A 144179-nucleotide genomic window follows, 5' to 3' on the forward strand; every position below is an offset into this window, starting at 1 on the left:
TAACAACATGATATCTAAGACAGGATTACCGTACCACTCAGGAGTAGTACATATCCTTGTCGACCTACGAGGTTTGGTAGTGACTTGATCCGAAGTTTCATGATCACTATCATAAGCTTCCACTTCAATTGGTGTAGGTGCCACAGGAACAACTTCCTGTGCCCTGCTACACACTAGTTGAAGTTATGGTTCAATAACCTCATCAAGTCTCCAACATCCTCCCACTCAATTCTTTCGAGAGAAACTTTTTCTCGAGAAAGGACCTGTTACTTCCAGATCTGAAATAGGAGGTATACCCAACTGTTTTGGGTATTCTATGAAGATGCATTTATCCGCTTTGGGTTCGAGCTTATCAGCCTGAAACTTTTTCACATAAGCATCGCAGCCCCAAACTTTTAAGAAACGACAACTTAGGTTTCTCTAAACGGTGTCGTCTCAACGGAATTGCGTGGTGCCCTATTTAAAGTGAATGCGGTTGTCTCTAATGCCTAACCCATAAACGATAGTGGTAAAGAGACATCATGGCATGCACCATATCCAATAGGGTGCAGTTATGATGTTTGGACACACCATCACGTTGTGGTGTTCCAGGCGGTATTAATTGTGAAACACTTTCCACAATGTCTTAATTGTGTGCCAAACTCGTAACTCAGATATGTCTATGATCATATCATAGACATTTTATCCTCTTGTCACGACGATCTTCAACTTCACTCTGAAATTACTTGAACCTTTCAATAATTCAGACTTGTGTTTCATCAAGTAAATATTCTCAGCATCTACTCAAATCATCTGTGAAGTAAGAACATATCGATATCCACTGCGTGCCTCAGCACTCACTGGACTGCACACATCAAATGTATTACTTCCAACAAGTTGCTCTCTTGTTCCATCTTACTAAAAACGAGGCCTTTCGGTCATCTTGCCCATGTGGTATGATTTGCATGTCTCAAGTGATTCAAAATCAAGTGAGTCCAAACGATCCATCTGCATGGAGTTTCTTCATGCATATATACCAATAGACATGGTTCGCATGTCTCAATCTTTTCAAAAAACGAGTGAGTCCAAAGATCCATCTACATGGAGCTTCTTCATGCGTTCTATACCAATATGACTGAAATGGTAGTGCCACAAGTATGTGGTACTATCATTACTATTTTATATCTTTTGGCACGAACATGGTATCACTGCGATCAAGATTCATTTTAGGTGCAAGACCATTGAAGGTATTATTCAAATAAACAGAGTAACCATTATTCTCCTTAAATGAATAACCGTATTGCGATAAACATAATCCAATCATGTTTATGCTCAACGCAAACACCAAATAACAATTATTTAGGTTTAACACCAATCTCGATGGTAGAGGGAGCATGCGATGCTTGATCACATCAACCTTGGAAACACTTCCAACACATATCGTCATCTCATCTTTAGCTAGTCTCTGTTTATTCTGCAGCTTTTATTTCGAGTTACTAACACTTAGCAACCGAACCGGTATCTAATACCCTGGTGCTGCTAGGAGTACTAGTAAAGTACACATTCATATAATGTATATCCAATATACTTCTGTCGACCTTGCCTGCCTTCTCATCTACCAAGTATCTAGGGTAGTTCTGCTTCAGTGACCGTTCCCCTCATTATAGAAGCACTTAGTCTCTGGTTTGGGTTCAACCTTGGGATTCTTTATTAGAGCAGCAAATGATTTGTTGTTTCATGAAGTATCCCTTTTTCCCTTGCCCTTCTAGAAACTAGTGGTTTTACTAACCATCGACAATTGATGCTCCTATTTGATTTCTACTTTCGCGGTGTCAAACATCGCCGAACAGCTCAAGGATCATCATATCTATCCCTGATATTTTATAGTTCATCACGAAGCTCTAATAGCTTGGTGGCAGTGACTATGGAGAACCATCACTATCTCATCTGGAAGATTAACTCCCACTCGATTCAAGTGATTGTAGTACTCAGACAATCTGAGCACATGCTCAACGATTGAGATTTTCTCCCTTAGTTTGCAGGCTTAAGAAACTTGTCAGAGGTCTCATACCTCTTGACGTGGGCATTAGTCTGAAATCCCAATTTCAGTCTTCGGAACATCTCACATGTTCTGCGACGTTTCAAAAACGTCTTTGGTGCCACAATTCTAAACCGTTAGCATTACGCACTGAACTATCACGTAGTCATCAAAACGTGTATGTCAGATGTTTCACAACATCTACAGACGATGCTGAGGTTCAGCACACCGAGCGGTGCATTAAGGACATAAGCCTTCTGTGCAGCAATGAGGACAATCCTCAGTTTACGGACCCAGTCCGCATAATTGCTACTACCAACTTTCAACTAAATTTTCTCTAGGAACATATCTTAAACAGTAGAACTAAAGCGTAAGCTATGACATAATTTGCAAAGACCTTTTGACTATGTTCATGATAATTAAGTTCATCTGATTATTTAATGAACTCCCACTCAGATAGACATCCCTCTAGTCATCTAAGTGATACATGATCCGAGTCAAACTAGGCCGTGTCCGATCATCACGTGAGACGGACTAGTCATCATCGGTGAACATCTCCATGTTGATCGTATCTACTATACGACTCATGTTCGACCTTTCGGTCTCTTGTGTTCCGAGGCCATGTCTGTACATGCTAGGCTCGTCAAGTCAACCTAAGTGTTTCGCATGTGTTCCGAGGCCATGTCTGTACATGCTAGGCTCGTCAACACCCGTTGTATTCGAACGTTAGAATCTATCACACCCGATCATCACGTGGTGCTTCAAAACAACGAACCTTCGCAACGGTGCACAGTTAGGGGGAACACGTCTCTTGAAATTTTAGTGAGGGGTCATCTTATTTATGCTACCATCGTTCTAAGCAAATAAGATGTAAACATGACAAACATCACATGCAAATCATAAAGTGACGTGATATGGCCAATATCATCCTGCGCCTTTGATCTCCATCTTCGAGGCGCGGCATGATCACCTTCGTCACCGGCATGACACCATGATCTCCATCATCATGATCTCCATCATCGTGTCTTCATGAAGTTGTCTCGCCAACTATTACTTCTACTACCATGGCTAACGGTTAGCAATAAAGTAAAGCAATTACATGGCGGTTTCATTGACACGCAGGTCATACAATAAATTAAGACAACTCCTATGGCTCCTGCCGGTTGTCATACTCATAGACATGCAAGTCGTGATTCCTATTACAAGAACATGATCAATCTCATACATCACATATATCATTCATCACATCCTTTTGGCCATATCACATCACATAGCATACCCTGCAAAAACAAGTTAGACGTCCTCTAATTGTTGTTGCATGTTTTACGTGGCTGCTATGGGTTTCTAGCAAGAACGTTTCTTACCTACGCAAAAGCCACAACGTGATATGCCAATTTCTATTTACCCTTCATAAGGACCCTTTTCATCGAATCTGATCCGACTAAAGTGGGAGAGACAGACACCCGCTAGCCACCTTATGCAACTAGTGCATGTCAGTCGGTGGAACCTGTCTCACGTAAGTGTACGTGTAAGGTCGGTCCGGGCCGCTTCATCCCACGATGCCGCCGAATCAAGATAAGACTAGTAACGGCAAGTAAATTGACAAAATCGACGCCCACAACTACTTTGTGTTCTACTCGTGCATAGAAACTACGCATAGACCTAGCTCATGATGCCACTGTTGGGGAACGTAGTAGAAATTCAAAATTTTCTACGCATCACCAAGATCAATCTATGGAGTAATCTAGCAATGAGGGGAAGGGGAGTGCATCTACATACCCTTGTAGATTGTGATGCGGAAGCGTTGCAAGAACGCGGATGAAGGAGTCGTACTCGTAGCGATTCAGATCGCGGTTGATTCCGATCTAAGCGCTGAACCACGACGCCTCCGCGTTCAACACACGTGCATCCCGGTGACGTCTCCCACGCCTTGATACAGCAAGGAGAGAGGGAGAGGTTGGGGAAGACTCCATCCAGCAGCAGCACGACGGCGTGGTGGTGATGGAGGAGCGTGGCAATCCTGCAGGGCTTCGCCAAGCACCGCGGGAGAGGAGGAGGACATGGAAGAGGGGGGAGGGCTGCGCCAGAACTTGGTTGCTGCTGCCCTCCCACCCCCCACATATATATAGGGGCAAGAGAGAGGGGGTCGGCCCCCTCAGATCCAATCTGAGGAGGGGGCGGCGGCCAGGGGGGTTGCCTTGCCCCCAAAGGCAAGGGGGGCGCCTCCCCTCAGGGTTCCCCAAACCCCCAGGCGCATGGGCCCTGGGAGGGAAGGCGCCCAGCCCACTAAGGGGCTGGTACCTCTCCACATACAGCCCATAGGGCCCTTCGGGGCTGGTGGCCCCTCCCGGTGGACCCCCGGAACCCTCCGGTGGTCCCGGTACATTACCGGTGACGCCCGAAACTCTTCCGGTGGCCAAAATGGGACTTCCCATATATAAATCCTTACCTCCGGACCATTCCGGAACTCCTCGTGACGTCCGGGATCTCATCCGGGACTCCGAACAACATTCGGTAACCACGTATATCTATTCCCTATAACCCTAGCGTCATCGAACCTTAAGTGTGTAGACCCTACGGGTTCGGGAACCATGCAGACATGACCGAGACGTTCTCCGGTCAATAACCAACAGCGGGATCTGGATACCCATGTTGTCTCCCACATGTTCCACGATGATCTCATCGGATGAACCACGATGTCGGGGATTCAATCAATCCCGTATACAATTCCCTTTGTCAATCGGTATAGTACTTGCCCGAGATTCGATCGTCGGTATCCCGATACCTTGTTCAATCTCGTTACCGGCAAGTCTCTTTACTCGTTCCGTAACACATCATCCAGTGATCAACTCCTTGGTCACATTGTGCACATTATGACGATGTCCTACCGAGTGGGCCCAGAGATACCTCTCCGTTTACACGGAGTGACAAATCCCAGTCTCGATTCGTGCCAAACCAACAGACACTTTCGGAGATACCTGTAGTGCACCTTTATAGCCACCCAGTTACGTTGTGACGTTTGGTGCACCCAAAGCATTCCTACGGTATCCGGGAGTTGCACAATCTCATGGTCTAAGGAAATGATACTTGACATTAGAAAAGCTCTTAGCAAATGAACTACACGATCTTGTGCTAGGCTTAGAATTGGGTCTTGTCCATCACATCATTCTCCTAATGATGTGATCCCGTTATCAACGATATCCAATGTCCATGGTCAGGAAACCGTAACCATCTATTGATCAACGAGCTAGTCAACTAGAGGCTTACTAGGGACATGGTGTTGTCTATGTATCCACACATGTATCTGAGTTTCCTATCAATACAATTCTAGCAGGGATAATAAACGATTATCATGAACAAGGAAATATAATAATAACCAATTTATTATTGCCTCTAGGGCATATTTCCAACACCGCACGCTTAAAGTTCGATGACGGTTATATTATAAGTTTATGTGTTTTGATGTACCGAAGGTAGTTTGGAGTCCCGGATGAGATCGGGGACATGACGAGGAGTCTCGAAATGGTCGAGACATAAAGATCGATATATTGAACGACTATATTCGGACATCGGAAAGGTTCCGAGTGATTCGGGTATTTTTTGGAGTACCAGGGAGTTACGGGAATACGGGAAAGAAGTATTGGGCCTTAATGGGCCTTAGTGGGAAGGAGAGGCAGCAGCTAGGAGGTGGCGCGCGCCCCTCCCAAGCCCAGTCCGAATTGGACAAGGGGTTTGGGGCGCGGCCCCCCTCTCCCTTCCTTCTCCTCTTCCCCCCTTTCCCCCCTTCTCCTAGTTGGACTAGGAAAGGAGGAAACCTACTCCAACTAGGAGTAGGAATCCTACTCCCTTGGCGCGCCCCTCCTAGGGCCGTCCTCCTCCTCCCTTGCTCCTTTATATACGGGGGCAGGGGGCACCCCATAGACAGAACAATTGATCGTTTGATCTTTTAGTCGTGTGCGGTGCCCCCCTCCACCATGGTCCACCTCGATAATACTATAGCGATGCTTAGGCGAAGCCCTGCGTCGGTAGAACATCATCATCGTCACCACGCCGTCGTGCTGACGAAACTCTCCCTCAACACTCGGCTGGATCGGAGTTCGAGGGACGTCATCGGGCTGAACGTGTGCTGAACTCGGAGGTGCCGTGCGTTCGGTACTTGATCGGTCAGATCGTGAAGACGTACAACTACATCAACCGCGTTGTGCTAACGCTTCCGCTTTCGGTCTACGAGGGTACGTGGACAACACTCTCCCCTCTCGTTGCTATGCATCACCATGATCTTGCGTGTGCGTAGGAATTTTTTTTAAATTACTACGTTTCCCAACAATTGTCATATTGCTTTGCATGATCATGTAGTTGACATTGTATTTATGGCAAAGCCACCGTTCATAATTTTTCATACATGTCAATCTTGATTCATTGTTATCCCGGTATACCGCCGGAGGCATTCATATAGAGTCATACTTTGTTCTAGTATCGAGTTGTAATCATTGAGTTGTAAATAAATAGAAGTGTGATGATCATCATTCATAGAGCATTGTCCCAAAAAAGGGCCAAATAAAAAAGGGAAGGCCCAAAAAATAAAAATAAAAAGGGACAATGCTACTATCCTTTTTTTCCACACTTGTGCTTCAAAGTAGCACCATGATCTTAATGATAGAAAGTCTCTTGTTTTGTCACTTTCATATACTAGTGGGAATTTTTCATTATAGAACTTGGCTTGTATATTCCAACAATGGGCTTCCTCAAATTCCCTAGGTCTTCGTGAGCAAGCAAGTTGGATGCACACCCACTTAGTTTCTTTTGTTGAGCTTTCATGCATTTATAGCTCTAGTGCATCCGTTGCATGGCAATCCCTACTCCTTGCATTAACATCAATCGATGGGCATCTCCATAGCTCATTGATTAGCCTCATTGATGTGAGACTTTCTCCTTTTTTGTCTTCTCCACATAACCCCCATCATTATATTCTATTCCACCCATAGTGCTATATCCATGGCTCACGCTCATGTATTGCGTGAAGGTTGAAAAAAGTTTGAGATTACTAAAGTATGAAACAATTGCTTGGCTTGTCATCGGGGCTGTGCATGATGAGAGCATTCTTGTGTGACGAAAATGGAGCATGACTAAACTATATGATTTTGTAGGGATGAACTTTCTTTGTCCATGTTATTTTGAGAGGACATAATTGCTTAGTTAGTATGCTTGAAGTATTATTACTTTTATATCAATATTAAACCTTTATCTTGAATCTTTCGGATCTGAATATTCATACCACAATTAGGAGAATTACATTGAAATTATGCCAAGTAGCATTCCACATCAAAAATTCTGTTTTTATCATTTACCTACTCGAGGACGATCAGGAATTAAGCTTGGGGATGCCTGATACGTCTCCAACGTATCTATAATTTTTTATTGTTCCATGCTATATTATATTTTGTTTTGGACATTATTGGGCTTTATTATACACTTTTATATTATTTTGGGGACTAACCTATTAACCGGAGGCCCAGCCCAGAATTGCTGTTTTTTGCCCAGAGTTCCGCAGAAAAAGAATATTAAACGGAGTCCAAACGGAATGAAACCTTCGGGAACGTGATTTTCGGAACGAACGTGATCCAGAGGACTTGGACCCTACGTCAAGACATCAACCAGGAGGGCACGAAGTAGGGGGGCGCGCCTACCCCCTAGGCGCGCCCTCCACCCTCGTGGGCCCCACGTTGCTCCACTGACGTACTTCTTCCTCCTATATATACCTACGTACCCCCAAACTACCAGATACGGAGCCAAAAACCTAATTCCACCGCTGCAACCTTCTATACCCGTGAGATCCCATCTTGGGGCCTTTTCCGGAGCTCCGCCGGAGGGGGCATCGATCACGGAGGGCTTCTACATCAACACCATAGCCTCTCCGATGATGTGTGAGTAGTTTACCTCAGACCTTCGGGTCCATAGTTATTAGCTAGATGGCTTCTTCTCTCTTTTTGGATCTCAATACAATGTTCTCCCCCTCTCTTGTGGAGATCTATTCGATGTAATCTTCTTTTGCGGTGTGTTTGTTGAGACCGATGAATTGTGGGTTTATGATCAAGTTTATCTATGAACAATATTTGAATCTTCTATGAATTATTTTATGTATGATTGGTTATCTTTGCAAGTCTCTTCGAATTATCAGTTTGGTTTGGCCTACTATATTGATCTTTCTTGCAATGGGAGGAGTTCTTAGCTTTGGGTTCAATCTTGCGGTGTCCTTTCCTAGTGACAGTAGGGGCAGCAAGGCACGTATTGTATTGTTGCCATCGAGGATAACTAGATGGGGTTTATATCATATTGCATGAGTTTATCCCTCTACATCATGTCATCTTGCTTAAAGCATTACTCTATTCTTATGAACTTGATACTCTAGATGCATGTTGGATAGCGGTCGATGTGTGGAGTAATCGTAGTAGATGCAGGCAGGAGTCGGTCTACTTGTCTCGGACGTGATGCCTATATACATGATCATACCTAGATATTCTCATAACTATGCTCAATTCTGTCAATTGCTCAACAGTAATTTGTTCACCCACCGTAATACTTATGCTCTCAAGAGAAGCCTCTAGTGAAACCTATGGCCCCCGGGTCTATTTTCTATCATATTAATCTTCCAACACTTAGTTATTTTTATTGCCTTTTATTTTACTTTGCATCTTTATCATAAAATTACCAAAAATATTATCCTATCATATCTATCAGATCTCACTCTCGTAAGTGACCGTGAAGGGATTGACAACCCCTTTATTGCGTTGGTTGCGAGGATTTATTTGTTTGTGTAGGTGCGAGGGACTCGTGCGTGGCCTCCTACTGGATTGATACCTTGGTTCTCAAAAACTGAGGGAAATACTTATGCTACTTTACTGCATCACCCTTTCCTCTTCAAGGGAAAACCAACGCAGTGCTCAAGAGATAGCAGTGCCCTCTGCTCAAGTCGCCTCCACGGCCTTGAGCCGCCGCTTCTGCTGCGACCCGACGTCGCGCTGGCTTCGTCTTCGCGGGCTGGCTCGAAGCCACCTACTGCTGCCGGGTCAACATCCGCGCCGTGAGTCGCCCTCAGCGTCCTCGAGCCGCCTACTGCTGTCGGGTTAACATCCGCACCTTGAGTCGCCCTCAGCGTCCTCGAGCCACCCGACACCTCCATCGCCGCGTCAAATCACCTGTACCAGGCCTTCTGCAACTCTGCTTCCTCGGGCCGCCGAGCCTCCCCTCGCTGATGCTACTGCGCCACTGTTCTGTGACCCACCGCGCCCTGGTTCAGCCGCAGTTCCCTCAAAATGCTGCAGATCGCCTCCACAATTGCTGTTTGTGAGCCGCCAAGTGGATTCCTCTGCCAACTACGGACTCTGCGCCCGTCTGCGCAACCCGCCGCTGGCCAATTCACTGCAGCTGCCTCGCCGGGGGTTTTTGACAGCTGCAAAATGAGCTGCCCCGCAGCCTTTGCCTTCGCCGCTGCAAACCGCTCGTGAGCCGAGCCGGCCGTCGCGCGATCTCGCCTCGCCTCCATGAGCCGCCGACGTCCTCTGTCATCCCGCGCCGGGTCGCCGGGCTCTTGAAGTTGCCCCGGCCCTGCGTCACCTCCACTGTGGCTGGCTCGCGCCGCTTCCACGCCCATATGAGAGCAGTGTGACGAACTCATCGCCCAGCACCACACGGTTCTTGAGAGGTTGAAGACAAGCTGCTGCGGTTGAACAGCACTGACGTTGCTTCACGGGTGCTCAATGGCGCAGCTGCTAGCAGCTATTTTGGGAGGAGGTGGTGATTGAGCTACGCAAAGGATCGATCAAGAGCTAAGAGAACATAGCTGTCGGTACCCTCTTGATCGGCGCAATGCCAAACCCACTAGGGGGCTTCTTGATCGTATTCGAATCATAGCTTAACCCCTTTTGGGTCCGACTTTGATACTATTCGAATCAGAGTCGTTAAAAAACTCTCAAGGTCATTTGGGGGCTTCCTGTTCAAACATAGGTCATATTCGAACCAAAGAGAACATAGCTGTCGGTACCCTCTTGATCGGCGCAATGCCAAACCCACCAGGGGGCTTCTTGATCGTATTTGAATCATAGCTTAACCCCTTTTGGGTCCGACTTTGATCGTATTCGAATCAGAGTCGTTAAAAAACTCTCAAGGTCATTTGGGGGCTTCCTGTTCAAACATATGTCGTATTCGAACCAAAGAGAACATAGCTGTCGGTGCCCTCTTGATCGGCGCAATGCCAAACACACTAGGGGGCTTCTTGATCGTATTCGAATCATAGCTTAACCCCTTTTGGGTCCGACTTTGATCGTATTCGAATCAGAGTCGTTAAAAAACTCTCAAGGTCATTTGGGGGCTTCCTGTTCAAACATAGGCCGTATTCGAACCAAAGAGAACATAGCTGTCGGTACCCTCTTGATCGGCGCAACGCCAAAACCACTAGTGGGCTTCATGATCGTATTCGAATCCTAGCTTAACCCCTTTTGGTCCGGTTTACTAATCGTATTCGAATCAGAAGCCTCATTTTTTATCTTTTTGGCTTAAGTTTTTTGAAAACAATCTTTGGTTTTGTCTTGAGACCTTTTTGTTCATATCTGAAGCATATATGTGGTTTCAATTAACCCGGCTTGCCTTTGGATGATAAGTCGCCATATATGACAATCATAAACATTTGGAAGTTTTGACTTCTAAAGATTGGGTTATCACCCTTACTGCACAGGTATCCTAAACCGGCAGTACGATTCAATATCATAGGAACCGGTTTTCCAAACCGGATTATATTATTCAAATATTTAATAGCCAACATGGCTGGATTTTTATTATGGTTATCAATAGCCAATATTATGATGGAGGTCTTCAAAGTCGCTTCAGCGCAATGGTTATTATTTTATTAATGGACATGATTTATTTTTACAATGGAGGGAATAGTCCCGAGTCGCTGCAGGCTTACGACCCGGCACTTGGGGGCTACATTATTCAAATTGAGATTACATCAAATATGCAAGTCCCATGTCACTGCCAGCATGCACCATGGCACTTGGGGGCTAATGTAAAGTCATTTTTTGATCAACTTATTGAAGACCCGACTCATCCCATTGTAATGAGCCAGCCCTTGGGGGCTACCAATTGCTCCTGTCAAAAATTCAAGAAAGTCCCAGCTCATTATTATCTTACTGAGTCAGCCCTTGGGGACTACACGTTGCTGCTTAAGTCTACATGATCATATTTACAAAGTCCCTGCTCATTATTGCATAATGACCCGGCCCTTGGGGGCTACAAGTGATATGAATATAATGGAGATCTACATCTTCAAGCCGGCTGAAAATCAGATGAGTATTTCAAGGCCAATATTCTTCACAATATTTTTCTGTGAGAAACCAATGTCAGCAAATTGATTATGAAGCTGGTATATTGACCCGGACTTCCCACAAGAAGGAAATGACAAGGACTTAACCCGGAGCATAATCTGTCAAAATTGTTCTTGTGTTTGTTTTACAGGATCAGCTTAACATGGATGAATCCAAATTAAATTGGGGGCTAATGTCGGGGATATACCCCGCGGTGTGACCCGACCGGAGATATGACCCGGCTGGGACTTAATGTTTCATTGGTGACCCGGCAGACTATAAGCCGGCGGGAACAGTTAAGCAGGTTAAGCTGGCGGGAACAGATAAGCAAGTTAAGCCGGCAGACACAGTCATGTAAGCCGGACAGTTAAGCCAGACAGTTAAGCCAGATTGTAAGCGAGACTGTAAGCCGGATTGTAAACCGGCTTACGTTAAGAAGCCCAAGACGTTAAGAAGCCCATGGTAAGACGTCAAAATAGGTTATGTCCTAATCCGAGTTTGACTCTACATGTAACCCGCCCCTTCATCTTATATAAGGAGGGGCAGGGCACCCCAAGAGGGAGGAGACAGAAAATAATCGTTAAGGCTAGACAAAACAAAGGGGAGCCGGCCTCTGCGGCGTCTCCCTCATGAGCATAATGAGACCTAGCCACAAACAGGATGTAGGGCTTTTACCGATGATGTTTTCCGGGGCTCGAAGCTGTCTAAATCCTTGTCTTGTGTGTTGCGTCTCTCGGCCCGATCAACCCCTCTCAAGCTACCACATAGATGCGTTGGCCTCACGACTAAGTCCTCGCACTAGGACACCTGTCGTGACGTTTCCATGGCACCATCCGAGGACAAGCTCCTTTGTGAGTGTTGGAGGGACATTGGGCAAGACCCCAAGGTCGGCGCCGAACAAAAGGCATCAACCTTTTGGATTCGTGTTCATCGTGAGTTCCATGAACTCAAGAAGTTTGCGTCGTACCAAATGCATAGCAAGCATGGGTGGGTGTCCCTTTCGAAGCGATGGAGGGTGATACAACAAGAGTGCAACAAGTTTTGTGCCACCCTTGAGAGCATCAAGGCACGTCCTATGAGCGGCATCAGCGTGCAAGATATGGTATACATGCGCCCCTCTTCGTCTCCATTCCCGTTATGCTTGCATGTCCATTTACATATCCATTTGCCAATATGCTTGCATGCATGCTATTCATTTTTAGGCATTCCAGGCTTTGGAGGCATTCAAGGGCCAACATGACAGCAAGTCCTTCAACCTCTCCCATTGTTGGATGGTCATCAACGGGGAGGAGAAGTTCAAGGCGCAATATGCTGCCCTCATGGTGCGTGGGGGGAAGGCAGTCGTAGAGGAGGTTAGGGAGGGCGAAAAGCCACCACCGCGGGGGAAGACCAACTCCAAGAAGGAGGACAAGCGCGATGTGGTGTCGATCGCCTTGCTTGCAACCGTGGAGGGCATGATGAGCAAAAAGGACACAAGGGAGGAGAAGCGCCTGTAAGACAAGGAAGAGCAAATGAACACCTTCATGGAGATCTAAAGGAGGAGGTTTGAGATGGAGGCGCAGAAGCAATCCGGGATGCTTGAGATGGAGGCGGAGAAGCAAGCCAAGATGCTCGAGATCGAGGCCGCCAATGCCAAGACCAAGGTGAAAGAAGTGGCGCTCGCTAGTATGATGACGGGGGTGGAGATCATGAAGGTGGACCTGAACACCTTGTCGCCAAGGAAGAGGCCATGCTTCGAGAAGATGCACGCCGACATGCTCAAGTTTGACGATGAGTGATCTATGGCAGAGAACGCCATCCCTATTTTGTATCCCGACAAGTGTGCTGGCATGATCACGTCTGGCATGTGTATCGGCCACTGGTAAGTGCGCCAGTATGAACTGTGTGGTCGATTTTTTGAAGGCTGACATTGTATGCCGGCCGCTGGTATTGGTGCTGACATGAACTTTGGGCGACTACACGACCGCTAGCATGATCTATAGCGGGCCTTTTAAATTTGTGCGCGGACATGAAATGACGCATGCGTTGAACGCATGGCCGACCCAAAATATAAATAGGGCGGACGCCGAGCGGACGGCCAATTCAAGCAGAAGGAAAGTGGACAAAGCGTGTTTGGTCGTCGCGTTGGAGTTGTTGTATCACGAAGGTTGCACAGTGTCCGGTGTTTTTTAACTGCACGTCAAACGCGGATTGCTTACGCACGGGGTAAAAGGAAACTCTTTGGGACGGGTAGAATACTTGGTCTTTATTTCTACGCAAGAGAAAGTAGTAGTCTTTATTCAGGGAGCAGACTGATGCTCCCCGGAAAGCTGGTGAAGCACCGTGTCGCATCGCTGCTAGCTTAACGAACCAATAATACGGGGCAGTGATCGCAGCATGCAGCCGCAGGAAGCAGCAGACCCTCCTGACCTGATGGCTGATAGCCTGGGAGGCAGGCCTGCCAGGATTAGGAGGTGTCACATCAAGACGGGTCATGACTTTTCAGTTCTTTTTTCTTTTCTTTTCTTTTCTTTTCCTCCCCGGCCTCCCCTGCTGCCGCTCGCTTTGATCATGCCTCCTCGTCTTCTCTCCTCTTGCCTTTCTCTCGTGTGTCACCACAGCCAACCCAATGAGCACTCGCAACAGTAGATAGTAACTTTTCCGTTCTAGGCTTTGCGTTGTGGACTACTTCCTCATTCCGGGTTTATTAGAGCAACTCCAAAGGGCCGACCCATTTCATCCGCCTGCGTCTGTTTGGATCGGTGCGGATAAAAGTGGCGGCCCAACGCATCGACCCAAACTTAAATCACGTCCGCGTCGCGTCCGCGCCGACGCATTTGCGGCCCAAATTTGCGTCCCAAATGCGTCGGTGCGGGCGCCGAACGGACGCTTCGCGCGCCTTCTCACTGTCCGATGCGTCCCCACATGGCGGCCGTCCAACTACCCGCTACCCACGCGGTCAGCTTAATTTATGACCATGGGCCCATGCGTCAACGACAGCGCTCGTCCTTTTTAAGCCGACCGTGCGGCGGGACCGTCCTCATCCAAACTCGCAGTCCACATCTGCCAAGCTTTGCTCCCCCGTCGCCGGCAAACCCTAGCCACCACAACCACAGCGAGATGGGCATCTTCTCCGGCGCCAGCGGCAGCAAGGCCAAGGGCAAGGCCCCCGCCACCCCTTTCCCCTCAGAGTTCCTCCCGCCTCCGTCGGCGCCGGCGCCTCGCCGGCAGAGGCACGCGTGAACGTGCCAGTCCACCAGGCGGAGTGGCACTGGCAGCACCGCCAACCTCTGTCGTATCCCGACGTGACCCTGTCGCACGACTGGGATCTGGATTTAGATAGGATCCCAGTGCCGGCGGCGCCGCGGACGGCTCGGGCTCACGCGGAGGAGGTGCGGCGCCGGCGGGCGCTGCTGACGCCGGGAGCAGCGCCGCGAGGCCGCCTACGCATCCGACTCGCCCAACTGGGCGAGGTGGTTCGCCTTCGAGCACGAGGAGGCGAGGCGACAAGGCGTCCGCGAGGTCGACCGGAGCTCGCCGTCGTCGGCGCTCGTCGTCCGCGAGGAGGACCAGGAGGCGAGGCGACGGGGCGTCCGCGAGGTCGACCGGAGCTCGCCGCCGCCGGCGCTCGTCGTCCGCGAGGAGGACCAGGCGGCGGAGGAGGGCGGCCCTTGCGGCCGTCTACCGCGAGAGCGAGGAGGACGAGCGGCGCAGGGCGGAGGTGGCGGAGGCGGAAGAGGAGGCTCGGTACGAGGTGGCAATGGCGCAGGCACTTGCCCTCTCCGCGGCGGGCGACAGCGTGGTGCCGCCGGTGGCCCCGCCGTCCCCTATCAAGCCGGAGCCCGAGTGGGAGCCGTCCCCCATCGAGCGCTACTCCTGGACGGGAGTAGTGCGCGAGTGGGTACGCGCGCCGCCGGTCTGGATGGGAGCGACGCCGGCGCAGGAGGCGGCGTACCTCGAGCACTGGCGCACGATCCGGGTGGCCGAGGAGCGCCGCGACGGCGAGTACCTCGAGATGCTCGAGCGCGACCTCGAGGAGGAGCAGCGCGAGGCCGAGGAGGAGGCGCGCCAGGCCGCGGCTGCACAGGCGGCCGTACCCCCCCCTCCCCCCGCGCCGGCACTGCCTGCGCCGGCAGCCCGACATGACGACCCTCTGTAACACGGTGTTCGCCTGGGCCGGGCCGGCGCCGACGCTCATCGACCTCACGGACCCCGAGGACGACGACGATGCCTAGGGCAGCGTGCCGCCTCGTAGTTTAGGCTTTTTTTATATGCAAATGTGGACGCGTGGACTCTCACCGGCCTTCGTGGCCGGCTTTAATGTTTAATTAATGTTGTTTCTCTTTTTTAATATGCATGCGTTCATTATTTTCTAGCGCCATCAAAATGGGCCGCACGCGCCGACCAAACGCGGAAGCGGACATTCGTGTCCACCTGGCCGACCCAAACGGACAAAAACCGGACAAAATCGCCGTCCATTTGGGTCGGCCCGTTGGAGTTGCTCTTAGGCCACTCTTATTTTGGGCTAAAGTTTGACCTAAAAATTTTAACTAACAAAATGTAAGTTATATGTCATCAAAATTATGTTGTTGAAAAGCTCTTTTAAATACAAATACAATAGTATAACATTTTGTAACAGATACTTTATATTTTAGTAATCTATAGATGATCAAAGTCTAACCCTAGTAGTAGGATATAGTGGAACTGCAATCGATTTCTTGCCCAAGATTGTTTCAGGCAGCGAGAACATGTAGGGCAGACTCCCGAGTATACGTTAGTATACGAAATGAGCGTGGCGAGACGAAACAGCGAAAAGCCGAAAACGAATGAGCGCGCGCTTGTGCTTCCGAAGCGTAGGGGCTCATTTTACCTATTTTCAGCCGGATTTTTATTTTTTTTAGAAATGTTTTTTTCTCTATTCTTTTGGATTTAGGCCGGGTTTTACAGTTTTTGTTCGCTCTTTTGATTTTTGCTCAGATTGTCTCTTGTTTTTGTTCTGCTTCTCATTTTGAAAATATATATTATTTTTGTACACAGGGATTTTTCACAAAGATAAAGAATAAATATTTTCAAAATATACTATGAATATTTTTCAAATATGATTTTTTAAATGCACGACAATCATCTTTAAGACATGGTGAACATTTTCAAATAGACGGTGAACTATTTTAAAACGTACGTATTTTATAAATAAACCCGTTGTTTTTCAATTCTTAAATCTATTTTACTAAAAAAATGTATTTTAAATAAAATTTTAAAAAATACAAATAATTAAGATGTTAGACAACCCAGGTGACCGATATAGGAGAGGAGTGGGTGTCACCTTAAACTTCAAAAGGGGGGCTATGAGAATTCTTCCAAATAGCAAATTTGTCGTCGGCATACGCCCAACATGGACCAAGGCCCAGTAGAGGAAGTAGCAAGGCAGTTTTCCAGGGTATTTTTATTTTCCGTTGTAGCCTTCCTTTTTTATATTTTATTTTTTTGTTTTAAATTCTGATTTTTCAGTTCTTTATTTATTTATTTTTTGCTTCTTATTTTTCCTATTTTTGTTTTCCATATGCCTTTTTATTTTTGGTTTTCTTTATTCATTTATCTCTTATTTTTTTTCACATTACATGAATATTTTTACTATAAGTCATGAACACCTTTTATAGATGCAGAAACACTACATTTTTTATACATGAAAATTATCTTAAAATTAAAGAACTCTTATTAAATTTACGAATAGTTTCTAAAGAAAGGGAACATTTTTCACAAGTACTTGACCTTTTCTAAAATGCATGAACACTTTTAAATCACACAAATAAATTTGTAAAGGTTTGAACACTATCTAAATAATATGAAGATTTTTCAAATTACATGAACATATTTATAAAGGACATTAACACTTATTAAATTACACAACAATTTTTAAATTACATGACACCTTTTTGGAATTCATGATATTGAAAAAAGTATGCTTTTTTTAACATACATGCATACTTTTAGAAAGGTCATAATATGTTTTTAAATATGTGGATTCCACAGTTAACTAAACATTCATCCAAAAACAAAGTGAAATCAAAAGATTAACAGAAAAAAGGAAAGGCAAAAAAGGAACAAAGTGTGTGGCGAGCACTAGGTACAACTCTATTCACGAGGACAAATGGACCGGGCCAATTGTTCGGATAGTGGGTGATTCATTTTCTGCCTCCCATTCAAAATGATGGATAGCACCCAAGTGAATTTTGTAGACAGTTTACTAAATCCCCTTTGCGTATCTTGAAATATACCTAAAAGTAATAGGCATGTCATTGCATTCGAACAAAAGCTCATGAATTTCTACTCATAAAAAAACATTTTTTTTCTCATGAAGTTTGTAGTACTTGGTCATACTTTTGCATTGCACCCCTTGCCTTTTTAGTAAATGTTGAACATGATCCAGAAAGACATTTATGGGTGCAAAAGTTTTTACATGTTTCAATCTCTAAGAATTTTAAAAATGTTCATGTTAATGTTCATATTAATAAAAAAATAAAATCCAAAAATTACATTTCCTATTAATAATGTCCATGTGGTTCCAAATGTGTTCCTGTATAAGCTTAACCAAATGCAAAAGGTAGAATGTGGTGGACAATAAAATGATTATAAAAATAAATAAAAAGGGTTAATATAATATTAAAATAAAATCTAATGACCAAAACATAACATAAAACAAAAAAACAAAGTTAATGTGTTGACCCATGCGCACGTGAAGGGTATGTGGTGTTCGACCTACTAGAGTTGGTGGACATGCAAATGCCCGGAAGAGGTTCATGTAAGAGGGAAAATCTTATTTGATGCTCACTGTGTCGAATAGTCACCCTGTCGCATAGGGGTGTGCGACATGAGATAGCCCCCTCACTGATTTTTGCAACATGTTTTCGTTTCTTTTTCTCTTCGCCTTTCGGTTTTGTGTTAGTTTTCAAAAAATAGTTTATTAAAAAAATTCTATTTTGTCCATATTAACATTTTCAAAATACACTATGAAAGTTTGCTTAAAATACGATGGTTTTTTTCTTCTCCTATTACAAAACTATATTCCTTTGTGCATAGATGAACTTTTTTTAAACTATGCGATGAACTTGTTTTTAAATACATGATTTTTTTACTTTCTTATTTTTGTTTTCTTTTGACTTGCTTCTAGAAATAAATAATATTGCGTATACATGAACATCTTTTGAAGTACATGGTAAACATTTTAAATTTGTGATGAACACGTTTCTAAAACACGATAAATATTTTCAAAATACACGATGAAAGTATTTCATTTTTTATTTTCATAATTCATAGTTTTTGATATTGAAACTCATTATAAACAATATTTTTTGAACATTTTCGAAAGAACCTATTATTCTTACAATGTTTTTGGTAATTATCGTAAATAAAAGATGAAGTCATTAACGGAGGGTAGCCTATGCATTTCCTCTAACTTTTGACTCTCATGATATGCGGCAAATAGGAGAATGGCTATATCGTCCCACGTGGAATCCTATTTGTCTTCTGCTGCGACATAACGTGCTGGCCGGGCTGGCCGGGCTAGATTATACTCCCTCCGTTCCGAATTACTTGTCTTGGATTTGTCTAGATACGGATGTATCTAGACTCATTTTAGTGCTAGATACATCCGTATCTAGACAAATCCAAGACAAGTAATTCGGAACGGAGGGAGTACAACACATTCATTTTTTTTTACTAGCAAGCCTGAGGGCTTTTTATCCCTTATCAAAAGATCGTGGCATCGTTTATAAGCGACTTTTCCTCCCTATTTTTTTTTCATCAACGCTTTTCTTTTCTCTTCTATTTACGTCCAAAACCTATTATAAAGGAAAATAAATAATAATAAAATAGAAAAGAGAACTAACAAGAAACATAGAAAAATAGTAGAAATCCCCAAAAAAAACGTAAGTGGCGCTCACGTCTCCTGGCCCCGCGTTATATGCATTTTGATGCAAAAAAAACTGTATATCTAGCCTCCTATTTCGTGCAGGTTTTTTTTAGACAAACTCGCCAAGCTTTATTCAAATCATAACGTTTATAGGTATAAAGAGCAAGTCACCGAGTTGCCCAAACCAAACATGACGGCCAAAACCAAGTCATAATGTATGCTAAGCGAGATTGTGAGCATCGGTGTTCTAGCTCCTAAATTCATGGACTATGTTACAAGCAGTAAAACTAGTAGAGTCTTCTATTATCTCATGTAAATCGCTCGCTGCTTTACTGTATATCTCCCCTCCTTTTTCGTGCAGCTGGCACTCTCGCGCGCCCAAGCGGGTCGCGCACGAGCCACGCGAATTCGCTTGCCTACCCCCCCCCCCCCACTCGCTCCAGTTGCTCTGCCGCAAGCTTCTTTCGTTGGGCCGCTCGCTAATTTCTTTTGTCTTGTTTTTTTTGGCAGAAAGTTTCTTTTGTCTTTTGTGCTATTGGTCTGGAAGAAAAAACCAACTGTTTTAAAATGTTTTTGAAAAAAAATCTGAAATCAAAATAGGTTTGTAGATTTTGTAAAAAAGTTCACCCCTTTGATAAAAAGTAAGCAAATTTTGAAAAATATTGCGAATTTAAAAAGTTCATAAAAATGAAAGTTTGCCAAAAAGAAGTTTGCAACAATGAAGAAAACACATTATCTTTGAAGAAAAGTTCACAAACTTGAAAAAAGTCCATCTATTAGGAAACAAACTTCATCGATTCTTTGAAACCTTCCCATAAATGAAAAATATTCGTCAACTTTAAAACAAATTATTGATTTGCAAAAAGGTTCATAAATTGTGAAATAAAGTTCACAAATTTGAAATTTCGCATCAAATTTGAACAAGAATAATTGTTTTTTTAAGTTAACAAAAATTTAAATAAAGTACATCAATTTTGAAAACAAGTTCATCAATTTCAATAAAAGGTTCACGAATTCTAAAAAAATCATCAATTTTGGATAATTTTTGTACACTTTTGAAGTTCACCGTTTAAGAAAACAAAACTAGGAAAAGAAAAAGAAGAGACAAAGAAAACCAAACAGGAAACAGCTGCGTTCTTTCAGGTTTGCAGTTTAAGAAATAAAAAAAGCAACCTAGCACATCGGGTCTGGTGACACACTTGGTTAGTGCGTTCGGTACCTACCCGGGAGGTGTGCGATTCAAATCACGTCGCGCAAAAATGTACTGTAACGAGCGCTTAAAACGCCAAATAGGATCTGGGGTGCGCGTCGAGCCGCTCGCTATTGACCTATACATGGAATAGGCGCTCCGGTATACATCGCCCACCGCAAAAGCGCACGAAGCGCTCGCTTTTGTCCACCCAGGGTGGGTCCTCTAATCGCTAGTTTTTTCTTGGTGATCTGTATTAGCTGCAACCTTTCTTTTTTTGCGCATAAGCTGCAACCTTTCTATGCTTCGGTTTTTTTTTCTGTTTTCTCCATATATATATTTTGAAAATGTTCCAAAATATATATTAAAAAAATAGGTTTCTTGTGCACTAAAATAAAGCTCATTGCATGCTTTCAAATGTTTGTTGTCCGTTAAAGATGTGCATCCTGAATTTTTTAAAAATCATCATGTTCAAAATATACATTGCGTATTTCTAAAATGTTCACCGTGTATCCAAAAAGTGTTCTTTATATATTAAAAAAATGTTTTCCGCATACTAAAAAAGTTATCCATCGTGTACCTTAAAAATGGTTATCATGTTACTAAAAATATACATTATATATGTAAACAAATGATAATAGTGTATTTAAAACATCTTTCTTACACATCATATTATGCCATGATGTATTTACAAAATCTCCATCATGTATTTAAAAATGTATGGTATACGAGGTCTCCCACTCACGCATTACAGGGGAGATCTCTTATACCACGCGCCAAGCGCCAGTTATTCGTTACAGCGCACAGGGGCACGCAGGCATGGGCCGGCCATGAATCGCCAAGACTCGCACTTCTCATTCATTTGTTTGTTCATTCGCACAGCAGCACAGGGGCACAGCTCGCCTTTTTTTGGTCGTTCTATAGAAATCTATTGGCCAAGGGAGAAAAAATAGGAAAAAATTTTCTGGTATTTAGAATTGTGTGAAACAAAAAATGCTCGCGGGTGTGAAAAACCACACAAATAAGGGGAAAAAAGGTTTGCGAATTTAGAAAAAGTTCATGAATTAGAAAATTTTCATGAATTTCAAAAAAGTTCATCGATTTTGAAAAAGCCTTCATCAATTTTCAAAAAAGTTTAAAAAAATTGAAAAAAATTCATCAATTTTAAAAACCACTCACAATTTTTTTTTGAAAAAAGTTCATTGATTTTGGAAAAAAATACCAAAAAATGAACAAAGTTCATCAATTTTGGAAATATTTCAATGATTTTTGAAAAAAAAGTTCATCAATTTTAAAAAATATGCATCGAATTTAAAAAAAGTTCAGCAATTTTCGAAAAAAGTTCATCAATTTTTGAAAAGTATATCAATTTTGAAAAAAAATCAAAAATAAAAAAAAAGTTCAGCAATTTTGAGGAAGAAGTTCATCCTTTTCAAAAATATTCATCGCTTTGACCAAAAAGATCATTGAATTTGAAAAACAATTCGTGCAATTTGGAAAATAAAAATAAAAATAAAAATAAAAGGAAAGAAAAAAGAAATAGAAATAGAGAAAGAAAGAAAAGACAAACAAAAACCGGTCCAAAAAAAGAAAAACGAGAGTCATGTTTTTAGTGTTACAAGTTGACATAGAACAAAAGAAGAAAAACATGACCTAGCCACGAAAGATGATGTGTCCGTGGTGGTTACCATTGTGAAACATGAGGTCTAGATCAAATCTCACACACACACCCTTTTTGGAAGTTTGAAGAAACAAAAAAAATTGTAAATGGACGCACAGATGCGTGCGAGGAGGGAAAGTTTATATGGGCCGACGAGGACATCAATTTTTCTGAATGGGTGTTTATGTGAGAGTCTGGATTAATAGGAATCAATAAGTAATTCCTTATTTCCCGGGAGCCCGTCCAAAAGAAACCTCAAAGTTAAGCGTATTTGGCTTGGAGCGATTTGAGGATAGGTGACCGACTGAGAAGTTGATCTCGGGTGCGCACGAATGAGAATAAAGTGCGCACGAGAAACTAGTGTTGGTTTGTGGGGTTAGTGTGACGCCCGGGTAATTAAGCTACAGTAATTCCCTATTAATGATGACGCGTCACCGCGATTACTGTTGTTAAACTCACAATGATTCAATCCCATTCGAAATCAAAAGTCAAAAACAAGTCAAACGGTAAGGGTTTTCAAATATTAAAACTAAAATATTCGGGAGGTACCAAATAATGTATAGGTAATTATGGTGAAGAAACCATACTTTTATATAATGCTTTAATACTCCAACGTGATTTAAATGGTAACAAAAACAATTAAGTAAATGCCTCTTTTCAATTAATAAAACTGTAAACTAATTTATTTCGGGGAAAAACTTTTATGTCAGTGGATGGTCCTGAAACATTATTTTAGGAGTTGTTATCATATTTTACTAAACTAAAATTAAGGTGTATCTAAAATAAAACAGAAAATAAAAATAATAAAACAGTAAAGAAAAACAAATGAAAAACAAAGAAAGTAAAAGGAACCCCCTCCCTCGCTGGGCTTCGGCCCAGCAGGCCATCAGGCCGCCTGGCCGGCCCAACCGGCCACCCACTCCCTCCTACTACCCCCACCCGGGGTAAACCCTAGCCCACTACCCACTACCCCCGATTCCCCTCCCCACGCCTCTCACGCCTTTTCCGATCCCGATCTGGATCGAGGCCTACGACCCTGTCGCCGCTCGCTGTCTTCGTCGCCGCCCCGCCATCGCCGCTTCGGCGCTCGACGCCGCCCGTCGCCCTTCGCCCCTCTACTACCTCACCGGCGCCGTTTCCCTGCCGGATCGCTCCGTCGCCGGACTGCCTCCCCTGCGACGCACCGTCCCCGTCGTCCTCCCCGCGCTCCATTGCACCGAACCCTACGGCCCCTGTGAGCTTCCCCCTCCACTTCCCTTTTCACCTGCGTCGCCTTCGCCGGCCCCGCTTCGCCATGCCGCTGCTGCCCTCCACCGCTGGCCGCGACCCACGCCACCGCTCGCGCGCTCGCGCTGACCGCGTCCTTTTAGCCCCGCGCCACCAAGCCAGGCGCCGCTGCCCCTGTGCGTCGCTTGCCAGCCACCGCCGCCCCCACACGTGCTGACCGCCCCCGTCCTCTCCTCCTGCCGGCGCGCCTGGACCGGCGCCCCGACGCGCGCCTCCTGCTCTGCTGCTGCCGCAAACCCCACGCCCGCCGCGCCCGGTAGGCCGCTCCCACTCGCCGCTGCTCGCTACCGCGCCGCCCCTGGCTGCCTCCTTGTCGCCGGCGGCCGCACCACTGGCCGCGCCCGACGCCAGCGCCTGGGCTCGCCCCGGTGGGCGCTCGTGGCCGCGCCCGTGAGCCCGCACGCCCGTTAGGCCCCTATGGGCCTATGACAAACGGGCCCCAGCGCCCCAGAACGATTAAAAAAAAGAAAAAATAATATATAAATTAATTAATTAACTTAATTAATTATATTAAATTAACCTAATTAACTAGTGTTAATTAATTAAACAGTAATTAGATTAGTTAAACACTAATTAGATTAAACAGTCTATGGCAGCTGGGACCCACACGTCAGTTTCACCAGTCAACACCTCTGTTGACTGCTGACATCACTGTTCTGGATAATGTTGAATTAAAATAATTAAATAAATCCTAAAAATGATTTAAATCTTTTAAAATTAATATAAAATAAACCGTAGCTCAGATGAAAATACTTTCTACATGAAGGTTGCTCAGAACGATGAGACGAATCCGGATACGCAGCCCGTTCATCCGCCACACATCCCTAGCATAGCAAACATGCAACTTTCCCCCTCCGGTTCATCTGTCCGAAAACGCGAAACACCAGGGATACTTTCCTGGATGTTTCCCCCCTTCGTCGGTATCACCTCCTACCGCGTTAGGGCATACCTAGCACTACGTATTGCCTCGTTATGTTTTGTGATGCTTTGTTTGCTCCGTATTTACTGTTTCTTCCCCCCTCTTCTTCCCCGGTAGACCCCGAGACCGGCGCTGATGCCACCGAGTACGACTACGTCACCGACTACCCTTCTTCTTGTGCAACCGAGCTTCCAGGCAAGCCCCCCCTTGATCACCAGATATCGCCTATTCCTTCTCTCTACTGCTTGCATTAGAGTAGTGTAGCATGTTACTGCTTTCGGTTAATCCTATTCTGCTGCATAGCCTGTAATTGTTGCTACAGTTGTTACCCTTACCTGCTATCCTAATGCTTAGAATAGGATGCTAGTATTCCATCAGTGGCCCTACACTCTTGTCCGTCTGCCATGCTATACTACTGGGCCGTGATCACTTCGGGAGTTGATCACGGGCATATGCTATATACTTTATACTGTTACATTACTATGATACTATTCGGAGATGGGGGCTGAAGGGGCAGGTGGCTCCATCCCGGTAGAGGTGGGCCTGGGTTCCCGACGGCCCCCGACTGTTACTTTGTGGCGGAGCGACAGGGCAGGTTGAGACCACCTAGGAGAGAGGTGGGCCTGGCCCTGGTCGGCATTCGTGGATACTTAACACGCTTAACGAGATCTTGGTATTTGATCTGAGTCTGGCCACTGGCCTATACGCACTAACCAACTACGCGGGAACAGTTATGGGCACTCGACGTTGTGGTATCAGCCGAAGCCTTCGTGACGTCAGCGACTGAGCGGCGCGCGCCGGATTGGAACGTAAGCCTGCTCTTGTATTAAGAGGGCTAGTTCTGCTTTCGGCCCCCCTCGCAACGTGCAGGTGTGCAATGGGCGATGGGCCCAGACCCCTGCGCCATAGGATTTAGACCGGCGTGCTGACTCTCTGTTGTGCCTAGGTAGGGCTGCGACGTGTTGATCTTCCAAGGCGGGGCATGACCCAGGAAAGTGTGTCCGGCCAAATGGGATCGAGCGTGTTGGGTTATGTGGTGCACCCCTGCAGGGAAGTTTATCTATTCGAACAGCCGTGTCCCTCGGTAAAAGGACGACCCGGAGTTGTACCTTGACCTTATGACAACTAGAACCGGATACTTAATAAAACACACCCTTCCAAGTGCCAGATATAACCCGGTGATCGCTCTCTAACAGGGCGACGAGGAGGGGACCGCCGGGTAGGATTATGCTATGCGATGCTACTTGGTGAACTCACCATCTACTCTCTTCTACATGCTGCAAGATGGAGGTGGCCAGAAGCATAGTCTTCGACAGGACTAGCTATCCCCTTCTTATTCTGGCATTCTACAGTTCAGTCCACCGATATTGCCCCTTTACACAGATATCCATGCATATGTAGTGTAGATCCTTGCTTGCGAGTACTTTGGATGAGTACTCACGGTTGCTTTTCTCCCTCTTTTCCCCCTTTCCATTCTACCTGGTTGTCGCAACCAGATGCTGGAGCCCAGAAGCCAGACGCCACCGTCGACGACGACTCCTACTACACCAGAGGTGCCTACTACTACGTGCCGCCGACGACCAGGAGTAGTTTAGGAGGATCCCAGGCAGGAGGCCTGCGCCTCTTTCGATCTGTATCCCAGTTTGTGCTAGCCTTCTTAAGGCAAACTTGTTTAACTTATGTATGTACTCAGATATTGTTGCGTCCGCTGACTCGTCTATGATCGAGCACTTGTATTCGAGCCCTCGAGGCCCGTGGCTTGTATTATGATGCTTGTATGAGTTATTTTATTTTTAGAGTTGTGTTGTGATATCGTCCCGTGAGTCCCTGATCTTGATCGTACACATTTGCGTGTATGATTAGTGTACGATTGAATCGGGGGCGTCACAAGTTGGTGTCAGAGCCGACTGCCTGTAGGAATCCCCTTTCCAACTCCTTGGCCGAAGTCGAGTCTAGTCATTGAAAAACTTTTACTAACATGGTTGTGCGGCTTATGGGCCCACGTCGCCATTGGGTGGTATTAGGATCTTTTACTCCTCGTCTATACTCTGGGACTCTAATCTCTCTTCTATTCAGGTTAAATGAATTTTTCTAACTCGAACATTAGGATCTCGTGATCACTTCCACCCGGAGAGCCCCTTGTTACCGATGACCGCCTGCTGCACCAGAAGATTCCGAAGATACTCTACGATGTGCTCTCAAGTCTTTGTGCCATCGCATTTGCGATTTCCTTCCACCGTCAACCCCTATGAAAGCTACATACACTTGTCGTCCTTAACTTCATTTCCAATTGCTCTTGTTATTACAAGATACCCTGAAATACTTTGGATATTCCGAGAATCCTTTGTGTCTGTTGCCTTGCAGCTCTTTTTCCTCATGAATACATGTATGCATAATTGCTCACACTTACCGAGTATCCGCCCATCCCCAGGTTTTTATGTGTTTCACTAAGGTCTTCGAAATAATATTCGATCTTCCGAAAATCCTTAGCAGCTTATTGCTCTTGAAATTCTTGCTCGCTTGCATAAAGGTTAATCCCATAAGTATAGTAATCTTATTGGCAGCCTTTGTCACTATCATTTTGAGTCCATTGATTCAATATGTTGCGAATGCTCGCAATCCTCAATCAGATCCTAGAATTCATCCTTTCGGCTCAGACGTCATTTTAAACATGAGCTGAATCTCGACCAATAAAATTGTTGTCGATTTTACCCCTAAGCTTTCTCAACTTATCCATCCTTAATCAGAGCATTTGCTTCTGATCCTTTGATTTGGAAATCATAATTCCTTTACATGTGAGCTTTGAATTAGCCAGTTGCTTCTATAATCCAATGGCTTCGCATTGTTTCTTCCTCAGGTTGTGTGTCGATACTCACACCAGCTTCGCTATGGACCGTCAGATCCTTTGTTGAAGTATCATCCGACAGCGTCCTTCGTATACAAAAACCTCGAGAAGTTCTTCCCCTGTTATATAATGCCTTTGGCAATTAGTATCCTCTGCTTTGATAGCCATACTCTACTTTTGAGCTTGTACTATTTACTCCGAAGTTTGTGGTATCTGTTTCTAAGATGCCCCGATGGGTTGAACATATACCTTCCTTAATTTATGTGAACCCAAAAGTCTTCATGGGTCATAACCTTCTGGTATTCCGCCAGTTAAACTTTCAAACTCTAAACATTCTTAACTGGGAGCAGTAAATGAGAAGTTGTGTATTGAAGAAGTGGGAGTCGACCTTGAACCTTTGCGTTCATGCCCATGGACCCGATGTGGAACTTATCATGCAAGCTTCTTGTAATAATAATTATCCCCTCATTATAAAATCATCTTGTATTTGGTTTTGGTCCTTTGCATTTGTGGTTCTGACCATGATTGTTCTTCTTTGATCCCATTTCGCGGACAAGTTAAAGCACTTGTCTTCTACAAATCAATATGCTTGTCCAACCTCTATACCGAACTACCTCGAGTATTGCCCCCTACTATCTCGAGGATATCATGCTATTGTACTACGTCTTATGAATTTCTAATGAAGTAGTACCTTCCCTGTCATAGTGACTCCATGGGTTCTGGGTTGTCGTCAACCGAGAACATCCATAAGTGAATCAATTCCGCGCACCAATACGATAACTCTAAGTAATTTTCGTTGCTTATGAGTTTAATAATCCTTGAAGTCATTCCTAGCCTGATTGGCTAATATCATTATTGTGCTAAATTTTAAATTGTGCCACATGGTCCTTATTCCCAGAGCACAGCTTTCGACGATGAGCTAAGCTTACATCGATCTTCCTCGTCTTATCGTTCACTTCGAACAACGAGCTTGATTCCGAGTTGATGTCGTACCCATGGTTCCAAAAACCTTTTGCTTCATCATTCCTTTGACTTGATGTCGTCGTTGATTGATTACATCTTCATGAAATGTCTCGACAAATGTGTCATGATCATCATCAACATCCTGAGCTCTTCAAGGATATCGATCAAATTCATGTTGAGAAATACCATCCTTGCCCCTTGATGATTTGTGTTATCATCGACAACATCCTTGTCTTCCCTCAACACAAATGTGTTCATGTTTTGGGTTGAATCTTTAGTTCCTTGCTATCTAACATCTGTTCTTCTTTACCTTGGAGGATTACCATATTTTATGTCAAGAAGGTCGTGAGAATTTCTCCACTTCTTAAAAATTCTTGGTATAGTAATATTTCTCACAATCACCATTCTTTTTTGGTCCCCATGTTGATTATAACCGGAATACCATCAAGTGAACGATGCTGCTTGGATTCTGTACTCCTAGCAACCCTATTGCTTTGAAGTTAATGATCGATAGTTCATTCTTAGACTATCAGTTATTGGATCACCATTCTAACAATTGATCAGGCTAACTATGCCCCTATTTTGGGCGCACCTATCAACCAATGTTTAATCGATATGTTTTCCTCGAGCATACCTCATTATATCATTGATCCGACAAATGTTATCTCCTTGTCACATAATTGTGGAAATCCATCTTTTGGAAATCTCGGTGAATTGTCGCTGAGTTCATCAGCTACCTCCTCTTCCTCTCCTTGGTTTAATGGTGAACTCTTGTTTCGGAACTCGATTCCATAGTTCATTTCCCGAGAATCTTCGATGTCATCTCGTCAATTTGTGTCGCACCTTTTCTCCTCGGGCATCCTGAGTTTGAGGCATCCTGACACCAACCAGATCTGAATCTCGGTCAGATATGATGGTTGGAACATATTTCCAAGAGTTATAACATTGGTCTTTATGTGACCCGGTAAGGTGATGTCATGCCTAGCACACCTGGCCGGAGGCCCTATTGTTATAGATTCCTTTTCAGCAAGGTTATCCATTCTTCCATGAGGAAATTGTAAGACTTCTTCTATGAGTTTTCCTAATGGATCATTTGTGAATCCTAAGTCCGACCTTTGCTTGAAGACCATGTCAATGCTATCTCGAAGCATGTATGTGGTACTCCTATCATCAATAAGAACATTTGAAGCACAGCGCTAAATTTTCCTTATCAGTTATCCAAACACCATTGTATGGGTACATATCATGATTCTTCTTATCCTTTTACCTGAATGGTCATGCCTTTGGTCTCGTGTCATGGATATCATTCTCTACTTGTCCTTGGTAAGGATATACCCTTGAAATATGTGTTTAAACACATTTTCCTTCCCATTGTTCTGTTTAAACCTGATAATCACTTTTCCTTTCCATTGGTTTGTTTAAACCTTCTTGTGATCTATATAATATAAGCAGTAATATATCCCTGCTTATGTAAACACCTTGTTGTACCACTCTGTCAGAAAGACCCTGTTACTTTTGTTGATGACATTCCGGTAACTACCGATGGACAGAACTTTGCCTATTGGTCCGCCTCGTTTCAATGAGCAGGAGGATGGTTCTCTTCGTCCCTCGCCCTTGGTACCGACATTGTTGCCAGCATAATTGACAGGCTATCCTCTGACCTGCCTTACTATCATGACCGTGTAAGATGTCAATGTCCTTTCTATGTTTAACCCACTTGGTGGACCCATAACCCACAATTCCACAGGATCAAAACCTGGCTCTCGGTACAACCCTGTTTCTAATGGTTATTCCTCATGCCTGGCTTCGTATTTAATTCACGGGCCACCTTCCTAGTGCTCTATTCTGGTATCAGACGCAATACTTACTCTCGCTGCTCTGAACCCATTTCTCCCTCTGGTTCAGACTTGAGCAACTATCTATCCGCTTGGAACCTCTTATTGTACCTTCGTACCTTACTCTCGATGTATTTTATATGTTCAACTCGAGAGATACTCTTATGCTCATTCATGGGTTAACCCCAGATTGTTTCCCTCATAAGCATTTTGTCGTAGCCGAGCTGCCCCTTACCTATTCGTAAGTACGTTGGAGTTCCCGAAGAAAAGGACGACTTCACCATGATGACCTGAAGCAAAGAAATGAAGACGTCAATGTAATGGATCGACCTCTTCGAGGAGAGCAACCAAGGCCGAGAAGATCCGTTAAAATTTCGTAACTAGACCTTCCCCCCTTCTCTACCTCTTAAATCTCGGGACGAGATTTCTTGTAGTGGAGGAGAATTGTGACACCCGGGTAATTAAGCTACCGCAATTCCCTATTAATGATGACGCGTCACCGCGATTACTGTTGTTAAACTCACAATGATTCAATCCCGTTCGAAATCAAAAGTCAAAAACAAGTCAAACGGTAAGGGTTTTCAAATATTAAAACTAAAATGTTCGGGAGGTGCCAAATAATGCATAGGGAATTATGGTGAAGAAACCATACTTTTATATAATGCTTTAATACTCCAAAGTGATTTAAATGGTAACAAAAACAATTAAGTAAATGCCTCTTTTCAATTAATAAACTCTAAACTAATTTATTTCGGGGAAAAACTTTTATGTCAGTGGGTGGTCCTGAAACATTATTTTAGGAGTTGTTATCATATTTACTAAACCAAAATTAAGGTGTATCTAAAATAAAACGGAAAATAAAAATAATAAAACAGTAAAGATAAACAAATAAAAAACAAAGAAAGTAAAAGGAACCCCCTCCCTCGCTGGGCTTCGGCCCAGCAGGCCACCAGGCCGCCTGGCCGGCCCAACCGGCCACCCACTCCCTCCTACTAACCCCCCACCCAGGGCAAACCCTAGCCCACTACCCACTACCCCCGATTCCCCTCCCCATGCCCCTCTCGCATCTCCCGATCTGGATCGGGGCCTACGACCCCGTCGCCGCTCGCTGTCTCCGTCGCCGCCCCGCCATCGCCGCTTCGGCGCTCGACGCCGCCCGTCGCCCGTCACCCCTCTACTACCTCACCGGCGCCGCTTCCCTGCCGGATCGCCCCGTCGCCGGACTGCCTCCCCTATGACGCACCGTCCCCGTCGTCCTCCCCGCCTCGCAATGCCGCTGCTGCCCTCCACCGCCGGCCGCGTCCCACGCCACCGCTCGCGCGCTCGCGCTGACCGCGTCCTGCTAGCCCCACGCCACCAAGCCAGGCGCCGCCGCCCCTGTGCGTCGCTCGCCAGCCACCGCCGCCCCACACGCGCTGACCGGCCCCGTCCTCTCCTCCTGCCGCCGCGCCTGGACCGGCGCCCCGGCGCGCGCCTCCTGCTCTGCTGCTGCCGCAGTCTGCTGCCGCCGCAAACCCCACGCCCGCCGGCGCCCGGCAGGCCGCTCCCACTCATCGCTGCTCGCTACCGCGCCGCCCCTGGCTGCCTCCTTGTCGCCGGCGGCCGCGCCACTGGCCGCGCCCGAGGCCAGCGCCTGGGCTCGCCCCGATGGGCGCTCGTGGCCGCGCCCATGAGCCCGCATGCCCGTTAGGCCCCTATGGGCCTATGACAAACGGGCCCCAGCGCCCTAGAACGATTAAAAAAAGAAAAAAAAATATATAAATAATATATTAATTAATTAATTAACTTAATTAATTATATTAAATTAACCTAATTAACTAGTGTTAATTAATTAAAAAGTAATTAGATTAGTTAAACACTAATTAGATTAAACAGTCTATGACAGCTGGGACCCACACATCAGTTTGACCAGTCAACAGCTCTGTTGACTGCTGACATCATGCTGACGTCATGATGACGTTAACATACACTGTTCTGGATAATGTTGAATTAAAATAATTAAATAAATCCTAAAAATGATTTAAATCTTTTAAAATTAATATAAAATAAACCGTAGCTCAGATGAAAATACTTTCTACATGAAAGTTGCTCAGAACGACGAGACGAATCCGGATACGCAGCCCGTTCATCCGCCACACATCCCTAGCATAGCAAACACGCAACTTTCCCCGTCCAGTTCATCTGTCTGAAAACGCGAAACACCGGGGATACTTTCCCGGATGTTTCCCCCCTTCGTCGGTATCACCTCCTACCGCGTTAGGGCATACCAAGCACCGCGTATTGCCTCGTTATGTTTTGTGATGCTTTGTTTACTCCGTATTTACTGTTTATTCCCCCCTCTTCTTCCCCGGTAGACCCCGAGACCGGCGCTGATGCCACCGAGTACGACTACGTCACCGACGACCCTTCTTCTTGTGCAACAGAGCTTCCAGGCAAGCCCCCCTTGATCACCAGATATCGCCTATTCCTTCTCTCTACTGCTTGCATTAGAGTAGTGTAGCATGTTACTGCTTTCGGTTAATCCTATTCTGCTGCATAGCCTGTCATTGTTGCTACAGTTGTTACCCTTACCTGCTATCCTAATGCTTAGTATAGGATGCTAGTATTCCATCAGTGGGCCTACACTCTTCTCCGTCTGCCATGCTATACTACAGGGCCGTGATCACTTCGGGAGGTGATCACGGGCATATGCTATACACTTTATACTGTTACATTACTATGATACTGTTCGAAGATGGGGGCTGAAGGGGTAGGTGGCTCCATCCCGGTAGAGGTGGGCTTGGGTTCCCGACGGCCCCCGATTGTTACTTTGTGGCGGAGCGATAGGGCAGGTTGAGACCACCTAGGAGAGAGGTGGGCCTGGACCTGGTCGGCATTCGCGGATACTTAACACGCCTAATGAGATCTTGGTATTTGATCTGAGTCTGGCCACTGGCCTATACGCACTAACCAACTATGCTGGAACAGTTATGGGCACTCGACGTCGTGGTATCAGCCGAAGCCTTCGTGACGTCAGCGACTGAGCGGCGCGCGCCGGATTGGAACGTAAGCCTGCTCTTGTATTAAGGGGGCTAGTTCTGCTTTCGGCCGCCCTCGCAACGTGCAGGTGTGCAATGGGCGATGGGCCCAGACCCCTGCGCCATAGGATTTAGACCGGCGTGCTGACCTCTCTGTTGTGCCTAGGTAGGGCTGCGACGTGTTGATCTTCCGAGGCAGGGCATGACCCAGGAAAGTGTGTCCGGCCAAATGGGATCGAGCGTGTTGGGTTATGTGGTGCACCCCTGCAGGGAAGTTTATCTATTCGAATAGCCGTGTCCCTCGGTAAAAGGACGACCCGGAGTTGTACCTTGACCTTATGACAACTAGAACCGGATACTTAATAAAACACACCCTTCCAAGTGCCAGATATAACCCGGTGATCGCTCTCTAACAGGGCGACGAGGAGGGGACCGCCGGGTAGGATTATGCTATGCGATGCTACTTGGTGAACTTACCATCTACTCTCTTCTACATGCTGCAAGATGGAGGTGGCCAGAAGCGTAGTCTTCGAGAGGACTAGCTAACCCCCTCTTATTCTGGCATTCTGCAGTTCAGTCCACCGATATTGCCCCTTTACACAGATACCCATGCATATGTAGTGTAGATCCTTGCTTGCGAGTACTTTGGATGAGTACTCACGGTTGCTTTTCTCCCTCTTTTCCCCCTTTCCATTCTACCTGGTTGTCGCAACCTGATGCTGGAGCCCAGAAGCCAGACGCCATCGTCGACGACGACTCCTACTACACCAGAGGTGCCTACTACTACGTGCCGACGACGACCAGGAGTAGTTTAGGAGGATCCCAGGCAGGAGCCCTGCGCCTCTTTCGATCTGTATCCCAGTTTGTGCTAGCTTTCTTAAGGCAAACATGTTTAACTTATGTCTGTACTCAGATATTGTTGCTTCCGCTGACTCGTCTATGATTGAGTACTTGTATTCGAGCCCTCGAGGCCCCTGGCTTGTATTATGATGCTTGTATGACATATTTTATTTTTAGAGTTGTGTTGTGATATCTTCCCGTGAGTCTCTGATCTTGATCGTACACGTTTGCGTGTATGATTAGTGTACGATTGAATCGGGGGCGTCACAAGTTGGTGTCAGAGCCGACTGCCTGTAGGAATCCCCTTTCCAACTCCTTGGCCAAAGTCGAGTCTAGTCACTGAAAAACTTTTACTAACATGGCTGTGCGGCTTATGGGCCCATGTCACCATTGGGTGTATTAGGATCTTTTACTCCTCGTCTATACTCTGGGACTCTAATCTCTCTTCTATTCGGGTTAAATGAATTTTTCTAACTCGAACATTAGGATCTCGTGATCACTTCCACCCGGAGAGCCCCTTGTTACCGATGACCGCCTGCTGCACCAGAAGATTCCGAAGATACTCTACGATGTGCTCTCGAGTCTTTGTGCCATCGCATTTGCGATTTCCTTCCACCGTCAACCCCTACGAAAGCTACATACACTTGTCGTCCTTAACTTCATCTCCAATTGTTCTTGTTATTACAAGATACCCTGAAATACTTCGGATATTCCAAGAATCCTTTGTGTCTGTTGGCTTGCAGCTCTTTTTCCTCATGAATACATGTATGAATAATTGCTCACACTTACCGAGTATCCGCCCATCCCCAGTTGTTTATGTGTTTCACTAAGGTCTTCGAAATAATATTCGATCTTCCGAAAATCCTTAGCAGCTTATTGCTCTTGAAATTCTTGCTCGCTTGCGTAAAGGTTAATCCCATAAGTATAGTAATCTTATTGGCAGCCTTTGTCACTATCATTTTGAGTCCATTGATTCAATATGTTGCGAATGCTCGCAATCCTCAATCAGATCCTAGAATTCATCCTTTCGGCTCAGACGTCATTTTAAACATGAGCTGAATCTCGACCAATAAAATTGTTGTCGATTTTACCCCTAAGCTTTCTCAACTTATCCATCCTTAATCAGAGCATTTGCTTCTGATCCTTTGATTTGGAAATCATAATTCCTTTACATGTGAGCTTTGAATTAGCTAGTTGCTTCTATAATCCAATGGCTTCGCATTGTTTCTTCCTCAGGTTGTGTGTCGATACTCGCATCAGCTTCGCTATGGACCGACGACGACTCCTACTACACTAGAGGTGCCTACTACTACGTGCCGCCGACGACCAGGAGTAGTTTAGGAGGATCCCAGGCAGGAGGCCTGCGCCTCTTTCGATCTGTATCCCAGTTTGTGCTAGCCTTCTTAAGGCAAACTTGTTTAACTTATGTCTGTACTCAGATATTGTTGCTTCCGCTGACTCGTCTATGATCGAGCACTTGTATTCGAGCCCTCGAGGCCCCTGGCTTGTATTATGATGCTTGTATGGCTTATTTTATTTTTAGAGTTGTGTTGTGATATCTTCCTGTGAGTCCCTGATCTTGATCGTACACATTTGCGTGTATGATTAGTGTACGATTGAATCGGGGGCGTCACAGTTAGTCTAGATCCCGCCAGACATAATGGGCAGGACTGGGTGACTGTGGATGAGGCGTTACGAAATCACAAGTGATACGTTGAAAAATCTCTAGAAAAATGTCTAGCTCACCAGCTACCATATTGATCGGAACTAAAGCAAAATTTTCCAAAGCAGGTTAGAATCCATTTCCAGCTTAAGAGCGACCCTACCATCATTCCTTAAAGAAAAGTACCATCTGCATATTGCACACACATACCCCCCCCCCTCAGCACCACCACCACTAACTAGATTAGGACAAAGATCTCTAATCAATCCAACTTGAGACCCTTTGACTAACATCCTAGAAAACACATCAACAAGCAAGTTCAAAAGGAGGGTGGACAAGGGATCCCCCTATCTCAAGCCTTTTCCAGTAAGAAAAAGTCACTATCTTCACCATTCAACTTGACTCCCATAGATCCATTTTGGCTTACACTTCTAATCCAAACTAGCCACTTAGAAGCAAAACCCTGAGAGCCAACAATTCATACAAAAAGTCTAGATTAACTTTGTCATATGGGTTCTCATTACCAATATTAAAAACTAACCTCTATCTCCCAGTAGAATGCACAACATGTACAATTTCATGTGCAGTTACTACACTCTCGAGGATATACCTACCTCTAACAAATGTAGACTAAAAATCAGAAATGACTCTACCTGTGATAAGTGCTAATCTATTACTTAAAACCTTAGTAAAAAAATCTTAAAACAGCAATTAAGCAAACTAATTGGTCTAAACTTATTCATGGTCCTAGCCACATTCTACTTGGGTATCAAATTAATCATAGCAAAATTTAATCTAAATAAATCTAGGTCTTCATCGAACCAAAAATCAAACATCTTGATCAGATCTCCCTTAACTATATCCAAAAACTCTTGGAAAATATAAAAGGCAAACCATCAGGGTGAGGGGAGCCATCTGAATAAGAGCTAAATACAACATCCTTACTTTCTTCTTCAGAAAACCTAGCTTCTAGCTTGCATTTTCCTCAGCAGAGACCTTCTTAGTCTCACTATAGAAATCAACCCTAATATTAACGTCAGACCTAGGTTACCATTTAAACAACTCTCTATAATAATCTATAGCTATTTTCTTCATCCCTATATTATCAGTAACACGATCATCTGTCCCTTCTAAAACATGAATGAACTCTTTTCTCCTCCTCTAGTTAGCCACTGCTTGGAAGTAAGCAGCGTTCCTATCCCCCTCTAGGATATCTCTATCCCTGGATCTTTGTCTAGCATCAATCTCTTATATTTGCCACATCTCTTGTAGCTCTTTAAATATGCTAGCCATCCTATCCCTCTCTATATGAGACAAACTATAAATCTCTACTTTAATATCAAGAGCCTCCTACTCAGCCACAAGTTCTTTTTTACTCTTCCTAAGAAAAGCCTTAATATTCATACTCCACCCCTAGCTAGCTTCCTACACATGCTAACTTTATGTTCCCATACATCTGCGGGATTACTAGAAATATATTTACTAGCCCAAGCTTTAGTTACCAAATCTTTAAAGTCGGGCCTAGTTACCATCACTTTTCAAAGTTGAAGCTAGCTTTCCTAGGCATTTGATCAACACCAGAGTCCCAAACTACTGGAGTATGATCACTTCCTACTCTAGGAAGCACCCTAGAGCTAGCTAATGGAAACGCAACATCAAACCCAGTATTGCAAAAAAGCTCTCAGTTTTAGACATAACTCTATTCTCTTGATCATTACACGAAGTATAGTTTCTACTAGACATGTCAATCTCCAGCAGACACCACTTTTCCACCCACACATTAAACTTTTCTGCCCACCTAAAATCTACATTCCCATTACTCTTATCTTCCTGTGTCATAACTAAATTAAAATCCCCACCAATAATAGCAGGGCCAATCCAATTCGAAAACAACGAATGCAATTCGGAAATAAACTCATGTTTGCCTTCTTCATAAGCAGACCCATAAACAGTACAGATTCTAGACATCAACTCACTACTTTTATCGGTAAAAACTACACTAACGGAAGAAACAAATTTAATACCCAGCTCAAAATCTCAAATTCATCTGCATCTACCCCTACCAAAATGCCTCCAGCAAAATCTACATAAGGCAGATATTCCACTTAAAACTCCTATTACCCATTAAATTCTTAATAAAGTTTTTAGAAAGGCTAATCTATTTGGTTTCCTGAAACCCAACCAACATAGGTTTCAGAGGCCAGAGCAGGTCCTCGAATACACTTATTTCTTCCAGGGGCCAAAATTCCCCTAGCATTCGAGAAGATGCACTTCATTGTAACTAATTCCTGGGGTGCTTACCCCATCTACTCTTCTTGACATGGGTCCAATCCCCTATCAGCAGACTTTCACCCCAACTCTAGAATTAACTACAACATCACTACAACCTTTACATAAATTGCTACCACCATTGTACACACACTGTCTCCATTATCAATCAAAGTTTCCATAATCACCACAACAATAGTGTGTGTCATATCTACAATTTCTTCCATAGGGAGCACATTAAAAGGACTAGATGAAGCAATACCTTTCATGGTTTTTGGAATCTCCGAATTCTTCTTCATCTTCAGTAGTTTGGCCCTCTCCATCATAGGGTAGCTCCCTCCACCCTAGAACTCTTCCTGGAAGCTTGAACAAGGCCCCGTGACTTTTGCTTTTTCCCTTCGTCTCTGCTGTTCATAAGTGTTTTGACTAGTGTTCCCATCCTCAGCCACTTCCAAAACTCTGATGTCAGGCATGATGTCATCAGGAAACATCTCACACATTCCATCCCTCTCTAGAGATCTTTAATTAATATCCAAAGCATCATTACTTTCCGACACAAACTCTTCCATCTCGCCATCCACCTCACCCATCTGCTATAGTTCAATGAATATGGATGTAGTTGCCTCTTTTGCAATATCATCAGTTGGCATTACAGTGTTAACTTCTAGTCCAGAATCACAAGCAGCATGGTCATCTACTCATGACCTTGCTTCACATCTAGACCGGAAATGTCAGCAACAATGTCCTCAACTCTATCAACTACTTCTCTAGTATCATCCTGTGAGTACCAGAACCACTACCAGTTCTCTTCTCCTTCAGATTTTTTCCTTTCTTTGACCCCCCACTAGGTGTTGCTTGTAGAATTGTCATTCTCATTCCTTTTGTCAGTCTACATACTTTCTTCTACTTCCATCATCTTCTTTGCCAGCTCCAGTACTGGCATCTACCTCCCCATTGTTGTTTTTGTTAGTCAAAGTAACTTCCACAACTAGCTTAAGTTTAAAAGTTTTGCCTCTAATCTCAAACATCCTCTTAGTGGTAATTTTAGATGGATCCCTGCACTGGATCTTCACGCTAACACATTCAAACGGGCCCTGAAACATGCCTTGCTAGTCCATATTTAACAATAACCAAATAGGGAAATGCATTGGTTCAAAACTGACCACTCACACCACTTGGGTAGCAGACCTCTCACTTGGACCCACACCTCAATAAACTCATTTATCTCTATCAATTCCTCCTTACACACTTCAACATTCACATTCACATATGTTTTGGTCAAACCAAAGCATGGATACCCAGCAACCTGCTCAACTGAAATGTAGGTGAAAATTGAGCTAAAAATGACCATTCATCTAGTACCCTAATCTGTCATGGCCAGTTGGTCTTGTAGATGGTAGAAAACTCTTGAGCAAGTTCTTTGTTGATCACTCTAGTTTCCACATATACAATTCCATAATTCTTCATGATTCCAATTGAGTTCACACCTAGATCAGTAGTTTCCAATTGGTAAAAGTAAAATCCAAGCTCTCGAGTTGCACTCCCTATGTATTTAGCTCCTTGATGAGGTCCTTTTCTAGCAGGATAAGAATCCACTTGATGAGTAGTAGCTTTGCAAATAGAACATATCTTGGGTTTCTCACAAATAGCTCTATGGAGCCCTAGATCCCCATAGTTTTAGCATGTAACATGTGCATAATTAGTGAAGTCACTAGCCTTACTCCCTGGTCACCAACACCTAAATTAGTTACACCTCCAGTCCCTTTAGCTTGCCCCTTTTTGCTTTCTCTATAAAATGACCCTGATTCACTTGTTTCCCTTGCCCCTGGTGATTCTTCTGTTGTTAATCTTGGGGAACAACAGCCTGCTAGGAACCACCAGCCTCCAGTGGCGGCCCTTACTATGGAATCATGGTTGGGGGAGGATATGGAGAGTATCCTCTTGCAAACAACCATGGTGCCCCCCCCCAAGAAAGCCAAAGAGCGACAGCGAGTAGCCAAATTTAGGTCCACCACTCTGATCCGGCAGCGACAGTTGATGTTATTGCGGCGATGGCAGGCGGCTAGCACCGTGCCCCCATTCCTCTTCATCTACTTCTGTCAGCCATCTCGCACTTCTCCACAAACTCTCGGAACTCTGGCATAGTACCTCCTGTCCAAATTGACTTAGAACAGCTAAAGTTGGAAGGCACCTGCAATCTCAGATCACTGGCGGCTGTAGGAAAACAATTAGCCAACCCAAACATCTTCTCCTTCCACAGATCACACCTGATCCAGACTACAACCTTCTTTCCCCTAGGGTTAGGTCACGGGTGGCAGCAGCAGCGGGTTGGTGGTGAAGAGGAAAGTGAATTCTCCTCCCACAACTGACCAAAGTGGGTGGCATCCAGTTCTCCAACCTCGCTGATAGTTGACCCCACTTGCCAAACACATGTGGTGCCCCTCACCTAGTCGATCCCGCACCTTCCTCCCCAATTTGAATCTGAAGCCACCCTGCTCCTTGCACCAGCAATGGTGAATCACTACACACAACCTCAGATCCTCCATGAACCTCCGCCATAGACGTGCTCACCGAGGGATCAATGAAAATTGAATCTAGTATGTCTCCCTCCTCAACAAGCCCCATCATGAACAACCGTCTTCTTTCCTCCGAGTTGGTCCTCAACACAACCCTTAGTGTCAGAGTCCACTTGGCCTCACACAGCCCCCCGCTCATCTTGCTCCCTTGTGTAGAGGAGCGCCCAAATCTCCGCAACCGATGTTGTTGTGCCTTCGTGATGTCTACTACACAACTTTATTCTTGTAGACTCGTGTTGGGTCTCCAAGCGCAAAGTTTCGTAGGACAGTAGCAATTTTCCCTCAAGTTGATGACCTAAGGTTTATCAATCCGTGGGAGGTGTAGGATGAAGATGGTCTCTCTCAAACAACCCTACAACCAAATAATAAACAGTCTCTTGTCTCCACAACACACCAAATACAATGGTAATTTGTAGAGGTGCACTAGTTGAGCAAAGAGATGGTAATAAAAGTGTAGTAATCATAGTAGATATTGGTTTTTGTAATAGTAACAATAAAAAACAACAAGGTAGCAAGTAACAAAAGTTAGCACAAACCGTATTGCAATGCTTAAAAATGAGGCCTAGGGTCCGTACTTTCGCTAGTGCAATCTCTCAACAATGCTAATATAATTGGATCATATAACCATCCCTCAACATGTGATGAAGAATCACTCCAAAGTTCCTATCTAGTGGAGAACATAAGAAGAAATTGTTTGTAGCTATTCTTTCCGATTGATCTATCCAAGAGTTCATACTAAAATAACACCAAGTTATTCTTCCTGATCGATCTATCAAGAGTTCGTACTAAAATAACACCAAAGCAAATTCAGATTCATAATACTCAATCCAACACAAAGAACCTCAAAGAGTGCCCCAAGATTTCTACTGGAGAAACAAAAGACGAGAACGTGCATCAACCCCTATGCATAGATTACCCCAATGTCACCTCGGGAATCCGCGAGTTGAATGCCAAAACTCATATCAAGTGAATCAATATGATACCCACTGTCACCACGGTTATTCATAGCAAGACATACATCAAGTGCTCTCAAATCCATAAAAGTATTCAATCAGATAAAACGAAATCTCAAAGGGATAACTCAATTCACAACAAGATAGAGAGGGGAAAACACCATATGATCCGACTATATTAACAAAGCCCGCGATACATCAAGATCGTGACATCTTAAGAACACAAGAGGTTAAACACATAGCTACTGGTACAAACCCTCATCCCTGAGGGTGGATTACTCCCTCCTCATCATGGTGGTTGCCGGGATGATGAAGATGGCCACCAGTGATGATTTCCCCCTCCGGCGGAGTGCTGAAATGGGGTCTAGATTGTTTTTTCGTGGCTACAGAGGCTTGCGGCGGCGGAAATTCTGATCTAGGGTTATTTTTGATGGTTTCTCTATTTATAGGATTTTTAGCGTCAGTTTCACGCGAAGATGGGCCTCGAGGTGAGCACAACCCACCGGGACGGGCCTGGGCCCCCTAGCGCGCCCTGGCGTCTTCTGCCCTACTCCTTCACCTTCTTGTCCTTCCACGAAGCTTCGGGGCTCTCCTTTGTTCCAAAAAGTCATCAAAAAGGTTTCATTTCATTTGGAGAACAACACCACTGTAGTTTTGCTGAAAAGAGCGTCAGTCCGGGTTAGTTCCATCCAAATCATTCCAAAACCATATGTTATTGTAAACATGGCATGAATACTTCATAAATTATAGATACATTGGAGACATATCACTCCACCACTTGCCATCAGAAGAGTGGAACAACACCTTTGATGAATCTCCACTCCGAACTCTCACCTCCAACCCCAACGCCACCCCAATCCTGATCCCCGACCTCGGCGAAGTAGACTGGCGATTCATCGCCAGCCGCACTGAACGGATCCCGCCGGAGTTGACTAGGAATGGGGCACATGACACGGGGAGGGGTGTGGTGACGTCGCTAAAGGAGAGCTTGGTACTGGTAGTGGTGGTGGTGTAGTAGGAGGGTAGTTTGGTGGTCGTGGCGATGGCATTCTGTTGCTCTGGTCATCAAGTTTACATAGAACACAATACGAACTCGTGAGATTTGAAGGTGAGGAACGAAATCCCCATTTGCTCCCATGTCGCTCCCCCCGTGGGCGACTCGGGAGATCTCTCACCGCCGCCGGCCAGGGACTCCTACTCCCGCTCCTTCTCCCCTCGCTGACGCCAGCAAGCGCTACTGATGACCCACAAGTATAGGGGATCAATCGTAGTCCTTTCAATAAGTAAGAGTGTCGAACCCAACGAGGAGCAGAAGGAAATGACAAGTGGTTTTCAGCAAGGCATTCTCTGGAAGTACTGAAAGTAGCGGTGACAGATAGTTTTGTAGCAAGGTAATCCATAACAAGTAACAAGTAATAATAGTAACAAAGGTGCAACAAGGTGGCTCAATCCTTTTTATATCAAAGGGCAAGCCGGAAAGTTCTCTTATAGTAAGCAAAGCGTTCTCGAGGACACGTGTGAATTCTCTTCCAGTCACATTCATCATGGTTAGTTGATTCACATTCACTACTTTGATAATTTGATATGTGGGTGGACTGGTGCTAGGGTGCTGCTATTACTTGAACAAGTAACCCTCTTATGTTTAACCCCTCTCGCAAGCATCCGCAACTATGAAAGAAGAATTAAGATAAATCTAACCGTAACATAAAACATATGGATCGAAATCAGCCCCTTACGGAATAATGCATAAACTAGGGTTTAAGCTTTGGTCACTCTCGCAACCCATCATCAACTTATTACTCCCCAATGCCTTCTCTTAGGCCCAAGTATGGTGAAGTGTCATGTAGTCGACGTTCACATGGCACCACCAAAGGAAGAACACCATACATATCATCGAAATATTGAACGAATACCAACTTCACATGATTACTTATAACAAGACTTCTCCCATGTCCTCAATAACAAAAGTAACTACTCACAAATCATACCCATGTTCAAGATCAGAGGTGTATTGGATATGCTTAAGGATCTGAACATATAATCTTCCACCAAATAAACCAACTAGCATCAACTACAAGGTGTAATCAACACTACTAGCAACCCACATGTACCAATCTGAGGTTTTGAGACAAAGATTGAATACAAGAGATGAAGTAGGGTTTGAGAGAAGATGGTGCTGGTGAAGATGTTGATGAAGATTGGTACTCCCATGATGAGAGGAACGTTGGTGATGTAGATGGCTTGATTTTCCCCTCCCGGAGGAAAGTATCCCTGGCGGAACCGCTCTGCCATAAAGCAAAAGTGCTCCTGCCCAGGTTCCGCCTCAAGACGGTGGCGCTTCATCCCGAAAGTCTTCTTTTGATTTTTATTCTAGGGCAAATAGTATCTTGTAGGAGAAGGGGGGCCACAGAGGCCCGCTGGTGGAGCCACGAGCTCACATGGCGCGCCTCGAGGGGCGCCACCTGAGCGTGTGACTCCCTGGTGGGGCCCCTCACGATGATTCTTCTTCCAATATTTTTTATTAATTCCAAAATAATCCTCCATAAATTTCCAGGTCATTTGGAGCTTTGGAGAATACCTATCTCTGTTGTAGCCTTTTCGGGTCCAAAATTCGAATTGTCGGGAATCTCCCTTTTCATGTGAAACTTGCAAAATAAGAGAGAAAAGACATCATAATTGCTTTATAAAGTGAAATAATGACCAAAAACATTATAAATAATAGTACTCAAGTGAATACCGAACTCGATAATCATGACCACATGTTTATGGAGAGAGTGTCGATAAAAACAAAATATGGACATGGTAGCATCATGATCATTATTAAGTTATTGTAATAGCGGAAATTATTATAGAACTTCTCATGACCAAGTAATAATTCATCCAGAACGTTTAAAGTATGAGAGATAAACTTTCTTGACAACTAGCAAACTATGTTCTCAGTCATCAAAGCAACTACAATTCATCATATTTTGGTAAGAGTCTATGTAAGAGCTTTTGGTTTAGCAAATTTCACATACTCAACCATCATATAGTGATCTATGATTGCTGACACTCGAAGCATATCTTTAGGGCAAACGTTTCCATTGAACACAAAGGAAGATGGGGGTTTCATATTTCACCTCGCTAACTCGCTTATCTCAGGGATAATGTCAACAATAATAATTCCTGATTACCTAGATCCAACTGGATATATGTGTCTGGATCTTTCCCTACCACATGATGCTTGCCAGGTGAAGAATAATAAGGTTGGAATAAGGATGAACATTATTGACTCTTGCATAGAAAGTAAATATTGAAAAGTAAAAGATAGGCCCTTCGCAGAGGGAAGCAGAGGTTGTCATGTGCTTTTTCATTTGGATGTGCAAGCTCTTAATGTAAAGGAACATCACTTTATATTACCCCTTGAGATAGCTACTTCTATTATGCAGTCTGTTGCTTTTATTTTTTTACCATCACAAGTTCGTACAAAGCTTATCTTCCCTTGCAATAAAAGTCCATACATATTTAGGAGCAATTTTTATTGCTTTTTGCACGGATGACAAGTTACTTGAAGGATCTTGTTCAATCTATAGGTAGATATGGTGGACTCTCATGGCAAGAAATTGGGTTCACGAGTTTTTGGATGCACAAGTAGTATTTCTACTTAGTACGAACTTTTGTCTAGCAAAAGATCATGAGCAAGCACCACATGTCAGAGGATCCATGACAATATAGCTTCTATGTGAATATAAGCAAACATAACTCATTACGTTGTCTTCCTTGTCCAACATCAATTATTTGATCACGTTTTGATATAATTAATGGGGGCTCACAATCATAAAAGATGTCCAAGATGGTATATTTATATGTGAGACCTCTCTTCCTTTACTATTCTTTCATGAAATGCATCAATGACCAATGCTATGTTTGCTAGATCCCAATAAATTTTATTCATTATACTCCTTATATGTGAAGTCATTACTCCCCATGAGATTAGCATATGATCTTTTATTCTTATACCTTTTCTTGCTAAGATTGGATCAAGAAAGTAAAGCAACAAAACTCAAACTACTCTTCATTATAACTCTCACACACGATTACATAGATAGACCATGAAACAAACACTGAAAACTAATCCATACTGAAACATTATTCTTCTAAATCATGAAATAACCAAAGATCTGATGCGGCTTGAACTACGTCGGTATTTCCCCAAAGAGGAAGAGATGATACAACACAGCTACGGTAGGTATTTCCCTCAGTGATGAGACCAAGGTTATCGAACCAGCAGAAGAACCACACAACATGACGTGAACGATACCATCACACAAAGAACAAATACTTGCAACCCGACGTTAAGAGGGGTTGTCAATCCCTCCGGGGTAAAAAGATAGGTAAAATTGTAGTAGATTGGATAAATAGATCTTGAAGGAACGCGAGATAAAATAAATAACAATAAATTGCAGCAAGGTATTTTTGTGTTTTTGGATTAATAGATTTGAGAATAAAAGCAAATAAAAATAGATCTCGAAGGCAAATATGCTAAACAAGAGATCCGGGGGCCGTAGATTTCACTAGTGGCTTCTCTCAAGAAAAATAGCATACGGCGAGTAAACAAATTACTGTTGGTAATTGATAGAACTTCAAATAATCATGACGATATCCAGGCAATGATCATTACATAGGCATCACGTCCAAGATTAGTAGACCGACTCCTGCCTGCATCTACTATTATTACTCCACACATCGACCGCTATCTAGCATGCATCTAGTGTATTAACTTCATGGAGAAACAGTGTAATGCAATAAGAATGATGACATGATGTAGATAAGATCTATTCATGTAGGAATAGACCCCATCTTGTTATCCTTAATAGCAACGATACATACGTGTTATTTCCCCTTCTGTCATGGGATTGAGCACCGTAAGATCGAACCCATCACAAAGCACCTCTTCGCATGGCAAGAAAAATTGATCTAGTCGGCCTAACTAAACCAAAGATTCAAAGAAGAAATACGAGGCTATAAGTAATCATGCATATAAGAGATCAAAGAAACTCAAATAACTTTCATGGATAAGAGCATAGATCTGATCATAAACTCAAAGTTCATCGGATCCCAACAAACACACAACAAAAAGAGTTACATCAAATAGATCTCTAAGAGACCATTGTATTGAGAATCAAAAGAGAGAGAGGAAGCCATCTAGCTACTAGCTACGGACCCGTAGGTCTACAATGAACTACTCACGCATCATCGGAGAGGCACCAATGAGGATGATGTACCCCTCCGTGATGGTGTCTAGATTGGATCTATGCTTTCTGGAACTTGCGGCGGCTGGAATTGATTTTCGTTGTGTCTCCTAGGGTTTCTGGAATATTGAGGTATTTATAGAGCAAAGAGGCGGTGCGGGAGGCGGCCGAGGTGGGCCCCCAGGCGCGCCCTGGTGGGTTGTGCTCCCCTCGGAGCCCCCCTCTGGTACTTCTTTGGACCATTGGGTGTCTTCTGGTCCAGAAAAAATCACCAAAAAGTTTCACTACATTTGGACTCCGTTTGGTATTGTTTTTCTGCGAAGTAAAAAACAAGCAAAAACAGCAACTAGCACTGGGCACTATGTTAATAGGTTAGTCCCAAAATATGATATAAAGTCGCTATAAAATGATTGTAAAACATCCAAGAATGATAATATAACAGCATGGAACAATAAAAAATTATAGATACATTGGAGACGTATCAGCATCCCCAAGCTTAATTCCTGCTCGTCCTCGAGTAAGTAAATGATAAAGACAGAAATTTTGATGTGGAATGCTGCCTAACATGTTCATCACATATTCTTTTCTTTGTAGCATGGACATTGGACTTTTTATATGATTCAAAGCAATAGTCTAGTTTTGACATGAAGATTTCAATACTCAAGGATATCAACAAGCAACCATGTCATTCAAAATATCAACACTAAAGCAAGTTATCCCTAGCCCATTATGCTCAATCATTGATCCATTCATGAAACACACTCGCATATTAGCTACACCCAATGCTCAAGTACGATCATAGTGCCCATTAGTTGGTTCTTTATAAGAGAAGATGGAGAATCAAAATCTTTTTTGCATAAACTAAATAGAAAGGCCCTTTACAGAGGGAAGTAGGGATTTGTAGAGGTGCTAAATCTCAAAGCAAAAAGAAAGATAAAAACATTTAGGGTGGCATGCCTTTCCTGTCAACGAAAATGATCGAGTAGTTCCTAATACTTTCCATGCTAGATATATCATAGGCGGTTCCCAAACGTAAAATAAAGTTTATTCCTTTTTCCACCATACTTTCACATTCCACGGCTAACCGAATCCATGGATGCCGTCCATACCAACACTTTCCAAGGAATTTATTATTTGAAAACATAAAGTAAATTCATTTTTTCCATTTTGGGACTGGGCATCCCTAATACCTTTGCCGTGCTCTCGTGCAATGACAAGTGAATAAACACTCATCTTGAGAATAACACATCTAGCATGGGAAAATATCAGCCACCCCCTACCGTTTCATGAGCGGTACGAGCACACAAAAGAGAACTTTATTTTGAAAATTAGAGCTGGCACATACAAATTTGCTTAGAACGGCAAAAGAATACCACATATAGGTAGGTATAGTGGACTCATATGGCAAAACTGGTTTTGAGGATTTTGGATGCACAAGTAGTGATCATACTTAGTGCAAATGAAGGCTAGCAAAAGATTGAGAAGCTTCCAACCAAGAAATGAAAAATATCATAAGCGAGCATTAAGCATACCTAACACCGAATAATGCACCATAAGTAGGATGTAACTTCATTGCATAACTATTGACTTTCGTGCTTGCATAGGGAATCACAAACCTTAACACCAATATTCTTACTAAAGCATAATTACTCATCAACATGACTCACATATTATATCATCATATCGCAAAACTATTACAAGGAATCAAGTTTATTTTGTCCAATGATCTTCATGAAAGTTTTTATTATACCCCTCTTGAATATCTATCACTTTGGGACGAATTTCATATGTTGCTTTTGATAGCTCAAGCAAATCTAAGTGAAGAACATGAGCATAAAATTTTTCTTCTCTCAAAATAATTTAAGTGAAGCATTAGAGAATTTCTTAAAAAAATTACTAACTCTCAAATAAATCTAAGTGAAGCACGAGAGCATTTCTTCAAAAATACTAAAGCACACCATGCTCAAAAAGATATAAGTGAAGCACTAGAGCAATTCCATAGCTCGAAAAGATTTAAGTGAAGCATAGAGAGCAATTCTATCAAGTCATAGCTTAATTTTGTCTCTCTCAAATAGGTGTGTCCAACAAGGATACAAGACTAAAAACAAAAATCAAAACAAGCAAAGACTCATAACATACAAGATGCTCCAAGCAAAACTCATCATATGCAAGGAATAAAAATATAGCTCCAAGTAAAATACCGATGGTCGTTAGAAGAAAGAGGGGATGCCACTCGGGCATCCCCAAGATTAGTTGCTTGCTTATCTTTTTAGATAATGGCTTGGGATGCCATGGGAATCCCCAAGCTTAGGCTCTTCTTACTCCTTATTCCTTCATCCATCGTGATCTCACCCAAAACTTGAAAACTTCAATCACACAAAACTCAACAAAACCTTCGTGAGATCCGTTAGTATAACAATGCAAATCACTACTATAAGTACTGTTGCAAACCCATTCATATTTTATTTTTGCATTATATCTACTGTATTCCAACTTTGCTATTACTCAAACCCCCCGATAGTCCATAGATTCATCAAAATAAGCACACAACGCAAAGAAAACATAATCTGTCAAAAAATAGAACAGACTGTAGCAATCTGAAAACTTCGAATACTTCTATAACTCCAAAAATTGTGAAAAATTAGGACAGCGTGGGAAATTTGTATATCAATCCTGTGTAAAAAATTCAGAATTTTTCGTCGCTTCTGTGAATTTTTTAAAATGATTTTACTAGATGCAAAAGATTTTGTTTTTCAACAAGATCAAGTCAACTATCACCCAACATGATCCCAAAGGCTTTGCTTGGCACAAACACTAATTAAAACATAAAAAACACAATGATAACAGTAGCATAATTGTTCAAACACTCAAGAACAGAAAGAAAAAGACAAAAATAAATTTTATTCATTGGGTTGCCTCCCAACAAGCGTTATCGTTTTACGACCCTAGCTAGGCATAATGCAAAGATTCAAGTATTGTCATCTTTATTTCTAGATCCATAAGATGCCCTCATGATTGATTCATGTGGTGGCCTAATTATTTTTCTAGGGAAGTGTTCCATACCCTTCCTTATTGGAAATTGAAATTTAATATGGCCTTCTTTCATATCAATGGCGGCACCAATAGTACGTAAGAACGGTCTACCAAGAATAATTGGGCAAGACGGATTGCAATCAATATCAAGAACAATAAAATCTATGGGCACATAATTCCTATTTGCAAGAATAGGAACATCATTAATTCTTCCCAAAGGCTTTGTAATAGTAGAATCCGCCAAGTGCAAATCTGAAGAGCATTCTTCAATGTCGGTAAGACCAAGCACATCACATAAAGATTTCAGAATTGTAGAAACACTAGCACCCAAGTCACACAAAGCAAAACACTCATAATTTTTAATCTTGACTTTGATGGTAGGTTCCCATTCATCATGTAATTTTCTAGGAATTTAAATCTCTAATTCCAACTTTTCTTCCAAAGCTTTCATCATAGCATCAACAATATGTTTAGTAAAAGCTTTATTTTGTTCATAAGAATGGGGTGAATTTATCATGGATTGCAACAAAGAAATACAATCAATCAAAGAGCAATTATCATAATTAAAGTCTTTGTAATCTAAAAGAGTGGCACATCACTAGTTAAAGTTTTGACCTCTCCAAACCCACTTTTATCAATTTTCTCAACAAGATTTTCACCCTCCAAATTATCGGGACGCCCTCTAACTAAAGTTGACTCTTCTTCAGTCCCTTTTTCATCAATCTTAATTTTACTAAACAAAGAATCAATAGAAGAAACACCAATCATTTTAAGATCTTCATCATTTTTATGAAAGCAATCGCTAGAAAACGCCTTTTCTAAAAATTCTCTTTTAGCTCTAAGCATAATTGTTCTTTTCTTACTTAACTCCATAGAAACATATAAAGCTTTAATTGATTCTTCAACCTTAGGCACAAACATTTTCATCTTGAGATTATCTACATCATGAGAAATTCTATCAATGCTTCTAGACATATCATCAATCTTACTCAACTTTTCTTCTATCGTAGTATTAAAATTCTTTTGAGCATTGATAAATTCTTTAATATTATTATCAAGATCAGAGGTGTTCCTGTTATTATTAAGAAGGATTTCCATAGGAATTACCATAATTATTAGTGGAATTTCCTGGAAAAGGTCTAGGATTAAAATTACCTCTATAAGCATTGCTATTAAAATTGTTTCGCGAAACAAAAATCACATCTATGGCATCACTATTTTTCTCAATCAAAGTAGACAAAGGCACATCATTAAGATCAATAGGAGCATTTTTATTAGAAACCAACTTCATAAGAGCATCAACTTTTTCACTGAAGGAATTTATTTTCTTTTACCAAATTAACCTTTTTACTAGTAGGAGCTCTTTCGGTATGCCATTGTGAATAATTAGCCATAATATTATCAAGCAATTTAGTAGCTTCACCCAAAGTATTTTCCATAAAAGTACCACCCACGGCGGAATCTAAAAGATTTCTAGAAACAAAATTCAATCCCGCATAAATTTTTTGTATGATCATCCAAAGATGTAAACCATGAGTAGGACAATTTCTTAGCATCAATTTCACTCTTTCCCAAGAATGCGCAACATGTTCATGCTCAAGTTGTTTAAACTTCATAATTTGTGTCCTAAGCGAAATAATTTTCGTGGGCGGAAAATACTGAGTAATAAAAGCATCTTTGTAGTTATCCCAAGAATCGATACTCTTGCGAGGCAAAGAAGAAAAACCAAAATTTTGCACGATCTCGCAAAGAAAATGGGAATAATTTCAACTTCACAATATCATTTTCCACATCTTTTGTCTTTTGCATATCACATAATTCCACGAATGTGTTAAGATGGGACGCGACATCCTCACTAGGAGTGCCAGAAAATTGATCTTTCATAACGAGATTCAACAAAGTGACATTAGTATCACAAGACTCCGCAGTAGTGGCGGAAGGAGCAACCGGAGTGCTAATAAAATCATTGTTGTTGGTATTGGAGAAATCACACAACTTGGTGTTCTATTGAGTCATAGTGACTACGCAACAAGATTGCACTCAAAACAGATCTGACGAGAAAAACGGTGAACGAAAAAGAGGGCGAATAAAACAGAATTTTTTTGTGCAGTGGGGGAGATGAAAACGAGAGGCAAATGGCAAATAATGTAAATTGCAAGGAGATGAGATTTGTGATTAGGAACCTGATACGTCTCCAACGCATCTATAATTTTTGATTGTTCCATGCTATTATATTATCTGTCTTGGATGTTTTATATGCATTAATATGCTATTTTATATTATTTTTGGGACTAACCTATTAACCTAGAGCCCAGTGCCAGTTTCTGTTTTTTCTTCTTCTTATTTTTGAGTTTCTTACAAAAGGAATACCAAACGGAGTCCAAATGAAATAAATCCTTCGCGATGATTTTTCTTGGACCAGAAGACACCCCAGAGACTTGGAGATCAAGTCGGAAGAGCCACGAGGCGGCCACAAGGGGGGAGGGCACGCCCAGGGGGGTAGGGCGCGTCCCCTGCCTTGTAGGCCCCTCGTGACTTCCCTGACCTAATTCTTCGGCCTATATATTCACAAAATTCCCAAACCACCAGAAGTATCCACGAAAAGACTTTTCCACCGCCGCAACCTTCTGTTCCCGTGATATCCCATCTTGGGGCCTTTTCTAGCATCCTACCGGAGGGGGATTCAATCACGGAGGGCTTATACATCAACTCTATTGCCCTTCCGATGAAGCATGAGTAGTTTACCACAGATCTACGGGTCCATAGCTAGTAGCTAGATGGCTTCTTCTCTCTCTTTGATTCTCAATACCATGTTCTCCTCGATGTTCTTGGAAATCTATCCGATGTAATCTTCTTTTGCGGTCTGTTTGTCGAGATCCGATGAATTGTGGATTTATGATCAGCTTATCTATGAATATTATTAGAATCTTCTCTGAATTCTTTTATGCATGATTTGGTATCTTTGTAATTCTCTTCGAACTATCGATTTGGTTTGGCCAACTAGACTGGGTTTTCTTGCAATGTGAGAAGTGCTTAGCTTTGGGTTCAATCTTGCGGTGTCCTTTCCCAGTGACAGTAGGGGCAGCAAGGCACGTATTGTATTGTTTCCATCGAGGATGAAAAGATGGGTTTTACATCATATTGCTTGAGTTTATTCCTCTACATCATGTCATCTTACTTAATGCGTTACTCTGTTCTTCATGAACTTAATACTCTGGATGCAGGCAGGAGTCGGTTGATCTGTGGAGTAATAGTAGTAGATGCAGAATCGTTTCGGTCTACTTGACACGGACGTGATGCCTATATTTCCTAATCATTGCCTTAGATACCGTCATAACTTTGTGCTTTTCTATCAATTGCTCGATAGTAATTTGTTCACCCACCATATTATTTGCTATCTTGAGAGAAGCCTCTAGTGAAACCTATGCCCCCGGGTCTACTTTCCATCATATAAGTTTCCGATCTACTATTTTGCAATCTTTTACTTTCTGATCTATAAAACAAAAAAACCCAAAAATATTTACTTTATCATTTGTTTAGTTTCATCTATCTCTATCAGATCTCACTTTTGCAAGTAACCGTGAAGGGATTGACAACCCCTTTATCGCGTTGGGTGCAAGTTGTTTGATTGATTGTGTCGGTATTGGTGATTTGTGCGTTGTCTCCTACTGAATTGATACCTTGGTTCTGAAATTGAGGGAAATACTTATCTCTACTTTGCTGCATCACCCTCTCCTCTTCAAGGAAAAAACCAACGCAAGCTCAAGAAGAAGCAGGAAGAATTTTTGGCGCCGTTGCCGGGGAGATTTACGCCAAGTCAAGTCAAGATTTGTCTCCCGTGAACTTGCCAATTTCTGGCGCCGTTGCCAGGGAGTTCTACGCAAGTCAAGACATACCAAGTACCCATCATAAACTCTCATCTCTTGCATTACATTATTCGCCATTTGCCTCTCGTTTTCCTCTCCCCCACTTCTAAAACTTTTTTTGAAAAGATTTGCCTTTTCTTCGCCCCTTTTCCGTTCGTCTTCTTCGTTTGCTTTTCGTGTGCCCGTGTGGCAGTGTGCCTGCTTGCCTTTATGGCTCAACCAAAGAACGTTGATCCTCACTTTAGGAGGTTGGAAGAAATTGAAAATAATGTTAAGAGCTTCTTGTCTTTACAATTTGAGCATAATAGTTTCTTTAGAAATGAGCTTAAGGACCAGAAAAGTTTTATGGAGTACATGAATAAAGAGCTTGATGATATGTCTAAGGAATTTCATGGTTTGAAATCTCAGTTTGTTCATCTTGAAAAATTTGAGATGGCCGCTAAACCGGAGGCTTTAAATAATGATGAAGGTCTTAAAGTGATTGATGTGACTCCTATTGAATCTTTGTTTGCCAATATAATTCTTGATAAAGATGGGACTAGAGATGAGTCAAATTTAGTTAAGGCATCCCGATGATTTGGAGTTTTTAGATCTTGATGCTAAAATTGATAAAAGTGGGATCGGAGAGGTCAAAACTTTAAGTAGCAATGAACCCACTATTTTGGATTTCAAGGAATTTAATTATGATAATTGTTCTTTAATAGATTGTATTTCCTTGTTGCAATCCATGTTGAATTCTCCTCATGCTTATAAACAAAACAAAGCTTTTACTAAACATATCGTTGATGCTATGATGCAATCTTTTGAAGAAAATCTTGAATTGGAAGTTTCTATCCCTACAAAACCTTATGATGAGTGGGAACCTACTATTAAGATTAAGATTAAAGATTATGACTGCCATGCTTTGTGTGATTTGGGTGCTAGCGTTTCCACGACTCCAAAATCTTTATGTGATGTGTTAGGTTTCCGTGAATTTGATGATTGTTCTTTAAATTCGCATCTTGCGGATTCCACTATTAAGAAACCTATGGGAAGGATTAATGATGTTCTTATTGTTGCAAATAGGAATTATGTGCCCATAGATTTCATTGTTCTTGATATAGATTGCAATCCTACATGTCCTATTATTCTTGGTAGACCTTTCCTTAGAACGATTGGTGCAATTATTGATATGAAAGAAGGAAACATTAGATTTCAATTTCCGTTAAGGAAGGGCATGGAACACTTTCCTAGAAAGAAAATTAAATTGCCTTATGAATCTATTATGAGAGCTACTTATGGATTGCATACCGAAGACGATTATACCTAGATCTATTTGTGTTTTTATGCCTAGCTAAGGGCGTTAAACAATAGCGCTTGTTGGGAGGCAACCCAATTTTATTTTTGTTCTTTGCTTTTTGCTTATGTTTTTCAATAAATAGTTCATCTAGCCTCTGGTTAGATGTGTTTTTGTGTTTTAATTAGTGTTTGTACCAAGTAAGACCTTTGGGATGGCTTACGGTGATAGTGATTTGATCTTGCTGAAAAACAGAAACTTTTGCGCCCAGTCCCAGAATTTTAAAAAATCACATAAGTGTGATAAAATTCTGAAGTTTTTACACAAGATTGATATACAAATTTCCTCTGTTTTCCTAATTTGTCAGAATGTTTGGAGTTACAGAAGTATTCAAACTATCCAGATTACTACACACTGATATGTTTTTGACAAATTCTGTTTTCTATGTATTGTTTGCTTATTTTGATGATTCTATGGGTAGTATCGGGGGGGGGGGTATGAACCATGGAAAAGATGGAATACAGTAGATATTACACCAATATAAATAAATAATGAGTTCGCAAAAGTACCAAAAGTGGTGATTTATTTTCTTATACTAACGGAGCTTATGAGATTTTCTGTTGAGTTTGTGTTGTGAAGTTTTCAAGTTTTGGGTAAGGATTTGATGGACTATGGAATAAGGAGTGGAAAGAGCCTAAGCTTGGGGATTCCCAAGGCACCCCAAGGTAATATTCAAGGACAACCAAGAGCCTAAGCTTGGGGATGCCCCAGAAGGCATCCCCTCTTTCGTCTTCGTTCATCTGTAACCTCACTTGGAGCTATATTTTTATTCACCACATGATATGTGTTTTGCTTGGAGCATCTTGTATGATTTGGGTCTTTGTTTATTAGTTTGCCACAATCATCCTTGTTTTACACACCATTTGAGAGGGACACACATGAATCGTGATTTATTAGAATACTCTATGTGCTTCACTTATATCTTTTGAGCTAGGCAATTTTTCTCTAGTGCTTCACTTATATCTTTTTAGAGCACGGCGGTGGCTTTATTTTATAGAAATTATTGAACTCTCATGCTTCACTTATATTATTTTGAGAGTCTCTAAACAGCATGGCAATTTGCTTTGGTTATAAATTTAGTCCTAATATGATAGACATCCAAGAGGGGTATAATAAAAACTTTCATATAAAGTGCATTGAATACTATGAGAACCTTGATTCCTTATGATTGTTTTGAGTTATAAATATGGTGATATATGAGTCATGCTAGTGAGTAATTGTGGATTGTAGAAATACTTGTGTTAAAGTTCTTGATTCCCGTAGCATGCACGTATAGTGAACCGTTACGTGATGAAGTCAGAGCATGATTTATTTATTGATTGTCTTCCTTATGAGTGGCGGTCGGGGACGAGCGATGGTCTTTTCCTACCAATCTATCCCCCTAGGAGCATGTGCGTAGTACTTTGTTTTGATGACTAATAGATTTTTGCAATAAGTATGTGAGTTATTTATGACTAATGTTGAGTCCATGGATTATACGCACTCTCACCCTTCCACCATTGCCAGCCTCTCTAGTACCGCACAACTTTCGCCGGTACCATACACCCACCATATACCTTCCTCAAAACAGCCACCATAACTACCTATTATGGCATTTCCATAGCCATTCCGAGATATATTGGCATGCGAATTTCCACCGTTTCGTTTATTAGTACACGCTTCATCATTGTCATATTGCTTTGCATGATCATGTAGTTGACATTGTATTTGTGGCAAAGCCACCATTCATAATTATTTCATACATGCCACTCTTGATTCATTGCACACCCTGGTACACCGCTGGAGGCATTCATATAGAGTCATATTTTGTTCTAAGTATCGAGTTGTAAGTAAATAAAAGTGTGATGATCTTCATTATTAGAGCATTGTCCCATGTGAGGAAAGGATGATGGAGACTATGATTCCCCCACAAGTCAGGATGAGAATCTGGACGAAAAAAATAAAAAAGGCCAAAAAATGAGAGAAGGCCCAAAATAAAAAAATGAGATAAAAGAGAGAAGGGGCAATGTTACTATCCTTTTACCACACATGTGCTTCAAAGTAGTACCATGATCTTCATGATAGAAAGTCTCCTATGTTATCACTTTCATATACTAGTGGGAATTTTTCATTATAAAACTTGGCTTGTATATTCCAATGATGGGTTTCCTCAAATTGCCCTAGGTCTTCGTGAGCAAGCGAGTTGGATGCACACCCACTTAGTTTCTTTTTGAGCTTTCATAAACTTATAGCTCTAGTGCATCATCCGTTGCATGGCAATCCCTACTCACTCACATTGATATCTATTGATGGGCATCTCCATAGCCCATTGATACGCCTAGTTGATGTGAAACCATCTCCTTCCTTTTGTCTTCTCCACAACCACCATATTCTATTCCACCTATAGTGTTGTGTCCATGGCTCATGCTCATGTATTGCGTGAAAGTTGAAAAGGTTTGAGAACATCAAAAGTATGAAACAATTGCGTGGCTTGTCATCGTGGTTGTGCATGATTTGAATATTTTGTGTGATGAAGATGGACCATAGCCAGACTATATGATTTTGTAGGGATAAGCTTTCTTTGGCCATGTTATTTTGAGAAGACATAATTGCCTTGTTAGTATGCTTGAAGTATTATTGTTTTTATGTCAATATTAAACTTTTGTTTTGAATCTTATGGATCCGAACATTCATTCCACAATAAAGAAAAATTACATGGATAAAATATTTTAGGTAGCATTCCACATCAAAACTTCTGTTTTTATCATTTATCTACTCGAGGACGAGCAGGAATTAAGCTTGGGGATGCTTGATACGTCTTTGATTGTTCCATGCTATGACATTATCTGTTTTGGATGTTTTATAGGCATTAATATGTTATTTTATATTATTTTTGGGACTAACCTATTAACCTAGAGCCTAGTGCAAGTTTCTGTTTTTTCCCTTGTTTTTGAATTTCTCACAAAAGGAATACCAAACGGAGTCCAAACGAAATAAAACCTTCGCGATGATTTTTCTTGGACCAGAAGACACCCTAGAGACTTGGAGATCAAGTCGGAACAGCCACGAGGCGGTCACAAGGGGGGAGGGCGTGCCCCCTGCCTTGTGGGCCCCTCGTGACTCCCCTGACCTAATTCTTCGGCCTATATATTCACAAATATTCCCAAACCATCAGAAGTATCCACGGAAACACTTTTCCACCGCCGCAACCTTCTGTTTCTGTGAGATCCCATCTTGGGGCCTTTTCCGGCATCCTGCCGGAGGGGGATTCGATCACGGAGGGCTTCTACATCAACTCTATTGCCCTTCCGATAAAGCGTGAGTAGTTTACCATAGACCTACGGGTCCATAGCTAGTATCTAGATGGCTTCTTCTCTCTATTTGATTCTCAATACCATGTTCTCCTCGATGTTCTTGGAGATCTATCCGATGTAATCTTCTTTTGCTGTGTGTTTGTCGAGATCCGATGAATTTTGGATTTATGGTCAGCTTATCTATAAATATTATTTGAATCTTCTCTCGATTCTTTTATGCATGATTTGGTATCTTTGTAATTCTCTTTGAACTATCGGTTTGGTTTGGCCAACTAGATTGGTTTTTCTTGCAATGGGAGAAGTGCTTAGCTTTGGGTTCAGTCTTGCGGTGTCCTTTCCCAGTGACAGTAGGGGCAGCAAGGCACGTATTGTATTGTTGCCATCGAGGATAAAAAGATGAGGTTTACATCATATTGCTTGAGTTTATTCCTCTACATCATGTCATCTTACTTAATGTGTTACTCTGTTCTTCATGAACTTAATACTCTAGATGCAGGCAGGATTCGGTCGATGTGTGGAGTAATAGTAGTAGATGCAGAATCGTTTCGGTCTACTTGACACTGACGTGATGCTTATATTTCCTAATCACTGCCTTAGATATCGTCATAACTTTGTGCTTTTCTATCAATTGCTCGACAATAATTTGTTCACCCACCGTATTATTTGCTATCTTGAGAGAAGTCTCTAGTGAAACCTATGGCCCCCGGGTCTATACTTTCCGTCATATAAGTTTCTGATCTACTATTTTGCAATCTTTTACTTTCCGATCTATAGACCAAAAAAACAAAAATATTTACTTTATCGTTTGTTTAGTTTCATCTATCTCTATCAGATCTCACTTTTGCAAGTAACCGTGAAGGGATTGACAGCCCCTTTATTGCGTTGGGTGCAAGTTGTTTGATTGTTTGTGCAGGTATTGGTTATTTGTGCGTTGTCTCCTACTGGATTGATATCTTAGTTCTCAAACTGAGGGAAATACTTATCTCTACTTTGCTGCATCACCCTTTCCTCTTCAAGGAAAAACCAACACAAGCTCAAGAAGTAGCAGAACCTGGTAGCTGTTGATGATGTATCCCCGACAATGGCGCCAGAAATTCCTTTTGATGCGGCTTGAACTATGTCGGTATTTCCCCAAAGAGGAAGGGATGATGCAGCAAAGCTACAGTAGGTATTTCCCTCAGTGATGAGACCAAGGTTATCGAACCTGTAGGAGAACCACGCAACACTATGTGAACAGTACCTGCACACAAAGAACAAATACTTGCAACCCGACGTAAAGAGAGGTTGTCGATTCCTCCCGAGTAAAAAGATAGGTAAAACTGTAGTAGATTGGACAAATAGATCTCGTGGGAACGCGAGATAAAATAAATAACAATAAATTGCAGCAAGGTATTTTTGTGTTTTTGGATTAATAGATCTGAGAGTAAAAGCAAATAAAAATAGATCTCGAAGGCAAATATGATAAAGAAGAGACCCGGGGGCCGTAGATTTCACTAGTGGCTTCTCTCGAGAAAAATAGCATACGACGGGTAAACAAATTACTATTGGGCAATTGATAGAACTTCAAATAATCATGAAGATATCCAGGCAATGATCATTACATAGGCATCGCGTCCAAGATTAGTAGACCGACTCCTGCCTGCATCTACTACTATTACTCCACACATCGACCACTATCCAGCATGCATCTAGTGTATTAAGTTCATGAAGAAACGGAGTAATGCAATAAGAATGATGACATGATGTAGACAAGATCTATTAATGTAGGAATAGACCCCATCTTGTTATCCTTCATAGAAACGATACATACGTGTCATTTCCCCTTCTGTCACTGGGATTGAGCACCGTAAGATCGAACCCATCACAAAGCACCTCTGCCCATGGCAAGAAAAATCGATGTAGTCGGCCTAACTAAACCATAGATTCGAAGAAGAAATACGAGGCTATAAGTAATCATGCATATAAGAGATCGAAGAAACTCAAATAACTTTCATGGATAAAAACATAGATCTGATCATAAACTCAAAGTTCATCGGATCCCAACAAAGACACCACAAAAAGAGTTACATCAAATAGATCTCCAAGAGACCATTGTATTGAGAATCAAGAGAGAGAGAGAGAGAGAGAGAGAGAGAGAGAGAGAGGAAGCCATCTAGCTACTAACTACGGACCCGTAGGTCTAAAATGAACTACTCACGTATCATCGGAGAGGCACCAATGAGGATGATGAACCCCTCCATGATGGTGTCTAAATTGGATCTGTGGTTTCTGGAACTTTTTTTGGAAGTGGACGACAGTGGGAGAGGCTCCCACTGACTTTCGTATTACTCACAAAGGAACGGTTACATAAGTATTACAATGGGGTTTAAGCGCCCCCCCCCCCGGCCGTGTAAGCTAAAGTAGCTATAACACTAATGTCCCAAGTTTACAATGTAACTAGACAGGAAATGACGAAGCTCCTCTCTGCAATTATGGGTCAGTAGCTCCAGGAGATGTTTGAATCTAGCCAACCATGACCCGATTGAATGCGGGATCTCTCTGAAGTGTTGGTTGTTCCTCTCCATCCATAAACTCCAGGCAGCCAACAGGAAAATGTCCATGAAGAGAGGCTATTGCCAGGTATCTCTGCCCCCATGCAGCAATGCTATTCTATTGTCTCTTACCGGCCAAGTCAATCAAACTTTACTCCAGCACTATTGACTAAAGGGGCACATAAAGAATAAGTGTTCAACAGTTTCCTCAGGGGGGTTTTGACAGAACATGCAGGCATAGTTGTTCCCCGTGACAGCAAAGTGCCTACGTTTGAGCATGTTTCTGGTATTCAGTTGGTCCACAAGAAGCAGCCACCCAAACATTTTAAACTTAATCGGGCTCTTGGCTTTCCAAAGCCAACCAAAAGCCTCATCAGCCACAATATCCTTGTAGCAGTGATCATAGAATTTCTTTGAGGAGAAGCGCCCGAGCGTGCATTCCCAGGTGTCACGGCGGTCGTTGGCCACACACATGTGCATCGATCCCTGCTGGATCTCTCTGACCTCCTCCTTAGCTTGGGTCGAAAGAGGTAAGCTGAAGATCATGGCTGGGTCTGTGGCAGTAAGAACCTTAGCAATGGAATCATCCTCATTCAGGCAGAAGGAGAAAGCCCGCGGGTACACTTCCATGAGTGGAGCGTCATTACCGCTTTCAAACCAGACATCTTTCCAAAACAGAGAGCTAGAACCATCTCCTGGGGTGACTCTGGTGATCCCACGAAAAACACCATTGAGTTGCATTACGTCTTTCCACCAGAAAGAGCCCACTGCGTCAGCTGCATGAGGGATCTTGTTCCTGTAGTATGCGTCCCAAACCAACTCCACCCAGGGAACATCATCATGGTTATAGAATTTGAACAGATTCTTTAAGAGGAGGGCTACATTCTAGGTCTTGATATCAATGACACCAAGGCCACCACACCGCTTTGGACGACAGACAAGTTCCCATGCCACAAGGGAGTTGTTTTTTACACCATCGTCTGAATTTTTTGCCCAGAGACAATATCTGCACAATTTGTCCAGATGCTCAACCACCTTCGGGTGCAATTTGATTGTGCACATTGCATAGATCAACATCGACGTCACAACAGAATTGACCAAAGTCAGCTTAGCTCCTGACGACATCAGAGATAGCGCCGTGGAAGTCTTCCTCTCAACTGCATGCACCATCGGCATAAGATCCACCACACTGGGCCTCGTCGTCCCCAGTGGGAGACCGAGGTAGGTGAACGGTAGGGATACAACAGAGCATCCAAACACCCCCGCCAACTCACTAGCACGCTGGTGATCAATGTTAATGGGGATAAGAGTTGATTTATGAAAATTGATTTCCAGACCTACCGATGCAGCGTAGTCTTCCAGGATAGTTTTCATACGGGCAGCTTGTTCAGGGCATGCCTGCATCACCAATATCGTGTCGTCGGCATATTGCACGACTAGAAAATCGCGAGCATTGTCACGAGGGAGAGCTAGGTCAACGAGACTGTAACATCCCAATTTTCCTAAATTAGGATGTTAATAGATCATTCATATGCATATCATATTTTTATTGCATTATTTGCCTTTTCTGAAATATTCAAATCATTATGCAACAAAGGCAATTTATTGGAGTGGAGATAACGTGACTTCTCCCCTGTTTAAAAATGTTCAAAATGTGCAGAATATTATTTCCAGTTCATCTAATATGTTCTGGTAATTTTTTTAATCTTCAAAATATTTTATTTGATTGTTTTATTGCTGTTTGAGTGGCCTATTGCATAAAAATTATTTTACAAAATTGCATTATTGTTGGAACTAGTGTTCCTGTAGTTTATAGCTGTAGATCTATTTTTACTGTGTGTCTAGGTACTTTTATTTACAATTTATACTGTGTATTTTATTTTATTTATTTTGGTTCTCCTGCTGTAGTTTTTGTTTATAAAAAACAGGGCCAGCCAACCGGCCCATCGCCGCGGCCCAGCCGGCTAGCGCAGCAGCAGCACACAGCCGCAGCCCGCTAAGCCTAGCGAAGCGGTACGCCCGCTCGCTCGCACCCGACCCGCGCCCGATCCACCCCTCGCCTCCAGCCGCTGACAGCGGGTCCCGCGCCCTGCTCGTCCCCTCCACCGAGCCGGACACCACGCGCCGCATGCGCGCACGCACGCCGAGGCCGAGCCAGATCGCCCAGCTTCCCTGGTCCACCTCCAGCGCGGCCGACCTGCCGTACGCGAGCAAAACCCCTAGGGAAGACCCCGCAGCTCCTGTCCCGATCCTCTTCGTTGCCGCACGCGCTGTTGGGCGAAAACGGATCTCGCCGTCGAGCTCCGAGGCCGCCGTCGTTCACCGTCCGTATCCGCCACCGTAAGGACGCCCCTGCCGCTCCACTTGTCACCGTTCGAACCCCCTCTCGACGCCGCTCTCGCTGACTCCTTCTCGTGGCCATAAACGCAGCAGAGGGAGAGGAACGAGCTCGACCGCCGCCGCCGGAGCCACCGCGTTCAGGTCTTCACCGCCGCCGGCACAGTCCGCCTCGCCGCCGTTGAACACCACCACCACCTCCGCCACTCCACGCCGCCTCCGCTCGTCACTTCCCCCTCGCCGGAGTACCACCGGAGAGCCGCCGCCGCCGACGCCCGAGACCGCCGCCGCCGTCCTCTTTTCTCTGGTGAGCAGACGCGCACATAGTAGGTTTCAGCCAATCACGTGCTGACACGTGGCCACGTGTGCTACAGTAAATGCATGAGCAGATCAGGAGTTTTCTGCTGTTCTTTTTTGTCTTTTTCAGTTTTTCACTAAAACTTCTAATTGCTATAACTTTTAGTGTATAACTCCAAATTAGGTGTTTCTTTTTCCTGTGCACTCACAAAAACCAGCACTTTACCATAGTACCAAAATGTCACATCTTTGCACCTTTCAATTTTGAATTCATTTGAATTTGAAATAAACCTTCCGGAGGCCGTATCTTTCAAACCGTTCATCGGAATCGATTGTTTCTTTTTGCGTTGTGACCATAGTGAAATTTAGGTGCTGTTAAGCTTCTTTTGTTGAGTTTTAAAAATGGTTTTCTTGCTGTTGGTTTTGTTTTGGTTCTATTCGTGTTCCGGTGATTGATTTGTTGAATGGTGTGAAACGTGTAGATTGTCCGGAGTGCGACGCGAGCTATTATCAGGAGTGTGACTTTCTGAACCAGAACCAAGGCAAGTTACATGTTTATCATCCTTTACCTATTGCTTTCTATGCATGTAGTTATATCACACTATGAATATATGCATGTATAGGAGTATTATATATGTTGGCTATGTTGTTGAGCTATCTTCCCATCTTTTGCAAATCGTGGTAGTTGTAGTTTGCTATGCTTTGTAGACGGGGGTGGTTCGTGTATTCATTGAGTTTATGTGAGGATTATATATATAACAAGTGAGTAGTAACTCAGGATTTAACTCACCTCTGGGCGGAAGTGGTATTGCTTGGTGTTGAGGGAAGGCATCATGGGGTCTTGCACCTTTTCTAAGGTCATGCGCTCATGAGAGTGCACCCTAAGTGGAATGCCGCCCAGGTTCAAAAAGATCAGACAGACTTAGTGACTAGTAGCTTCCATGTGCGGCCACTGGCTATATGGGCTCTGGCTTAGTTGATCAGTTGTTGGAACCCTTGCCCAGACTGTGTTGACAGATGTAGCATATGTAGGTGGGATGTGGCCGTCAGGTGGTTAAGGGAACCTCTTCTGAAAGACTTTGTCTCAATCTTCGGATTGGGTCCAGTGGTTAAAGCGTACTAAACTCTGCAGAGTATTAAAACTAATCATGATTAGCCGTGCCCCCGGTTATGGGTAAATCTGAGCCACTATGCCATTACAGTTGTTGCATTATCTTGACAGATGTGACACTTAATAATATTTGTGGGCAACTTAATAAAGGGTAGGTTGGAGTTGATTTTGCCAACTCAACCTTGTGTATTTAATTGTAGTAATAAAAGAAGTAAATAAAAATTTGACTATTAGGTAGTTATTAGGATAAAATCAGCTTTCTGCAAAAATAAACCCTCAAGCCTTCCTTTTGTTATGCTATGCATATACATGTAGGTCTGCTTTATTATTACTCCTGTGTAGCTTGCCAATACATTCCAAGTATTGACCTATATGGCTGCAACGTCTCATGTCGCAGGATATTCAGACGAAGAGTAAGGTACCGTTAGGGTCGCGAGTCTGCACTCAGCATCGCCAGTGGGCTATGATGGGACTCATCGTTATTTTTCTACTACTTTCCGCTGTTTGATTGAATAAATCTAGCCAAGTGCTATGCAGATTGTTTTATTTTATATACTCTGGATCATACGTTGTAATAAATGATGCACTTGCTATTCTGGTATTCATCTATATTGTGTGTGCTAGCGAGTTCGATCCAGGGACTAGCACGGTAAGCACAGAGACTCAAATCCTTCGAGGTTTGGTCGCTACAGAGACCGCTAACAAACGCATCATTAATCGCTGCTTGGAGGAGGTCCGCAGCAAGGACAAAGATTAGCGGTGAGAGAGGGTCACCCTGCCGCACACCACTCTTGCATTGAAATTTCCGACCAGGAACTCCATTAAGGAGCACCGAAGAGACCCCAGAGCCAAAAATCGTTTCCATCCATCCTAGCCACTTGTCATCAAAACCCATATGCCTCATGATCTCTAGCATGGGAGCATGTTCGATCGTGTCAAACGCCTTAGCAAAATCAAGCTTGAGGAGGATTATCTCCCGCGCCGAGGTATGACATTGATGGATATATTCAAAAGTCCACGCCAGGCAATCTTGGATTGTCCTCCCCTTAATGAAACCATAATGGTTCTTGTGGATAATTTTAAGGATGACTTTCTGCAGCCGATTAGCCAGGATTTTGGTGATGATTTTCAGACAACAGTTTAGCAAAGTGATTGGTCTGTAATCGTTCGCAGTTTCTGGAGAAGAGATCTTTGGGATCAAAGTGATGTAGCCCTCACTAATGCTGGTGATATCGAGCCCCCCAGCCTGGAAATCGTGGCACATCTTATAGAAATCCGTTTTGATGATCTGCCAGCAACTCTTAAGAAAACATCCATTAAAGCCGTCAGGGCAGGAGCCCTATCACTGGGCATTTCCTTAATAACAGCGTCAATCTCTTCATTGGAGAAGGGTGCCGACAATTGATCCAGCCCCTCAATCCGGCGGATGATTCTAGAAAGATCAAAGCGCATATTAGTGGGCTTAGAAGAACCTAAACGCTCCTTATAGGTTTTATACAACACCCCCTCTTTGCCAACATGGTCATTGATTTCCACATTATCATCACGAAGTGTGGAAATAGAATTGTGCCTATATCTCTCGGTGGCCAGAGATTGGAAGAGCTTGGTGTTTTCATCTGCGAACCTGAAAAACCTGATCGTACATCTTTTCCTCCAATACTTATTCTGATACTTGAGTAGTGTCTGCAAGTGGAGTTTTAAAATCCGCCTGAAGTTTGACTCCTGGATAAAGAGAGGTATTTTGTCCTCGAGATTATCCATCATAACAAGAGTCTCATTGCTGTTCTGGATCATAATTTTCAGCTTTGAGGTACCTCTACTCCATCTCTTGAGATCATATCTCAGTGTTTTAAGTTTTTTACAAATGCGAGCAGCAGAATTCTGGGCATGACAAGACTTGGACCAGGAGGCAGCAACCACATCAGAAAACCCCTTGTGGTTAACCCAGAAATTCTCAAAGCGAAACAGCTTGGACTTGGGGATTTTAGATTCAATCGCTACCACGCATGGGATATGATCAGATACCGGTTTCCCCAACGGCAGAATCATCGTATTTGGGAACGAGGTGGTCCAACAAGAGGATGAGAAGAACCAATCAAGCTGTTCGAGCAGAGGATCATCCTGCATGTTGCTCCAGGTGTATGTTCTGCCCTTCATAGGGATTTCCATCAAGGACTGTGCCTGAATGATTTCATTAAAAAGCAACATATCTGCAGCGTCGCCACCTGGTTTGTTTCTATTACTCGTAGAGTGAATGAAATTAAAGTCACCCAGGATCAGCCAATTTTCATCATTAGGTATGTTTAGATCAAACAACCAATTAGTAAAATCCACCCGACGCTGACCAGAGCAAGGACCATAGACATTCATCAGTTTCCATGATTCACTGGACTGAGTAGCAACAAAAGAAACACCCACCGCAAATGAATCAACATACCATGGCATGCCCACAAACACAGAACTATTCCAGATTGTGATAAGACCACCCGAAGCACCCACTGAAGGTGAAAACACAAATTTATCGAAGAGTTTGGGGCAGAAAGTTTTAATAAATGCTAAATCAAAAGATTCATGCTTAGTTTCCTGGATACATAGCATAGAACAACCGCTAGTATCAATAGCATTCCTAAGAGCCAAAAGTTTAGTATCAGAATTGATGCCTCTGATATTCCATGACAACACATTCCACGATTTATTCATAAGCAAGGGAGAGATCAGTCGCCAGCTCCAGAGGACGAGCACTGGCCATCCAGCAGCTTCTCAGGAGAGAGAGCTTCTTGCGCAATCCCGCAACGGCTGCCCATCTGTTGGAGTTCTTCAATCGAAGTAGGAGGTGGACATGTATCAACCATAACCTGTACGGGAGGAGCAGCCAAAGAAACAACAGAGACAAATGAAGTCTCGCGGGGTTTCACCCTTGACTTGGAGTGCTTAGTGTCAGTAACATGATTGATCTTAAAGCCATCATATTTGTTTGATCTTGTGCTTCTTCTGACAGTAGTGGTGTCGAGCGGCACCAGAACATTGCGGGACTGTGGTGCACTGTATAGAGATGAAGAAGCAATCACCTGAAGAGCAGTACCTTGATCTGACAGTGAAACTGACTAAAACTCTGCATCTTCAGAGACAAGTTGTGGGATCGCCTTGAGACCAGGAGAACGAGCAGCCAGCTCCCAATCAGCATCGGTCAGCTCAGACTTGGTATCACAAAACTCCTGCAGCAGAGACTTGGGGACGATGGTAGCACCAAACTGAAAGGTTGAACTGAATATAGCTGCCAGAATATCAAACTCTGGTACATCGCCTTCAAGCCAGGCCGCAGCGACAACATTCAGTTGGTTTTGGATGAACCTGAATGGATATAGAGGTAGCATAACGGATGCGGGTTGCTCAAAAGTGAGTGCAGGCGTGTATATGCGTTTAAGCATCCCCCCATCCAAAGCAAAAGCTCATGATCAACAGCCACAAAAAAGTTAACTGAATCTCCCCCCGCTCTGACGAACGCCAGTCGTGCAGCAGGGTTCCCAAGAAAAAAACCATTTGCCAGCGCTTCCACAGCCTGAAATTCAGCATCAGAAGACCAAACATCAAACAAATTGTCCTGAACATTGTGCTCAGGGTCCACACCATCCATCAGAGATGGCCTGCCATATTGAAAGAAGTTTCTAAAGCTAAATCCTGTGTACGGTGGAGGAACCACAGGCCACATGCGCCATCCCATTTTCCTGAATGTGTTCCTGAGCAGGTTCCGGAGCATTCCAGGCAGCTTCATTCAGAGCAGCTTGTGCATTCATCTCATCGATTCTTGCCTGCTGCATGAGGGTGTAGTATGGAAGCTCATATGGGTGGGGTGAGGCATTCAGAAGGGGAGGAACATCCTCATTGCCAACAAGATTGGGGATTGTATTTCTGCCATTAAGCACATACACTGGAACAGACCAAGAACGGGCAAGACCTGGTAGCAGTCCAACCCTAGTAACCAAGATACTGTGAGGCACCTCAGCAACATCCTTAATATGACACTTAACTAGGATTCAAGCTTTGTTATGGCCCGGGCGCGGCCAGACAAGAAGTTTTCCAAAATTAGAAATAGCCTTGTGAATATAGTGCCCAGTCTGATAATCCATTGGGAAAGCAAGAAACATGACCCAAACCTCATACTCAAAAGCAGGCATGCGCATATTTATACTTTCATCATGAGGAACTAAGGAAAAAGTGGAATCCTCCGTCAGGGCGTGAGGCCCTTCCCTAATCGCAGCATCCCTACTCTCCATATCCGCAAAAACCACACAGCCTATGCCCAACGGGTAAATGAAATCATCCACCAAATCATACTCTAAATCCACAGTGATAATACGGCAGACCTCAGCAAGCCAGAACTCCTTTTGATGATCAGGGACTGGAGGATCGACGAATACAATGGCGTACCTATCATGGTTGAGGGGAGGATCATCCACCACCATGACGTGGCGCTGAAATCGATGAGCAGGGCCACGATCAAAGGTCGATCCATCCGGAGCAAAGGCAAAGGGGCGCACCGGGAAGTTTGCCATAGCTCGAGATGCCGGAGAGTGGGCAGCCGCCGGGGGAGAGGTCACCGGTGAGGGGCAGAGAGATTGCTTGTGCGGTGGCGATGGCGATGAAGGCGGGGGTGGCAAGCTCGAGGAAGACGTCGGCTCACCCGATTGGGGTTTTTGGCAGGCGGAATTGACTACACCCTGACCAGGGAGGCGTATCGTCAAGCAATGGGAGGTGGTCACGTCCGAGGAGCGTGGGATTTTCTCTTTCTGTTTCCAAACCCTGCATGCACGCGTATCCCAAACAGCACGGGCCATACCAACAACCATAGGGTTACCAACTGCAGACGTATCCGATTCACCCTGATGTAAGATCCTCTCAGATTGTGTTACTTGCGGTGATTTTTGTGTCCAAGCCCAATGCGGTACAGATTTGCAGGAACTGGGCTTACGGGCCTCATGACCCAGACGATGACAAAGAGAGCATCGACGAAGCCCAGGACAGAACTTTACCGTGTGATCAGTCGCGGAACAAGCATTGCAGAGATAAACAATAGGGTCTGGGCCCACCTTGCATGGCACATGCTTGTGGGAGTTTCTACGTGAAGAAAAACAAGAACAATCCCCAGAAACATCCCCACAGCATTGACAAAAATACCCAGTACAAGTATCTGCAACATGTCCAAGCCTATCACAATTGGAGCAGTGTTTAAGCCGTTTATAAATATAATCCTTGGTTGGGACCGACGTAATTTGCACCATAAGCTTAACACTGTCGTTATCATAGCCAGCCTGCCAACCATCCAAGATGGAATACAGAGTATTATCGGGAATGGAATCCCATAAACCTTTGTTGAACAACCCTCCTTGAAAACAAGGCAACTTGGCCAGAATATCGGAGGAGATAGGTAAAGATATGGTCCCAATCCGAAAATTATCCTGAGAAACCGGGGCCAAAAAACTGCCAAAAGAGACCTCCACTGGAGGATCGCCGGAATGTAAGTCCGTCGGCGGCGAGATCAAACCCAATTTCTGAAAAAGGGTAAAGATGCAGGCGGCTGGAATTGATTTTCGTCGTCTCTCCTAGGGTTTCTGGAATATTGGGGTATTTGTAGAGCAAAGAGCGGTGCGGGAGGCGGTCGAGGTGGGCACAACCCACATGGGCGCGCCTGGGCCCCCAGGCGCGCCCTGGTGGGTTGTGCTCCCCTCGGAGCCCCCTCTTGTACTTCCTTGGCCCAATAGGTGTCTTCTGGTCCAGAAAAAATCACCAAAAAGTTTCGCTGCATTTGGAATCCGTTTGGTATTGATTTTCCGTGAATTAAAAAACAAGCAAAAAACAGCAACTGGCACTCGGCACTATGTCAATAGGTTAGTCCCAAAAAATGATATAAAGTTGGTATAAAATGATTGTAAAACATCCAAGAATGATAATATAACAGCATGGAATAATAAAAAATTATAGATACGTTGGAGACGTATCAAGATCGAACTAAAATAGATAATGATGGTAAAAGGTGATGGTGATACGATATCGGGGCACCTCCCCCAATCTTGGAATAAGCCAAGGGTGGTGCCCACCCGTGTGCTCAAGTCTCTTTCTTCGGTGATGGTGGTCATGAAGTGGTGGGCTTATTCTCCATCCTCCAAGTGTCTAACTCATGCCTCTTCCTGATGATCTCATGGAGAACGTGGTTCTGTTCCTCAAGAGTAATAACTTCTTGGATGAGTGCCATATTTTGACTGCAAATTGCTTCAGCTCCCTTTAGTGCATCAATATCGAAAAGATTAGGAAAAAGAGAGTAAAAAGAAGCTCCCTCTTCCCCGGCTTCAAGGTGGAACACTGATTTATCCCCTTCTCTTTCATCGATCTTGTTGCTGGTGGCCTCGTTAGTTTCCTATTGTTCGACGTCATCCTCATCACCGAACAACCACTCATAATAGATGTTGCTAAAGGGGTGTTTGTCTGGAGAGGGCTGGATGATCCGGTGCTTGGTGTGGAGCCTTCGGGGGGGGCATGGAAAACTTGCAGATCTAGATCTGTCAGAAAAATAGCCCGAAACAAGAACAGAGAAGAAACTTGCGATACATAGGTCAAAACAACAAAACATATATATAATGAATTTTTCCCTTGCAGGAGAAGTCTTCGGGAAGAATGCGGAGTCGGGAAGGTTCGCGCGGGAGTCACGAGCTCACACGGCGCGCCCCAGGGGGGGTCACCATCTGGGCTCGTGGCTCCCTCGTGCACTTTCGTGGCTGTTTGTTATTTCCTAAAAAAATATTCTGAAACAAAAAAGTACTTTTATGGAGTTTTTGGAGTCGATTTACTTACCTTTTCACATACAAATATATTCCTAAACAAACAAAAAGTACTTTCTCAGAATTTTAGAGCGTTCCGGAAAGTCTCCCTTAGGTGTTCTTCCAGTGTGATTGTTTGAATAATGTTGGTTTCCATGTTAATGGGTGTACATGAAATGTAATATTTAATTCTTTGCCCCATTAACCACCTTTGGATTTGTGCCCTCGGCATTATTAATCTTGATAGCTCCAGAACGATAAACTTCCTCGATGATGTATGGTCCTTCCCATTTAGAGAGAAGTTTTCCTGCAAAAAATCTAAAACGAGAGTTTTCCAATAGAACTTGGTCACCTGCATTAAATTCCCCCTTTTGAATTCTTTTATCATGCCATCTTTTAACTTCTTCTTTGAACAACTTGGCATTTTCATAATCTTATATTCTCCATGCATCTAAGGAGCTAATATCAAATAACCTCTTTTCACCGACAAGTTTAAAATCATAGCTGAGTTCTTTAATTTCCCAATAAGCTTTATGTTCTAATTCTAGAGGTAAATGACATGCTTTTCCATAGACCATTTTATAAGGAGACATACCCAAAGGATTTTTATAAGTAGATATGTATGCCCACAATGCATCATCAAGTTTCTTAGACCAATTCTTCCTCGATCGGTTAAAGGTCTTCTGCAAGATTAGTTTTATTTCCCTATTGCTCAATTTAACTTGACTACTAGACCGGGGATGATAAGGTGATGCAATTCTATGGTTGACATCATATTTAGCTAGAATTTTACAGAATGCACCATGAATAAAATGAGAACCACCATCAGTCATTAAATATCTAGGGACTCCAAACCTTGGAAATACAACTTCCTTCAGCATTTTAATAGAGGTGTTGTGATCAGCACTTCTAGTTGGAATAGCTTCTACCCACTTAGTAACATAATCAACATCAACCAGAATATGAGTGTATCCATTAGAGGAAGGAAAAGGTCCCATATAATCAAAACCCTGAACATCAAATGGTTCAATAACAAGTGAATAATTCATAGGCATTTCTTGACGTTTATCAATATTACCAATTCTCTGACAGTCATCACAAGAAAGGACAAAGTTACGTGCATCTTTGAAGCGAGTGGGCTAATAAAAACCAGATTGCAATGCCTTATGTGTAGTTCTATCTTCAGCATGGTGCCCTCCGTATGCCTCAGAATGGAACTTCCTTAGGATTTGTCCTTGTTCATACTCAGGTACACAATGTCTAATAACACCATCCACTCCTTTATATAAGTGTGGGTCAACCCAAAAGTAATGTTTTAAATCAAAGAATAACTTTTTCTTTTGTTGGTATGTATAACCAGGTGGTATATATATTTAGAAACAATGAAATTACCATAATCTACATACCAAGGGTTATTGCGAGAAGTAGAAGCATTTACAACAGCTAATTGCTCATCAGGAAAACTATCATCAATGGGCAGCTCCTTTTCCATCCTAGACAAATTATATGTTATAGGATTTTCAACTCCTTTTCTATCAACAATATGCAAATCAAACTCTTGCTAAAAAACCCACCTAATTAATCTAGGTTTAGCATCTTTCTTCTCCATAAGATATTTAATAGCAGCATGATCAGTGTGAGTAGTAATATTGGAATCAACAATATAAGGCCTGAATATATCACATGCAAACACGACTGTTAAAGATTCTTTCTTAGTACTAGCATAATTTCTTTGGGCACTATCCAAGGTCTTACTAGCATAATGAATAACTTAAGTTTCTTATCAACTCTTTGACTTAAAACAACACCAATAGCATAATCACTAGCATCACACATAATTTCAAAGGTTAAGTTCCAATCAGGTGGTTGAACAATAGGTGCAGTTATTAAAGCTTTCTTAAGTACTTCAAAGGCTTCTACACAATCATCATCAAGAACGAATGGAACGTCTTTTTGTAGGAGATTAGTAAAAGGCCTAGAGATTTTAAGAAAGTCTTTAATGAACCTTCTATAAAAACCAACATGACCAAGGAAACTTCTTATACCTCTAATATCTTTAGGGCATGGAATTTTCTCAATTCCATCAACTTTAGCTTTATCTACTTCAATACCTCTTTCAGAATATTTTTTGACCGAGATGCTCTAGAGGTATCTCCGAAGGTGTCTGTTGAGTTTGCATAGATCGAGATTAGGATTTGTCACTCCGAGTTTCGGAGAGGCATCTCTGGGCCCACTCGGTAATACACATCATAAGCTTGCAAGCAAAAGACTAAGAAATTGGTCATGAGGTGATGTATTACGGAATGAGTAAAGAGACTTGTCGGTAACGAGATTGAACTAGGTATGTGGATACCGACGATCGAATCTCGGGCAAGTAACATATCGATGGACAAAGGGAATAACGTATGTTGTCATAACGGTTCGACCGATAAGGATCTTCGTAGAATATGTAGGAGCTCATATGACCATCCAGGTTCCGCTATGGTCAATGACCGGAGAGGTGTCTCGGTCATGTCTACATAGTTCTCGAACCCGTAGGGTCCGCACGCTTAACGTCCGATGATGATTTTGTATTATATGAGTTATGTGATTTGGTGACCGAATGTTGTTCGGACTTCCGGATGAGATCACGGACATGACGAGGAGTCTCGAAATGGTCGAGAGGTAAACATTCATATATAGGACGATGATATTCGGACACCGGAAGTGTTTCGGCGTGTACCAGGTACATATCGGAGTACCGGGGGGGGGGGGTTACCGGAACCCCCCGGGGGAATAATGTGCCTTATGGGCCATAGGAGGGGAGCCCACCATCCCACAAGGGGTGGCACCCCCCTAAGGAAGGAGGCCGAATAGGAGAAGGAGGAGGGGGTTCGGCCCCCCTTTCCTTCCTCCCCCTGTCTTCCTTTTCCCCCCTTCCGGTAATAAGGAAAGGGGGGCGAATTGGACTAGGGGCCCAAGTAGGATTCCTCCTACTTGGGGCGCCCCAATGGCAGCTCCCCTCCCCCTCCCACCTATATATACGTGGGGAGGGGGCGCCTAGAACACACACCAACAATTGTTAGCCGTGTGCGGCGCCCCCGTCCACAGTTTACGCCTCCGGTCATATTTTTGTAGTGCTTAGGCGAAGCCCTGCGTGGATCACTTCACCATCACCGTCACCACGCCGTCGTGCTGACGGAACTCTCCCTCGACACTTTGCTGGGTCAAGAGTTCGAGGTACGTCATTGAGCTAAACGTGTGCAGAACTCGGAGGTGCCGTACGTTCGGTGCTTGATCGGTCGGAACAAGAATAAGTTTGACTACATCAACTGCGTTGTCAAACGCTTCCGCTTTTGGTCTACGAGGGTACGTAGACACACTCTCCCCTTCTCGTTGCTATGCATCTCCTAGATAGATCTTGCATGAGCGTAGGAAATTTTTTGAAATTGCATGCCACCTTTCCCAACAGTGGCATCCGAGCCAGGTCTATGCGTAGATGATATGCACGAGTAGAACACAAAGAGTTGTGGGCGGTGATCGTCATACTGCTTCCCACCAATGTCTTATTTTGATTCGGCGGTATTGTTGGATGAAGCGGCCCGGGCCAACCTTACATGACCATGTTCATGAGACCGGTTCCATCGACAGACATGCAACTAGTTTTGCATAAAGGCGGCTGGCGGGCGTCTGTTTCTCCTACTTTAGTTGAATCGAATTTAACTGCGGCCGGTCCTTGTTGAAGGTTAAAATAGTAAACTTGATAAATCACTGTTGTGGTTTTGATGTGTAAGTAAGAACGGTTCTTGCTAGAAGCCCGTAGCAGCAACGTAAAACTTGCAACAACAAAGTAGAGGACATCTAACTTGTTTTTGCAGGGCATGTTGTGATGTGATATGGTCAAGACATGATGTCACATACGTTATTGTATGAGATGATCATGTTTTATAAAAGTCACTGGCAACCAGAAGGAGCCTTATGGTTGTCTCTTTATAAAACAACACTAACTTGACGAACTATCGTTGTGGTTTTGATGCGTAGGTAAGAACGGTTCTTGCTCAGCCCGTAGCAGCCACGTAAAACTTGCAACAACAAAGTAGAGGACGTCTAACTTGTTTTTGCAGGGCATGTTGTGATGTGATATTGTCAAGACATGATGCTAAATTTTATTGTATGAGATGATCATGTTTTGTAACCGAGTTATCGGCAACTGGCAGGAGCCATATGGTTGTCGCTTTATTGTATGCAATGCAATCGCCCTGTAATGCTTTACTTTATCACTAAGCGGCAGCGATAGTCGTAGAAGCATAAGATTGGCGAGACGACAACGATGCTACGATGGAGATCAAGGTGTCGCGCTGGTGACGATGGTGATCATGACGGTGCTTCGGAGATGGAGATCACAAGCACAAGATGATGATGGCCATATCATGTCACATATTTTGATTGCATGTGATGTTTATCTTTTATGCATCTTATTTTGCTTAGTATGGCGGTAGCATTATTATAAGATGATCTCTCACTAAATTTCAAGATAAAAGTGTTCTCCCTGAGTATGCACCGTTCCGACAGTTCGTTGTGCTGAGACACCACGTGATGATCGGGTGTGATAGGCTCTACGTTCACATACAACAGGTGCAAGACAGTTTTGCACATGCAGAATACTCGGGTTAAACTTGACGAGCCTGGCATGTACAGACATGGCCTCGGAACACTAGAGACCGAAAGGTCAAACGTGAATCATATAGTAGATATGATCAACATAGAGATGTTCACCATTGATGACTACTCCATCTCACGTGATAATCGGACATGGTTTAGTTGATTTGGATCACGTATCATTTATATGACTTGAGGGATGTCTATCTAAGTGGGAGTTCTTAAGTAATTTGATTAATTGAACTTAATTTATCATGAACTTAGTCCTGATATTATTTGCATATCTATGTTGTAGATCAATAGCTCGCGATTTAGCACCCTTATTTTTGATATGTTCCTAGAGAAAAATAAGTTGAAAGATGATAGTAGCAATGATGCGGACTGGGTCCGTGATATGAGGATTATCCTCATTGCTGCACAAAAGAATTATGTCCTTGATGCACCGCTAGGTGACAGACCTATTACAGGAGCAGATGCAGACGTTATGAACGTTTTGGCAAGCTCCATAATGACTACTTAATAGTTTAGTGCACCATACTTTACGGCTTAGAACCGGGACTTCAAAAACGTTGTCAACGCCACGGAGCATATGAGATGTTCCAAGAGCTAAAATTGGTGTTTCAGACTCATGCCTGTGTCGAGAGGTATGAGACCTCTGACAAGTACTTTGCCTACAAGATAGAGGAGAATATCTCAGCCAGTGAGCATGTGCTCAGAATGTCTGGGTACTACAATCGCTTGAATCAAGTGGGAGTTAATTTTCCAGATAAGATCACTACAAAAAAATACACTTCCGTGATGATACGTGTTTGTCACAGTAGGTCACATTTTCTATCATGCATGTACATCCATGACGATTTTATGACAGAACAAGATAGTCATACCTGTGATGTCGTAGAAGTGTTCCATGACATTACCAAAATTATCATCACGGAAGTGTCCACTTCCATGACGATAAATCGCGCGTCATAAAAGTGCTTTCGTCATGGGTGACCGACATTTGGCATTGACCGTAACGGGTCACTGTTAAGCTATTGGGTCCGGTTTTGGATCCGATAACCCGTTAACAGCCCAGACCAATGGGGATTTTCCACGTGTAAAATTCTCATTGGCCACAGGAAACATGTGTTGGCTCACCGTTGGGACAGATGTCATCCACTCATTGGACAGGAGGCGCCTATGATACGTCGACACGTGGCACGGCCCAACAGAGGCCCATTCAGGTGAAAAGGTCGGCCCAGCTAAAGGCCCACCATGGTTTTTCAGACACTAGAGGCTGGCCCGTTAACAGCCTGCCATGTTTTGGGTCAAATTGAGGCCCATACCACATCAGGCCCGTTCACAGCCTGTCGTGTTTTGGGCCAAATTACGGCCCATATCGGATCAGGTCCGTTAATAGGCCACTGTTCTTTTGGGCCCATTCTAAGACAAGTTTGTATTTCAGCCTGTTAAATGCCCGTTTACCAGTTCTGCCCGATAATAGTTTCGGCCTGTTAGCAGCCCGTGGTGCATCTGGGACGTTGTCGGCCCGGTTTAACTTTAGGCCAGTTAACGGCCCATGCAGAAACTGGGCTATTTCTTGTCCGAAGGAACTTTAGGCCTCTTAACGGCCCGTAGTCTTCCTGGATAAATTTCAGCCCAACTGGCCCATCAGCCTGTTAATGGCCCTGTTCATGGTGTAATTTGGCTAATAGTTTGTATGATCGGCCAAATTAATTTAAATGAATGTGGCCGGATTATTCGTTCATACATATATCTACCCTTGCTGTTTAATTCAAAATGCAGGCGTGGTCATAGTCCAGTGCAGATGACACATCAGGAGATCAGGTGCACTGAAGCTATTTACCCAGGACAAATATATGGGATTTTGCAAGGATTAGCAGCCACTAATAACAAGTTCTGGACAGATTATCATACACTAAGCTAAACTACCGCTGCTTAGGACAAGTCCTAACAAGCTTCGGCTACCAAGTTGAAGAATTTTGGCAGGAGCTATGGAGTCAAGAAGGTGCAACAATACATGATGGACTATCAATCATTATTATATGGTGTGATTAGCGACCTTGCCGGAATATTTTATTAATTTCCCTGTGGACCAAAACGTATTTGTACATGAGTGTAGTTGGGACCTGGAATTATTACGTGTTGACACAAATTAGCAAGCAGATATGAAATCGAGGGGATGTTTGTTGCTTTGCTCGGAAAGCAATCGTTCATCGTCACGAAAGCACGACGGTTATCTTAGTGTTGCGTGACAATTTTTCGTGCCAACACAATTGGCGACTCCACTGGGGACGGGAAGAAGAAGAGGCACACGATGAGTACCGAGTCCAGGAACGGGAGCGACATCGACCCGGAGAACGTCATCGCCGTCACACTCGACGATCTATCGAAAGATGATCGTCAGGAGCTTGAACAAGAGCTTAAGATAGAGATGGTCGAGCAACTAAAATTGAAGTTGACTGGATACTTCAAGACAAGGATCGGCGTCGTCAACAAGGTACATGTGCCGAACCCTTCAGATTCAATCAACACCGAGGTAAAAAAGTCAACCGAAGAAATTTCTCATCTGATTGATGTGTGCGTAGCTACCAAGTATGATTCTGATGTGAAAACTACGACACACATAATTACTCAATCAGTAGCTAATAGAATTGAAGAATTTAAGGAGCAGCTTCACAAAGATCTTGAAAATATTTTACCTAGTCATGTTCGGTCGTTAGTGCTGCAAATCAACGATGATTATTTTGACAAAAGACCGATTGAGAATAGTGGCTTCATTAACTTTCCTAGTAATATTCATACACTTGGAGCATCGGCTAATAACATTGAGCAGCCCCATGTGCCTTCAAATAGTGATCAAGGTGGCCGGAACTATGAGAGCAGTTCAGCTGATAATTTTATGCCTAGCGTAGCTGCTCCTATTGTCTCAACTTCGGTTCCACAAAATCACAACAGCAATAACCGAAGTGCTAGTTCTAATTCTAATTTGCAGCAAGTTTTTTTATCAAACTGTAGAATATAGTAAACCACCGTTGCTGACTATCGGTACCGGGATTCCATGTGGGCCGGTACCCGATTCATATTTTAATGGGTCTCCGTTGCAAGCATCACAAGTCAAATTTCTTTGCCGGAGTTTCCATCACGTGCTAGTGTTCCATCTGCTCCACAAACTAGTTCTCTACAGCCAAATGATAGTTTTAAGGATAAGCTTGCTAGTATACTAAGAGAATTAGGTTTAGAACCTAAGAGTAAAGCGCGCACGTATCAAAAACCATACCCTGATTATTTGGACTCAACGCCATATCCTCGTGGTTTTAGAATTCCAGAATTTGTTAAGTTTACAGGGATAGATGGTAGATCCACTTTTGAGCATGTTGAACAATTTTTAGCACAATGCAGCAAGGTCAATACATCGGATGTTTATATAGTAAAATTATTCCCTTTGTCTTTGTCCGGTACTGCATTTACTTGGTTTACAACGCTGGCTCCTAATTCTATTTCAACATGGGCACAATTGGAGCAAAAATTTCATGATTATTTTTATGTCGATAAAACTGAATTTCGACTTTTGGATTTATCTATGGTTACGCAGAAATATAATGAACATGTTCATGATTATATTAAAAGGTTTAGAGATGTCAAAAATCCGATGTTTTAGGTTGACCATAGCCGAAAAGGATTTAGCAGATCTTGCCTTTTCGGGTCTGCTTGCTCATATTAAGGATAAATTAGAAGGGCATGATTTTCTGGATGTTAACCATGTTTTGCAGAAAGCTTTGGTGCTCGAAAACCGGACTAAGGATATTAAACAATATAGCCGGTTTAAAGATAATACTGATAATGAGAAGGGTAACCATGCAGGTAATGCCTTAGATTATGATAGTAATTCGGCTAGTGTAGATGACATTAATATATGTGTAGCTGAGTGGGTTCAAGTGCCAAAGTCAAAACCTTTTGCATGTTCTCCTTTGATGCCCACACCTGCTAGAAGAGATGAAACAAAATACACTTTTGATGTTAGCAAGTGTGATAGAATTTTTGATATGTTACTGGGAAATAAAATAATTAGAGTGAGAGAGGGCCATGTAATTCCATCTCCAGAAGAGTTGGGTAGACGAGCTTATTGCAAGTGGCACAATTCTTTCTCTCATGCTACTAATGATTGTAACATGTTTCGTTGACAGGTGCAATCGGCCATTAATGAAGGACGATTCACATTTACAGAAAGTTCTAAGATAAAGCTTGATAGTGACCCTTTTCCCATCAATGTGGTCGAGCTTGAGAGTAAGAAAATGCTTATTCGGTTGGATCAGACCGAATCCGCAAGAGAAAAGAATGTTGTTGGCGATAGTGCTCCTCCAAGGATGATCAAACCAAAAAATCCAGAAGTAGGAGTGTGGAGTCAATGGAAGAAGGAAACAAGCTCCAAGACCAAAGCCGACAGTTAGCCTGTTGTTGGAAAAGTACAACTCACGCAAGGCAAGCAGTGTGTTTAACCGGCTTGGAGGTAATAAGTGTCCTAGATGTGCTTCTAGAACTACCAGTCATCGGCGACAGCAAGGAAATTCATATGACCAGCAGATGTATTTTAAAATGGATCCGACATATGGGGGATGCACCTCCTATTTATCCACGGTTTCCTCTGTGGGGTTTTAATCCTTGGGCGCCACATCCTACAAGGCCAATATGTTATTCTCGACCAGAGTGAATTCCAGCAGGGCCTATGTACAAGAAATCATTGCATGAAAAAGGAGTTCAGTTTAATCAGGAAGTGAGACCACGTGATGGCAATGTAATCCGTGGTAATGATGACATGCTGGTCTTGGGAACTTCAAACTCGCCTAGGAGGCACAATACAAATGGCATAGTTCATAGGGGTGGTAAGAAGTTTGTGTGGGTGCCGGTGAGGCATGCTGAATCTAAGTCTATACAAAGTTCAAATGATTTGGATGCTTCTAATGTTATGAAACTTGGTGCACACCTATCGGCTGCAAGTGTAGAGAATAGTCCAGAAACAAGAGATGTTGATGCATCTAAGTTAGAGGCTAAGGTGCACACACGTTCAGAGAAGGAAGTTGTACATGCTAGTACTAATGAGTCGGCTGATGCATGTGCCAATATATTCACCGGAGGCATTGGGAAATCTAGAACTACGAGTACATATGATCAGCGGATGATTTCTTCGGCCAACGACAAAATATTTGCTCCCGGAACAACAATACGACAGTATAGGCCGAGAGACTCGGGGGGCAGTAGAATTATTCCAGCTGCACTAGGGACTAAACCAGGAACTCGGTGGTGTCTAATGGGACTCACACACACAGTAAGAAACGGCATGTCCAGCGACTACGAGCATTTACAATGAAAGAAGAGATAGCCGAGAAGAAGCGCTTGTTCAATCGACAAAAACCAATGGTGCCGAAGATGGCATGGATGGAGAAGCGTGTTGTGGAGAAGTTTCCAAAATATCCCAATGGAAAATATTCAAAAAATTACTATCCTAGCTAGCATGTCAAAGGAGGCTTGAGATAATGTGGCCGATATATTATTCTAAATATCGCCCTAAGAAAATTCGGCTAACATATTATTTGAATATATCTCTAAAGAAGAAATTGGCCAATGTGCTATTTGGACATCACCCCTAAACAAATTATATGGCAAGTGAAGTTATCGAAGCCTTCCTATGGAAATGTGATAGTGTTTTTGGTGAATACAATTATACCAAAAGCAGGGGGCATGTGTTCATGGTGTAATTTGGATAATAGTTTGTGATCGGCCAAATTAATTTAAATGAATGTGGTTGGATTATTCGTTCATACATATATCTACCCTTTCTATTTAATTCAAAATGCAGGCGTGGTCATAGTCCAGTGCAGATGAAACATCAGGAGATCAAGTGCACTGAAGCTATTTACCCAGGACAAATATATGGGATTTTGCAAGGATTAGCAGCCACTAATAACAAGTTCTGGACAGATTATCATACACTAAGCTAAACTGCCGCTGCTTAGGACAAGTCCTAACAAGCTTCGGCTACCAAGCTGAAGAATTTTGGCAGGAGCTATGGAGTCACGTACGCAGAAGGTGCAACAATACATGATGGACTATCAATCATTATTATATGGTGTGATTAGCGACCTTGCCAGAATATTTTATTAATTTCCTTGTGGACCAAAACGTATCTGTACATGAGTGTAGTTGGGACTTGGAATTATTACGTGTTGATACAAATTAGCAAGCAGATATGGTAGGTACAACTTTGTACATGTAACAGAATCAAGGGATTTGTCCTGTTCGGTTTGGAATTGATGTTTTGGTTGTACACGTCATGTCCTTCGTGCCCTTTATATAAGGGTCCTGGCCGATTGAAGGAAAGGATAACAATTGATCTATTCAACAAAACCAATCTACCTTTTCATGTATGTTTTATCTATCGTTCTTTTCCCACTGAACCCTAGCAGCCCTAGGGTTTGGTTCATCTTTGCCGGTTTGTGTTGAAAAGTAGTCGTGCCTCCTCTACGAAATTGAGGGGATCTTTGTTGCTTTGCTCAGAAAGCAATCGTTCGTCGTCACGAAAGCACGACGGTTATCTTGGTGTTGCGCGTCAATTTTGCGTGCCAACAGGCCCATGTAACAGTTGGGCCTAATTATAGCCCGTGTTGAATCCGGTGTGCTTGTAGCTCATCTGATAATGGCTCGTGACACTTTTAGGCCTATGGCCCGCGTAGATACCGGCCTGATTAAAGTCCATAATTTTATTGGGCCAAACAGGCCCGAGATATATTTTGGCCTGTTAACTGCTCGTCCTATTTGGGCCAAACATGGGCCTTAGGCAGTTTCGGCCTGTATTGGCCCATGAATTTTTTGGCTCAACGCTAGCCCAATCTAGGTTTTAGCCTGTTAAAAGCCCATGGTATTCTCTGGCCCAGCTGGACAGAACTTTACTCGGCCTGTTAAAGGCGGGAAACAACTATAGGTTTAGACCTGCTAATGGCCCAAGATGATTATAGGCCCATGTTTTGGCCCATATGAGTAACGGGTCGGCTTGAAGACCGACAACACTGAGATCCATTGAACCTTCCGACCTAAATTACAGCATACTGACCAAGAATAAACCTAGACTACACAACAAATAAATTACAGCATATTACATCCCCTCGGCATCAAAGTTCGCCGCCAGTGATAATACAGGGCAACCAGACAGCAGATTACATAAACTGGGCAGGTCGCCACCAGTGGAAGTTAATAGGCGGACAAAATAATAGACAGAACCAACAACACTTCAACACAGTTCAAGAAAGGTTAGCCCGGCCCAGGAGCTGCAGCGCAAGCAGCTTAGCAACCTGATGAGACTGCACTTCTTTGGCGCTCATATCCACCAACTTAAGCTGCATAGCATATATAAATGTCCTGTACTTACGATTAATCTTGCATAGAGATTGGAGTTCCAGTCGTATTTGAGCGGAAGCATGTATTTCTGCTTGAATTTCAGACTGAAGAAGTCGAACAGATTCAGACGGCGACTTCATCGAGCTTGTGTCACTGAGTAAATTTGACACTACATCAAGATGTGACTTCGTGGTTGTATCCCTACCCTCAATATGTGTTGCCTTCTCCTCTGGAATATGTGTTAGAGGGACAAACAATGGGTTCGTCTCACTATCATTGTGGCAGTTCTTCCTAGCAGTAGTGTTGTCACCCTGAAAGAGAGACAAGTAGGTAGATAACAGGTTTTGCGCGTATAAGCATCAGCGCTGTCAATTCATCTCATTTCTTTGTCAGAAATAAAGAGACACGGTTTAAAATAGCATTAACATAATAGGCATTGTTCATACTTAAGACGACAGGAAATGGCATTGTGCAGGAGCGGCCAGCTTCACCAGACCACTGGATTACAAATCAAAAACACAAGCATAGATGTAATTCTAAACAACGTATAAGCATGAATGGTGAGTGTACTGTCAATTTATACCATTTCAGATTGGTAAATAAAGAGACACGATTTAAATAACATTAATATAATATGGCATTGTTCATAGTTGAGACATAGCAGGATATGACATTGTGCTGTTGTTGGTAGTCTCACCACACCACTGGATTACAGATCAAGAACACAAGCATACACATAGTGCTAAAGAAGATAACTTTCTATGTTTAGTTTAATTTACATGGTACGAATAAGGACCTAGATTGTACAACTAAAGACTGAAATTGAGAAGGACAAACTTATGTTTATGAACTTCTACTTTATAAACTTTGAGCAAGCAATTTGATGCAGACGACAAAAATAAACAGCATTTGCACTCATTGCTATCCAAATATAAACAACAAAGTTTGAAGGCTCGAGGAGGACAAACTTACATTAGTAGTGAAGACAAGCTCTATAAAGGCCTTGTCCATATTGATGGGGGGGGGGGCAATTCAAGAAGTTTACCGCAGACTCTTCTTCAAGAGTATTGCCTTTATTCTACATTTTGTTAAGAGTAAATATAGATGTGAAAATATAGGAACAAATGGCGATTATTTAACTTAAGATGCAGAGTACAAATGTAAATACAGCATACAGGCAGAAGGCACTGACAAGAGCAATGCGGAGCTAAACTTCTTCAGTAACATTGTTTTTGTTCAATATTTTGGCAAGAGTAAATGTAGATCTGATGTGTAGAAAAATGGAGGACAAGGGAAAATAAGCTGCAAAGTGTACATGAAGAACTAGCTGACAAATATAAGTACAGTGATGAAGGACAACAGATACTTACAAGAATAATGCAGAACTAAATTTCTTCATAGGCATTGGGTTTATTCTACCATAATTTAAGAATTAATATATATCTGATAATTAGGAGCGAATAGTGGATTAGCAAGCTATAATGCACAATGATGTCACATAATCCACCAGGTATGAATGTAAGGACAGCGATAGGACAATAGGTACTCACAAGAGCAAAGCAGCGACCAGCATAGTTGCGATATCCTAGGTTTTGCAGCGCTGGTTCTATCGCCAATATACGTCGGGTGCTATGTGATTTCTCCGGTAGTACCACCTTTTTCAAGGACTTTGCTTGTACTCCTTCAGGTTCTGCAATCACCCTCTTCCTTTTGGATGTCTGAAACACAAGAACAACATTTGAATGGAAAAACATGGTATGACGACAAATGGAATAGGTGTTGATAATGGATGGGCATGGCATCTTCACATATATCATGAGTAAACTAAGCAGATGGCGGTGCAACGAAGCAAAAGAAATGCAAGACACCTTATGCAAGATATGTGCAACCAATAAAACCTTGCCAAATTAGAATAGGCGCCTTATTGGGTGAACAGGATAGGCCATCTGCCTTTGACTCCTTGAGCTCAGAATAGTCATTAGGATCATATTCTGAATACGAATCTATAGGTCGGGAGCATGTGGGTTTCATTGCATCCACAATGGACCTCAATCCCTTGATGCCAAGTTTGTTACACATTGAACTGTTCTGCAATATTCTTCTGATGTGCGCATTCTTATATTCATTGTGATTACGTACAATATCTATAAATCATGAAAACACAAATAGTAGTGAGATTATCTTTGTAATGCAGAGGATATTGTAATACGAGGCTCCCTGTAAACCCTTGTGTGCTATCACTAGATTCTAATGAGAGAGCCCATGTGTGCTGTAATATGGTGAGTAGATTAATATAATTTGGCACAACTACACAAAAAAATAAGCTCCCTGTTGGGGCCCCTAGATGTAAGGATAGTTGGCAGACGATAGGTTCGTAATATACTGTATAGAAAGTTTATTGCCAAACCATGATAACGAGAGCGCAGAGCCAGTAGGCAGATCGTAGTGTAGATAATAGGGGCACACCATAACCACCATAAATAAATCGGGAAAGCGGAACTGGCTGGAACATAGGGTTTTGCCGCTACTAATATGCAGCCTATCGATCACCTACAGGCTAGCACTATTCACCTGAAGACGCATAGCTGTTACTATCAGTTTAGTCTATCAAAGACCGCGTGGCTCCCACCATTTCCGGAGTATTATGGCAGAGCAACTCGAAGTGCAAAATCATTTAGCAGAACCGGCCCAATAGAGGTGTCGACTGTAGATGTCCCTGCTCCCCTTCCTGACAAGGAACATATTGTGCTTACTAAAGAAGAACAGAAGAGGAACATGTTAAAGAACAGAAGAGGAAGCATATTCTGCATGTCTGCATGCAAGTCACGTGACTTTTGTCATTTGGGTCAGTCGACCATTTCAGGCAGTTGGATGAAGATCCTATGACTCCTAACCCTTCTTCTTCCTCGTCTCTGATTCTTCCCATACAGAACACCGCACGGGCCGCCGGCTGAACCACCGGCCCCGACCCCCCTGCCCTCCCCTGAACCGCCCCCACCGCCTGTGTTCCTCCGCCACCCCACCCCCTCCCCCGCTCCCACCCGTGTCGAGTTTTCTTCGTTCGGCGAGGCCCCACCACCGCCCCCCACAACCACCGTCCCCACCCGAGCCCCTTCCTTCGCACCGGCGAACTCCGGCGAGCTCTCAAAAATCGACTGACCCAATTTTGAAATTTAGTCTACTGTCATTTAACTAGTGTGGAATATAAAAGGGGAAAACCATAAGCATTGCGAGTATAGTGTTGAGCGTGCCATGGCGGATCTGAAGGTGCAAACCGGACAAAGGCAACTTCGCAACCAATGTTTGCTTTCAACTAACAAGTAAGTGACGGACAAGAAATCAGAGTAAAGCAATGGCGGTCTATTTTCTTGCTGCGATAAATAAGTTGAGCAGATACGAAAGAGTACCGCCTCTGGTGCGGTGTCATGTATGCATCTGCTGAGAATTTGACGGTGCTGCGGTAGCGATGGCTGTCGGTGGCGTGGAAGCAGACCTAGGAGGGTAGACGGTGGCGGCGGGGCGTGGTGGACGAGACGGTCGTAGGAGCGGCGCCGGCAAGGTGGACGACGGCGGGGATGAAGCGAGAGGACGGGATGCAAGGATCCCGGTGCAAGGCCGTGGATGAGAGAGGTCGATCTCTTGTAATGGACGACGCCGTCAGGGTATCAGCTCCGGCATGGTGGAGGAGGACGGCGGTGGATGGGGTGGCGGACAGAGGAGGCTGGGATGGAGAGGGTGTTTTGGCGCCCACAGAGTACGAATGGGGAAATGGAGGGAGAGAGGAAGGGGGAACCATGTCTTCAAGGCGCGCTTGTCTCAAATGCGAGGACATTTACAAACTTAGGCCCCGTTTAAAATTTCCTACGTCACAGCAATATTAGTCGGTTGGGGATAGGACGGTAATCTCGAATACACCGAATATTTGCCGACGAGAGTTTGTTTTCGGCGCCCATCGTGTATGAATCGGGGAGGGAGTCGATTTCGGCCGAGGAGACACTGTGTTTTGGCACCCACCGTGTATGAATCCGGGTGAGAGGCGGTTATGTCATGTTTGAGTGGAATTACAAACCTACCCCTATCGATACCTATAGAAATTGAGCCGATAGGCTTTGCGTGTCAGGGCTAGGCAGTAATTTCCATCTCGCAGATTTTGGTTTCGTGTAGTTACTGTGACTTTCCCCGTTTCGTTCAAATTTTTGCAGAGCAAGAGTGCACGTTTACCATGCCAAATCAATTCGAATCCAGTTTGTATTCTATTTTTGTTCGGGCAGGATCCATTTTCGAGTGGAATAAAATTCTATATACATCATTTATATATATACTTTCAAAAGAACAGCACCCTTTATACATAAATATGGTTTACAAATGGCATGATCTCAGATTCATAAGGCTGTATCCATCTTAATTTGGATTTCCAAATATTTGAAACCACTTTATGTTGAAATCCAATGTATGCATTCCTCGCTAACTGTCTCCAATTAATGTGTGTTTCATGCGGTTTTTTTATTTCTCAAACATGTATAATGTGCTTCACACACACAACATATAGTGTAATCCCGTTTAGACATTAATTGCATATAAATCATGCATTCTCTCTAATGAAAGAATCTATGGATCACTAATATTGATAAACTATATAACATTACACATGTCCACAAATTCAAATGAATATGCATGTTTGATACACCAATTTGCGTTATGATATTATCGATGTCGTGATCTGCAGTTTAAATACTTGAATCCCCTTTAATCTAGATATTTGTCTCATATAGCTATCACTCATGCTTATATAGGAGTATCTCTCTAGACCTATACGCGTTCATCGTCTCTCGGGTATCTATCGTGCTACCTGTATGTCGATAATGATCTTTTATCTTCACACCACACTGACGGTACTCTCTCCCTCGACCTTCATCACTCTATCTCTCTCTAGGTATATCTCGCTCCCTGCTATGTGTCTCTAACTATGATTCTTCATGTGAAATCTCTTTCACTCACACAAACACAAACTTCGTCTCCCGGGGTCTCATTTCTCTCTACTATTCCCCTGTGTGCCACTCGCACACCCACTCCCACACAGAGATGTCTTTCGCTCCTTAGGTATGAGAAGCTACGACTCTTCCTCTTAAATATCTCTTTCTCACACACAAACACAAACTCTGTCTCCCAGGGTCTCATATCTCTCCACCATTCTCTTGTATGTCGCTCACACACACTCTCTCTCCCTAGAGATATCTTGTGTTCCCTCATATGTCTCTCTAGATATCACTCTCGTTGTGAAATATCTTTCTCTCTCGCAGACACAAAACTCCGTCTCTCGGGATCTCATCGAATCGTTCTCTTCTTGTGTGCACATAACTTCTGCCTGGATGGGTAAAACACACACTCACACTTAACAATCTCCTTCTAGCTATCCCCCTCTCTCACTCTTCCCCTATACCCCCGAAACCAATAGGACCATCCCTTCGTTTAATTCCCGCTTACATGCACCATTGATATATAGTAGTCTTCCTCGGTGTCTCTCGAACAAACACGTTCTCTCGATGTCGACTCCTCTCACGCGCACACGCCTTATATTCCCTCTCTACGGGCCTTTTCTCTCTCGCACCCCCTCGTTGGTGGCCTCTGCCATACATATCACCTCTCTATGATGAAGCCACACACACTTAAATTACATCCGCCACCGAGGACCCCATGTCACACACACACACACACACCCACACACACACTACACACACTAAGACTCCATCTCACACACACATGCTCTAGGCGGAGCATTTGTTCCTACCACCCTTCGTCCAACCTTACCCGTATGATAAGAAATCACCTTAATTTACTTGTATAACATGGACAAATTCCACTTTAATTTAGTAGTTAGCAAACTTATCATCTCTACTCTTATAAAAAAACGAGTTGGTGATGATGGTGTGCCTGCCATCTTGTAGTATAGACCGTCCGACCTATATCTGACGGATAGAAAGCAAAGTACGACAATTTTACAAAAGATACCCGCACCTCTCTCCCCATTTAGAGCATGATTGGTTTGCTATCAATATTTGGCTAGCCAAATGTTGGAATTGCCAAATATTGGCAACTTTATGTGAGATAGGCAAGACAACTCGGTCACCAACCAAGTAGTAGCGAATATTTGGCACAATGCCAAACATTGGCATGCCTATTTTTGGCACCAAACCAATTATGCTCTTACAGACATGGCCTTGCCTCATTCATCCTTATCTCCCACAACCTCATTGCTGAGCAATTAAAAAAGGAAGTCTCTGGAACAATCTAGCATGGTGGCCGCTACCGCCTGCCGGCGCCGTCCATCCCCATGCCTCCGCCCAGTCTGACCACCAGTCACCACCACGCTCCACTCCTCCTCACCTTATCTCTCATCTTTCCTTTTTTCTATGAAATTATCGAGATACCAGTTTTTCGATAAAATTCTCGAGATATCATTAGTTTTTACACATGGGATTACTCTTGCATGGGTCAATCACAACAGGTGTTTTGTAAAAAAATGCATAGTGATGTTTCGTGCAATGCACGAGCATCTTGCTAGTAATTATATAACGCAAATCACGAGCAGGAAGTGATATTTTTTTACACAACCATGTTAACATGGCCACGTAAATCACTAGCTAAAGTGTAATATGATTATACTTATATCCCGATGAAAAAGGTTGAGTACATGTCCGAAGAGTAGAGCCGCACACATGCACTCTGTCTCTCAGAATCTCTCGCACACACCAGTTACGTGACGCCCACTTAAGCAGACACGTATGTTACAATTTGTGCACCCGCGGGTACACGTGATGGTGCGCATTTATTTAAGCCGGACGGTGAACCCAAACAGTAGCTGCATTCATTCCCCTCCCGTCGCCTCTTCTCTGGTCTCCGTAGCCCGGTAGCCATGGCCCGGCCGAAGGTAACGACATACGCCATACTCCCGCCGGAGTGGCGCTTTAATCTGGAAATTTTAGTGGTCATGCATGCATCTTTTTGTGCTAGCACTCCTATATAAGGGTTGACCGGTCACTTCCCGCGGATGTGCGCGGGCGGTGGAAGAGGAAGGAGAAGGGAAGCGGGCTGTGGAGTAACGTTTTTTACCACATTTTCTTAGGAAACTGAGTGCAATAATTGAGTAGTTTTGCAAACTACCAGTACTACACCTGAAACGGTTCGAAACCAATACCACCACCACGCCCGCGTCTGACCACCCTGGCCGACCCAACCCCTTCCCTTGCCGGCACGTGCTTCCCGCATGAAACAGTCAGTGTCACCCCGAACGTCAGTGCCACATTAACGCCCGACCAGAGCGGAGGCGACCTCTCACTGGCGCCGGCTTTGAAGCAGCGCGACGGCCGAGAGAGCGCCGCTTCCTGGTGCACGTGACTGCTCCGCGTCGAGGCTGGCCATAGTTTGGATGAGTCTCCATCGTGGGGAGACACACTAACTGCGATGATATGGACTCCCGTTGCTTGTTCCATCTATGAAGAACACGTGGGACTGGAACTACGAGACGGACATGTACCCCGGAGTGGACGTACGAACCCGAGTAATGTAGCGCAGTAAGTGAAGTAGAAAGGCACAAATAGTATGAACATGCGTGGCATATAGGCATTTGTCTCTTACTACCACTAAATGTTGTACGTGCAATGCCCGGTGATGTTATGGAGTACGTGCCTAAGTACTCTACTACTACTATATTAATTGGAGGCACATATTAGGTTTTATATTTGTTTACGTGTATGCCCCGAGACCTTCCAACTAGACGTGTCTTTCTCTCCGGGTCGCACTTTGTAAAATCGTTCATACCACTAGTACTTACTACATGTGGTCTCTGACCCAGAAGTGGAAGAAGTGGAGACGCTCTACCACGCTGTTCATGTCCCACTCCTTTCGCTGACGTGTGGGACATCCAGCACGTGCCGTGTTTGTCACTCCTTCGTCGTAAGAGTTGAAACGCAACATTCATCAGAAATAAAAAATAAATATTAATCAGCAGTGATACTATACCACGCGGTTTCCTTGCTCCTCGATATCGGAAAGAATACTTCCGTTCGCCGACATGTGGGACGTCAACCATCCTGGTCCACTTGCCATGCCCGCAGAACTCCAAGGGAGAGTCACCCCGGTCGTCGCGCCGCAGTAATTACTAATGAGCCGTCAAATCACCGGCCCAACCTTTCCCACTGTGAAGTTGCTCGGACGAATGAACCATCATGACTTCTTGAATTCCGCTTCTTGAAGAAAACTACTGTACCAACAGTACTGCTAGCTACAGTAGTTACTCCAGCAGAGGCCTCCTTTGGTTCATAGGATAGGAATTTTATAGGAATATGAAAATCATAGGAAGTGAGATGACATGCATCTCAATTACTATAGAGAAAGAGATGCCATTTGATGCATATGATAGGAATTTTTCCATTGAGTCTAGGCTAATGTACTGGTAATTTGCTCTAAAAACTATAGTAGTAACTAGTACTGGTACATGCTCGTAATTAATTAAACAAATGTACGGGCGACACAGACACACACACTAACTACTAGTACTACTACTTCTCACATGCTGGCCAGACGCCGTCGTTCTCCTTCCCGGCTTTGTCGGTGACACCCCACCGTGCTTGGATCTCTGCCGACCTCTCCGCAGCAGCGCGTGCGTCCTCTTCTTTCTTGCGGCGGTGGGCCTCTCTTTTCTTGAGTGCTTTCTGAATTTTCCGCTCCCTCTGTGCGGCTTTGGCCGCCTCTTGCTCTACCGCCCATTCGGCCTTGGCAGCTTCAAATTCTGCCCACATAGGTGTGAGGTCGCGAGCGGCGATGAACTTGGCACGACGGGATGCCATCGCTTCCCTACCATTCTGTGTGCGGTCGTGGGCGGCGAGGAACTCGGCGCGGCGGGATGCCATCGCTTCATTACCGGTTAGTGTGCAGTGCAGTGGCATGAACGATGCTTGGTGACAGCTCTGGGGTGGAGTGGCCGGACAACTGTATGGTGCATTGGTTTGTCAAGAGCTCAAGGACAGAAGACGAAGGAAATTTGGATTCCCCTTAAATCCTTGTCATTTATTACTGACTAAAATGCATTGGCGGTCATCGAACTTGTCTTGATAGCTCACTTTGATCATTGTATACGAGATATGGTGATTATACGGTCACTGGCTCAGTGTATAGCTCCGTATTTGTCTGGTTGACCAGTCAAACAATCCGCATGTGCCTCATCAGCTCGTGTTCTTTATCTATTTATCTATGCGGGCCTACCTTTCAGTGGAGAAAGAAATAAAAACCGAAACTATGCGTATGTGAGGAATCAAACCACGGACTCGTCGCTGCAACGCACACTCGTCAGCCAAATGAAAATGAAATACTTTGCGTTAAATGCACAAACGGATTTTTTTATATTGTACGTGATGCACACATTAGCGCACACCGTCCATAGAGGCAAGTAGCATGTACGTGTGCAGACACTCAAGCTCACGCTGTCAAACCATGCTAATGCATGCACGTCGCCCTCTCAATCAAAGTCCTGCTCATGGCCCAACGCAAATGGCGAGCCCGTCACCTGCGCGCCCCCGCGGTGCCTGACATTACTATGTAGACATTTGCTGGAGGCCTCCGCGAACACCAAGCATGTATTCACCTGGCTCAACACCAACGGTCATACTCGTGACTCGGCGCCTTGCTCATGTATATCGTCCATCACAACAACAATCTATAAAACAGCCTAGCTAGAGAGGGTACTATGGTATGGAGTATGTACTATCGTGAGCGACCGATCATAGCGCCACTGCACATGAGTGTGTGTCTGATCGATTTGTCCATTATTCGTAAGTTATGCATGGTTGTGTGGTGTCTAATGGTGGTCGTGGAAGGCTAGCTGGCGACAAGAGCGGTTGCATGGATGCTTGGTTGTCAATACGTGCCGCATACGCTTCAAAGGCTCGTCATCCATGAGTTCACATATTACCACCACGCCAGCGTCTGACCGCCCTGGCCTACCGAAACCCCTTCCGTCGCTAGCGCACGCTTCCCACCTGAAACGGTCACCGTCTCTCCAGAATGTCAATGTCGCATTCACCGGACTTAATTGCAGGTGTAGTTCGTGTGTCACTGACATGCGGGCCAGATGTCAGTTGGGCCCACATGTTAGTGACCCAACGCACCTGCGGTTAAGTCACTAAAGCAGCGTCCGCATTCATGCCCGACGCAACCTCTCACTGGCGTCGGCATTGCAGCAGCGCGACAGCCGAGAGAGCACCACCCGCACTGCATCCCGGTGCAAGCGACTATTCCACATTAATGACACCACGACCATCCTTTCGTCCGCCGCCCACATTAATGACACGCGGCTGCCGACGAACCTACTCCAGCGCCAGCCGTCTATCCGTCTGTCGCGGCTCATTGCCATTCGCCCGCTATATTAACTTGAGCCCCAGCTCCCAGCCATAGCCAAAGACCAACACTCGTTCTCCACCGGTCCCTTCCTTCTGTCTGCACCACTCCAACCATGGCCTCCTGGCGCTCCAAAGCTCTCTTGGACGTATTGTCGCAGGAGCAGACGAAGGACATCGGCGGCTCCGATCCGGGCACGCTCCAAAGCTCTCTTGGACATACTGTCGCAGGGCAGACGAAGGAGATCACCTGCTCCCCTCGGCCGCCCTCTGCAGCCACAACCACGAAGCCGGCGCGCGTGCGCGGGCGCAGCCGGCAGCGAGGAAGAGTAGTACACGGTAGGTCGACGCCGCTCTGGTCCCAGGTAGGCCACCGCTCCTCCACTAAGTCGACACCAAGCTTGGTGGATAAACATCGGCGACCGATTAGCCGCTTGACGGCGATGTGGAGGCGGAAATCTTCAGAACCTTGTGCTCCGGAGGAGGAGGTTATCGAGGCGTATGAGGAGGAGGCAAAGGCAATGGCCGGCTTTCTCGGGTTCATGGCCGGACATGGTAGTCGGGCGCCGATGATCGTTTAGATTAGGTTTACATTAGGTTTTAGTACGGTTTGTGCGAAATATGTAATGAATTTCGTCCAGCTAATAGGAAAAGTTTTCGAAATGTAATAAATTTCATCCGGTTAATTTGAAATTTGCTTTGTTTGCATGAATTTCGTCTGGTTAGTTCATATAGTTGTCGAAAGGTATGCAGGCAGCATTGGATGGCATCCATCAGTGTCCTCGGACAGATGCCGGTGTAAATTTGTGGGCCAGCACTGGAGATGCCCTAACTATCATGCTATAATCGCTAATAGTGCTCCATTATTTCACAGGGAACAGTTATCCCTCGAGCAAAATCAGATCCGCCGTGTTTCGCACTCTTCCCACGTAAGAGTGTAGACTCTTGCTTACATAAAAATGGAGCAAGTGGACGGCACTGTAGCACGTCATATCACTCAAACTAGCCCGCCTAACGCGTGGGAAAGCACCGCCCTCGTCATTTTGTTCTGGATTTCTATCGATCGATTGCACGAAAATGTTATGCTTTGCAAGCTCAAAAGGAAAAGGCGGCACACTTACGACTCGTACGCGTCGCACCCCCGACAGTCCGGCTCACTCGCGTCTCACCAGAGGGGACACGCGTTGTCTTGCATTTTCACTGACATGTGGGACTGCAATTGATTAAACCGTTGATAGCCGAAATCTGATTGCTCGGCGGGCGTCGGCTGAGAAGAGAGAGACGGGGGAGGGAGAAGAGATCGTCCGCCCGCTGTGCACGGACTCCAAGAAATATATGGTGATAATGTGAGGTGGGCCATGCGGGAGTCCGGACCGCTTCCAAGCCCGCTTTTGACCGCCCTGGCCCACCAGAACCCCCCACCACCACCTCCCCCGCGCGCGCTCCCCCCTCAGACGCCAGCTGCCCGCATTCATAGCAAGTTGTACCAGTAAAATTCTGGGCTATAAGCCCGCTTATGTGGAGGAGAGAGAGGCATTGACAAAGTCAAGGAGTGGGATCCGCAGGAGCCCATCTCTACACGTGCTCCTAGGTATAAAAAAACTAATTCTAAAAAAAGAGGCATAAAACACAATTGTGTCTAAAAAAAGAAAGGTAAAAAACATTTGAGAGGAAATAGATAGAGAGAAAGTGAGAAAAAGTTGTAACCTTATAGTCAACACTATGGTAGTATTACATGAGGAAGGAGGGAGTGGTGCACATGCCAAGTTCATTGGGCTGCCGTGTTTCACACTCCTCCGTCGTAACAGTGGAGACAATAGCTTTCATCAAAAATAAACAATGAATACTCGTTGCCCATCCACTATACCGGAAAGAATACTTTCATTCGCCGACATGTGGGACGTCGACCATCCTAGTCCACCTGCCATGCACAAAATTATCCTGGTCCACCCCGGTCGTAGCGCAGGCCCAACCTTTCCCACTGTAAGTTGGTCAGACGAAGGAACCTGAAGGAAATATGCCCTAGAGGCAATAATAAAGTTATTATTTATTTCCTTATTTCATGATAAATGTTTATTATTCATGCTAGAATTGTATTAACTGGAAACTTGATACATGTGTGAATACATAGACAAACATAGTGTCACTAGTATGCCTCTACTTGACTAGCTCGTTAATCAAAGATGGTTGAGTTTCCTAGCCATAGACATGAGTTGTCATTTGATTAACGGGATCACATCATTAGGAGAATGATATGATTGACTTGACCCATTCCGTTAGCTTAGCACTCGATCGTTTAGTATGTTGCTATTGCTTTCTTCATGACTTATACATGTTCCTATGACTATGAGATTATGCAACTCCCGTTTACCGGAGGAACACTTTGTGTGCTACCAAACGTCACAACGTAACTGGGTGATTATAAAGGTGCTCTACAGGTGTCTCCAAAGGTACTTGTTGGGTTGGCGTATTTCGAGATTAGGATTTGTCACTCTGATTGTCGGAGAGGTATCTCTGGGCCCTCTCGGTAATGCACATCACTTAAGCCTTGCAAGCATTGCAACTAATGAGTTTGTTGCAGGATGATGTATTACGGAACGAGTAAAGAGACTTGCTGGTAACGAGATTGAACTAGGTATTGAGATACCGACGATCGAATCTCGGGCAAGTAACATACCGATGACAAAGGGAACACCGTATGTTGTTATGCGGTCTGACCGATAAAGATCTTCGTAGAATATGTGGGAGCCAATATGAGCATCCAGGTTCCGTTATTGGTTATTGACCGGAGACGTGTCTCGGTCATGTCTACATAGTTCTCGAACCCGTAGGATCCGCACGCTTAAAGTTCGATGACGGTTATATTATGAGTTTATGTGTTTTGATGTACCGAAGGTAGTTCGGAGTCCCGGATGAGATCGGGGACATGACGAGGAGTCTCGAAATGGCCGAGACGTAAAGATCAATATATTGGACGACTATATTCGGACTTCAGAAAGGTTCCGAGTGATTCGGGTATTTATCGGAGTACTAGAGAGTTACGGGAATTCGCCGGGGACAAGTATTGGGCCTTATTGGGCCATACGGGAATAGAGGAGAGAGGCCAAAAGGAAGGAGGCGCGCACCCCCCCTCTGGTCCGAATTGGACAAGGGGTGCAGCCCCCTTTTCCTTCTCCCTCTCCCCCTCTTTCCTTCTCTCCTACTCCAACAAGGAAAGGAGGAGTCCTACTCCCGGTGGGAGTAGGACTCCCCCCTTGGCGCGCCCTCCTCCTTGGCTGGCCGCCTCCCCCCTTGCTCCTTTATATACGGGGGCAGGGGGCACCCCATAGACACAACAATTGATCTCTTGATCTCTTAGCCGTGTGCGGGGCCCCCCTCCACCATAATCCACCTCGATAATATCGTAGCGGTGCTTAGGCGAAGCCCTGCGTCGGTAGAACATCATCATCGTCACCACGCCGTCGTGCTGACGAAACTCTCCCTCAAAGCTCGGCTGGATTGGAGTTCGAGGGACGTCATCGAGTTGAACGTGTGCAGAACTCGGAGGTGCCATGCGTTCGGTATTTGATCGGTCGGATCGTGAAGACGTACGACTACATCAACCGCTTTGTGCTAACGCTTCCGCTTTCGGTCTACGAGGGTACGTGGACACACTCTCCCCTCTCGTTGCTATGCATCACCATGATCTTGCGTGTGCGTAGGATTTTTTTGAAATTACTACGTTCCCCAACAGAACCATCATGACTTCGTTGAATTCCACTTCTTCAAGAAAACTTACTGTACCCGCAGTACTGCTACCACACGCGAAGACTGGACGGCACTGTACCACGTCATATCACTGAAACCCACTAGGCCAAACTAGCCCGCCTAGGATTTGTACTCCCTCCGTTTCAAAGTTAGTAGTAGAAAGTTGAGTCATCTATTTTGGAACGGAGGGAGTACGTCTCTGTACTGCTATGATTTTGTGTTGTACGTCTCTGTACTTTTGCTACGATTTTCCTACCCTATGAACCAAATGAGGCCTGAATGTATCTGTGTCGACTATTGTCTGATCGATCGCTAAGGCTACAATTTTAGGAGCTTGGGCTACTAGCTGATCGACGACGGATCAGTATAAGCGTACCACGAGCTCATCAGCCCCAACGTTTCTCTTCGGTGAGTGTTTTGCAACTACTATAGCTCGCACAGTAGCTAGCCTACTAACACCAAGAATCATCAAACAATCCCTGCTGATATGATAAATAGTTCAAACTTACATCTAAGCATGCCACATATTACATCAAAAGCTGGTGAGGATACATCTGTTTCCACAACTCGTAGAGGGTTCGCATGATTCACTATCAAACAAAAGTAGCAAGTACCGCCCACACAAGACCGTGCACTAGCCCTAAGATGGTTTGATAACACGCATCGTTCTGGTAATTAAAAACAATGCAAACTACCCTGAAGGATTAGCACGACCAACTATTTCTTTTCATCGATCTCTCGGGCAATGACCACAGCACGGACAGCGGCATGGGAATTGATCTCTGGGGCAATGTCCACCGCGACATCGGAATTGATCTCTAGGGCGATGTCCACAGGATGGACAGCGGCATCGGAATCGATCTCCGGGGCGATGTCAATAGGACGGACCGCTACATAAAAAATGATCTCTGGGGCGTTGTCCACAGGACGGCCCGCGACATCGGAATCATCAAGGACGTCCACCGGCACCTGCACAACCCTAACATATTAGCAAGCACATTGCAAATAATCAAAAACCACAACTATGGTAAGCCATTATTTTTTACCTTGTGCAGCTCACCGGGGGATCCCATCCCTCCAGGGGCCATCTCCTCGTCCTCGATGGGGGCCATCACCTTGCCAGGGGAATACTGCTTCTCAACGGCGACTATCTCCTCAAACTCGGCCTTGAGCCTCACATAGGTGGCCATTAGAGTTTTTGGGGTAGGCACGGTGGGGCCCTTGCTATTCTTCCAATTTTCTTTGAGGAGTTCGTTCGCCAACGTCGTCAACTCTTTGGCCGGTGCTTGTTTCTTGGAGTTCTTCGTCTCCATGGGTTGGCCCGCCAACATGGTCAACTCGTTGGTCGGTGCTCGCTTCCTGGAGAGCGCTGTCTCCAGTGGGTTGTCCACCGGCAACTGTTTGCCTAGTGCTCGAGGATCCATCAATGAACTGACAAACAAAAAGCAATCGAAAGGAAACCACAATCACAATGAAAACGGGAAAAGAATAGGCTGTGAGAATCGGTCGGTGCTTCGCAAAAAGAAGATTCTTGGAATGAAAATATAGTAGCATCACTGATTCGCCACCTTTCCTTCATCGGTATAGAAGAAAAATGGTAGAAGTGAGTAGCCTGGAGTGAGGTTTTCTTCAAGAAAGGGGAGAAAGGGCTTCAACGAGCGTTCCAGTGAAATGATGGTTGCTTTGTCCAGTCCAACTTCGAGGCCACTTTACCACTGCTGGTAAAGGTGTGGGTTTTGTGATATGACGGGTCATGACGGCCACACCGGGGTGACCGGCGAGTCTCGACTATAGCATCTCGCTGAGATTTGGTGGATGGCATGCGGGCCCGGATGCTTTGATGTCCCGCATGTAGATAGAGCGGCTAGTCATATAGGGGTACTCAATATTGTGCACCGCGACCAAGGCGGAGAGGAAAACGAGAGAACTAGGCATTTATTTACGGTGTAGATTCACTCATTTTGCTCTAGTACTACTCATTTAGGGTGTAGTCTAGTCACTTGGTGAAATCTCTAGAAAGGCAAATACTCCTTTCCGGTTTATAGGGCTATACTAGCAAGTAGTACTACAATAGTGGGCTCAAATAGCAATTTTGTCTCATGCAAGAGCCTGGCTATATGCGTGCTCCAAGCCCTTCTCGACCCACTTTTGGGTGTTTGGTAGGGTGTATGAAGGGTGCATGAGTCCACACTAGCTTAACACAAATACACTAGGAGCATGCATGAGAAGAGCATGCATGAAGAGGGGTGCTGGGATGAGCATGCATGAAGAGGGAACAACTATGCTGAGATGAGAATGCAACCAAACACATTGTAGCGAGCGTTCACAATTGCCACGTTCGGGTTGCGCTTGGCTCTTCGCCTCTTCGAGAAGACGAACAATGATGTTACTACTACTTCTACAGTATCGAATTCACCGCTGCATGTCCGTCCACCGCGTGCGGGAGGGATAGCTTGTTGTAGTAGTATAAGGCTAGTTGTAATGGGAGTATCATAGGTAGTATTCCCTCCGTTCCTAAATATTTGTCTTCCTAGAGATTTCAACAAGTGACTACATACGGAGCAAAATGAGTGAATCTACACTCTAAAATATGTGTATATACATCCGTATGTGGTAGTCCATTTGAAATATCTAAAAAGACAAATATTTAGGAACGGAGGGAGTATCATGCATGCCAACTAGGCAAATTTGATGAGGTGGCATAGAAGTAAATGAAGAAACTGAGGGTTGAGTATCATATCATGATACCGTATCATATTAAATGTTGTGCTACTATGTGTCATGCATGCTAATAAATGAAGTCATCGATGATACTAACATATGATACTATGCACTACGGATGTGTAGTATCATACACTAGTATCATATGCATGATACTAGTACTCCATTACGACCAGCCTAAGCAAAAGCCTGTCCTCGTCTGCGAGCCACCACATGCATGGGCGAGGGAGAAGGCGTGTAGTAGTAAAATCAAGCTTCTCCTCGTTGTACGAGTTGACATGACACATCATAGCACTGGCCCCACATGGTTGCCTCTAAACTTGGCTGAAAGACCCGCAGTGTACAATATATTTGCTGCAACCTCTAACATTTACCCCACCACAAATTAAAATATATATTCCTGTCTTGACCAGATGAGCGTGCAAACTACAATCACCAGGATGACAGGTAGGGCCAGAAGATTATTTTAATCAAAAAAAAGCTTCGAGACGGCCTCATAGCATGGAACCGACCCCAACGATTTTAAGCTTAGAGGCACGATACACGCTATCCTAGACTACTCTACACATGAAACTGCCACACGAGCGTCCGGGCTGCGCTGGGCTCTTCGCCTCTTCGGGAAGTCGAACAATGATGGAGTACTACTGTAGTGGAGGAGTACTACAGTATGCTTCTGGCCATTTGACACCGATCGAACTGCTGCATGTCCACCGCGTGCGGGAGGGAGAGCGTGTAGCGAAAGCTTCTCCTAGTCCTGCCAGCCACCACGCTCATGGGCGAGGGAGGGACGCAGCTTCATTGACTTACTTCTCCTGCCTTTGTGTGTATGACAGGTGGGCCCAACAGGTGGGTGGCCCACCTGTCATGCAGCCAAAGGCAGGTGCAGTTAAGGCACCGGAGCTCAGTCCGCGAGGGAGAGGGCATTGTAGTAATCAAACTTCTCGGTCTTGTACGAGTTGACGCGACACATCAAAGCACTGCACTCGATATATTTCAATAATTTGTGTTTATCGATGCATTAATTACAATGCATGCATGCATGCCGTGACTCTCCTTTTGATACTTGCATGTGTTGATTTGATGCACCTTGCCAAATTTTGACTATAAATTTAACTAACCAAATGTTCATCCATGTCACAAAAAATTACATCATTGAAAACTATGTTCAAATACGAATCAAACGATATAATTTTTGTTAACATGCACTAACATTTTGTTAGTTAAATCTTTGGTCAAAATTTAGCACCAATTACAAAGGGGCCCAATAAATATTGTACTCTCACATTTTGTTTTGAGGATACTCCCACATAGAAAATATAAATAATAATGCATGTTGGGGTAGCCCACGTTTCTGATAATTTTAGCCGTGGGCTTGTTCACAAAGTTTACAAGGGGGTGGTTGCTCATTTAATGGAGGGTCTTGTACCAGACTTGAATGATACAAAGTGCGACCTGGCACACCGTAACACCACTTGGAATAAGCGGGTAGCTATCTCAAATAACAATCAACAACTCAAAAAGAAATAACGGCAACCTGGCACGTACACAGTTTTAAACGAATGTTTTGATGGAGTGAAAAAGGAAAACTACCCCACTACGTATATATAGGCCAGAGCCTCCGCGCTTGCTTGCTAGGTTGCTCTATTCACACACTCTCATCCTCTCCAAATCTAAACAAGATAGCGGTGGTAACACTGTCTTTCTCCCTTCAAAAAACACTGTCTTTCTATCCTCACCGCTGGTTACAGATCCGGACATATCCCCCTCCGCCGGTGAAGGGGAGGAGGGGCAGCATTTAGGCCGTCGTCGACAGCGAGGGAGGAGACCCACTCCCGGCCGCACCGTTATCTCTGGCCGAGCGCCGGCACGGGAGGTCCTCCGATCCCTTCGTTGTTGACCTAGTGTGGGCGGATCCGGCCTCCCGCCGCCCACCTATCCACATCCCGACGACCTTCAGGTATATCTTCCTTCGAAACCGCCCTAGCTCTACTTCTCCAGCTCGCTACGTCGCTGCATGTGCATCATTTTCTACCTCTCAGCCCCTCTCGATCGGATGGTCCAACGACACATATTTTTTTCTTCTATTGTTAGAGGTAAAGCTACTTCATGGAGTCGAATCTTGTACTTGGTTCAAACAAGAAATAAAGTGGGGGTGGGGGAATTTAGTATGTACATCGGACTTGGTACAAACAGGAAGGAAAGGGGGTGAAAGTAGTACAGACTGGTCATCCAACCGGTCTCTTGGTCGAAAAGGGAAATATAGGGGAAACGATGTACACAGTGGTATGGCCAGGACTAGATTTGCTATCCACACATAGGAGTAGGTGGCTAGAGTGAACAAAAATGGGACCAACCCAGATATGTTTCTTGGATGTTTGTTTCTCGGGGCAACAAACTCTGAATTACCACTTTATGCTCCGGTTTAGGTACATGGTGCTGGAGTGCTGGTGCACCCACTGTCCCATGTCCTTACACCAAATATTTAGTTGTTCTTAATCTAATGCCCCTGGTAAAATGAAGCCATGCCACTGTTAAGCCATGACAAGTTTAGCCAAATGTTTTTGGCTGTAATTGTTTGAGACTCTGACTGTTTCCTCTGTAGCTTTTTGCGCAAACAGGGATATCCATTTCACCTGGTTGCTGTTGTGACCTTTTGGTGCACTGCACAAACCACTTCTTAAAAGAAGTGACTTTTGTGTTGTTTAACTGGAATGTTAGAATGGAACAGTTGGTTCATTTCGGTGGAACTACACAAAGGGAGATCTGTGTTCCAATCCTCATCATCCATATTGGCACCATAACCTTCCTTTAGGTAAGAATGATATTTAATGCATGTGTTCATCTCTATTTTGCGACTTCCATGAGAAAATAATGCTATTGTTTACTAGTACACTTGTACTCCCTCACTGACGAAACCAATTCTGAAATAGAAGGCCAATCATGTACTTAGTTTCACCAACTAGTGAGGAGAAAGAGAAATAGAGCATGAAGAGGAAGAAGAAGAAGAATAAACAGTGCCAAGGTGATCTTGCTGAAGCCGAGGCCTCAGTCGAGGCCATTCAAGGGCTCCGGCAACGTCTACCTTACATGTGAGACGATCCTCCAGGGAGCCCTTCCACTATTGCGTATTGTCCATCATGAATTTGATGCTACTGTTAGAGTAATATGCTAATGTCTTTCTATCCTTTCTCACTAAGCTAATGAAGGTTTCACCTTGTTCCTACTTGTGCAAACAGGGATCATGTTGTGCCAATCATATATTTTGGTGGAACTACACAAGACAATACAATGAACTGTATCCCAGCCAGTGCTTTAACTCCGCTGGAAGTTCTTGATAATCTTTTGATATAATCTCAGCACTGGTAAACAAGAGTGATCTCAACCATACATTTGAAGTGCACAAAAATATATACTATTGAGTGATTCCAGTGAGTGCTTTATCATCTCTTCTGGGACTACATGAATAAGCTTTTTTCTCAGGTTGGTACCGGCCTAAGGCCTTCATCCATATTAGTTTGCTGTCATCTCTATTTGTATCGTGCTACTGTCATGAGAAACTCCTTTATCTTTGCACGTTAAAGTTTTGCAACCTATGATACATGGCAATGCTTTGAGTGTTGAGCTAATTGGCACTGATTAAATAAACTAATACCTCTCTTTAAGCAAGACTACTATGTTGCTACATTAAGATAATGAGGGTGCTTCTATTTGTTAGCGTATGTTTCATCAACTAGTCCCACTATTACAGTAATATCACTCTCTCAATATATGTGCCAACAGGGATGCTCGATTTTGGTGGAACTGCACAAAAACATTGAGTGCTTCATTGCCTCGACAGCTTCCTTCCTTTCCTGTGAGCCGCTAATCTGGGCTTGCTTCCTTCCTTTGCTGTTAGTCGCTTCGCTTATTTTGGCTTCCAATCAAAGGAAATAGTAATTGATATGCTACCTCACACATGTTGGTATTGGTCTTTATCCTGATTATTGTGCTTGTCATATGTATTGATAATTTGGTATTGTGCTACTATTTGCCGATTTCATAAAGAAGTAACTTGGAGCCTGAACTCACAGGCAAATCATTACATTGGGTGATTTCAGTAGAACTGCACAAAAGATCAGATGGACAGATACTTATGCTGCTTCTATGTACTCTAAAGTTCACTCAGACAAGCATCGATGTTGACAAGAAGAAGTGCCTATATTCATTCGAGTATCAACCGGCGTCAACCAGTTGTCAAACTCCAAGTATTAGGAGAGTGAACGCCAAAAATATTGCTTGGCGCATAGCCCAGAAAAACGTAGTCCAGTCTTTGGTCCCAACTTGTTCCTTTTGGTTATCGGCACATATTTTTTAGAGAAAAGGCATGCGCCCGACTTTACAAATAAAGCCATAAGGCAGGTAGCAAACACACATAGGTTCGAAACACAGAACCAGCCAGACCCCAACCATGGGTCATACGAGGGAAAGTTAAAACAGGGGTACATGGCTCCCTAGCCAGTACACGGCACGCAGGCCGGAAAGTTTACTGCCCAAAAGAAACTAGCCAGCAACGCGCAAACCAACAAAGCATCCTGCTCTTGTGTGCATAGATTAGACGCCGAGGCCCAAACTTTGGAGATCAACACAGATAGCATCCTGGTCGTCCACCTTAGTCAATGATTTCCACTGCTGCAAGAGAGCACACGATTTAAATAAGCAAACAGCAGGTTAGCCGGGAACACATGTTCAATAGTAAATTTATTCCTAGTTGTCGAGAGGGACCAGCATAAAGCTCCCAGGCCCACCCAAAAGATACGTCTGGTAACGCCGGACAAATTATTAGCCAGGGCCCGAAGCTCAGAGAACGAACCAGGGTCCCAGGCTACATGAAGCCACTCTCTAACGCAACTCCGGATGAGCTTAGCCAAGACACAGTGGAAGAAGATACTAGCCGTATCCTCCAAGTCACCACACAAAGCACAGAACTGTGAGCCCGGACCATTCCTCTTATGGATATGGCCAGCCGAAGGCAGTCGGCCCCTGAAAGCTTGCCATAAGAAAATCTTAACCTTAGGAGGGATCCGGGCTTTCCAGATCTGAGAGAAACGGTTAGTAGGAGTGCCACCAATAAGCTTAGAATAAAGCGATTTTACTGAAAAGCGCCCAGAAGCAGTGTGCGGCCAAATCACCGAGTCCAAATTCGCCGAGAGCGTGGGGAAGAAGGCAATAAGACGTTGCCAATCTTCAAACTCTTCAGGCGACAAGGACCGGCGAAAGGCCAGGTTCCACCCATGGGCAGCCAGCTCTGCAATAGAGATATCCGGGTCAGGGCAGTAAGAGAATAAGGTGGGGAAGGTCATGGAGAGCGGTGAATCTCCACACCACCAATCCAGCCAAAATCTAATGGAGGAGCCATCCCCCACTACAAACTTAACGTGCGCCTGGAAAAGAGGCCTTACTTTCACCAAGGCCTTCCAAAACTGAGAACCACCACATGAGTTAGCAAACATCGGGCTAGAGAGAGGAAAATATTTGGCCTTAAGTATAGAAAACCATAAGGGTTGATCCCCACCACTCATGATTTTCCACCACCATTTAATCATAAGACATGGTTCATGATGGCAGTGTTAATAATACCCAACCCTCCAAGGTTTTTGGGTCTGTACATCAGCTTCCATTTAACGAAATGATTTGCAACGATTATCAGCAGCGTTCCAATAAAAAGCCCCACGGTGCTTATCAAAGCCAACATGGGTACCTCCCGAGAGTAGATAAAAGCCCATCAAGAACATGGGAAGAGAGGTCTGACATGCATTGATCAATGCCACTTTACCCGCGTTGGTATTGTATCTCGGAACCTGTTGCCCACCTTGGTTACCACCGGGGCAAAATCCTTCGCATGAAGCACATCCGGGGATATGGGGAGGCCCAAATACTTGAAAGGAAAGGACCCTAGCTTACAATTAAGAAGATGAGCCACCCGCAGGGCTTCATTGTCACGCACACCAGTGACAATAACCTCACTCTTCGCAAAATTTATCTGAAGGCCCGACATAGCTTCGAAGCAGAGGAGGATGAATTTGAGATTAGCGAGGCAATAATCATTCAAATCGACCATAATAATTGTGTCGTCCGCATACTGAAGGTGGGTAATCCCTTCAGGGATAAGATGAGAAATGACCGGAGATATATGCCCATGGTTAGCTGCTCCGGAGAGGATACAAGATAGGGCGTCTGCCACAAAATTAAACAAGATGGGAGAAGCAGGATCGCCTTGCCTTAGGCCCCTACCATTGGCAAAAATACTTACTAACCTGGCCGTTCACAGAAATGGCAGTGTGGCCTCCCAAGACCATCTGCATGATTCTATGGACAAAGGGCCCCTCAAACCCTTTAGCCAGAAGAACCCTTCTCGAAAAGGCCAGCTCACCGAGTCGTATGCCTTCTCAAAATCAAGCTTTAGAATCATGACTTTCGACTTACAAATTTTGAGGTTGTGCACTATTTCATGCAAGCAAAGGATCCCATCCAAGATGAATCGGCCTTTAATAAAGGCGGATTGAAAGGGGCTGATGGTACGATGAGCAATGGGGGAAAGGCACGTGGCGAACCCTTTCGCAGGGAACTTAGCGAAATTGTTAATGAAAGAAATAGGTCGAAACTGCGTCATCAAATCAGCTCCTTTGACTTTAGGAATGAGAGTAATGACAGCATAGTTAAGACAAGAGATGTGCACCGTCCCTAGGCAGAAACCTTGGATGATCTATAGACGAGCTCCCGCAACTGCGGCCAGAATTTTTTAAAGAAGGGAATAGAGAAACCATCTGGCCCCGAGGCAGCGTTCGTGTTGGCCGAGCTAATCACCTTCCAAATTTCCTCATCAGATAAGGGAACCATTAATTCCGCATTTTCACCAGAGGATATCCTACTATCAGCATCCCAAAAATCAGAAGAAATCCGTGACCTTCCCCACCTTATTCTCTTACTGCCCTGACCCGGATATCTCTATTGCGGAGCTGGCTACCCATGGGTGGAACCTGGCCTTTCGCCGGTCCTTGTCTCCTGAAGAGTTTGAAGATTGGCAACGTCTTACTACCTTCTCCCCCCCGCTCTCGGTGAATTTGGACTCGGTGATTTGGACGCACACTGCTTCTGTGCGCTTTTTAGTTAAATCGCTTTATTCTAAGCTTATTGGTGGTGGCACATATGGTAGCGAACTGTATGGCATGGAGTCTAAATATTACAGACAAGTTGGTTGACGCATATATTCGTCTGGCACTTAATCAGTCTGCACGCCAGGGATGCTCCATTTCAGTTGAACTGCACAAAAAATTTGGGTGGTTCATTTTCTCAACCGCCTCCTTTCTTGTCTGCAATGTAGAATTTTGGCGAGCTACAGGACCAAGATGAGCCAGTAAACTAGTTGGATGAAAGTAGTGGCCAAGTTGCTCAAACCTCCCTCGGCACGAGGCCAGAATTTGAGGATAAACCTACAAGCAAAGTTCAGATTGTCTGCGCTGCCTCTTATGTACTCGAAAGTTTACTCGTGCAAGCATTAATTTTAGCAAGAAGTACCTCCGACTGAACACCATTTACCAGTCTGTACCCTAGGTAATTAAAGTTCGTCCATGGATGATATTGGCTGTGATCTCAATCATTTGGTTGCATAAACATACCGAACATGTGTATATCTGAATCTTTTTGTGAATTATCTATGAATATTGTCATGTGATCTATCAATCATTTGGATGCATAGACATGCTGACCTTGTGTATATATGAATCTTTTGAGTTGTTGATTGTGAATGTTGGCTATGAATATGAACGTGTCCTGTGAACCTGAGTTTGATACGAATGTTTACCTGTTCTATTGTACTTGTGTGTGAACTTGTTAGTATGTCTACTGTGGGATTTGTGACATGTGGGTGTCAACAGCACACCTTCTTCCCAAGAAGAATTGCACCTGCTTTTTTAGGGTAGCAACGGCGCATCAGCTCTTTTTAATATTTTCCTCTATCTTTCCCCCTCCCCCGCTCAACCTCTGCCGTAATGTTTTCGGCCTCAAAACAAGCATAGTACTGCATTGTTTTTGGGGCTTCATGAAAAATCGAGTCCTAGTTTCTGTAGGTTGGCCCGCCCAGCAAATGGGTTGTTGGTCCACCACGGACTGGGAGGCTAAAAATACAAGTTGTATGGTGCAGAGGCAAGTAAAAAAACGCCATCGAGAGCCATCCACTGAAGAAAAAAATCGCGTCTGACGTGCTTCTTCTTCAGTCGCGCCGCCGGCCCCCTCTTTAATCTAGTTCGCTCAGGGATCTAGCTGGTATCATTTTTTCCCAGAGGGCGAACAAGTATCAGCTAGGCCTAGGTAGGCGTAGCCCACGACATACAGAAACAGTGGTTTCAACTTATTTTTTGAGGTCCATACCAGCCTATGGGCCTCCTAGCGTAGGTTTTACTTTTTCTTAAAGATCGCCAGCCCAATGTATTTTTTTAATAAAACGCAGATCCCTGTTCTATTTATCTATATATATGAATAATAAAGCTATGTCCAATTTATGTTTTCCCTTCTAACCACATTATATATATTTATATTATTACTATTATCGTATATTTTATAGAGACTTATATATACATTATAAAAACATCCCACGTGTTATTAACTTATAAAAGTAAATGTTTAACAGAAGTTGGCAAGGAAAATCCTAGTTTTTTTTGACTCACAGGTAGGAAAATCCTGGTGATTGCATACAAAAGCTTGCGAAGATGTTAAGGACCAATGTAATAATAATGCGCTCATTTTTATTTTGAGCAATAACTCGCTAATTTGTTAATTTTATATATAAAAAATGTGTCGCCCCAGTTTATTTTTTGATATTAATTGCTCCTTCTAACCTAACATTATATATAGAACGAGCCCAACTAATTCGTGTATTTCAAGAAAGTGCAAATGGGCTGGCATTTCTTAGAAAATATTGAATGGGGCGCATTGATGCGAAATTATTTGTTCACCCAACCCAGCAAATGGACTGTACATTCTAGAAAACATGGGTTAAATATATGCCACATTTTTGCAGGCTGACATGTGGGCCAATAGGTCAAAGCCTACGGAGGGCGTTGTCAACTTGGTCAACAAATGATTATGACATCCACAACCATTGGATTTATATCCAACGGCCGGCATGCACCTTCAATCTCTCGTCTTCTTCCTCCAGCGTCGCCGGGATCGCCTGGTCCGGCCTCCGGCGGCTAGCGTCTCTTCTTAGCACGCATCGCTGTGAAGCCTACCCCACCGCTGGCTAGGCTATCCCTCCACCCCTCCACACCTCCTATTATTCTCCACCGACTGCAGCCACACGCCGCACCAGAACTAGTTATAACCCTTGTACTCCTCTCAATCTGCGACTCCACTGCCGCGTCTTCCCATCTCTGGGTCGTTCCCGTCCGGGGCATCGCCGTCGTCCACCGCCTCGCTGCGCTCGGCGCGGCATGGTCAACAAACGAGAGTCATTGGAAGAGGACTGTACGTGGAGATCCTGACGGCTGGGACCCACGAGGTCCATGGTCGCACGCAAGGAAAGTTCCTCCTTATTAAGCTGGAAAAAATTCCTCCCCCTGACAGCTAGGATCCACCAGCTGTATCTTCACACGGAAGGAAGTGCCTCCTTATTATGCGAAAAAAACAATTCCTCCCATTGACAGCTGGGACCCGTCAGATTTGGTGGCTGACTTGTGGGCCTACTAAGCGGACGTGTACGCAGGGCTTTGTCAACTTAATCAACAAATGATTCTAGCAGCTAGACCGTTGGATGTTAATCCAACAGCCGTGCTCCTTCTTCAACCTCTGTTCTTGCTCCTGTCTCCCGTGGGCGCCAGTGCTGCCGCGCACCCGGACCAGTCAAGTTTCCCACTCCTCTCCATCTGCGACTCCACTGTTGCGTCTTCCCCATCTCCGGGTCATTCCAGTCTGGGGCCTCGCCGTCGTCCACCGGCCTTGGTGCGTTCGGCACGGTGTGGTCAACGTGGTCAACAAACAAGAGTCATCGGAAGATGACTGTATGTGAGAGTCTGACAGTGGGGACGCACCACGCCCATGGACGCATGCATGCAACTACATCCTTTTTACCCTAAAAAATAATGTTTTCTCCCCTGACTGCTGGGACCCACCAGCTACATCTTCGCACGCAAGGAAGTGCGTCCTTATTACGGGCAAAAAAAATATCCCCCCTGACAGCTGGGACCCAACAGCTATATCTTCGCATGCAAGGAAGTGCGTCCTTATCCTCCCTGACAGCTGGGACCCACTCGGTCAAAGCGTACGTAGCGTTGTCTGTCTTGTGGGAACGTGTACGTACATACTGTTCGATCGGTCGCTTTGCAACGATGAACCGTGGCCGAGTAAGTAGCAGCACATGTCATAGTATAGCCCCCCACGTAGCAGTTCAAGCTGTCCCGTCTAAACCGTGTACACGTACATACAACCACATGCCAAAAAATACGGCCACGTACGTACATACGGATGGGGTCTCGAACGCCTACTCGTGCATACGTACGGCCAGGGCTCGTGTACATGGCTGGGTTGGAACGGAGAAACTGCATCGTCGACATGTTCATGGGGAGGCAACGGAATGCGTCGTGTTCATCGGGAGGCAACGGAACACGGCTGTTCATTGGGAGCAACTGGCTTGGATAGAACAATCGATGGAAACGAGGCCTGGCGTACCGCAGGACGGAGGAAACGGCCTTGTGTTCGACCGGGCACGGTCGACACAGGATCCTGTTCATTGGGAGGGGTCTGGCGTACCGCAAAACAGAGGAAACAGACTTTTCTTGGACCTCCTACGGTCGAAACGGGGTCCTGTTGATCGGGAGGGGTGTGGCGTACCGCAAAACGAAGGAAACAGACTTGTGTTGGAGCGCTACAGTCGAAACGGGGGTCCTGTTAATCGGGAGGGGTGTGGCGTACCGCAAAACAGGACTCCACGGGATACTGTTCATCTCCACCCCTCCTCTAGCCTCCACGGGCTACTGTTCATCCACCGTCGACCTCCTCCAGCCTCCACCTGCGACTGTTCATCCACGGGCTCCTGTTCATCCAGCCTCCACCGCGCGCTCCTCCACCGGCTACTGTTCAACCAGCGCTCTCCACGGGGTCCTGTTCAACCACCCCTCCACGGGCTACTGTTCATCTAGCCCTCCACTGGCTACTGTTCAACCAGCCCTCCACGGGGTCCTGCTCATCCAGCCCTCCACGGGGTCCTGTTCATCCCACCCCAACCGGCTCGATCGATCGGGGTCCTGTTCATCCAGCGGCAACGGCCTCTACTACCACGGGGTCCTGTTCATCCAACCCCCCACCAGGAACTGTTCATCCAAACCCCCCCAACAATGCTCCACTGTTCATCCAGGGAAGGAGGCAGCAGGGTTCGGTCGGCTTCAGTTAGCAGCAGTAGCGAAGGAATCACTCGGGTTCAGTTAACAGCAAGGGATCGATCGCTCGGGTTCAGTAACGTAGCTAGTGCAATCACTCGCGTTTAGTTAGAGCCCAACGCCTCGCACACACGCGCGTACGTACGAGAGAAACGGGCATCGCTCGGCCCCCGACCACCCACCGTAACCGGGAACTCCCCCGATATTTTCCTCGCCCTTGCTTCTACCACGGTTTTTTCCGTCATGGACGGCCCAAAGAATGTCATGAAACATCGTCTCCGGCCCGCGCAGGAAGAAAAGCCCATTTTCTATCATGATTTTTTGTCATAGAAGTAGGAGCCCACCACATCTATGATGATACCGGGTTTTGTCACAATTATCGTCATAGAAGTGTCATAAGCATGACAGAAAAAGTTTCGTTCGGCCCGAAATGTCACGGATGTCTCTTTTTTGTAGTGGATAGTGATTGACAGAGTTCTCTAGTCACTATCACCAAGCTGCTAGAACTTCGTGATGAACTATAAAATGCAAGGGATGACGAAAATGATTCCCGAGCTCTTTGCGATGCTGAAATCGGCGAAGGTAGAAATCAAGAAAGAGCATCAAATGTTGATGGTTAACAAGACCACTAGTTTCAAGAAAAAGGGAAAAGGGAAAGAAAGGGAACTTCGGGAAGAATGGCAAGCAAGTTGCCACTCCCATGAAGAAGCCCAAAGCTAGACCTAAGCCTGAAACTGAGTGCTTCTACTGCAAAGGGAATGGTCTCTGGAAGCGGAACTACCCCAAATACTTGCCGGATATGAAGGACGACAAAGTGAACAAAGGTATATTTGGTATACATGTTATTGATGTGTACTTTACTACTGTTCATAGTAACCCAGGGTATTTGATACCGGTTCATTTGCTAAGATTAGTAACTCGAAACAGGAATTGTAAAATGAACAGAGACTAGTTAAGGACGAGGTGACGATGTGTGTTGGAGGTAATTCCAAGGTTGATACGATCACCATCGCACACTCTCTACCTTCGGGATTAGTGTTGGACCTAAATAAATGTTATTTGGTGTTTGCGTTGAGCATGAATATGATTGGATCATGTTTATTGCGATACAGTTATTCATTTAAGTCAGAGAATAATTGTTGTTCTATTTACATGAATAAAACCTTCTATGGTCATAAACCCAATGTAAATGGTTTATTGAATCTCGATCGTAGTGATACACATATTCGTAACATTGATGCCAAAAGATGCAAAGTTGATAATGATAGTGCAAAATATTTGTGGCATTGCCGTTTAGGTCATATTGGTGTAAAGCGCATGAAGAAACTCCATGCAGATGGGCTTTTGGAATCACTTGATTATGAATCATTTGATACTTGCAAACCATGCCTCATGGGCAAGATGACTAAAACTCCATTCTCCAGAATAATGGAGTGAGCTAATAATGACTTATTGGAAATAATACATACCGATGTATGCGGTTCGATGAGTGTTGAGGCTCGCGGCAGGTATCATTATTTTCTGACCTTAACAGATGATTTGAGCAGATATGGGTATATCTACTTAATGAAACACAAGTCTGAAACATTTGAAAAGTTCAAAGAATTTCAGAGTGAAGTGGAGAATCATCGTAAACAAGAAAATAAAGTTTCTACGATCTGATTGCAGACGCGAATATTTGAGTTACGAGTTTGGCCTTCATTTAAAAATGTGGAATAGTTTCACAACTCATGCCACCTGGAACAGCACAACGTAATGGTGTGTCCGAACGTCGTAACCGTACTTTATTAGATATGGTGCGATCTATGATGTCTCTTACCGATTTACCACTATTGTTTTGGGGTTATGCATTAGAGGCAGCTGCATTCACGTTAAATAGGGCACCGTCTAAATCCGTTGAGACGACACCGTATGAACTGTGGTTTGGCAAAAAGCCTAAGCTGTCGTTTCTTAAAGTTTGGGGTTGCGAAACTTACGTCAAAAGGCTTCAATCTGATAAGCTCGAACCCAAATCAGAGAAGTGCATATTCATAGGATACCCTAAGGAAAGAATTGGGTACACCTTCTACCACAGATCCGAAAGCAAGATCTTTGTTGCCGAGAATGGAACCTTTCTAGAGACGGAGTTTCCCTCGAAATAAGTGAGTGGGAGGAAAGTAGAACTTGATGAGGTAATTGTACCTTCTCTCGAATTGGAAAGTAGCTCATCACAAAAAATCGTTCCCGTGATGCCTACACCAACTAGAGAGGAAGCTAATGAAAATGATCATGAAACTTCAGATCAAGTTACTACCGAACCTCGTAGGTCAACCAGAGCACATTCCCCACCAGAGTGGTACGGTAATCCTGTTCTAGAAGTCATGTTATTAGACCATGACGAACCTACAAACTATGAAGAAGCTATTATGACCAGATTCCGATAAATGGCTTGAGGCCATGAAATCTGAGATAGGATCCATGTATGAGAACAAAGTGTGGACTTTGGTGGACTGCCCAATGATCGACAAGCCATTGAGAATAAATGGATCTTCAAGAAGAAGACTGATGCTGATAGTAATATCACTATCTACAAAGCTCGACTTGTCGCAAAAGGTTTTCGACAAAGTTCAAGGAGTTGACTATGATGAGACTTTCTCACTCGTAGCGATGCTTAAGTCTGTCCGAATCATGTTAGCAATTGCCACATTTTATGATTATGAAATCTGGCAAATGGATGTCAAAAACTGCATTCCTTAATGGATATTAAAGAAGAGTTGTATATGATGCAACCAGAAGGTTTTGTCGATCTTAAAGGTGCTAACAAAGTGTGCAAGCTCCAGTGATCCATCTATGGACTGGTGCAAGCATCTCGGAGTTGGAATATACGCTTTGATGAGGCAATCAAAGCATATGGTTTTATATAGACTTACGGTGAAGCCTGTATTTACAATAATGTGAGTGGGAGCTCTGTAGCATTTCTGATATTATATGTGGATGACATATTGCTGATTGGAAATGATATAGAATTTCTGGATAGCATAAAGGATACTCGAATAAGAATATTTCAATGAAAGACCTCGGTGAAGCTGCTTACATATTGGGCATCAAGATCTATAGAGATAGATCAAGACGCTTGATAAGATTTTCAATGAGTACATACCTTGACAAGATTTTGAAGGAGTTCAGAATAGATTATTCAAAGAAGGATTTCTAGCCTGTATTGTAAGGTATGAAGTTGAGTAAGACTCAAAACCCTACCACGACAGAAGATAGAGAGAGAATGAAAGTCATTCCCTATGCCTCAACCATAGTTTCTATAAAGTATGCCATGCTGTGTACCAGACCTATTGTGTACCTTGCCATGAGTTTGGCAAGGGGGTACGATAGTGATCCAGGAGTGGATCACTGGACGGCGATCAAAATTATCCTTAGTTACCTAAGAGGACTAAGGAAATGTTTCTCGATTATGGAGGTGATAAAGAGTTCGTCGTAAAGGGTTACGTCGATGCAAGCTTTAACAATGATCTAGATGAATCTGAGTCTCAATCTGGGTACGTATTGAAAGTGGGAGCAATTAGCTAGCACTACTGCAGGATGCTGCTAACGCGACACTATGATCAGAGACCCTTCGACGAAACTGTGTGCGATGCAATAATTGCAAATGGTGGTGTTAAAAGACCGTCAAAAAAGGTGCAAAACGTTTGCGATGACAGATGCATCAAACACGGTTGAGATTTTAGTTGCGTGTGCGATGTTGGGCATACGGTTCAGTTCAATTAACTGTTTGCGATGAGGAGGAACAAAAGAAATGGGCAGCCAGATGAAGGTGTGTGCAATGTACATCATATGGTTCACTCAGATGAACTGTTTGTGATTAGGCAACACAAAAGAAACGGTCAGCCAGATCAAGGTGTGTGCGATATACGGCATGCGGTTCACTCGGATGAACTATTTGTGTTGAGACAAGAGAACAGAAACGGCCACATGTAACTGCATCGCTTGGCAACACGCGTGGCGCAACCGGATGCATATGGGGCACCCGACGTGATCGTGCGCACGCCCAACCGCTGGCAGAGCGCGCCCAAATTCAAACATTGCATCGGATGCCCGTGTATTGATTAGACAAAACATCCAATTACATTATATAACAAATACCATAAATATTGCAAGGTTCAAATTCAAAGATTATAACGCCCAAATTCAAACATTGCAAACATCGTCATTTTTGAAAAGGGATCAGCCGCTGACAAGTCATGTATGGGTTTGACACAATGACTTCCAATTGCTTTGCCATATGCTCTTCCAATATGAAGTTTAGCTTTTTTGGAGCCTCTTCCATTCTGCAGTACCTGCCGGCTCTGATCAACATACCATTCACCTTTCCTAATTAAATGCGTGTTCAACCTCAGTACCCTCAGCACCTTTGCTCTGGCAAGAAAGAACCTAGCGAGTGTAATCTCCGGTAAGGTCCCTCAGTAGGAGTTCAAAGTAATATTTAAGAGATGCAGTTCCATTCATTCAATGTGATTGTTGTTATAAACATTATCCACCTCTGGGCCTATTATTATCTGCAAAAGAAGAGAACGTGTTAGTGCCTACATGCAGTTTTGAACACTACTACACGCCCATTTGGTTTGCATGATTTGTAAAATGCACCAACGTGCCATCTTCGATCTGACATGATTAACATGGGCATTTGATTACAATCTAGAAACATGTATCCTTCTTCACAAGAGGTTGGATTGGATGAAAAATTCCCTAAGAAAACTTGTATAGATGAATCCAAAGGAGAAATGCTTGCGGATTGTAACCATATGAATCAAGCAACCAATATAGGGTGGGGGGTGTATGTCCTGACATCCTCCAAAATTCCTTCAGAAATCGTAGTACATTGTCATTGTAAACTTGGGAAAAGGTGCAAAAAATTAACTCCCTTATGGTTAAAATTTAACAGGAAAGGAACATCACCTCGATATACAGCTTCTTCACGCACGGAAAGCGTCTTAGGCAACTGACAACTTGGTCCAGGTTGGGGCCGACAGATTCTAGTGCCAAGACCTTCACTGTGCCCAGAATCTGGGTGAAGCTTTGCTGGATGACAGACGAAAATACATCTTCAAAAGTAGAAATAATGTTGATATCAAGAAGGAGAGGTATAAGGCGACTGTTGTACCTAAAAGTAGTAGTATTTGGCAGACGAGTAGCCCACCAGTGTCAATTTCGGCGCAGAAATGACATTGATTCTTGTTGGACCTTGTTGATCAACTACAAGTAATCTCTCAAGTGAAGGTGTGTCCTCAGTGACCATATTGTGGTCCACCTTTTGTGATCTCTCGTTGCAGCACCGGCAACACACATAAATAATCCGGAGAGTCCTAGAGGTGATGTGCAAGGAACTTGACCAATTCTTCGCCTAAAGACAAAGGAACTCGAGTGCAGTACAGCCGTGGAGCAGGCGCTCCATGTCATCCTTTGGGATGCAGACGACGACGAGCTCGAGGTGCTTCAGTTGTGGTAGAAAAAGAGCGGGCGCGTCATTAAGGGGGGGAAATGGCAGTTCATGAACTTGGCGAGGCGCAGCATGGGCGCGAAGCGAAGCGTGGACGTTGGCAGCAAGCGCATATGCCCATCATTAAAACTGAGCTTGTCGAGTTGATCTATGGCGGGGGATCGGAACCACTCGTCAAGATTGGCTCGGTCCTTGCCATTGGAACGGAACTTGCCCGTGATAAGGCCTTTGATCGGCCCATGGTGACTGCCGAGGATCTGGGAGAACGCATCCAAGCTTTTGCGATAGCCATGGCAGAGCTCGTGGGCGTCGAGGAGGTTGACAGGGGTGAGGAGCCATAGGGGGCGCCACCGCCGGGAAAGGGCGGCTGTCCTCGCCCGATATTTGACTGGGAGGAGGGATATGATGACTCTCAACATATCATTGGAGAGGTTGTTGATGAAGTCTAGGCCTGCTGGAGTTGCTTGTGGTTCTTTCTTGACCCGCCTCTGCTTGTTGGCAGCCTCATTCTCCACCTCGTCGGCAGCGACGGAAACCTCTGTCTCCATATTCACGCCGTGCTCCGGTGCTTTAGCAGCCTCGGCGTCGCCACTCCCTCCGATGGGGCGCTTCGGCGGAATCCTCATATACTGACGGTCTTGAGGATTGAGAGCGACGTCGAGGATGCGGGCAGAGATAGAGGATTGTGTGTGTGGCGAGGATGGAGGGGTGCGGCTGCTCGGCTGTGCCATTAATACAGACCAGTGGGAGCAAGGCGGGCGGCGGTCCAAGGCTGTCTCACTTCCCGGTGAGAACGACTGCTTAATCTATGAATGAAATCTATGCTTAATTACTGAATTTTAGTTGCAAAAATTAGATAGTGCTAGTGATTTTTAGCTGCATATTTTGACAAATCGCAGTGTCTCTTGGCTTAGCGCCAAAGTCTGGCTTTAATTTGCATACCGTAATCTGAACCGTTTGCGTTGAAGAGATGCAAAGATCCTGCGTTGAACAGCTTGCACGCTTCCCGGTGAGCCTGCGTTCGCACGCCTCCCATTCAGTCAAGCAGTTGTCCGCATGGCACCTCCTATAGCCATTAAAACCAAGACATGTGGCGTCACGTGAATGGTCAACAGAACGCACACAATTTGAATTATACAATGTTTGAGATATTAAAGTGGCAGCTCTTTTTTCAAAATGCCTTTGTTGGTTGTTATTCGAGTTCGCCTTCTCTCAAAATGGACACGAAAAATACCACAGCATGTCGGGTGCCATTCCATGATAGCATGCCAAGTTTCATGAATTTCAGAAGAGTTTTGGATTTACTAGAATTTAAAAACAAAGTATCTCAACGTTTGCCGGCAATCAACGGTGCCATGGTGTTTGAAATTCATTCCCATTTCTTGCATGGGACCTAAGAATGCACCCAAGGACACAAATTTGATTTTCCAACCAATTTCTATGCACTGGAGCATGTGCATGTAGTTCACATTTGAATTATGCACATAAAATGCCTAGAAAACCAGTTAATGTATAAAAATGTCCAAACGAACCCTGAAAAATTCCATAATTTAACACAACACTCCTGTTGTTCTATGTTGACACTATTAAGTTTTTGAAAGCAATAAGAGGCAGCGGATATCGTTACGTCCCCAAAGGTGGGACGTTCCCTACCGTCCCCAAAGCTCTAGTTTGTGAGAAAATTATACCCAAACCTGCCCCAAATGGGACAAAAATTTTACCACGGCATGTTGATGCCGCTCCATGATAGCATACCAAGTTTCATGAATTTCAGACGAGTTTTGGTTTAACTAGAATTTAAAAACCAGGTATCTCAATGTTTGCGGCCGAGTGACGGTGGCAGGGTGTTTGCCATTCTTTCCCATTTCTTGCATGGGACCTAAGCATGCAACCAAGGACACAGATTTGAACTTTCAACCAATTTATATGCATTAGAGCATGTGCATGTAGTTCAAATTTGAATTATGCACATAAATGCATTGAAAAATAAATTAATGCATAAAAATGTCCAAACCAACCCCAACAAATTCCATAATTTATCACAACACTCCTGTTGTTCTATGTTGACACGAGAAATTTTTTGAAAGCAATAAGACACAATGGATATCGTTTCATCCCCAAAGGTGGGACGTTCCTTACCGAAACCATCAGGCTTGTTGTGAGAAGCTCTGGTCTGTGAGAAGCATATCCCCAAACCTGCCCCAAATGGGACAAAAAAATTACCACGGCATGTTGATGCCGCTCCATGATAGCATGCCAAGTTTCATGAATTTCAGACGAGCTTTGGATTTACTAGAATTTAAAAACTAGGTATCTCAAAGTTTGCGGACGAGTGATGGTGGCAGGGTGTTTGACATTCATTCCCATTTCTTGCATGGGACCTAAGCATGCAACCAAGGACACATATTTGAATTTTCAACTAATTTATATGCATTAGAGCATGTGCCTATAGTTCAAATTTGAATTATGCACATGAATGCATAGAAAACTCAGTTAATGTATAAAAATGTCCAAGCGAACCCCGAAAAATCCCAAAAATTGACACAACACTCGTGTTGTTCTATGTTGACATGAGAAACATTTTTAAAGTAAGAAGAGGCAACAAATATCGTTTCATCCCCCAAGGTGGCACGTACCCTACCGAAACCATCAGGCTTGTTGTGAGAGAAGCTCTGGTTTGCGAGAAGCTTATACCCACACCTGCCCCAAATGGGACAATATTTTTACCATGGCATGTCGCTGCCGTTCCATGATATCATGTCAAGTTTCATGAATTTCAAACGAGTTTTCGATTTACTAGAATTTTAAAACCATGTATCTTAATGTTAGCGGCCGAGCGACCGTGTCAAGGTGTTTGACATTCGTTCTCATTTCTTGCATGTGACCTAATCTTGCAACCAAGGAAAAACATTTGATTTTGCAACCCGTTTTTATGAACTGGAGCATGTGCATGTAGTTCAATTTTGAATTATGCACATAAATGCCTAGAAAACTCAATTAACATATAAAAATGTCCAAACGATCCTCGAAAAAATCCAAAATTTAACATGACACTCCTGTTGTTCTATGTTGACACCGAGAAAAAAATTGAAAGGAAGAAGAGGCGATGAATATCATTTTGTCCACAAAGGTGACACGTTTCCCTAACGAAACCATGAGGCTTTCTTGTGAGAAGCTCTGGTTTGTGAAAAGCTTATACCACAACCTGCCCCAAATGGGACAATATTTTTTACCCCAGCATGTTGATGCCATTCCATGATAGCATGCCAAGGTTCATGAATTTCAGACGAGTTTTGGATTTACTAGAATTACAAAAGCAAGTACCTCAACATTTGCCGGAGAGCCACGGTGCCGTGGTGTTCGAAATTCATCCCCATTTCTTGCATGGGACATAAGCATAAACCCATGGACACATATATGATTTTACAACCCATGTTGGTGCACCAGAGCATGTGCATGTGCTTTAATTTTGAATTGTGCACCTAAAATGGCTAGAAAACCAATTTAATGTATAAAATTTCCAAACAAACCCTGAATAATTCCAATTTTTTTTATGACACACATATAGTTGCATGTTCACTGTAGATAAAAGGACTAGCAATTCAAACACCGTCCATTGCCGCTGTGACCCCATTATGTAATTCAATTCAAGACGAAAAATCAAGTATATCCCACACAGTTTATTATAACCAACCATGTGAGATGCAGCACAAAATATCTTGGAGCACCGTCAGAGTATAGTACACATACGACTTACGCGAGAAGGTGCGACGGCTACAGTCCACAGCCTGCTCTGAATAAGGGACCATGTCTGATGACACTTTGCGCGCCAGTTTTTTCTCTGAAGCGATTCCAAATTTTTGGCTTCCGCGGAAATATCTACCTCCTCGACCCTTCCCCCTTACCAAAAGCCACATTTCCCCTGTTTCCGCCTTCCTTTCCAAGTTGAAACCTTCTCTCCTTGCTTGTAGCGCCGCCTCCTCGCCGGCGACCCTCCTTCACACTGCTCGGCCTCGCCTATCCAGGCAGGTAATCCACACCCGACCCCCATCCTCCTCCTCCTTCCACATCCCACATGCCCCAACCGCCGGCATGACACCTTCCACCCAAATCACCGACCCCTCCACCAAATAAGCGTCGCCCTAAGGCATGGTGCACGCAGTATAGCCAGGATCTCAAGGAGCATTTGGCAGCGGAGAAGCAAATCACGGTCGCACTCGCGGATGAGGTCGCGATGGCTGCCATTCGTGCCGACCCCCAGATCTTGGAGGAGCACCTCACCGTCGAGGCCACCGTCGCTGCCTCGTGCGCCGACGCCGGGACGCGCTTGGCTGCTTTAAACGATAGTTCATGGCATTTTCTCGAGGCGAACATCGGTGCCTTCGACAAAGACTACGATGTGTTTTCTCAGCGTGCATGTGCTTACCTCATCTCGAGAGCCAGCAGGTTGCTGCCCGGAGCGGCTCAGGCAACTCACCACTACGACGAGGGCACCCACGATGCGGAGGCCTCGCCCTCTTCCATGTCCAAGGAGCCAATCATCATCGATATCTCCGACAATGAGGAGTAGCTTGTCTTATTAGCTCACTATAAGGACCCATGTTCAGTTTGCTAGCTACTGCCTTTCCTTAATAAATTCTAGTGAATTGTGCTATCTACATTTACCATGCAATCTTCTGCTATAGTGTATATGTTCTATATGTTGTGCAATGTGGTGTTCAGTTAACTGTTTGGTTCAATTCTGCAAATATGATGTTCAATTCTTGAGGGTGCAATTTTCCAAGTTCTCAAGCATGCTTGGTTTGGTTAACTGTCTGATCTTCTATTAGGAGTATGTTATATTGTGCAATGTGGTGCTCAGTTAACGTTTGGTTCATTTCTTGTGGCGTTTAGTTATCTGTTTGGTTCAATTCTGCAATGCGATGTTCAATTGTTGTGGGTGCATTCTGTTATTGTATACCATGTGAGAAATTAATCGAATTTGCTTGTACTAAATACATGAGAAACAAATACAGTTGCTATATTTCCAAGTTGTTAAGCATGCTGGTTTGTTTAACTCTCTGATCTTCTATTAGGAGTATGCTATATTGTGCAATGTGGTGCTCGGTTAATGTTTGGTTCATTTGTTGTGGTGTTTAGTTAACTGCTTGGTTCAATTCTGCAATGTGTTGTTCAATTGTTCTGGCTGCATTCTGTTATTGTATACCATGTGAGAAATAAATCGAATTTGGTTGTACTAAATACATGAGAAACAAATACAATTGCTATATTTCCAAGTTGTTAAGCATGCTTGCTTTGGTTAATTGTCTGATCTTCTATTAGGAGTATGTTATATTGTGCAACGTGGTGCTCAGTTAACATTTGGTTCATTTGTTGTGGTGTTTAGTTAACTGCTTGGTTGAATTCTGCAATGCGATGTCCAATTGTCCTGGGTAGAATTTTGTATTGTTGTGCATGTGAGGAATAAATCGAATTTGGCTGCACTTAATACATGAGAAACATATACAAGTGCTATAATTCCTAGTTCTTAATCGTGCTTAGTTTGGATAAATGGGTTTTCCATGTGGCTTGAATTAATCTGATGAATCTGCAATGTGCTTATTTTTCATCAACATATTTTACTGATAGCATGTGAACCCTTACTTAACCTCATGACTAACTACCTTATATGTGTTGCAGGGAAACAATGGGAAGCACTAAGGTTTACAATCGAGGTTAGCACGTGCATGGTCCGTTGTCTAATAGCACATTATTGTTCAATTACAGGAACCATTCTAATATTTAGGTTTTTAACAATTTGGTCTTGCACATGTAGGTCTTGCTGCCACAGGTTTTGACCCACTGTTCGACCCTTTTTAAATATGGGGAAATGAGTTGTCCATGAATATCAATCAAGTCAAGAAACTCAGAAAGATTGTTAGGATAAAGAAATTAGTGGCAAAAAACAACAAAATCTTTGTCTGCACAATGAAGAAGACATCAGTTCACTACAAGATGGTACTAACTATTATACCTTGCCTTTTTTTATTCCTTTGCCCCATTTCCAATATAGAGAAGATATTTATGCACACCCTTGTTTTCAGGCCTTTCAAAGGCAGTTCACTGATGATTACCTCTCAAACCACCTCTATGGTCAGGAGGCGAGGAAAGTTTTCATACAACAGCCACGGTTCAATATTGAAGTGTTCCTTAAGAGGACGAAGGATGGACGGTCAATCATACGCAGGCACTGGCCTAAAGTTGCAAAGACCTTCAACATGAATGAAGGCTCAATATTCGCCTTCCGCTTCAACAATTTTTCCAGATGAAATGCATCTGTCTATGTACCGTCTGTGATACTAAGTTTGAAAGGTTCTAGATGTTGCATGTGAAACTTGGTGCTGGTGTAGTTGTGTAATAGGGTAGCTAAGTGCTGAAGCTATATCATGTTGTACTCTGATGTATTTTAATAATGAAATCCTGCTTCCTTAATATGGAAATGAAATATATTATGTGCTTAATATGAATGTCAATTAGATTAATAAATGGATTACTAATAATAGGGCAATTAGCCTACTAATTGGGATTTCCTATTGCAAACGGTTATTGATAAAACACCGTGGGCGATGACCTCAGGCAAAGCACACAGTTTCTAGGAATAAACCGTGTTGCATCAATGAAGAATCACACATGACATTCTCTTGAAAACTGTTTGCGTTAGGCCACCTTGCGCAAACGTTTTCCTTGGAGCGACTGTGTGGGATGTATATACGAACGGAAACGTTTAGCGGGGACTGACTATGTGGGATGTACTTACGACCGGAAATGATTTCGCTTGTATAATTATATTTTTAGCACTACTATACGTATAACCGTATTTGGTCGCTCGCCGGTCGCACACGACCTCATTTTGCCGAGCGTGTGTGCCAGGAGGGCATATCCCCGATGGTTTCTGGGTCGTGTGGGAAGGACCCCCTATTGCAGTCACTCACTAGGTGACGGTTCCAAACGCCGTCGTGAAAAGGGGTTTAAAACCATTTGTATAGCACCTCGCTGTATCAGTGTAGTGTAGCTCCATGCAGAGCATTGTGAACATAGAGATTTGCGAAATACATACGGATCTGAATGTGGCAGACCCGTTGACTAAACTACTCTCACAAGCAAAACATGATCACACCTTAGTACTCTTTAGGTGTTAATCACATGGCGATGTGAACTAGATTATTGACTCTAGTAAACCTTTGGGTGTTGGTCACATGGCGATGTGAACTATGGGTGTTAATCACATGACGATGTGAACTAGATTATTGACTCTAGTGCAAGTGGGAGACTAAAGGAAACATGCCCTAGAGGCAATAATAAAGTTTTTATTTTATATTTCCTTATTCATGATAAATTTTTATCATTCATGCCAGAATTGTATTGATCGGAAACCTAAATACATGTGTGAATACATAGACAAACATTGTGTCCCTAGTGAGCCTCTACTTGACTAGCTCGTTGATCAAACAAGGTTAAGGTTTACTAACCATGGACATGAGTTGTCATTTGATAACGGGATCACATCATTAGGAGAATGATGTGATGGACAAGACCCATCCGTCAGCTTAGCATAATGATCGTTCAGTTTTATTGCTATTGCTTTCTTCATGTCAAATACATATTCCTTCGACTATGAGATTATGCAACTCCCGGATACCGGAGGAATGCCTTGTGTGCTACCAAACTTCACAACGTAACTGGGTGATTATAATGATGCTCTACAGGTATCTCCGAAGGTGTCTATTGAGTTGGCATAGATAGAGATTAGGATTTGTCACTCCGAGTTTCGGAGAGGTATCTCTAGGCCCTCTCGGTAATACACATCATAAGCTTGCAAGCAAAAGACTAAGGAATTGGTGATGAGGTCATGTATTACGAAACGAGTAAAGAGACTTGCCGGTAATGAGATTGAACTAGGTATGTGAATACCGACGATCGAATCTCGGGCAAGTAACATATCGATGGACAAAGGGAATAACATATGTCGTCATAACGGTTCAACCGATAAAGATCTTCGTAGAATATGTAGGAGCCAATATGAGCATCCAAGTTCCGCTATTGGTTATTGACCGGAGAGGTGTCTCGGTCATGTCCACATAGTTCTCGAACCCGTAGGGTCCGCACGCTTAATGTTTGATGTCAATTTTGTATTATATGAGTTATGTGATTTGGTGACCGAATGTTGTTCGGAGTTCCGGAAGAGATCACGGACATGATGAGGAGTCTTGAAATGGTCGAGTGGTAAAGATTCATATATAGGACGATGATATTCGGACACGGGAACCCCCCGGGGGAATAATGGGCCTTATGGGCCATAGGAGGGGAGAACACCAGCCCACAAGGGGTGCCGCTCCCCCTAAGGAAGGAGGCCGAATAGGAGAAGGAGGAGGGGGTTCGGCCCCCCTTTCCTTCCTCCCCCTCTCTTCCCTTTCCCCCCTTCTGTTAATAAGGAAAGGGGGGCGAATTGGACTAGGGACCCAAGTAGGATTCCTCCTATTTGGGGCGCCCCATGGAAGCTAAAAGAATATCTCATCTATTTCATTTCTTTCATTCACGTGAATATCATTTTCATGGTCAAGCAAATATTATTCTAATGGATCAGTAGGAGGTACAACAATAGAAGCAAGACCAATGATTTCATCTTTACTAGGCAATTCTTTATCATGAGATTTCTTACTAAACTTGGATAAGTTGAATTCATGAGATACATCACCAAACTTAACTCTAACCTTTTCTTTAACACAATCAATTTCAGCATTAACAGTACTAAGAAAGGGTCTATCAAATATAATGGGACAAAAGTTATCTTGTTGTGATTCAAGTACTAAGAAATCAGTAGGGTATTTAATCTTACCACACAAAACTTCAACGTCTCTAACAATGATACAAGTGGAGAAATAGTATATTTGTTTTCAAGCTTAATAGTAACATCAATATCTTCTATCTCAACAGGAGCAATGTCATTCATAACTTCTTGATATAAAGAGAGCGGAATAGCACTTATACTAGCACCCATATCACATAAACCATGATAGCAATGATCTCCAATCTTAACAGAAACAACATGCATGCCAACAACAAGCTTGCTCTTGTCTAACATATCTTGTTCATTCTGACAGGTTTGGCAATTCTAGCAGCTTTAGAACAAAACTAAATAACATGCCCATCAATATTGTCAACCAATAGGTCTTTAGTCATTGCAACATTAGGTTCCACTTTAATTTGTTCAAAGGGTTTAGTTGTTCTAATATTACTCTTATGAACCATAGTTGTAGCCTTAGCATGTTTCTTAATCCTAACAGGGAAAGGAGGTTTCTCAATGTAAGCGGTAGGAACAACTGGATTAGCAAGATAAGAAATAGTTTCAGTTTTAACTATAGCAGGTTCCTCATGAATTTCTTCAATAGGTGGTGAAATTTAAAACACTTCTCCTTAGGGAGATCAACATGAGCACCAAAGGATTCACAGAAAGAAGCTACTATTTTAGACTCAAGTCCATATTTCGCGCTAAACTTATGAAAAGCATATGTTTCAATAAAAGATTTAACACACTCATATTCAAGATTTATACCTGACGTGTTAACTTTGTAAATTTCCCAATATTCAGAGTTACATTTAATTCTTTCAATAAGATCCCATTTGAATTCAGTAGTTGTCTTCATAAAGTAACCCAACAGAAGAAGTGTCAAGCATTGTTTTATCATCATGAGAAAGCCGAGCATAAATGGTTTGTATAGTCATTTCTCTTGAGAGATCATGATTGGGGCATGTGTGCATCATATATTTAAGCTTCCCCAAGCTTGAGCGATACTTTCTCCTTCACGAGGCCAAAAATTATATATATAATTCCGATCACGATGAACCAAATGCATGGGATAATTTTTTTTGTGGAATTCCAGCTTCAACCGGTTCCAGTCCCATGCTCCAATATCACCCAATAGTCTATACCAAGATAATGCCTCCCCCCCAAATACAAAGAGAATAATTTTTTTCTTAACTCCATCCTCAGATAAATCTGCAAGCTTAAACAATCCACAAACTTAATCGATATAGATTAGGTGCATATCAAGATGTATAGTTCCATCTCCTACATAAGGATTAGCTAGCGGTTTCTCTAAAATACCCGAAGGAATCTCAAAGTAAATATTTTCAGTAGGTTGAGGAAAAACTCTTATTTCTTCTGGTCGAGGTGAAGATACCCCGAACAAGCCCCTCAAAGGATTACTTTCCATAATGACAAGTAATAATAAATTTTAGCATGTAATAAAAATGTTTTCCTACCAAATACCACTTACCAAAGGCGCTTAATTAACTCCCCGGAAATGGCGCCAAAAAAGAGTCTTGATAACCCACAAGTATAGGTGATCAATCCTAGTCCTTTTGATAAGTAAGAGTGTCGAACCAAACAAGGAGCAGAAGGAAATGAGAAGTGGTTTCCAGCAAGGTATTATTTGCAAGTACTGAAAGTAACGGTGCCAGATAGTTTTGTATCAAGGAAATACATAACAATTAACAAGTAGCAATAGTAACAAAGGTGCAGCAAGATGGCCCAATCCTTTTTATAGCAAAGGACAAGCCAGAAAATTCTCTTATAGTAAGCAAAGCATTCTCGAGAACACATGGGAATTCTCGCCTAGTCACGTTCATCATGTTTAGTTGATTCGTGTTCACTACTTTGATAATTTGATATGTGGGTGGACCGGTACTAGGGTGTCATTCTTACTTGAACAGGCAACCCTCTTATGATTAACCCCTCTCGCAATCATCCGCAGCTACAAAATAAGAATTAAGTCAAATCTAACCATAACATGAAACATATGGATCCCAATGAGTCCCTTACGGAATAATGCATAACTAGGGTTTAAGTTTATGTCATCTCATAACCAATCATCTACTTATTACTCCCCAATACCTTCCCTTAGGCCTAAGTATGGTGAAGTTATTGGAAATAAGCCCTTGAGGCAATAATAAATTGGTTACTATCATATTTCCCTGTTCATGATGATCGTTTATTATCCATGCTATAATTGTATCGATTGGAAACTCAAATACATGTGTGGGTACATAGACAACAACATGTCCCTAGTGACCTCTACCATACTAGCTCGTTGATCAAAGATGGCTATGGTTTCCTAGTCATAGACATGAGTTGTCATTTGATGACGGATCACATCATTAGGAGAATGATGTGAAGGACAAGACCCAAACTATGAACGTAGCATATGATCGTGTCAAGTTTATTGCTATCGTTTTCTGCATGTCAAGTATATGTTCCTATGACCATGAGATCGTGCAACTCACTGACACCGGAGGAGTACCATGTGTGTACCAAACGTCGCAACGTAACTGGGTGACTATAAAGGTGCTCTACAGGTATCTCCGAGGGTGTCTGTTGAGTTGGCATGGATCAAGACTAGGATTTGTCACTCCGCATGACGGAGAGGTATCTCAGGGCCCACTCGATAATACAGTATCACAATGAGCTTGCAAGCAATGTGACTAATGAGTTAGCCACGGGATATTGTATTATGTAACGAGTAAAGAGACTTGCCGGTAACAAGATTGAACTAGGTATGGAGATACCGACGATCAAATCTCGGGCAAGTAACATACCGATAGACAAAGGGAACTGCATACGGGATTAGCTGAATCCTTGACATCGAGGTTCGACCGATAAGATCTTCGTAGAATATGTAAGAACCAATATGGGCATCCAGGTCCCGCTATTAGTTATCGACTATAGAGGTGTCTCGGTCATGTCTGCATAGTTCTCGAACCCGTAGGGTCTACACACTTAACGTTTGGTGACGATATAAGTATAGTTGAGTCATTATGGTGGTTACCGAAGGTTGTTCGGAGTCCCGGATGAGATCCCGGAAGTGACGAGGAACTCCGGAATGGTACGGAGGTTAGACGAAGGGTATTGGAGTCCAGAATTGTTCTGGGGGAACCGGGTGATGACCAACGTCACCGAAAGGGGTTTCGGGGGGCCCGACAAGTGTTTGGGGGCCCCATGGGCCAAGGGGAGGGGGCAAACCAGCCCACTAAGGGGTTGGGCGCTCCCCTCACCCCATCTCACGTAACCAGGAGGGTTGGGGGCGTTCCCCTAGGGCTTCCCACCTCCTGGCTTGGGGGCAAGTCACCCTAGGGGAGATCCCATCTGCCCTGGCCGCCGCCCCCCCTAGGGGAAAACCTAGGGGCGCCACCTCCTCCTTCCTTCCCCTATATATAGAGAGGTAGAGAGAGGGCAATCGCACCTGAAGAGCACATCTCCATGCAATGGCGCTGCCTCTCCTCTCCCTCGCATCCCTCTTCCTCTCCGTAGTGCTTAGCGAAGCTCTGCTGAGATTCCGCCACCACTACTGCCACCACGCCGTCGTGCTGCCGGAGGACTCGAGCTACTACTTCATCATCGCTCATTGGATCGAGGAGGTGAAGGTGTCATCAAGCCGTACGTGTGTTGAACACGGAGGTGTCGTCCGTTCGGCACTTGGATCGGGAGTTCGCAGGACTGATCGTGATTGGATCGCGAAGACATTCGACTACATCAACCGCGTTTCTTAATGCTTCCGCTTAGCGATCTACAAGGGTATGTAGATGCAATCTCTCCTCTCGTAGATGGTGATCTCCTAGATTGATCTTGGTGAGCGTAGGAAATTTTTTGTTTCCCATGCAACGTTCCGCAACAGTGGTATCAGAGCTAGGTCTATGCGTAGATGACATCATGAGTAGAACAGAAAGGAGTTTGTGGGCGTTGATATTCATATTGCTTCCTTCATTGGTCTTTTCTTGATTCAACAGTATTGTGGGATAAAGCGGCTCGGACCAACTTTACATGTCCACGTACATGAGTCCGGTTCCATCGACAGACATGTGACTTTGTTGCATACAGATGGCTAGCGGGTGTCTGTCTCTCCCACCTTAGTTGAATCGGATTCAACAAAGGCGGTCCTTGCAGAAGGTTAAATAGCAACTTGCATATCACCATTGTGGCTTTGCGTAGGTAAGAATCATTCTTGCTAGATACCCATATAGCAGCCACGTAAAACATGCAGCAACAATTAGAGGACGTCTAACTTGTTTTTGCAGGGTATGTTGTGATATGATAGGGCCAAAGACATGATGATGTATATTTGATGTATGAGATGATCATGTTTGTAATAGTTTATATCGCCTTGCATGTCAATGCATACGGCAACCGGCAGGAGCCATACGGTTGTCTTTAATTATTGTATGACCTGCGTGTCAATCATTAAGTGCTATGTAATGCTTTACTTTATCGCTAAGCGGTAGCAATAGTAGTAGAAGCATGGTTGGCGTGACAACCCCGATGACGACACAAGGATGGAGATCATGATGTCATGCCGGTGCTTTGGAGATGGAGATCAAAAGCACAAGTTGATGGCCATATCATGTCACTTATGATTTGCATGTGATGTTAATCCTTTTATGCATCTTATTTTGCTTAGGACGGCGGTAGCATTATAAGGAGATCCCTCACTAAAATTTCAAGATAAAATTGTGTTCTCCCTAAGTGTGCACTCTTGCAAAAGTTCGTCATTTCGAAGCACCACGTGATGATCGGGTGTGATAGACTCTATGTTCACATACAACGGGTGCAAGCCAGTTTTGCACATGCGGAACACTTGGGTTAAGCTTGACGAGCCTAGCATGTACAGCCATGGCCTCAGAACACAAGAGACCAAAAGGTCGAACATGAGTCATATAGTAGATATGATCAACATGGAGATGTTCACCATCGAACCCACCTCATGTCACGTGATGATCGGACTTGGGTTGGTGAATTTGGATCGTGTTACACTCGGACAACCGGCGGGATCTTGATTTGAGTGGGAGTTCTTAGGTAATAATATGATTAATTGAACTCATTTATCATGAACATAGTCTAAATTGTCTTTGCAAATTATGTTCAATAGCTCGCTATAGCTCCCTGTTTTAATACGTTCCTAGAGAAAGACTATGTTGAAAGATATTGTAAGCAATTATGCAGACTAGGTCCGTAGTCTGAGGATTGTCCTCACTGCTACACGGAAGGCTTATGTCCTTGATGCACCGCTCGGTGTGCCAACCCCTCTAGTGTCGTCTATAGATGTTGTGAACATTTGGCATACACGTTGTGATGACTACTTGATAGTTTAGTGCGCCATGTTTTACGGCTTAGAATCGGGGCTCCAAAGGCGTTTTGAACGCCATGGAACATATGAGATGTTCCAAGAGTTGAAGTTAGTATTTCAGGCTCATGCCCGTGTTGAGAGGTATGAGACCTCTGACAAGTTCTTTGCCTACAAGATGGAGGAGAATAGCTCAGCCAGTGAGCATGTGCTCAGAAGGTCTGGGTGCTATAATCACTTGAATCAAGTGGGAGTTGATCTTCTAGATAAGATAGTGATTGAAAGAGTTCTCCAGCCACTATCACCAAGCTACTAGAGCTTCGTGATGAACTATAACATGCAAGGGATGGAGATGATCCCGGAGCTGTCTGTGGTGCTTAAGGCTGCGGAGGTAGAGATCAAGAAGGAGCATCAAGTGTTGATGGCTAACAAGACCACTGGTTTCAAGAAGGGCAAGGGCAAGAAGGGAAACTTCATGAATGGCAAACCAATTGCCGCTCTAGTGAAGAAACCGAAGGTTGAACCTAAACCCGAGACTAAGTGATTCTATTGTAAGGGGAACGGTCACTGGTAGCGGAACTGCCCCAAATACTTGGTAGATAAGAAGGCTGGCAACTTCAACAAAAGTATATTTGATATATGTGTTATTGATGTGTACCTTACTAGTACTCCTAGTAGCACCTGGGTATTAGATACCGGTTCAGTTGCTAATATTGATAATTCGAAACAAAAGTTGCGGAATAAACGAAGACTAGCTAAGGGTAAGGTGACGATGTGTGTTGGAAGTGTTTCCAAGGTTGATGTGATCACCATCACACGCTCCCTCTACCTTCGGGATTAGTGTTAAACCTAGATAAATGTTATTTGGTGTTTGCGTTGAGCATGAACATGATTAAGATCATGTTTTATTGCAACGTGGTTGTTCATTTAAGTCAAAGAATAATGGTTATTCTGTTTACATGAATAATACCTTCTATGGTCATGCACCCAATGTGAATGATTTATTGAATCTCGATCGTGGTGATACACATGTTCATAATATCGATGCCAAAAGATGCGAAGTTAATAATGATAGTACCACTTTCTTGTGGCACTACCACTTAGGTCTTATTGGTGTAAAGTGTATGAAGAAACTCCATGTGGATGGACTTTTGGAGTCACTTGACTTTGAATCACTTGACATATGCGAACCATGCCTCATGGGTAAGATGACTAAAACCCCGTTTTCCGAAACAATCGAACGGGCAAGTGACTTGTTGGAAATCATAAATGCTGATGTGTGTGGTGCGATGAGTGTTGACGCGCGTGGTGATATCGTTATTTCCTCACCTTCACTGATGATTTGAGTAGATATGGGTATGTTTACTCAATGAAGTATAAGTCTGAAACATTTGAAAAGTTCAAGCAATTTCAGAGTGAAGTTGAGAATCATCATAACAAGAAGATTAAATTCCTACGATCTGATCGAGGGGGAGAATATCTGAGCTATGAGTTTGGAAATCACTCAAGACAATGTGGAATTGTTTCACAATTGATGCCACCTGGAACACCACAGCGTAATGGTGTGTCCGAACATCGTAATCGTACCTTATTGGATATGGTGCGTTCTATGATGTCTCTTGCCGATTTGCCACTATCGTTTTGGGGTTATGCATTAGAGAGAACTACATTCACTTTAAATAGGGCACTATCTAAGTCTGTGGAGATGACACCGTATGAATTGTGGTTTGGCAAGAAACCTAAGTTATCATTTCTTAAGGTTTGGGGCAGCGATGCTTATGTCAAAAGGATTTAGCCGGAAAAGCTCGAACCCAAAGAGGACAAATACATCTTCATAGGGAACCCAAAAGATAAGATTGGGTATACCTTCTATCTCAGATCCGAAGGCAAAGTGTTTGTCGCTAAGAATGGGTCCTTTCTTGATAAAGAGTTTCTCTTGAAAGAATGAGTGGGAGGAAGATAGAATTTGATGAGGTTGTTGAACCGTTACTTCAACCAGAGAGTAGCACAGCACAAAAGATGTTTCTGTGGCACCTACATCAGTTGAAGAGGAATCTAATGATGATGATGATCATGAAGCTTTGGATCAAGTTACTATCGATCCTCGTAGGTCGACAAGGGTACGTACAGCTCCTGAGTGGTACAGTAACCCTGTCTTAGAGGTCATGTTGTGGGCGACAACAACGATGAACCTGCGAGCTATGGAGAAGCGATGGTGGGCCCGGATTCCAACAAATGGTTAGAGGCCATGAAAATCTGAGATCGGATCCATGTATGAGAACAAAGTACGGACTTTGGTGGACTTGCTCGATGATCGGCAAGCCATTGAGAATAAATGGATCTTGAAGAAGAAGACAGGCGCTGATGGTAATTGAGGGAGTCCTGGATTAGGGGGTCCTCGGACAGCCGGACTGTATCCTTTGGCCGGACTATTGGACTATGAAGATACAAGATTGAAGACTTCGACCCGTGTCCGGATGGGACTCTCCTTGGCGTGGAAAGCAAGCTTGGCAATACGGATATGTAGATCTCCTCCCTTGTAACCGACTCTGTGTAACCCTAGCCCCCTCCGGTGTCTATATAAACCAGAGGGTTTAGTCCGTAGGACAACAACAATCATACCATAGGCTAGCTTCTAGGGTTTAGCCTCTACAATCTCGTGGTAGATCAACTCTTGTGATACTCATATCATCAAGATCAATCAAGCAGGAAGTAGGGTATTACCTCCATTGAGAGGCCCGAACCTGGGTAAACATCGTGTCCCCCGCCTCCTGTTACCATCCGCCTTAGAGGCACAGTTCGGGACCCCCTACCCGAGATCCGCCGGTTTTGACACCGACATTGGTGCTTTCATTGAGAGTTCCACTGTGCCATCACCGTAAGGCTAGATGGCTCCTTCGATCATTGGCAACGATGCGATTCAGGGTGAGGTTTTCCTCCCCGGACAGATCTTCGTATTCGGCGGCTTCATACTGCGGGCCAACTCGCTTGGCCATCTGGAGCAGATCGAGAGCTACGCCCCTGGCCATCAGGTCAGGTTTGGAAACTTGAACTATAGTGCCAACATCTGCGGAGACTTGATCTTCGACGGATTCGAGCCCATGTCAGGTGCGCCGCACAATCACGAAGAGCATGACTTCGCCCTGCCGTTGGAGAGTGTTCGGGAGATCACACCTGCAACTACTCCGACCCTCAATCCGGAACAAATTGCGCCATCTGAGGACGGGTGGATGGACCCCGCCACGGAGGCCGCACACTCAGTGGCGATAGAGCCGAATACTGACTTCACCTCCTACGAGACCCGTGTTGCCGAACCGTTGGATTCGTCCCCGGCCATGGGCTCCGAGCCGCCTGCGTCCGTGCCTATCGAATCCGATTGGGCACCGATCATGGAGTTTACCTCCGCGGATATCTTTCAGCACTCGCCCTTTGGAGACGTGCTAAACTCGTTAAGGTCTCTCTCTCTCTGTGTCAGGAGACCCTTGGTCGAACTATGTCCGGCTAGAATGGGATGCGGACGACGAAGAAATTCGCTCCCCACCCACCACCCACTTAGTATCCACTGTCGACGATTTAACCGACATGCTCGACTTTGGCTCCGAAGACATCGACGGTATGGACGACGATGCAGGAGACGAACAAGAACCACCGCCCACAGGGCGCTGGACTGCCACCTCATCGTATGACATATACATGGTGGACACCCCCAAAGAAGGGGATGGCGATAAGACAACAGAGGATAATCCCTCCAAGAAGCAATCCAAGCACCGACGTCAGCGGCGCCGCTCTAAGTCCCGCCATAGCAAAAGCAGCGATACCGGCACAAGAGACAATAATGCTCCGGATAGTGCCGAAGACGACAATAATCCCCTCTAGCCAGACCTCGAGCGGGAGGACGAACAAGCTAGCACTCTGGAACAGGCAGCAGACGGAGAATCAGAGGACGACAATTACATGCCTCTCTCCGAAGACGAGGTGAGCCTCGGCGACGAAGAATTTATCGTGCCTGAGGATCCCGTCGAGCAGGAGCGCTTCAAGCGCTGGCTTATAGCCACAGCAAACAGCCTGAAGAAAAAGCAACAACAGCTTCGAGCTGATCAAGATCTGCTAGCGGATAGATGGACTGAAGTCCTGGCGGCCGAGGAATAAGAACTCGAGCGCCCAACCAAGAGTTACCCAAAGCGCAGGTTGCTACCCCAACTCGAGGAGGAAGCATTGAAACCTACATCACCAGCGTATGATGCGGCGGATCGGCCACCTCGTGGCCGAGACAGAGAGGCATATCAGCCCGAAGTCTAGCCCGCACACCACCGCCATTCAAACAAAAATACCAAGGCCCGGGGCAACACGTGGGACCTACGAGACGTATTGGAAAACAAAGCAAAACATGCAAGATCGATCTACGGATCACGGGGGCGCGCCCCAACACGGGACGATGACCGTCACGCCAGATATACTAAAAGCAAATCCGGCCGGGCCGAATACAGCAGACAAGACTTGTATGAACTGCGTCGTGATATAGCCCGGCACAGAGGCGCCCCACACCCCCTATGCTTCACTGATGAAGTAATGGATCACGAGTTCCTAGAGGGCTTTAAACCCGTAAACATTGAATCATATGATGGTACAACAGATCCCGCGGTATGGATCGAGGATTTCCTCCTACACATCCACATGGCTCGCGGTGATGATCTACATGCCATCAAGTACCTCCCACTAAAACTCAAAGGACCAGCTCGGCATTGGTTGAATAGCTTGCCAGCAGACTCCATTGGCAGTTGGGAGGATTTGGAAGATGCATTCCTTGACAACTTCCAGGGCACTTATGTGCGACCACCGGATGCTGATGACTTGAGCCATATAACTCAGCAGCCAGGGGAATCGGCCAGGAAATTCTGGACCAGGTTCCTAACTAAGAAAAAACAAATTGCCGACTGTCCGGATGCAGAGGCCTTAGCGGCATTTAAGCATAACATCCGTGACGAGTGGCTCGCCCGGCACCTCGGCCAGGAGAAGTCGAAGTCTATGGCAGCCCTCACGACGCTCATGACCCGCTTTTGCACGGGCGAGGACAGCTGGCTGGCTCACAGCAACAACACATCAAGAAGTCATGGCAATTCAGATGCCAAATATAGTAACGGCAGACCACGTCGCAACAGACACAAGCGCCGCAACAACGGTGACAACGCCAAAGACACGACAGTCAATGCCGGATTCAGTGGCTCTAAATCCGGTCAGCGGAAGAGGCCGTTCAAAAGAAGCAACCCGGGCCCGTCCAGTTTGGACCGCATACTCGATCGCTCGTGTCAAAATCACGGCACCCCCGATAAGCCAGCCAATCACACCAACAGAGAATGCCGGGTGTTCAAGCAGGCCGGCAAGTTGAATACCAAAAACAAGGAAAAGGGGCTGCATAGCGACGATGAGGAGGAGTCCCGGCCACCGAACACAGGAGGACAGAAGAAATTTCCTCCCCAAGTGAAAACGGTGAACATGACATACGCAACCCATATTCCCAAGAGGGAACGGAAGCGTGCACTAAGGGACGTCTATGCGATGGAGCCAGTCGCCCCAAAGTTCAACCCATGGTCTTCTTGTCCGATCACTTTCGATCGTAGGGACCACCCCACTAGTATCCGTCATGGCGGTTCTGCCGCATTGGTCCTTGACCCCACCATTGACGGATTTCACCTCACCCGAGTCCTTATGGACGGCGACAGCAGCCTGAACCTTCTTTATCAGGATACAGTGCGCAAAATGGGTATAGACCCCTCAAGGATCAAACCCACTAAAACCACTTTTAAAGGTGTCATCCCAGGTGTAGAGGCCCGTTGCACGGGCTCAATCACACTGGAAGTGGTCTTCGGATCTCCGGACAACTTCCGAAGCGAGGAGTTAATCTTCGATATCGTCTCGTTCCGCAATGGCTATCACGCACTCCTCGGACGAACCGCATTTGCCAGATTCAATGCGGTGCCACATTATGCATACCTCAAGCTCAAAATGCCAGGACCTCGTGGGGTTATAACAGTCAATGGAAACACAGAACGCTCGCTCCGCACGGAGGAGCACACTGCGGCCCTCGCAGCAGAAGCACAAAGCAGCCTTTTAAGGAAAACTGCCAATTCGGCGACAAAGCCCCCGAACACCTTCAAGCGAGTCCGGAGTAACCTGCAACAGGATCGCCTAGCACGTTCAGAGCTCGCCTAGAAATTCGGCCTCCGTCCTAGTCCGAGTCAAGCGACGAAATCTATGCCGCGCGTACATAATTACGCACTAAAAATACCATGGGCATAGGCGGGGGCACGGCCAGGACACGCCCCACAATGCGGCTCAACCGCCCTAGGGGCTGTATACCTTTATAATTTTCTCTCTTTCAGGACCTTACTCTCTGGAAGCCCTTTTCGGCAGTCTGATTGCTGGACGCATTACGGGAAGGAAATACCAAGGAGGCAAGAAGCTAAGACGTACAAGGGAATCCCTAGGTGGTCTCTGATAACGATCGAAATACCTGTTTTAAATACCCATACGCAGCTTGCCCTTGGATAGGACATGTCAAATAGTCCTATTTTTTGCTTATTGCACTACTTGTATCCATACGCTTCGACGTATTATTTAATAACAATGCATAGCGTTAGTCTATTATTGCATTACACTTTTTTTCCTTGTCTGCTTATTTACGACAAATTACACCCGTGCATTCTGGTACGACCAGTACGCCAGGGGCTTCAGTATACCCCATAAATACGGCGTGAGAAGTCCGAACACTTTCGACAGTGCGGCACCCCGAACTTATAGCACTATATGCATCAGCTTCGAATCATGTCTTGGGTCAATAGTTGGGTTTGCCCGGCTCCCATGTTTTGGTACCTTACGTTCCACAATATCGGCTAAGGTAGCGCTGGGAGAACTACTGCGATTGTGTCCCGGTTCTTCCGGACGAGCACCTCAGTAGAGAAAGCCGAAAACTGACTGTCATGATAAGGCGAGAGCTGGTCGCTGTTCAAGAGGTCTCAAGTCCATAAAGACTTTTTCCGCTTTGGGCGAGGAGTCGGCCTAGCCCGACTTAGGCGTATATAGCGCCCCAAATTCGGCCTTCCGAATACTAGGGGCTTCGCCAAAATTTAAAATTGTAGACTTCTATGGCTAAGTGAGAGTGATAAAGCCTTATAGTCCGATTGCCTGGTTCGTTGTGCTGAACACCTCCTTCGAAGGGCCCAAAATTGGGATAAAGAGTGCTCAGGTTTATCCCGAACACCTCAGTACTAGTTACATGGGGGCAGAAGCCGACGACTGGCCAACTCTCAGATTTTATAAACGGCCGCACAGAAGGTAATATTTTAAATTCACAAGCGTTGCATAGCGCAAGTGAACTCGTTTCACATTACAGGATCACATGAGTACATTTATTCAAATATTACATCCTTAGCACATTCCTCCGCCACAAGGCGAGCACCCTTCAGGACACTTTCATAATACTTTTCGGGGTGGCGATGCTCCTTGCCCTCCGGCGGCCCCTCCTTCACCAACTTTTCGGCGTCCAGCTTCGCCCAGTGCACCTTTGCCCGAGCAAAAGCCCTGCACGCACCCTCGATGCAGATGGACCACTTTATGACTTCAAGCCGTGGGCAGGCATTCACAAGCCGCCTCACCAGACCGAAGTAGCTATCAGGCAGGGGCTCGCCAGGCCACATCCGGACTATAAGACCCTTCACGGCCTGTTCGGCCGCCTTGTGGAGCTCGACCAGTTGCTTCAGCTCGTCGCTCAAGGGCATTGGGTGTTTGGTCCCAGTATACTGAGACCAGAACAACTTCTCCGTCGAGCTCCCCTCCTCAGCCCGGTAGAACTCCGCGGCATCCGACACACTGCGGGGTAGATCTGCGAACGCTCCTGGAGAGCTCCGAACTCGGGTAAGTAAAAAGAAAGTTTCCTTCACATGCTTGCTTTGCATAATGAATGCCTTACCCGCTGCTATCTTCTTAACCGCCTCAATTTCCTGGAAGGCCTTTTGGGCTTCGGCCTTGGTGTGTTGTGCGCTTTCGAGGGCCTTCGCAAGCTCGGACCCTTGCGTCTTAGAGTCACGCTCCAAGGACTCGTGTTTTTTGGCGAGAGCCTGGAGCTCTTGCTGCACCTCGCCTACTCGGGCTACTTGCTTTTCTCGCTCGATGCGCTCCTTGGCCGCTTTGTCTTCGGCCTCGGATAGCGCCTTCTGCAGGGCCGCCACTTCGGTCGTCATGACGATCCTATTATTCCAAAACCAAATTTTCCTTTATAATATACAGACGGGGTATCACTTACCTTTGTTCTCTTCGAGCTGCCTCTTGGTAAGGCCGAGCTCTTCCTTGGACCGCTCAAGGTCCCGCTTCAGTGCGGCGACCTCCGCAGTACGTGCGGCAGCGGCCAGTAGTGAAGCCTGCATATGCACATAGACATATTATGATTAGACTCCTGCGATTATTATTTGGTCCTCTATTCGGCCTTCCTTCGCGAACGCCAAACAGAGCATCGGGGCTACTGTCTATGCAGGAATATTTTCTTATAATTTGATTACTTACCTCAAAGCCAGTTAGGACGCTGGCACAGGCTTCAGTCAGTCCGCTCTTAGCGGACTGAACCTTCTTGACTACCGCACTCATGATAGTGCGGTGCTCTTCGTCAATGGAAGCGCCGCGAAGCGCTTCCAGCAAGTTGTCCGATGCCTCTGGATGGACAGAGGCCATCAGCACAGACGGCTTGCCCCCCTTAGCGAGGGGTTGCCTGACAGAATCCGGAACCACTGGAGGTTCCGGCGCCGTATTCGGCTTGGGGCTAGACTTGCTGCCCCCGGCGTTAGGGCCCAGAGGAGTCTTGCCCCTCTTGCGCCTAGCGCCTGGAATGTCGCCTTGGGGCGCCTCTGGAACTGTCTCCCCTTGGTTCAGTCCCCTTTGAGACAACACCTCGACGTCATCCGTAGGGCGGGGGGAGGAGGCGGTCGGGAGTGAATCGCTGTTCATATCCGACGGGCCCAAAGAATCATCCGACGAAGAGACGTCGATGTGGGCTCGGGATGGGCTGCATAATCATGCGCGGCGTTATAAGAAACAGTACAACAAAACATACCAAAATTACTATGGTATCCGGATACTTACGACTTCGCCAGGGGCTTATCCCTGGGCAGCCACTCGTCGTCGCTGTAGGCGGCAGTTGTGGAGTTGTCCGGAAGGAGGGTCCTTCCCTTCTTGGACCCTTCGGCCGCCCCAGCCGGGGCGGCCTTCCTTTTCTTGTCTCCCCCGGCTGGGGGGGAGAGCTTTCCTCATGTTCCTCCTTGTTTTCGTGGGAGGAGTGCGCGTCGGTTTTTCGGACGATGAGTCCGATATAACCTTGCGCTGGAGACCCTTCCTGGTCCTCGTAGCCTTCTTCTTGGCCTTCTTCTCCGGCACCTCATAAGGCGCCGGAACCAGCATCTCCGTTAGGAGAGCATCTGCTGGATCTACGGGCAGGGGAGCCGGACAATCGATCTGCTCCGCTGTCGCTACCCAGTCCTGTTAAATGGCGTGGAGGCTTAGATCCCGCGCGTGGTTATACTGGGGAAAAGAACATCTTATGAGATGTAAAAGACTTACCGGATTGGCAGGGCGTTTTGCGCTGAGTCCGCGGTCCTCAGTGAGGGGAGGAGGTACCTCGGCGCCCTTGAACTGCACCTTCCAGACGTCCTTGTGCATCGTGTCAAAGAGCTCATGCAGCGTCTGGTGCTCGGCCGGGTTGAACTCCCACAAATTGAATGCCCGTCTTTGACACGGGAGGATCCGGCGGAAGAGCATGACTTGGACCACGTTGACGAGCTTGATTTTCTTGCTCATCATGTTGTTGATGCATGTCTGGAGTCCGGTCAGCTCTACCGAGGAACCCCAGGATAGGCCCTTCTCTTTCCAGGAGGTGAGCCGCATGGGGATTCCAGATCGAAATTCGGGGGCCGCCACCCAGTTGGTGTCGCGTGGCTCGGTGTTGTAGAACCGCCCCGATTGCCACCCCTTTATGGTCTCTACATAGGAGCCTTCGAGCCAGGTGACGTTGGGCATTTTGCCCACCATGGCGCCTCCGCACTCCGCTTGCTGGCCGACCACCACCTTCGGTTTAACATTGAAGGTCTTCAGCCACAGGCCGAAGTGGGGCTTGATGCGAAGGAAGGCCTCGCACACGACGATAAACGCCGAGATGTTGAGGATGAAATTGGGGGCCAGATCGTGAAAGTCCAGCCTGTAGTAGAACATGAGCCCGCGGACAAACGGGTGGAGGGGAAATCCCAGTCCGCGGACGAAGTGGGTAAGAAAAACCACCCTCTCATGGGGTTCTGGAGTAGGGATGATCTGCCCTGCATCTGGCAACCGGTGTGCGATATCCGCGGCCAGATATCCGGCTCCCCGCAGCTTTGTGATGTCCTCCTCCGTAACGGAGGAGACCATCCACTTGCCTCCCGCTCCGGACATGCTTGGAGTGGTTTGAGGAGAAAAACGTGAACTTGGGTGCTGGAGCTCGAGTGCACAAGAATGGATGAGCAAGGAGGAAGAAGGCGTGGGTGAAAAGGGGGAATCCTTGTCCCTTTATAAGGGCGGAAGAAGCTATGCGCCTCCCCACCTACCTGGTAAACTCGCTTATTCCCCAAGCGCCGTAATTGATGGCGCGGTTGGGTTACCCACACCCGTATTGATGAGAATCCTGTGATAAGGGGACACGATCTCTGCTTCGACAAGACGTGCCAAGAAAACCGCCTCGCGATATGTGCAGTGGCTGGTTATGAAAAACGGTTCGAATAATGACCGGGCCATGGTGTGATGTCATACTGCAGAATGTGTCAGCAGATTAGATTTGTGGAAATATTATTCTCTCTACGGTGGTATGTGGAATTTGTTTTGCAGAGCCGAACACTATCCTTGTGTTCAAAATCTTCCATGGAGTATTCGGAGGAGGAACCCGCCTTGCAATGCCGAAGACAATCTGCGCGCCGGACTCATCGTCATTGAAGCCTGGTTCAGGGGCTACTGAGGGAGCCCTGGATTAGGGGGTCCTCGAACAGCAGGACTATATCCTTTGGCCAGACTATTGGAGTATGAAGATACAAGATTGAAGACTTCGACCCGTGTCCGGATGGGACTCTCCTTGGCGTGGAAAGCAAGCTTGGCAATACGGACATGAAGATCTCCTCCCTTGTAACCGACTCTGTGTAACCCTAGCCCCCTCCGATGTCTATATAAACCGGAGGGTTTAGTCTGTAGGACAACAACAATCATACCATAGGCTAGCTTCTAGGGTTTAGCCTCTACGATCTCGTGGTAGATCAACTCTTGTAATACTCATATCATCAAGATCAATCAAGCAGGAAGTCGGGTATTACCTCCATCGAGAGGGCCCGAACCTGGGTAAACATCGTGTCCCCCGCCTCCTGTTACCATCCGCCTTGGATGCACAGTTCGGGACCCCCTACCCGAGATCCGCCGGTTTTGACACCGACAGTAATGTCACCATTTATGAAGATTGACTTCTCGCAAAGAAGTTTCCTACAAGTTCAAGGAGTTGACTATGATGAGACTTTCTCACTCATAGCGATCTAAAGTCTGTTTGAATTATGTTAGAAGTTCCTGCATTTTCAATTACGAAAATTGGCAGATGGATGTCAAAACAAAGTTTCCTTGATGGTTTCCGTGAGGAAAGGTTGTATGTGATACAACCAGATGGTTTCTGTCGATCCTAAGGATGCTAAAAGGTATGCAAGCTCCAGCGATCCTTCTATGGGCTGGAGCAAGCATCTCGGAGTTGGATCATACGCTTTGATGAGGTGATCATAGCTTTTCAGTTTGTACAAAGTTTGCAAGAAACTTATATTTGTTAGGGAACGTAGCATGTGATGTCTACTACGCAACTTTATTCTTGTAGACACGTGTTGAGCCTCCTAGTGCAGAGTTTTGTAGGACAGTAGCAATTTTCCCTCAAGTAGATGACCTAAGGTTTATCAATCCGTGAGAGGTGTAGGATGAAGATGGTCTCTCTCAAACGACCCTGCAACCGAATACAAGAAATCTCCTGTGCCCCCAACACAATCAATACAATGGAAAATTGTATAGGTGCACCAGTTCGGCAAAGAGATGGTGAAAAAAGTGTAATATGGATGGTAGAAATATATTTTTATAATCTGAATAAATAAAAACAGCAAGGTAGCAAATAGTAAACGGGCACAAAAACGGTGTTGCAATGCTTGAAAATGAGGCCTAGGGTCTGTACCTTCACTAGTGCAACCTCTCAATAGTGCTAACATAGTTGGATCATATGATTATCCCTCAAAGTGCAATAAAGAATCACTCCCGAGTTCCTATTAGCGGAGAACAAAAGATATAAATTGTTTGTAGGGTACGAAACCACCTCAAAGCTATTCTTTCCGTTCGATCTATCGTAGAGTTCGTACTAAAATAACGCAAGCTATTCTTTCCGAACGACCTAATCAAGAGTTCATACTGAAATAACACCAAAGCAAATTCATATTCATAATACTCAACCAACACAAAGAACTACAAGGGGACCCCAAAGTTTCTATCGGAGAAAAGATAATAAAAATATGCATCAACCCCTATGCAAAGATTACCCCAATATCACCGCGTGAATCCACAAGTTGAATGCCATAACATATATCAAGTGAATCAATAAGATACCCCAATGTCACCTCAAGTATTCACACCGCAAGACATACATCATGTGTTCTCATCTCTAAATATTCAATCCAACATGACAAAACTTCAAAGGGTAAAGATTCAATTCATCACAACAAGAGTATATAGGGGAGAAACATCATATGATCCGACTATATTAACAAAGCCCATGATATAGATCACGAGAGAGAGAGAGAGAGATTAAACACATATTTACGGGTACAAACCATCAGCCCCGAGGGTGGACTACTCCCTCCTCATCGTGGTGGCCGCCGGGATGATGAAGATGGCCACCGGAGATGATTCCCCCCTCCGAGAGGGCGCCGGAATGGGTCTGGATTGGTTTCCGGTAGCTACGGAGCCCCGCGGCGGCGGAACTTCTGATCTAGGTTAACCCCCGAAGGGTTTCGGAATATTTGGGAATTTATAGTGCAAAG

This window comes from Triticum aestivum, chromosome 5D (assembly GCF_018294505.1).
Source record: "Triticum aestivum cultivar Chinese Spring chromosome 5D, IWGSC CS RefSeq v2.1, whole genome shotgun sequence".
NCBI classification, from domain to species: Eukaryota; Viridiplantae; Streptophyta; class Magnoliopsida; order Poales; family Poaceae; genus Triticum; species Triticum aestivum.